This window comes from Leucopleurus acutus, assembly GCF_964270905.1.
Source record: "Leucopleurus acutus genome assembly, chromosome: 7".
Lineage (NCBI taxonomy): Eukaryota > Metazoa > Chordata > Mammalia > Artiodactyla > Delphinidae > Leucopleurus > Leucopleurus acutus.
Window position 1 is genome coordinate 49907402 of NC_139150.1, and position 121896 is coordinate 50029297.

Consider the following 121896-nt stretch of genomic DNA (forward strand, 5'->3'; position numbering starts at 1 on the left):
GCCCACCTCAGCTCCAGACCCCAGACATCTAAGCCCTGACCTTCAGATGCAGGCACGGAGCTTCCCAGTACTGAGGCAAGCCTGGGTTTCTACCCATACACATGCTAGTCCTAGCATACACAAAACATGGTCAGGTCTAAATCTTCTTATTATAGACAACACATGGTCAGCTCTAAAAATAATCAGTAGACAGGACATTCAGAGATCTAAATCTAAAATGTAAACAGAACTTGATCATGTTTAAACTAGCTTAGGGCTGATCTCATAGGAGGTACATTTCACACACATGGGTCTCTCATGTGGATATATCAGCAAGTGGTTCCACTGACACACACTTGTGCACACAGGCAGACACAGCACACACACAAACATATGCAGCTGCACTGCACAAATACATTCACACGCTAGCATATGAACACACATGCACGCATATGCCCATGCACACACCAACGTGAGCAAGTGAACACTAACTAAAGTGTGCAAGTGCACATACCTATGCACATGCACATTCATATACACAGCACACACACAGGGAATAAAGTGAGTCCATAAAGTGAACCTGTAAAGCATTCATTCCTGACCACAAGTGAAGCTGACACGTATGGGTTAGGATGAGGGTATGGCTTAGGGTAAGGGTTAGGGTTAGGGTCACATGTTAGGGTAACACTAACCCATAACCTAACACGTACCTTAACCCTAAACCATTGTCGTACCCTAACCTGTACCCTAAACCGTGCCCGTTCCCTAACCCTAACCCTAACACGTAACCTAATCCTAACCCGTACACTGAAACTGACCTGTACACTAACACACACCCTAACCACAACCCGTTGTCGTACCCTAAATGGGACCTAAATCCTAACCCTAAACCTAACACTAATCCTTACCCTAACCCGTAACCTTATCTTAACCCGTACTCTAACACAAAACCATACCCTAACACATACCCTAACCCTAAACCACTGTCGTACACTAACCTGTACCCTAAACCGTATCCGTTCCCTAACCCTAACCCTAACCCTAAACCTAACCCTAGCCCACACTAAACCTTACCCTAAGCCATACCCTATTCCGAACCCGTACACTAACACTAACCCGTACCCTGACATGTACCCTAAACCTAACCCGTTGTGGTATCCTAACCAGCACCCTATACTGTACCCGTTGCCTAACCCTATACCTAACCCTAGCCCTAAACCTCACCCTAACCCATACCCAAATCCTAACCTGTACACTAACACTAACTCGTACCTTAACACATACCCTAAACCTAACCCAATCTCGTACCCTAAGCTGTACCCTAAACCATACCCTAACCCTAACCCCAAACCTAACCATAACCCGTACCCTAATCCTAACCGGTACACTAACACTAACCCGTACCCTAACACGCATCCTAATGCGAACCTGTTGTAGTACCCCAACCTGTAACCTAAATCGTACCCTAACCCTAAATGTAAGTGTAATGCTAAACCTAACCATAACCCTTACCCTAACATGTACCCTAATCCTAACGCGTACACTAACACCAACCCGTACCCAAACACATACGATAACCCTAACCCATTGTCGTACCCTAACCTGTACCCTAAACCGTACCCATTCCCTAACCCTAACCCTAACCCTAACCCTAATCCGTACCCATTCCCTAACCCTAACTGTAAACCTTACCCTAACCCGTACCCTAATCCTAACCCGTACACTAACACTAACCCGTATGCTAACACCTACCCTAAACCTAATCCGTTGTCTTAATATGTACCCTAAACCGTACCCATTCCCTAACCCTAACCCTTACCCAAACCCGTACCCTAATCCTAAACCATACACTAACACTAAACCATACCCTAACTCGTACCCTAAACCTAATCCGTTGTCTTACCCTAACCTGTACCCTAAACCCTAGCAGATCCCTAACCGTAACCCAAACTCTAATGCTGACCCTAACCCTAACCCTTACTCTAATCCTAACCCGAACTTTAACCCGTATTCTAACACGTACCCTAACCCTAATCCGTTGTCATACCCTAACCTGTACCCTATACCGTACCCATTCCCTAAGCCTAACCCTAAACCTAACCCTAACCCTAACCCTTACCCTAATCCGTACTCTAATCCTAACCGTACACTAACACTAAACTGTACCCTAACATGTATCGTAACCCCACTCTGTTGTGGTACACTAATCTGTACCTCAAACCATACCCATTCCCTAAACCTAATCCTAACCCTAAACCTAAACCTTACCCTAACCCATACCCTAATTCTAACCCTTACACTAACACTAACCCATACCCTAACACCTACCCTAACATTAACTCGTTGTCGTACCCTAACTTGTACCCTAAACCATACCTGTTCCCAACCCTAACCCTAAACCTTACACTAACTCGTACACTTCTCCTAACCCCTACAGTAACACTAAACCGTACCATAACATGTACCCTAACCCTAACCTGCTGTTGTACCCTAACCTGTACCCTATACCATACCCGTTCCCTAACCCTAACACGTTACCTAACCCTAAACCTAACCCTAAGCCTAAACCTTATCCTAACCCGTACACTAATCCTAACCCATACACTAACAATAACCCATATCCTAACTCATAGTATAACCCTAACCCATTGTCATAACCTAACCTGTACCCTACACCGTACCAGTTCCCTAACTCTAACCTTAAACCTTACACTTACCCGTACCCTAATCCTAACCCGTACACTAACAATAACCCATACCCTAACACATACCCTAACCCTAAACCGTTGTCATACCCTAACCAGTAGCCTAAACCGTACACGTTCTCTAACCCTAACACTAGACCTTACCCGAACCCTAACCCGTACACTAACAATAACCTGTACCCTAACGCGTACCCTAACCCTAACCCGTTGTCTTACCCTAACTTATACCTTAAACCGTACCCATTCCCTAACCATAACCCTAACTCTTACCCTAACCTGTACCCTAATCCTAAACCGTACACTAACACTAACCTGTACCCTAACACGTACCCTAACCCTAAACCATTGTCGTACCCTAACCAGTAGCCTAAATCGTACACGTCCTCTAACCCTAACACTAGACCTTACCCAAACCCGTACCCTAATCCGTACACTAACAATAACCTGTACCCTAACGCGTACCCTAACCCTAACCCGTTGTTGTATCCTAACTTATACCCTAAACCGTACCCGTTCCCTAACCGTAACCCTAACTCTTACCCTAACCTGTACCCTAGTCCTAAACCGTACACTAACACTAACCTGTAACCTAACACGTACCCTAACCCTAAACCGTTGTCGTACCCTAAACATTACCCTAAACCATACCCGTTCCCTAACCCTAAACCTAACCGTTACCCTAACCCATATCCTAATCCTAACCCGTACACTAACACTACCTCTACGCTAACATTTACCCTAACCCTAACACTTTGTCGTACGCTAACTTGTACCCAAAACCATACCCTTTCCCAAAACATAAATCTTAACCTAACCCGTAACCTAATGCTAACCCATACATTAACACTAACCCATACCCTAACCCGTACCCTAACCCTATCCCGTTGTCATACCCAAACCTGTACCCTAAACGGTACCCGCTCCCTAACGCTAACACTAACCAAAACCCTTACCCTAACCCGTACCCTAATACTAACCCGTACACTAACACTAACACATACTCTAACATGAACCATAACCTTAACCCGTTGTCATACCATGTACCATAACCCTAACCCGTTGTCATACCCTAAACTGTACCCTAAACAGTACCCATTCCCTAACTCTAACCCTAACCCTAAACTTAAACCTAATCCTAACACTTATCCTAACCCGTATCCTAATCCTATACTATACACTAACACTAACCCGTACCCTATCACGTACCGTAACCCGATCCCGTTGTCGTACCCTAACCTGTTCCCGAACTCGTAACCGTTCCCTAAATATAACCCTAACCCTAACCCTTACCCTAACCAGTACCCTAATCCAAACCCTTACCCTAACACATACCCTAAACCTAGCCCATTGTCGTACCCTAACCTGTACCCTAAACTGTACCCGTTCCCTAACCCTAACCCAAACCCTAACCCTAAGCCTTATCCTAACTCGTACCCTAAACCTAACCCGTACACTAACACTAACCTGTAACCTAACACGTAACCTAACCCTAACACATTGACATACCATAACCTGTACCCTAAATGTACCTGTTCGCTAACACTAACCCGAAACCTAACCCTTACCGTAAACCGAACCGCAATCCTAACCCGTACACTAACACTAACCCATGCCCTAACACGTACCCTAACCCTAACACGTGTGGTACCCTAACCTGTACCCTAAACCGTACCCGTACACTAACCCTAACCCTAAACCATTTCCTAACCCTAACCCATATACTAACACTAACCCGTACCCTAACACTTACCCTAACCATAGCCCATTGTCGTACCCTAACTTGTACCCTAAATCATACCCATTTTCTACCCCTAACCCTAACCCTTATCCTAACCCGTACCCTAATCCTAACCCGTACACTACACTAACCTGTACCCTAAAACGTACAATAAACTTAATCCGTTGTCCTACCCGAACCTGTACCCGAAGCCGTACCCGTTACCTAACCCTAATCCTAATCCTAACCCGAACCCTCGTACCCGAACCTGTACCCGAAGCCGTACCCTTTACCTAACCCTAATCCTAATCCTAACCCGAACCCTAACCCTTATCCTAACCCATACCCTAATTCTAACGTGTGCACTAACACTAACCCTAACCCTAACACGTACCCTAACCCTAAACCGTTGTCGTACCCTAACCTGTACCCTAAAGCGTACCCGTTCCCTAATCCTAACCCTAGCCCTAACCCTAACCCTTACCCTAACCTGTACCCTAATCCTAACCCGTACACTAAGACTAACCTGTACCCTAACACGTATCCTAAACCTAACCCATTGTTGTACCCTAACTTGTACCCTAAACCGTACCCATTCACTAACCCTAACCCTAACGTTAACCGTTACTCTAACCCATTCCCTAATCCTAACCCGTACAGTAACACTAACCCGTACCCTAACACGTACCCTAACCCTAATCTGTTGTTGTACCCAACCTGTACCCTAAACCATACCCTAACCGTCTCCCTAAACCTTACCCTAACCCGTACCCTTATTCTAACCCGTACACTAAAACTAACCCATAACCTAACACGTACCCTAACCCTAACACGTTGTCGTACCCTAACCTGCACCCTAAATCGTACCCGTTCCCTAACCCTAACCCAAACTCTAACCCTAACCCTAACCCTTACCCTAAGCCTTCCCCTACACGACCGTAATCCTAACCCGTACACTAACACTAACCCGTACCCTAACCCTTACCCTAACCCTAAACTGTAGCCATAACCTAAACTGTACCCTAACCCTAACCTGTACCACAACCCTAACCCTAACCCACACCCTAAACCTTACCCTAATCCTAACCCGTACCCTAACCCTTATCCTAACCCTAACCTGTAGCCATACCCTAATCTGTATCCTAATGCATACCCTAACCCTAACCCTCACCCTCACCCGTACCCTAACCCGATCTCTAACCTACCAGCCGTACCCTAACCCATACCTTAACCCGTACCCTAACCCTAACCCTAACTCTAACCCGTACCCTAAACTGTTCCCTAACCCTTACCCTAACCCTAACCTGTACCCTTATCCTAACCTGTAACCTAACCCTAACCCGTACCCTAATCCCTAATCCTTACCCCTAGCTTAATTTTGTTTTGTTTTTTTTAAAAAAATATTTTCTTGGGTTAAAACAAATTAGCAGAATAACAAAATAAAAGAGTAAGTAACCTGAGTGTCCCTCAAAAAGCTAAGTCTGAAGTTGTTGGTATTTCTGTTCTATGGACTGTTATGTAGCCTATGAAAAGTGTGAGAGCTAAATCAATTTTTCTACAGTGAGAAACATGATATTCCAGATGTATAGAACACCTGGATAAAATGAGAAATCTACACATTATGCTGGTCGTTTCAGTAAATGGGAAAGGAGGGCAAGTGGTAAAATATTATCTTTTCCTTTAATCTTTTTAAATTTCACTTGTTACAAAGAACTTGAATTATAATTGTACTTTAAAAAAGTAACAATGGAAATTTAAAAATATATATATATAATCTGTTCAATTACATTTCATAGAATTATGAAATGCTGCCGCCCTGTGGCCATTACCTGCAAAAGCAGCTTTAAAACCTATGTTAATGGTCACTTCATATGAACAAGTACTGCAGGGCTGTAAAGGAAACCTGCCCTCATCATGTCTTGAGGGAGGTAAAGGCCAAAATATTTCAAAATGTGGCACATATTTCAAGAAAACCATTTGAAGAACTAAGCTGTAATAACAGCTTGAAAAATAAAAGGACATGCCTGAAAGCTCAATTTGAAGGGATTATGAGACACATGCAAATCCAACCACACAGAGGTATCAGCTCACACCATTCAGAATAACCATCAGAAAAGAAACTATAAACGATCAATGCTGAAGAGGTTGTGGAGAAATGCATACCCTTAATTTGAAGTGGGACATAACCTGGTAAGAGCCACTAATGGGAACAGAATGGAGGTGCCTTTAAAAGGTAAACATTGAGCTACTATATGACCAGCAGGCCCAATCCTGGGCCTATAACCTAAGAAGACAGAATTGGAAAGACACAGGCAGGCAAATCTGCATTGCAGCAGTATTACAACAGCCAAGACATGGAAGCAACCAAAAGTCCATCAACAGATGGGTAGACAAAGAAGAACTGGTACATGTACAGATGGAATATTAGCCAAGGAAAAAAGTGACATAACGCCATTTGCAGCACCATAGATGAGTCTAGAAGTAATCACGCAGCTTGTAGTAAGTCAGAAAGCGAAAGACACATATCCGATGATATCACTTATGGGTGTTACCTAAAAATTGATACCAGTGAAGATATTTCCACAGAGAATGGCAATCAGAGATTCATTAAACAAACTTATGGTTCACCAATCGAAACCTGTGAGGATTGGATACATTAGGAGGTCAGGGTTAACAGAGATATACAAACACAGGTGAAGTATATAATCACCAAAGACCTACGGAATACCAAGAGAAGACTACTCAACATTATGTCATAACCTACATGGGAAAAGGATCCGAAGAAGAATAGATATATGTATATGTGTGAAAGAACCACATCTTGCACACCTAGAACAAAAAAAAAACCATTGTAATCAAATTTGCTGCGATAAAAAATAAAAATTAAATTAAAAATATGAACAAGAAATAATGAGACATAAACTTAAAGGAATTTTTCCTGGCACATTCCATTCTAATTTTCAACCTAGAACAGGACTGCCATTAAGTCTCTGTTGCCCTGGTAACCAGATTTGGTAAAGGAGAAATGCTGCCGCCTTGTGGCTGTTTCACACAACAGCAGCTTTAAACCAAGAGCTAACGGTCACTTAATATTCAAAATATGTGCAGGACTATAAAGGACACCGGGCCTCCAAAAATTCCTGGGGTCGTAAATCGACCAGAAAATTCAAAAGACGTCAACATTTCAAAAAGACAATGTCAAGAGGCATATTTTGCACACATTTTGTCTTTTCTTTCTTTTTCTTTTGGTTTAAAAAAATGCATGGAATAATCTCAGTATCAGGAACTAATAAAGCCATGCAAATGCAATCTACAAAAACGTTCACCTTACCACCGTCAGAATGATCATCAGCAAAATAGGCTACAAAACATGAATGATGAAAGGGTTTTAGAGAACTGTGTACCCTCTAGCTGCTGCTGGGACGTAAACTTAATCCATGGATTAAGAAAAAAAATTATGTTTAACCAAATGGAAAGGTGTAAGGAATGTGTGAATTCCTTACACAATGCTGAAGAGGTTGTGGAGAAATGCATACCCTTAATTTGAAGTGGGACATAACCTGGATATGGGGGTTAACAGACATGTACTAAGACATATGAAATATATAATCACAAAATACCTATGGAATACCAAGAGACGTCTACTCAACACTCTGTAATAACCTACACGGGAAAGGATCCAAAGATGAATAGACAGATACATTGATATGATGAACCAGATTCTGTACACCTAGGAGAAACATTTTTATCAAATTTGCTCTGATACCTAATAAAAATTAAATTAAAAAAACAAACAACAAGTAAGGAGATATAAGTTCTTGCGGGTTTGCGCTGGCACATTCCACTCTAATTTGCAGCCTACTAACACGATTTCCAGGAAGGCTCTATTGCCCCAAAACCCAGAGTTGGAAATATAGAAATGCTGCCGCCTTGTGGCCGTTTCCCGCAAGAGCGGCTTTAAACCCACCGCTAATGGTCACTTAACATTCACAAGGACTCAAGCCGGTAAAGGACACCTGCCCTCAAAAACTGTCCTAAGGTAGGGAATGGCCAACAAAATTCAAAACAGGCAAATTTTTCAAGAAGATAGTATGAAGACGTAAGTTTTACTCACTGTCTTTTAAAAAAGAGGAAAATGGATAAAAGCTCAACCTCAGGAATTATTACACTCATGCAAATGTAACCTGCAAAAAGGTTTCAACTCACACAGGTCGACTGACCATCAACAAAAAGTCTACAAATAATAAATGCTGAAGTATTTTTTGAGAACTGTGTACCCTCTGGCTGCTGGTGAGATGTAAAGTGGTAACAGCCAATAATGAGAACAGAAAGGAGCTGCGTTTAAATGTAAAAATTGAGCTACCATTCGATGCAGCAGGCCCACCACTGGGCCTCTCACCTGAGAAGACCAGAATCCAGAAGACAGAGGCTGCAAAAGCTGCACTTCAGCCTTATTCACAATAGCCAAGACATGGAAGCAACCTAAATGTCCATCAACAGATGAATGGATAAAGAAGTGGTCCACGTACACAATGGAATATTAGCCATGGAAAACAATGAAACACTGCTCTTTGAGGTACCATAGATAAGCCTAGAGATAATCACAGAACATGAGGTAAGTTGGAAAGCAAAAGACCTATATCCTATGATATCACTTATAGGTGTTACCTAACAACTGACAAAAATGGACATATTTCCACAGAGAAAGACACACACAGACTTAGAAAACAAACTATGCTTATCTAAAAGGAAAGGTGGTGTCAATGGATAAATTAAGATTAGGTTTACCATACCTATACAAATACAGATTAAGTACATATGTCAAAAAGCCCGAGCACATAGCAAGGGAGGTGTACAGAACACTCTGTAATCCTTTACATGGGAAAAGGATCTGTACATGAATAGATATATATGATGTACGAATGAACCAGATTGTGTACACCTAGGACAAACTGTATTCTAATCATTACCCCAATTAAAACAATTAAAACAGCGAACAAAAAGTAATGAGACATAAACTTCAGGGGCTTTTTCCTGGCACATTCCGTTCTGATTTACAACCTGGGAACACGACTTCCAGAATGGCTGTGCTGCCCTAGTACCCAGATTTGGGAATGGAGAAATGCTGCCGCCTTGTGGCCGTTTCCCACACAGCAGCTTTAAACCCAGTGTTAATGGTCACTAAATATTCACACTCATTACTCACATTTTGTCTTTTCCTTTTTTTTGTAAATGACACCTACCCTCAAAAAAAATCCTGGGGTCGAAAATCGACCACAAAATTCAAAAGAGGGCAACCTTCCAAGAAGACAATTTCAAGAGGTATATTGTACTCACACTTCTTTTTCTAAATAAAAGAGAAAGGTGTGGGAAAATGCTGAATATTAGGAATTATTAAAGACATGCAAATATAAATTACAAAAACCTATCAGCTCACACCAGTCAGAATGGCCATGAGCAAACATTCTAAAAACAATAAATGCTGAAGGGGTTGTGGAAAAATGCACACCCTCGGTGTTAATTGGGACGTGGTAAGAGACACTAATGAAAACACAATGCAGGTGCTTTGAAAAGGTAAACACTGAGCTACCAGTCAATGAATCATACCCCTGTTGGGCCTATCACCTGAGAAAATGAGAATCAAAAGTCATAGGCTGGCAATACTGCACTCCAGCAATATTTACCATAGGCAACACTTGGAAGCAACGAAAATGTCCATCAACAGAGGAATACACAAAGAAGAAGTGGTCCATGTACAGAATGGACTATTACTCCACTAAAAAATATAAATTAAATTTAAAAAACAAACAAAATAAGGAGACATCAGCTTTGGTGGGTTTATCCAGGCACATTCCATTCTAATTTATAACTGAGGAACACCACTGGCAGGAAGGTCTGTTTCCCTCGGTACCAGAGTGGGGAACGTAGAAATGCTGCCGTCCTCTGGCCGATACCTGCAACAGCAGCTTTGAAATCTGTGTTAATGGGCACTTCATATGCACAAGTACTGCAGGGCTGCAAATGAAACCTGTCCTTAAAATGTCTTGATGCAGGTAAAGGCCAAAAAATTTCAAAATGTGGCACATACTTCAATAAAACAATTTGAAGAAGTCAGCTGTAATAACAGTTTGAAAAATAAAAGGACATGCCTGAAAGCTCAATTTCAAGGGAGTATGAGACACATGCAAATCCAACCACAAAGAGGTATCAGCTCACACCACTGAGAATAACCATCAGCAAAAAAACTACAAACGATCAATGCTGAAGAGGTTGTGGAGAAATGCATACCCTCCATTTGAAGTGGGACGTAACCTGGTAAGAGCCACTAATGGGAACAGAATGGAGGTGCCTTTAAAAGGTAAACCTTGAGCTACTATATGATCCAGCAGGCCCAATCCTGGGCATATAACTGAGGAAGACAGAATTGGAAAGACACAGGCAGGCAAATGTGCATTGCAGCAGTATTACAATAGCCAAGACATGGAAGCAACCAAAAGTCCATCAACAGATGGGTGGACAAAGAAGAACTGGTACATGTACAGATGGAATATTAGCCAAGGAAAAAAATGAAACAATGCCATTTGCAGCACCGTAGATGACTCTAGAAGTAATCACGCAACTTGCAGTAAGTCAGAAAGCGAAAGACACATCCGATGATATCACTTACGGGCGTTACCTAAAAATTGATACCAGTGAAGATATTTCCACAGAAAAAGGCAATCACAGATTCATTAAACCAACTTATGGTTCACCAAATGGAAAGGTGTGAGGATTGGATACATTACGATATTGGGGTTAACAGAGATATACAAACACATGTGAAATATATAATCACCAAAAACCTACGGCATACCAAGAGAAGACTACTCAACATTGTGTCATAACCTACATGGGAAAAGGATCTGAAGAAGAACAGATATATGTATATGTGTAAAAGAACCACATCTCGCACACCTAGAACAAACAAAGCATTGTAACCTAATTTTCTGTGATAAAGAATAAAAATTAAACTAAAGAAACGAGCAAGAATTAATGAGACGTATCTTAAGGGGCTTTTCCTGGCACATTCCGTTCTAATTTACAACCTACAACACAACTTCCATTATGGCTCTGTTGCCCTAGTAACCAGATTTGGTAAGAAGTGCTGCCGCCTTCTGGTCGTTTCACACAACAGCGGTAATGGTCACTTAATATTCAAAATAATTGCAGGCCTGTAAATGACACCTGCCATCAAAAAAAATCCTGGGGTCGTAAATCGACCAGAAAATTCAAAGGACGTCAACATTTCAAGAAAACAATTTCAAGAGGCATATTTTACGCACATTTTGTCTTCTCTTTTTTTCTTTGAAATAAAAGGGAATTGAAAAATGCGCAACATCGGCAATTAATAAAGCCATGCAAATCCATTTACAGAAATGTTCACCTCACAGCCGTCAGAATGTTCTTCATCAAAAAGTCTACAAAGAATAAATGCTGAAGGGGTTTCAGAGAACTGTGTACCCTCTAGCTGCTGGGGGGATGTAAACTGCTAACAGCCAGTAGTGAGAACATAATGGAGGTGCGTGTAAGGGTAAAAATTGAGCTACCATGTGATCCGGTAGGTCCTTTGATGCGCCTATCACCTGAACAGAGCAGAATGGAAAAGACACAGGTTGGCAATCCTGCACTGCAGGAACATTTAACATAGCCAAGACTTGGAAGAAACCAAAATGTCCATCAACAGAAAAATGCACAAAGAGGAAGCGGTCCATGTAAACAATGGAATATTAGCCATGGAAAACAATGAAACAGGGCCGTTTGCACCAACATATAAGGACCCTAGAGATAATCACCCAACTTGAAGTAAGAAAGAAAGTGAAAGACAGATATCCTATGACATCACTTATAGGTGTTACCTAAAAATTGATACTCATGAACTTATTTCCAAGAGAAGGAAAAGCATGGATTAAGAAAAAAAATTATGTTTAATCAAATGGAAAGGTGTAAGGAATGTGTGAATTAGGATATGGGGGTTAACAGACATGTACTAAGACATATGAAATATATAATCACAAAATACCTATGGAATACCAAGAGACGTCTACTCAACACTCTGTAAAAACCTACACGGGAAAGGACCCAAAGATGAATAGACAGATACACTGATATGATGAACCAGATTCTGTACACCTAGGAGAAACAAAGTATTTTTATCAAATTTGCTCTGATAATTAATAAAAATTAAATTTAAAAAACAAACAAGAAGTAAGGAGATACAAGCTCTTGGGGATGTGCCCTGGCACATTCCACTCTATTTGCAGCCTACTAACACAATTTCCAGGAAGGCTCTGCTGCCCCAAAACCCAGAGTTGGAAATGTAGAAATTCTGCCGCCTTGCGGCCGTTTTGCGCAAGAGTGGCTTTAAGCCCACAGCTAATGGTCTCTTAACATTCACAAGGACTCAGGGCTGTAAAGGACACCTGCCCTAAATAACTGTGCTGAGGTAGCTAATGGTCAATAAAATTCAAAACTGGCAAATTTTTCAAGACAATAGTATGAAGACGTAAGTTTGACTCACTCTCTTTTTTAAAAAAAGGAAAATGGGTAAAATCTCAACCTCAGGAATTATTAGACTCATGCAAATCTAATCTACAAAAAGGTTTCAACTCACACCAGTCGACTGACCATCAGCAAAAAGTCTACAAACAATAAATTCTGAAGGGGTTTTAGAGAACTGTGTACCCTCTAGCTGCTGGTGAGATGTAAAGTGGTAACAGCCAATAATGAGAACAGAAAGGAGCTGCGATTAAAAGTAAAAATTGAGGTACCATTCAATCCAGCAGTCACACCACTGGGCCTCTCACCTGAGAAGACCAGAATCGAGAAGGCCCGGGATGCAAAAGCTGCACTGCAGCCTTATTCACAATAGCCAAGACAGTGAAGCAACCAAAATGTCCATCAACAGATGAATGGATAAAGAAGTGGTCCACGTACACAATGGAATATTAGCCATGGAAAACAATGAAACACCGCTCTTTGAGGCACCATAGATGAGCTTGGAGATAATCACAGAATATGAGGTAAGTCAGAAAACAAAAGACCTATATCCTATGATATCACTTATAGGCGTTATCTAATAACTAACACAAATGAACATATTTCCACAGAGAAAGACACTCACAGACTTAGAAATTAAGTATGCTCATCTAAAAGGAAAGGTGGGCGGAATGGATAAATTAAGATTAGCGTTACCATATGTATACAAATACATATTATAAACATAGCAAAAAGACGGACCATATAGCAAGGGAGGTCTACGGAACACTCTGTAGTATTTTACATGGGAAGAGGATCTGAACGTGAATAGACATATATATTGTACAAATGAATCAGATTGTGTACACCTGGACAAAAAATATCTAATCATTACCCCGATTAAATAAATTTTAAAAACCAAGAAGTAATGAGACATAAACTTACGGGCGTTTCTCCTGGTACATTCCATTCTAACTTACAACCTAGGAACACGACTTCCAGAAAGGCTCTGCGGCCCTAGTACCCAGATTTGGGAATGGAGAAATGCTGCCTCCTTGTGTCCGTTTCCCACAATAGCAGCTTTAAACCCAGTGCTAAAGGTCACTAAATATTCACCAAACTTGCAGTCTGTAATGACACCTACCCTCCAAAAATATCCTGGGGTCGAATATCGACAAAAAATTCAAAAGAGGGCAACCTTCCAAGAAGACAATTTCAAGAGATATATTGTACTCACACTTTTTTTTTTTAACAGAAAAGAAAAGGGCGTGGAAAAATGGTGAATTTTAGGAATTTTTAAAGACATGGAAACCGAAATTACAAAAACCTATCAGGTCACAGCAGTCAGACCGGCCATTAGCAAAAGTGCTGCAAACAATAAATGCTGAAGGGATTGTGGAGAAATTCATACCCTCGGTTCTAAGGGGGACGGGGTAAGAGCCATTAATGAAAACACAATGGAGGTGCTTTGAAAAGGTAAACATTGAGCTACTAGTCAATCAGTCACACCCACTGCTGGGCCTATCACCTGAGAAAATGAGAATCAAAAAGTCACAGGTGGGGCTTCCCTGGTGGCGCAGTGGTTGAGAGTCCGCCTGCCGATGCAGGGGACACGGGTTCATGCCCCGGTCCGGGAAGATCCCACATGCCACGGAGCGGCCGGGCCCGTGAGCCATGGCCGCTGAGCCTGTGCATCCGGAGCCTATGCTCTGCAATGGGAAAGGCCACAACAGTGAGAGGCCCGCAAAAAAGTCACAGGCTGGCAATCTTGCACTCCAGCAATATTTAATATAGCCAACACTTGGAAGCAATGAAAATGTCCATCAACAGAGGAGTGCACCAAGAAGTGGTCCATGTACACAATGGAATATTACTCCAATAAAAATATAAATTAAATTTAAAAAACAAACAAAAGTAAGGAGACATCAGCTTTTTGGGGTTTATCCAGGCACATTCCACTCTAATTTATAACCGAGGAAGACCACTGGCCGGAAGGTCTGTTTCCCTAGTACCGGGATGGGGAATGAAGAAAGGCTGCCGCACTCTGGCCGTTACCTGCAAAAGCAGCTTTAAAGCCTGTGCTAATGGTCACTTCATGTGAACAAGTACTGCAGGGCTGTAAATGAAACCTGCCCTCAAAATGTCTTGAGGGAGGTAATGGCCAATAAATTTCAAAATGTGACACATACTTTAAGAAAACACTTTGAAGAACTAAGCTGTAATCACAGTTTGAAAAATAAAATGGACATGTCTTAAAGCTCAATTTCAACGGATTATGAGTCACATGCAAATTCAACCACAAAGAGGTATCAGCTCACACCAGTCAGAATATCCATCCGCAAGAAAACTACAAACAATAAATGCTGAAGGTGTTGTGGAGAAATGCATACCCTCAACTTTAAGTGGGATGTAACCTGGAAAGAGCCACTAATGAGAACAGAATCATGGTGCATTTAAAAGGTAAATCCTGAGATACCGTATAACACAGGAGGCCCACTCCTGGGCCTATAACATAAGAAGACAGAATTGGAAAGACACAGGCAGGCAAATGTGCATTGCAGCAGTATTACAATAGCCAAGACATGGAGGCAACCAAAAAGTCCATCAAGAGGTGAGTGGACAAAGAAGAACTGGTACATGTACAGACGGAATATTAGCCAAGGAAAAAAATGACATAACGCCATTTGCAGCACCGTAGATGATTCTAGAGGTAATCAGGCAAATTGTACTAAGTCAGACAGCAAAAGACACATATCCTATAATATCACTTATAGGTGTTAGCTAAAAATTGATACCAATGAAGATATTTCCACAGAGAAAGGCAATCACAGATTCATTAAACAAAGTTATGGTTCATCAAATGGAAAGGTGTGAGGATTGGATACATTAGGATATTGGGGTTAACATAGATATACAAACACATGTGAAATATATAATCACCAAAGACCTATGCAATACCAAGAGAAGACTACTCAACATTGTATCATAACCTACATGAGAAAACGATCTGAAGAAGTATAGTAAATGTGTAAAAGAACCACATCTTGCACACCTAGAACAAACAACATTTTAATCAAATTTTCTCTGATAAAAAATAAAAATTAAATTTAAAAAAGGACAAGAAGTAATGAGACATAAACTTAAGGGGCTTTTTGCTGGCACATTGCGTTCTAATTTACAACAAGAACACGACTTCCATTAAAGCTCTGTCATCACTAATAAAGCAGCTTTATAAGCAATGTTGACGGTAGCTTAAAAGAAGTTTCACTAATTATTGATAGTAACAAGAAAACAAACAAAAGTAAAAATTCACCGCAAAAAGTATACACAGAGTAAAGGTAGTAGATCAAACACTTATTAAACTTCTGTAAATAATAAAAGACAACAGTAGTATGTTTTTTTAAAAAAGAGAGGGCCCAAATAAATCAGAAATGAAACAGATGATGTTACAACAGCCACCACAGAAATACAAAGTATCCTAAGATACACACACGGTAACTCAGGGCTCAGACTGGACAGAGCCCACTCTCCATTCCCCTGTACATGACTTACAGGAGCCTCAGGAACTGAGGGGGTCCATGAGGAGAGGCACAAGATAGAAGATGTTAGGCATTAACATGACTGCATTCATCTTCAACGTGCCTGAACTACATTCACACAAGATGATTTTGTCCTGTATGTACATCGGCACCTCTAGTTGGAACTGCAGATCTGTGGCTTCACCACCTCTACTGACAGCATTAGCTTCACGTGCTGCGGACCGTCTCCTATAGGATTTCTAGAACCACAAAGCATCGAAGCTTCACAGGACCCAGAGTCTGTGCGACTCCACTTCGAGTCTCACAGTCTCAACTGCACTCAGAGACTCGGAGTCTCAATAGAGACTCCACTCTTGGAGGGCACACACAAAGTAGTGTGCACATCAGGACCCAGGGGAAGGAGCAGTCACCCCATAGGCAAATGACCATACCTACCTGCTAGTTTTAGAGGGTCTCCGGCAGAGGCAGGGAGTGGCTGTGGCTCACCATGGGGACAACGACACTGCCAGCAGAAGCTCTGGGAAATACTCCTTGGCGTCAGCCCTCCCAGAGTCCGCCATTAGCCCCACCATGAGCAAGGTTGGCTCCAGTGCTGGGTCGCCTCAGGCCAAACAACCAACAGGGAGGGAACCCAGCCCCATGCATCAGGGAGATTTAGCCTACACAACCCACTGAGCCAACCTTAGCCACTGGGCACAGACACCAAAAACAATGGAAACTACGAACCTACAGCCTGTGAAAAGGAGACTCCAAACACAGTAAGTTAAGCAAAATGAGAAGACAGAGAAACACACAGCAGATGAAGGAGCAAGGTAAAAACCCACCAGACCAAACAAATGAAGAGGAAATAGGCAGTCTACCTAAAAAACAATTCAGAGTAATGATAGAAAAGATGATCCAAAATCTTGGAAATAGAATGGAGAATATACAAGGAACGTTTAACAAGGACCCAGAAGAACTAAAGAGCAAACAGACAGAGATGAACAACACAATAAATGAAATTAAAAATTCTCTAGAGGGCTTCCTTAGTGGTGCAGTGGTTGAGAGTCTGCCGGCCGATGCAGGAGACATGGGTTCATGCCCCGGTCCGGGAAGATCCGACATGCCGCAGAGCGGCTGGGCCCGTGAACCATGGTCGCTGGGCCTGCGTGTCCAGAGCATGTGCTCTGCAACGGGAGAGGCCACAACAGTGAAAGGCCTGTGTACCACACACACAAACAAAAAAATGTTCTAGAAGGGATCAATAGCAGAATAACTGAGGCAGAAGAACGGATAAGTGACCTGGAAGATAAAATAGTGGAAATAACTACTGCAGAGCAGAATAAAGAAAAAAGAATGAAAAGAATTGAGGACTGTCTCAGAGACCTCTGGGACAACATTAAATGCACCAACATTCAAATTATAGGCATCCAAGAAGAAGAAGAGCAAAAGAAAGGGACTGAGAAAATATTTGAAGAGATTATATTGAAAACTTCCCTAATATGGGAAAGGAAATAGTTAATCAAGTCCAGGAAGCACAGAGAGTCCCATACAGGATATATCCAAGGAGAAACACGCCAAGACACATATTAATCAACTATCAAAAATTAAATACAAAGAACAAATATTAAAAGCAGTAAGGGAAAAACAACAAGTAACACATAAGGGAATCCCCATAAGGTTAACAGCTGATATTTCAGCAGAAACTCTGCAAGCCAGAAGGGAGTGGCAGGACATATTTAAAGTGATGAAAGAGGAAAAACCTACAACCAAGATTACTCTACCCAGCCAGGACCTCATTCAGATTTGACGGAGAAATTAAAAGCTTTACAGACAAGCAAAAGCTAAGAGAATTCAGCACCACCAAACCAGCTTTACAACAAATGCTAAAGGAACTTATCTAGGCAGGAAACACAAGAGAAGGAAAAGACCTACAATAATAAACCCAAAACAATTAAGAAAATGGTAATAGGAACATACATATCGATAATTACCTTAAAGGTAAATGGATTAAGTGCTCCAACCAAAAGACATAGACTAGCTGGATGGATACAAAAACAAGACCCATATATATGCTGTCTACAAGAGACCCACTTCAGACCTAGGGACACATGCAGACTGAAAGCGAGGAGATGGAAAAAGATAGTTCATGCAAATGGAAATCAAAAGAAAGCTGGAGTAGCAACTCTCATATCAGACAAAATAGACTTTAAAACAAAGACTATTACAAGAGACAAAGAAGGACACTACATAATGATCAAGGGATCAATCCAAGAAGAAGATATAACAACTGTAAATATTTATGCACCCAACATAGGAGCACCTCAATACATAAGGTAAATACTAACAGCCATAAAAGGGGAAATGGACAGTAACACAATCATAGTAGGGGACTTTAACACCCCACTTTCACCAATGGACAGATCATCCACAATGAAAATAAATAAGGAAACACAAACTTTAAATGACACATTAAACAAGATGGACTTAATTGATATTTATAGGACATTCCATCCAAAAACAACAGAATACACATTCTTCTCAAGTGCTCATGGAACATTCTGCAGAATAGATTATATCTTGGATCACAAATCAAGCCTTGGTAAATTTAAGAAAATTGAAATTGTATCAAGTATCTTTTCCGACCACAATGCTATGAGACTAGATATCAATTACAGGAAAAAATCTGTAAGAAGTACAAACACATGGAGGCTAAACAACACACTACTTAATAACCAAGAGATCACTGAAGAAATCAAAGAGGAAATCAAAAAATACCTAGAAACAAATGACAATGAAAACACGACGACCCAAAACCTATGGGATGCAACAAAAGCAGTTCTAAGAGGGAAGTATATAGCTATACAATCCTACCTCAAGAAACAAGAAACATCTCAAATAATCAACCTAACCTTACACCTAAAGCAATTAGAGAAAGAAGAATAAAAAAACCCCAGAGTTGGCAGAAGGAAAAAAATCATAAAGATCAGATCAGAAATAAATGAAAAAGAAATGAAGGAAGCGATAGAGAAGATCAATAAAACTAAAAGCTGGTTCTTTGAGAAGATAAACAAACCTGATAAACCATTAGCCAGACTCATCAAGAAAAAAAGGGAGAAGACTCAAATTAACAGAATTAGAAATGAAAAAGGAGAAGTAACAACTGACACTGCAGAAATACAAAGCATCATGAGAGATTACTACAAGCAACTCTACGCCAATAAAATGGACAACCTGGAAGAAATGGACAAATTCTTAGAAATGCACAACCTTCTGAGATTGAAGCAGGAAGAAATAGAAAATATGAACAGACCAATCCCAAGCACTGCAATTGAAACTGTGATTAAAAATCTTCCAACAAACAAAAGCCCAGGACCAGATGGCTTCACAGGTGAATTCTATCAAACATTTAGAGAGGAGCTAACACCTATCCTTCTCAAACTCTTCCAAAATATAGCAGAGGAAGGAATACTCCCAAACTCATTCTATGAGGCCACCATCACTCTGATAACAAAACCAGACAAGGATGTCACAAAGAAAGAAAACTACAGGCCAGTATCACTGATGAACATAGATGCAAAAATCCTCAACAAAATACCAGCAAACAGAATCCAACAGGACATTAAAAGGATCATACAGCATGATCAAGTGGGGATTATCCCAGGAATGCAAGGATTCTTCAATATATGCAAATCAATCAACATGATACACCATATTAACAAACTGAAGGAAAAAAACCATATGATCATTTCAATAGATGCAGAGAAAGCTTTTGACAAAATTCAACACCCATTGACGATAAAAACCCTCCAGAAAGTAGGCATAGAGGGAACTTTCCTCAACATAATAAAGGCCATAAATGACAAACCCACAGCCAACATCGTCCTCAATGGTGAAAAACTGAAACCATTTCCACTAAGATCAGAAATAAGACAAGGTTGCCCACTCTCACCACTATTATTCAGCATAGTTTTGGAAGTTTTAGCCACAGCAATCAGAGAAGAAAAGGAAATAAAAGGAATCCAAATTGGAAGAGAAGAAGTAATACTGTCACTGTTTGCAGATCACATCATACTATACATAGAGAATCCTAAAGGTGCTACCAGAAAACTACTAGAGCTAATCAATGAATCTGGTAAAGTAGCAGGATACAAAATTAACGCACAGAAATCTCTGGCATTCCTATACACTAATGATGAAAAATCTGAAAGTGAAATTAAGAAAACACTCCCATTTACCATTGCAACAAAAAGAATAAAATATCTAGGAATAAACCTACCTAAGGAGACAAAAGACCTGTATGCAGAAAATTATAAGACACTAATGAAAGAAATTAAAGATGATACAAATAGATGGAGAGATGTACCATGTTCTTGGATTGGAAGAATCAACATTGTGAAAATGATTCTACTACCCAAAGCAATCTACAGATTCAATGCAATCCCTATCAAACTACCACTGGCATTTTTCAAAGAACTAGAACAAAAAATTTCACAATCTGTATGGAAACACAAAAGACCCCGAATAGCCAAAGCAATCTTGAGAAAGAAAAATGGAGCTGGAGGAATCAGGCTCCCTAACTTCAGACTCTACTACAAAGCTACAGTAATCAAGACAGTATAGTGCTGGCACAAAAACAGAAATATAGATCAATGGAACAGGATAGAAAGCCCAGAGATAAACCCACACACATATGGTCACCTTATCTTTGATAAAGGAGGCAAGAATATAGAGTGGAGAAAAGACAGCCTCTTCGATAAGTGGTGCTGCGAAAACTGGACAGGTGCATGTAAAAGAATGAAATTAGAACATTCCCTAACACCATACACAAAAATAAACTCAAAATGGATTCAAGACCTAAATGTAAGGCCAGACACCTTCAAACTCTTAGAGGAAAACATAGGCAGAACACTCTATGACATAAATCACAGCAAGATCCTTTTTGACCCACCTCCTAGAGAAATGGAAATAAAAACAAAAATAAACAAATAGGACCTAATGAAACTTAAAAGCTTTTGCACAGCAAAGGAATCCATAAACAAGACCAAAAAACAACCCTCAGAACGGGAGAAAATATTTGCACATGAAGCAACTGACAAAGGATTAATCTCAAAAACATACAAGCAACACATGCAGCTCAATATCAAAAAAGCAAACAACCCAGTCCAAAAATGGGCAGGAGACCTAAACAGACATTTCTCCAAAGAAGATATACAGATTGCCAACAAACATGTGAAAGAATGCTCAACATCATTAATCATTAGAGAAATGCAAATCAAAACTACAATGAGATATCATCTCACTCCGGTCAGAATGGCCATCATCAAAAAATCTACAAACAGTAAATGCTGGAGAGGGTGTGGAGAAAAGGGAACACTCTTGCACTGCTGGTGGGAATGTAAATTGATACAGCCACTACGGAGAACAGTATGGATGTTCCTTAAAAAACTAAAAACAGAACTACCATACGACCCAGCAATCCCACTACTGGGCATATACCCTGAGAAAACCATAATTCAATAAGAGTCATGTACCAAAATGTTCATTGCAGCTCTATTTACAATAGCCAGGACATGGAAGCAACCTAAGTGTCCATCAACAGATGAGTTGATAAAGAAGATGTGGCACATATATACAATGGAATATTACTCAGCCATAAAGAGGAACGAAACTGAGTTATTTGTAGTGAGCTGGATGGGCCTAGAGACTGTCATACAGAGTGAAGTATGTCAGAAAGAGAAAAACAAATACCATATTGTAACACATATATATGGAATTTTAAAAAGAAAAGAAAAGAAAATGGTCAGAAAAACCCAGGGGCAAGACAGGAATAAAGACACAGACCTACTAGAGCATGGACTTGAAGATACAGGGAGGGGGAAGGGTAAGCTGGGACAAAGTGAGAGAGTGGCATGGACATATATACACTACCAAACGTGAAATAGATACCTAGTGGGAAGCAGCCACATAGCACAGGGAGATCAGCTCCGTGGTTTGTGACCACCTAGAGGGGTAGGATAGGGAGGGTCGGAGGAAGGGAGATGCAAGAGGGAAGAGATATGGGGACATATGTATATGTATAACTGATTCACTATGTTTTAAAGCAGAAACTGACACACCATTGTAAAGCAATTATAGTCTAATAAAGATGTTAAAAAAAAAGATGTGGCACATATATACAAGAGAATATTACTCAGCCCTAAAAAGAAACAAAATTGAGTTATTTGTAGTGAGGTGGATGGATCTGGAGTCTGTCATACAGAGTGAAGTACGTCAGAAAGAGAAAAACAAATATCATATATTAACATATATATGTGGAATTTAGGGAAAAAAATGGTCATGAAGAACCTAGGGGCAAGACGGGAATAAAGACGCAGACCTACTGGAGAACAGACTTGAGGACACGGGGAGGGGGAAGGGTAAGCTGGGATAAAGTGAGAGAGTTGCATGGACATATATACACTACCAAATGTAAAACTGATAGCTAGTGGGAAGCAGCCGCATAGCACGGGGAGATCAGCTCGGTGCTTTGTGACCAGCTAGAGGGGTGGGATAGGGAGGGTGGGAGGGAGATGCAAGAGGGAGGGGATATGGGGATACATGTATACATGCAGCTGATTCACTTTGTTATACAGCAGAAACTAACACACCATTGTAAAGCAATTATACTCCAATAAAGATGTTAAAAATTAAGAAATTAATCTAATTAAAATGGTAAATTTTATATTATGTATATTTTACCAAAAATTTTAAGATAAAAATACACAAGGATGGAATGAGTTTGGAGGTAGTATTTTATATGGAATGGCTAGAGAAGGCCTCACTGAGAGGAAGTAAGGTGGGGCCCTGTAGATGTCTAGGGGATGAGGGTTCCAAAGAAGGGACAGCACACACAAAGGCCCTGAGGCCCCCTCTTGCAGGGAGGGCTGTAGGGCAGTGTAGCTGGAGCAGAGAGAGGGAGGCAGCAAGTGGTTGGAGATGAACTCACTCCAGTGGGGTAAAGTGCCACAGTGGTGAATGTAGGTGAGGGTAAGATCTTCGGTGCCGCGCGAGCACACGTGCACAAACATACACACACACACACTCCCCTAATCATTTCCACACAAACCCCCTCACTCCATCACACTCAGCTCTCCTCATCACCTCTTCTGTGCTCCCATCAGTAGCAGGAGCTAGGAATTGGCACCCTCCGGTGACGTGACATTGGAAATGCCCAATCCAGATGACTAACTGGATCCCAGATGGTGACTGAGTTAATGAGGAATCTTAGCCACCCATTGCAGGCCCCTTGCTTCCAAATAAGGAAACAAAAGTCCCTGGGAATTCCCTGGCGGTCCAGCAGTTAGGCCTCTGTACTTTCACTGCCGAGAGCGCGCGTTCGGTCCCTGGTCAGGAAGCTAACATCCCGCATGCCACAACACGGAAACAGAAGTCCTAACTAGGAACAGGACTCATCCGAAGCCACGCAGTGAGTAGTCAGCTAGAACCCCACCCCTAGAACTCCCTGGCTCCCACGCTACTGCTCCTTTGTGTAATCCCAGCCGCTGACCAATGGGGTGGGGGCAGGCTCATCTTCCTATTGGCCAGGCTGAGAGCTGCCTAGGGCAGGCTGAGCACACTGCCGTGACCTCAGCCTTGGGCCACCTCCAGGGTCTTTGTGAGAGCTGGGCAGAAAAGCACAGAAAACTGCTGGTACCCCATCACTTCTGCTAGGCTGGGAGAAGCCACTCCAGGAGGGCTGAGGGTGACAGTGTGAGAGGCAGAAGGTGGGAATCACAGCCTCATCGCTAGTCTGCACCCCCTTCCCCAGAGCCCACTCCACACTCTGCTCCTATTGGCCACCTTACCAGCTGCTTAACTATATGACAGCTCTCTTTCCCCTCCACTAAATAGTTTCTTATGGGTAGGGACCAAATTTTTCTCAACTTTGTAAGTCATGGTGGGTTATAATTAGAAGAGTCATAGACAAGGATTTGAATTATAGCTCAGCTTTTATATTAATTATATTCTCACTGTGTTACCCTGGGCAAGTTAATTAACTACTCTGAGCAACTATGTCTTCATCTGTAAAATAGGCACAGCTTGGCTCAGTCCTTAAGATTAGAGATTCTGTCCTTGAACCATTAACATGTGCAATAGAGGCAGGCATTATGTACAAAGTACAGAACTGGTCCTGGAGGGAAAGTGTCAGGGAACTCTTTTCTGAGGAGGTGATATCTCTGCAGGGTTTTGAAGGTGCTGTAGGAACTTTCCAGGTGCCATGGCTGGGGAGAACAGTCCATGCAGAGGCATAGAGGCCTGGAAGAATATGGTAAGAGGATACAAAAGCACTTGGTACTATGAAAGTGTGGCATGGTGACTTTCCACCGTGTCAGCTTAGCTAAGCTGGAACTTGGTTTTCCAGACTTCTCTTCCCTATGTGATTCCAAATTAGGGTTGTCCACAAGAGAACGAGGGAGATTTGGATGGCAGATATGAAGCGTCAGCCACGATGCACTGAAAATGTAGCAGAGAGCTGGATGCTGCTGCAGCACACACACAGTGTCCCTGGGCTGCTGGTTCCCGCAGTTGGCTCAGGGCGAAGACCATCCAGCGGCTCCTGCAGGTCCTCTTCTAGCCTCTCTGAGTCCTGGGCTAGGTGTGTATTTACAATACATATGTACATATACGTGTGTATATATGTGTGCACACACACACACATATTCCCCTCCAGAGAGCCGGTTGTTAAACCCTTACCATCACACCTGCTCCAGTCCAGCTTCTCCAGTCCAGCTTCTCCAGCTTCTCTTGGACCATCTCCAAGCTTACTTGTGGGGATTTAGCCCGCAAATCTTTATTCATAAAATAAACAATAATCTTTTTATGGCCCATTTGAGAGCAAAGTATCAACAAAATCTTGGTGAGTCTTGGTCACAGCACTAGGTGGGCAGGCTCTGTGGGGTCCCCAGGGCCTGCCTTGGCAAGGTGAGAAAAGAGATGCATTCTGGGTGACCTCTGAGGGTCCCTTGGGTGCAGTGGCCTCAGAGCAAAACAAAATGCTTGCCACTCACCAGGGTTTAATAAATTCTAACCAGCCCCACTAACAGTCACAATGAGAACTTGCATTCTTTGACCACCTCTAAGATGCCAGGCAGATGAGTTGCATGTATGTTACAACATTTCATCGCACAGCAATGTCACAAAGCAGATACTGATGAAGAATCTGAACTCAGATGTAGTAGGTAAGTTGCCCAAAGTACCAGAGTGATGATTTCAACTCAGTCCTGGTTATGCAGTGCCACTCACTCTTCCTGCAGGAGCGTGTGGTCAGAGGCGTGGCCTGCAGGTACACAGGTACCTGGACTGCCAAGCAGGATGTTCATCACAAGATGTCACCTACAGGGGGCTTGGTGGCAGGGGGATTGGATGTGGGGTAAGGGCAGAGGGCCAGGGAGATAGATATGCAGCCACCTTAGAACAGGGGGTAAGAACAGGATATTTGGGGCCACAGAGGAGCACAGTCAAGTCACAGTGTGTCAGGAAAGGTTGGCTACACTTAGGTTTTGAGGCCCATGCAGTCCAGACAGGAGCAAGTCCATATGCAGCTTCATGGTATTTCATTTATTTCACTCTTCACTAAAGAGTAGCTCTGGGGGAGGGCACACGCAAATTCTACCTGTGCTGTTATCTGCCAGCTTCCATTCTCACACCTGAGACTTCCTTAGTCCATTTCTTCAACTTCTGAGCTTGGTGCCCACCACTGTGCTGGGAACTGAGGATGCAGAGCTGGACCAGAGGCACCATCTGTGCCCGGGGGCTCACAGCAAGGGCCCAGCATCAGCTGAGTGGCTGGAGGGTGGGTAAGTACGTGGTGAGTTCTGGTTCCCTTACTACCTGGGCCCTTACCAGCACGGAGGCATTTGGTAAACTACTTCATCTCATTGTGCTTCAGTATCCTCATCTGAGAAATGGGACATGCTAGCAGTGCTTAGCACTGAGGGTGTCTCTGAAGTGTAAATGAGATAAACAGATGAGGGACTTGGAATGGTGCCTGGCTGTAGTAAGCACTCCGTGGGTGTCAGCAGGGATTGTCCCAGGAGAGTCTCAGTGGCTGGCATCTTCATCTGGGGTCCCCATTAAGATACTCAGAATCACCCCGTCTGGAGGTGAGCCAGGCATCTCTGTGGTGTGCCTGGCTCTCCTGGCCTCCTGCGATTGCTGGGCTGATCTGTGATAGTCTACAGCCCCCTGGTGGGCCTTATGGGGGTATAGCAACTCATTCAATAAACTCCATGATTCTGATTCTAGAGGGAACTAAGTCTGAGGGCTGGCATGGTCTAGATTTCACTCCCCATGCATTGCTCAGGGCCTATGTTATCCTCATTTCTCTTTAGTAAAAGAGAAACTAGTCAGCTGCTATTCCCTTGGCTTATCCATAGTGGGTGAAGACAGGGCACGGAATAAACCCTTCCTGTTCTGCTGCTTTGCTCAAGTTACTGCCATGCAAAAATAGATTAGGTGGAGAGGAAACATCTGGCTGGAACCAGGAGGCAGGGGAGGGGTCTCCACCAACCCCACCTGAGTTCCAGAACCTTCCATCCAGCTCAGTGGCTCTCATTGGCCAGGGTTCCAGGGGTCCCAGCCAATCCAGTAGGGGGTGGGGGCACTCTACAGCTTTAGACACCAGAAGCAGGGGACATCTAGGGAGCCACAAGCACAGCTCATCCCGTGGTTGTGTTGACAACCGCCTGGAGTTGCCTTCTCAGTGGATGTTGGATATGGGATGCCCAGAAATCCCCCAAGCGGAAACCACCGACGCCACCCTTGGACTTGTGCTTCCCCAACCAGAACCAGTCCCGCAACTGCTACCAGAGCGTCCAGGGCACCGCGCTGGATCCAGCACATCAAGGATGGCACTTTCACACACTCTTGGAAGGATCAGCCCCGGCAAACCCCAGCCTCCCTTCTGCCAGGGTCCCCGCCTCAGTTACCCACTTCCACCCCCAATCTCTAAGCCACAAATAGAGTCATGTTATTCCTGCAAACACAGAAACCAACAAATCACGTGGGAATAGAATACTTTAAAGTGGATTCTAAATGCACCAAGAAGTCTAGCCATCTAATGGCATTTACTAAACAATGGTAAATCTGATGGTCTTTTGGTGGTGAATGAAACGTTTGGGTTCTTTATTCAGATTATGGTCATTCATTCAGCCAATTAGCATTTATTTAGGGTTAATTCTGTGCCAGGAACTGGGGACACCACAGTGAACAAATACAGACAAAATCCCTGCTCTCCTGCAATTTGTGTTCTAGTGGAAGAGACAAAAAGTAAGGGGCTTCCCTGGTGGCGCAGTGGTTGAGAGTCCGCCTGCCGATGCAGGGGACGCGGGTTCGTGCCCCGGTCCGGGAAGATCCCACATGCCGCGGAGCGGCTGGGCCCGTGAGCCATGGCCGCTGAGCCTGCGCGTCCGGAGCCTGTGCTCCGCAACGGGAGAGGCCACAACAGTGAGAGGCCCGCGTACCACAAAAAGATAAAATAAATAAAATAAAATAAAAAGTAAGTAAAATATATAGTTTTTTGAAGTCGTGACATGGGCTAGGGAGTAAAATTAAGCAGGGAACCCATAGGAGTGCCAGAGGGCTCTAGTTTTGGAGGCTGGGGGGTAGGGGGAGCTAGAAAAGGCTTCACTGATAAGGGGACATTTGAGTTAAGACTGATGGAGGTGAGGGAGCAAGTGATCAAAAAGCATTCCAGGCAGGGAGAGGGCAAGTACAAAGGCCCTGAGGTAGGAACACATGGACATGTTTAGAAATAGGGAGGAAGTCGGAGCAGGCTGAGCAGAGAGAGAGGGAAAGAGAAGACCAAGCCAGAGATAATCCCAGGGTAGGGTGGGAGCTTTACGTGGGGCCTTGTAAGTGACTCCAGGGTTCTGGCTTTTATTCTGAGCCAGGTGGGAGTCATTGGAGGGTTCTGACCAGAGGGATGTTTTAACAGGACTGCTCTGGTTCCTTCGTGGAGAAGGGATCGAAAGAGGTGATGCTTTAGTCCTTTTATACTCTTCCTCTCACACCCTATCTGCTAGCCAGTTTTCCCAATTCTGCTTCCAAAGTATGTAGTCCTCTAAATGAGGTTCCTAAGGCCAGGCTTTTCAATTATATTAAGTCCCTATTTTATTTTTTAATTTTTATTTATAACCAATTTTTCTGATTACAAAACATGCATATTCATCTAAAATTTTTCAAAAATTTAGAAAACTGAGAAGAAAATGGCAATCATATGCAGTGTCAGTACCCAGAGAGAATCATTAGGAACGTTTTGGTATGTTTCCTTTCAGACAGTGTATTGTGTGTTGTGCTGTGTTCCTAGATCTTACTTCTTTCCTTTAACATTCTATCATAAACTCTTCCCCAGGCCAGTAAGAATTCTTTGAAACCATATTTAATGGCAATATACTGTTCTATCACATATATAATTTTTTAAAATTTTAATGCAGAATATTTTAACTAGTCTTCTTGCTGGACAGAAGGCCTATTTCAATTGATTTTCTTGGTATTTCAAACTGCCGCAATCATTCTCTTTGTTCTGAAATCCTAAACCTTTCCTAACGGTATTAGCAATAACATTTCAACAGGGGTTCATATTTCCAGTTTCTTCCACTCTAACCGATACTCCCGGCTGCCTCTGGGCTCTGTTAGGGGCTCTCATATGCCTCCAGGATAAAGTCCAATCACCTTAGAAAGGCATTCCTGGGCCTTTACAAGCCTGGTTCTAACTCTTCATCCTGCCTCTTCTGCAACTCCTCACTGCTTCTGGATACTATCTTTTCTGCACATACAGCTTTTCCCATTGCCACTTCATTCTCTGCCTGTAACGCCCTTGCTGCCTGTGGAAACCCTCTTTAATCTTCTGTGGCCCCTTCCAGGACAACTTGCTTGCTGTTGTGTGATGACTTGAGTACTTTTTACAGCATTTATTACACTGTGCTGTAATGTATCTTTAATCCACCGCGCTTCCCTGCTCCTCTATGAGTGCCTTGTGGGTGGGGACTGTGTCTGTCTTGTTCACTTCTTTACCCATTACACCTAGCAGAGTGCCTGGCACATGGTATAGAGCACAGGTATTTGTTCAAAGAATGGTCACCAATTGGCTAGGAGTTTACCAAAGTGGCAGAAACTTCATTGTCTTATGTCAGTAGCACCACCTCCTGGACGTAAACGGCTGTGGCAGGAGCCACATCTGAATCCGACCATGTTACTCATGACCTCTACAGTGCCCTCCTTAGAACAAGCCACTGCCATTATTACCTGGATTAATGCAGGAGCCTCCTAACTGGTCTCCCATTTTCTCTCTTCTGTCCACCTCCCCCTCCAACAGTAGACAGAATGAACCCGTTAACATGGAGAAAGCATGTTAACCCCCTGCTCAAATCCTTCCAACTGGGTCTGATCACACGTAGGCTAAAACCAAGGGCCTTAGATCCCTCCTACACTGTTGGTGGGAATGTAAACTGGTGAAGCCACTGTGGAAAAGAGTATGGAGGCTTCTCAAAAAACTAAAAATAGAACTACCATATGACCCAGCAAGTCCACTTCTGAGTATATAGCTGAAGAAAACAAAAACACTAATTCAAAAAGATACATGTACCCCTAATGTTCATAGCAGCATTATTTACAATAGCCAAGATAAGAAGGCAACCTAAGTGTCCATTAACAGATGAATGAAGAAGATATTGTGTGTGTGTGTGTGTATATATATATATATATATATATACACACACATACACAAAGACACACACCATATATACCATATATATATGCCATATCTTCTTTATTCATTTATCTGTTAATGAATACGTATATATCTGTACACACACACACACACACAATGGAATGCTACTCAGCCATAAAAAAAGAACGAAATTTTGCATTTGCAGCAATATGGATGACTTGGAAGGCATTATACTAAGTGAAATAAGAAAGAGAAAGACAAATAATATATGGTATCACATGTGCAATCTAAAAAATAAAACAAACTAGTGAATATAACAAAAAAGCTCACTCATAGATATAGAGAACAAACTAGTGGTTACCAGAGGGGAGAGGGAAGGGGGGAGGGGCAAAATAGGGGTAGAGGATTAAGAGATACAAACTATTATGTGTAAACTACAAACATACATTGTACAACACAGGGAATATAACCAATATTTTATAATAATTATAAATGGAGTATAACCTTTAAAAATTGTGAATCACTATATTGTACACCAGTAATTTATATAATACTGTACATCAACTATACCCAATAGAAAATAAATAAAACAAACCCAAGAGCCTTACAACAGCCAATATGACCTGGTCCCTGGCTACCTCTCTCATCTCATTTCCTATCTATCTTTTTTGTTGTTGTTGTTAATTCCATTCCATTCACAGTACTCCTTGAACACACACCAAAAGCACTCCTACCTCAGGGCCTTTGCCCTTTCTCTAGCTGCTCCCATGTGGCTCATTCTCATTTCATCCAGATTCCTGTTGAAATGTCACCTCAACAAAGAGGATTTCCCTGAGCACTTCCTCTAGTGCAGCAGGGCCTAACCTGGTCACTCTGTCTGAAGCAGCAATGCTCATCACCTCCTAACCCTTTATCATGCTTTATTTTTCTTAATAGTCCTTACTATCATTGCTGTTATTTTAATTTTTTTTTAATCTGGCTCCTTTCACTCAAATATAATTTGTTTTAGGAAGCAAATATAACACTGATACCTAAACCAGATATAAAGAAATATACAGACAAGTACTGTTCATAAATATCATTGCTAACTTTCTGAATAAAATATTAGCAAACACAATGAATCTAAAACCACATTCAGAAAATAGTACACCATGAATAAGAAGGATTTATTCAATAATGCAAGGTGACTCACTATTAGAAATCCATTAACATCATAGTCCACATTAAAAAAAAATCTAAAGGGAAAAATCATGATTATCCCTAACAAGTCTGAGAAAAATTTAACACCCCTTCATGAAAATCACAAAAAAAAACAGACAAGAACTTAGGAACTGAGGTATAAGTATACCTCAACATGATAGAATGTATATACTTTCATCCTAAATCTCTTATTTAATGAGGAAGCATCAGAGGCATTTCCTCTAAGATCAGGAACAAAGCAAGGATGTCAATGATCTCTACTACTCTCCAACACTGTACTAGAGATATCAGCTAATGCAATTAGACAAGAGAAATCAAGTCAAGTTATAAGAACTGGTTGTTGGGCTGCACCAAGCTATAAGAACTGGTTGTAGGCCTACAAGGCCTGTACTCAGCCAGCTTCAAGACCAAAGAAAGAGTCAGTAACAAACATCAAGGTTTAATGGATAGGGGGAGCTTACATGCCTGAAGCAAGGTCCTGCAGTGACACTTCACCATGGGTGGTGGATGGCAGGCAGGGCATGGGGGCAGGCTTCACTACTGGGGAGAAGGGTAGATTGCCATTTGTAGAGGAAACTGACCTCAGGTTGACTTGTTGATTACCAGGGAAACTAACAGAGAGTCACATCCTTCACTGCCCCCTTGATAAGAACAGTCACTAGCTGTGTCCTGAAGCTAGTATGTAGGAAGGTCAGACCTGTGAGTAGGGTACAGGTAGAGCAAGCACTGGTTAAGTAGAGGATGTACAGAGAGCAAAAGAACAGCCACGTTCTTGAGTTCAGGAGCACCACAAAACTGGGGGAAAGAGAGACTCCACTCTTAGGGGGTGCACACAAGGTTTCACATACACTGGGACCCAGCATAAAGCAGTAACTCCATAGGAGTCGGGGCTGGAACTACCTATGAGTCTTGGAGGGTCTCCTGGGGAGGGGGGGGGTCAGCTAGGGCTCACTGTGGGGGGCAAGGACACTTGTGGCAGAGGTCACAGTATGAGCTCTCCCAGAGGTTGCCATTTGGCATCAAGACCTGGCCCTACCCAACAGCCTACAGGCTCCAGCGCTGTAATGCCTCAGGACAAACAACCAGCAGGATAGAAACACAGACCCACCCATCAGCAGACAGGGTGCCTAAAGCCATACTGAGCTCACAGTCACCTATAAACACACCTCTTGACATAACTCTGCCCACCAGAGGGACAAGACCCAGCTCCACCCACCAGTAGGCAAGCCCCAGTCCCTCCCACCAAGAAGCCTGCACAAGCCTCAGGACCAATTTCACCCACCAGAGGGCAGACACCAGAAGAAAGAGGAGCTACGATCCTCCAGCCAGTGGAAAGGAGACCACAAACACAGAAAGTTAGACAAAATGAAGTGGCAGAGAAATACGTTTTAGATGAAGGAACAAGATAAAAACCCATAAGAACAACTAAATGAGAAGGAGATAGACAACCTACCTGAAAAAGAATTTAGAGTAACGATAGTAAAGATGATCCAAGATCTCGGAAAAAGAGGCACAGACAGAGAAGTTACAAGAGATGTTTATCAAAGAGCTAGAATATTTAAAGAACAAACAAATGGAGATGAACAATACAATAACTGGAATGAAATATACTAGAAAGAATCAATAGCAGAATAACTGAGGCAGAAGAACGAATAAGTGAGCTAGAAGACGGAATGGTGAAAATCATTGCCTCGGAATAGAATAAAGAAAAACAAACAAGAAAAGAAATGAGGACAGTCTCAGAGATCTCTGGGAAACATTAAATGCAGCAACAGTCACAATATACGGGTACCAAAAGAAGAGAGAGAAAAAGGGCCTCAGAAAAATTTGAAGAGATTACAGTTGAAAACTTCCCTAACATGAGAAAGGAAATACTCACTCAACTCCAGGAAGTGCAGAGAGTCCCATACAAGATAAAAACAAGGAGGAACACGCCGAGATACATATTAATCAAACTGACAAAAATTAAAGACAAAGAAAAAATATTAAAAGCAACAAGGGAAAAGCAACAAATAATATACAAGGGAATCCCCATAAGGTTATCAGCTGATTTTTCAGCAGAAACTCTACAGGCCAGAAGGGAGTGGCATGATATATTTAAAGTGATGAAAGGGAAAAACCTACAACCAAGAATACACTACCCAGCAAGGCTCTCATTCAAATTCAACATAGAAATCAAAAGTTTTCCAGACAAGCAAAAGCTAAGAGAATTCAGCACCACCAAACCAGCATTACAACAAATCCTAAAGGAATTTCTCTAGGTGGAATAGAAAAGGCCACAACTAGAATCAAGAAAATTTTGAACGAGGAGGCTCACCAGTAAAGGCAAGCATAAAGTAAAGGTAGGAAATCATCCACTCACAAATATGATATCAAAACCAGAAATCAGGGCTTCCCTGGTGGCGCAGTGGTTGAGAGTCCACCTGCCAATGCAGGGGACACGGGTTCGTGCCCCGGTCCGGGAGGATCCCACATGCTGCGGAGCAGCTGGGCTTGTGAGCCATGGCCACTGAGCCTGCACGTCCGGAGCCTGTGCTCTGCAATGGGAGAGGCCACAACAGTGAGAGGCCCATGTACAGCAAAAAAAAAAATAGCAATCAAGAGAAGACGAGAGTACAAATGCAGAATATTGGAAATTTATTTGAAATTAAGAGATCATCAACTTAAAACAAACTTGTACACATATAGACTGCTATATCAAAACCTCATAGGAACCACAAACCAAAAATCTACAATAGATACACACACACACACACACACACACACACACACACACAAGCAATCTAAACACATCACTAAAAATTGATATCAAATCACAAGAGAAGAAAACAAAAGAGGAAGGGAAGAAAAAATAACTTCAAAAACAAATCCAAAACAATTAACAGAATGGCAATAAGAACATTCATATCTATAATTAACTTAAACGTAAATGGATTAAATGTTCCAACCAAAAGACACAGACTGGCTGAATGAATAAAAAAACAAGACCTCTATATATGCTGTCTATAAGAAACCTACTTCAGATCTAGGGACACATACAGACTGCAAGTGAGGGGATGGAAAAAGTTATTCCATGCAAATCGAAATCAAAAGAAAGCTGGAGTAATAATACTCATATCAGACAAAATAAACTTTAAAATAAAGACTGTAGCAAGAGACAAAAATGAACACTATAGGGGCTTCCCTGGTGGCACAGTGGTTGAGAGTCCGCCTGCCGATGCAGGGGACATGGGTTTGTGCCCCGGTCCAGGAAGATCCCATATGCCGCAGAGCGGCTGGGCCCGTGAGCCATGGCTGCTGAGCCTGCACATCCGGAGCCTGTGATCCACAACAGGAGAGGCCACAATAGTGAGAGGCCCGCGTACCGCAAAAAAAAAAAAAAGAACACCACATAATGATCAAGGATCAATCCAAGAAGATATAACAATTGTAAATATATATGTACCCAACATAGAAGCACCTCAATATATAAGACAAATGCTAACAGCCATAAAAGGATAAATTGATAGTAACACAATAATAGTAATACCACATTCTCATCAATGGACAGATCATCTAAACAGAAAATCAATAAGGAAACACAGGCCTTAAATGACACATTAGGCCAGATGGCCTTAATTGATATTTGTAGTACATTCCGTCCAAAAGCAGCAGAATACACTTCTTATCAAGTGCACATGGAAGATTCTTCAGGATAGATCACATCTTGGGCCACAAATCAAGCGTCAGTAAATTTAAGAAAACTGAAGTCATATCAAGCATCTTTTCTGACCACAATGCTATGAGATTAGAAATCAATTACAGGGGAAAAAAAACTGTAAAAAACACAAACACATGGAGGCTAAACAATATGTTACTAAACAACCAATGGATCACTGAAGAAATCAAAGAGGAAATCAAAATATACCTAGAGATAAATGACAATGAAAACACGACAGTCCAAAACCTTTGAGTTGCAGCAAAAGCAGTTCTAAGAGGGAAGTTTATAGCAATACAATCTTACCTCACGAAAAAAGAAAAATCTCAAATAAACAACATAACATTACACCTAAAGCAACTAGAGAAAGAAGAACAAACAAAACCCAAAGTTAGTAGAAGGAAAGATATCATAAAGATCAGAGCAGGAATAAATGAAATAGAGAGGAAGAAAACAATAGCAAAGATCAATGAAACTAAAAGCTCGTTCTTTGAGAAGATAAACAAAATTGATAAACCTTTAGCCAGACTCACCAAGAAACGAAAGAGAGAGGATTCAAATCAATAAAATTAGAAATTAAAAAGTAGTTACAACTGACACCACAGAAATACAAAGGATCATAAGAGACTACTATAAAACAACTATATGACAATAAACTGGACAACCTAGAAGAAATAGACCAGTTCTTAGGAAGGTACAACCATCTAAGACTGAACCAGGAAAAAACAGAAAATATGAACAGGTGAATCACAAGTACTGAAATTGAAACAGTGATTAAAAATTTTCCAACAAACAAAAGTCCAGGACCACATGGCCTCACAGGAGAATTCTATCAAACATTTAGAGAAGAGTTAACACCTATCCTTCTGAGACTCTTCCAAAAAATTGCTGAGGAAGGAACACTCCCAAGTTCATTCTTTGAGGCCACCATCACCCTGAAACAAAATCAGACAAAGATACCACAAAAAAAGAAAATTACAGGCCAATATCACTGATGAACATAGATGCAAAAATCCTCAAATCCTCAACAAAATACTAGCAAACCAAATCCAACAATACATTAAAAGGATCATACACTATGATCAAGTGGGATTTATCCCAGTGATGCAAGGATTCTTCAATAGCCGCAGATCAATCAATGTGGTACACCACATTAACAACCTGAAGAATAAAAACTGTATGATCATCTCAATAGATGCAGAAAAAGCTTTTGACAAAATTCAAGACCCATTTATGATGGGTCTCTAGAAAGTGGGAATAGAGGGAACTTACCTCAACATAATAAAGGCCATAGATGACAAACCCACAGTTGACATCATTCTAAACAGTGAAAAGCTGAAAGCATTCCCTCTAAGATCAGGAACAAGGCAAGGATGTCCACTCTCGCCACTTTTATTCAACATAGTTTTGGAAGCCCTAGCCATGGCAATCAGAGAAGAAGAAGAAATAAAAGGAATCTAAATTCGAAAAGAAGAAGTAAAGCTGTCACTGTTTGCAGATGACATGATACTATACATAGAAAATCCTAAAGATGCTACCAGAAAACTACTAGAGCTCATCAATCAATTTGGTAAAGTTGCAGGATACAAAATTAATACACAGAAATCTGCTGCATTTCTATACACTAACAACAAAAGATCAGAAAGAGAAATTAAGGAAACAATCCCATTTACCATCTCATCAAGAAGAATGAAATACCAAGGAATAAACCTAGCTAAGGAGGCAAAAGACCTGTACTCTGAAAACTATAATATGCAGATAGAAGAAATTGAATATGACAGAAACAGATGGAGAGATATACCATGTTCTTGGATTGGAAGAAGCAATATTCTGAAAATGACTATACTACCGAAGGCAATCTACAGATCCAATACAATTCCTATCAAATTACCAATGGCAGGCTTCCCTGGTGGCACAGTGATTGAGAGTCCGCCTGCCAATGCAGGGGACGCGAGTTTGTGCCCTGGTCCGGGAAGATCCCACATGCCGCAGAGCAGCTGGGCCCGCATGGGCCTGTGCGTCCGGAGCCTGTGCTCCACAACGGAAGAGGCCACAACAGTGAGAGGGCCGTGTACCGCCAAAAAAAAATTACCAACGGCATTCTTCACAGAACTAGAACAAAAAAATTTTAAATTTGTGTGGAAACACAAAAGACCCCGAATAGCCAAAGCAACCCTGAAAAAGATAAACGGAGCTGGAGGAATCACGCTCCCTGACTTCAGACTCTACCACAAAGCTACAGTAACCAAGACAGTATGGTACTGGCACAAAAACAGAAATATAGATCAATGGAACAGGACAGAAAGCCCAGAGATAAATCCACAGACATATGGTCACCTTATCTTTGATAAAGGAGGCAAGAATATAGAGTGGTGAAAAGACAGCCTCTTCAATAAGTGGTGCTGGGAAAACTGGACAGCTACATGTAAAAGAATGAAATTATAACATTCTCTAACATCACACAAAAAAATAAACTCAAAATGGATCAAAGACCTAAATGTAAGGCCAGACACCTTCAAACTCTTAGAGGAAAACATAGGCAGAACACTCTGATATAAATTGCAGCAATATCTTTTTGGATCCACCTCCTAGAGTAATGAAAATAAAAACAAAAATAAACAAATGGGACCTAATTAAACTTAAAAGCCTCTGCACAGCAACGGGAACCATCAACAAAATGAAAAGACAACCCACAGAATGGGAGAAAATATTTGCAAATGATGCGACCAACAAGGGATTAATCTCCAAAATTTACAAAAAGCTCATGTAGCTCTATGTCAAAAAAAGAAAAAAAAGCAACCCAATCAAAAATGGGCAGATCTAAATAGACATTTCTCCAAAGAAGACATACAGATGGTTAAAAAGCACATAAAAAAGATACTCAACATCACTAATTATCAGAGAAATACAAATCAAAACTACAATGAGGTATCACCTCACACCAGTCAGAATGTCCATCAAAAACTCTACAAATAATAAATGCTGGAGAGGGTGTGAAGAAAAGGGAACCCTCCTACACTGTTGGTGGGAATGTCAACTGGTGCAGCCACTATGGAGAACAGTATGGAGGTTCCTTAAAAAACTAAAAATGGAACTACCATATGACCCAGCAATCCCATTCCTGGGCATATCCAGAGAAAACCATAAGCCGAAAGGATACATGCACCCCAATGTTCATTGCAGCACTATTTACAATAGCCAATATATGGAAGCAACCTAAATGTTCATTGACAGAGAAATGGATAAAGAAGATGTGGTACATATATACAATGGAATATTACTCAGCCATAAAAAAATGAAATAATGCCATTGGCAGCAACATGGATGGACCTAGAGATCATCACAGTAAGTAAGTCAGGCAGAAAAAGACAAATATCATATGATATCACTCATATGTGAAATCCAAAACAAAATGATACAGGGCTTCCCCGTGGCGCAGTGATTAAGAATCCGCTTGCCAATGCCGGGGACATGGGTTCGAGCCCTAGTCAGGGAACGAAGATCCCACATGCCGCGGGGCAACACAGCTACTGAAGCCCAAGCACCTAGAGCCCGGGCTCCGCAAAAAGAGAAGCCACCGCAAGGAGAAGCCTGAGCACCACAAAGAAGAGTAGCCCCCAGTCGCCACAACTAGAGAAAGCCTGCGTGCAGCAACGAAAACCCAACAAAGCAATAAATAAATAAAATTAAACATTTTTTTAAAAATGATAACAAATGAACTTATTTATAAAACAGAAACAGACTCACAGATATTGGGAACAAACTTATGGTTACCAAAGCCGAAATGTGGAGGGGAGGGATAATTCAGGAGCTTGGGATGAACACACAGGCACTACTATGTATAAGATGGATAACCAACAAGGACCTACTGTATAGCTCAGGGAACTCTACTCAAAATTCTGTGATAACCTATATAAGAATCTAAAAAAAATGTATATATGTATAACCGAATCACTTTGCTGTACAACTGAAACTAACACAACATTGTAAATCAACTATAAGTCAATTTTTAAAAAAAAACCAAAAACTTAGTTTCAAGTTTCCAAAATCTGAAGAGATTATTTTAGATAGACATTCCCCAAACATAATTATTCCTGTAGAGTTTACCTAAAAGCTCTTTTTTTCCCTTTCAGTCTTAGAGATCACACGTGATTAAAGTTCCTGAGAGCCCAGGTAAGTCATTTACATCTCAAAGGCACAAGAAGAGAAATACCAGTTTCTTCTAGAGCAGAACAAATTACTTAAACCAATTACAAAAGGCTCACTTGGATGCAATAGCAGAGCCATTAGGGGCCATTGTTCTCCAGATCTCTTGGCAGCCCCCATTCCGCAAGGATAGCCACCACAAGTCCCACATACTGGTGGACGGCCACCCTGGGACTTCCCCCGCAACTTTCAGGATCACCCCTGGAACTTCCGGGCCACAGGAGTTAGTGGACGGCCCTTGCAACATTCCATTCCCCGTCCGGTATTTCCCGACATCTCAGCACTCACAGGAGCTTCCTCGGGTCTCCTGGCTGCTCCTCCAATTAATGGGCTGCACCCCGCGGGCCTACAAGGCCTGTACTCGCCCAGCTTCAAGACCGAAGAAAGAGCCCGGGGTCAGCGACAGAGACATCAACGGTTTAACCGAAGGGGGAGCTTACTTGTCTGGAGCAAGGTCCTGGAGAGACACCCCACCGTGTGCGGCCAACACTGAGCAGGATGGAAGCAGGCTGCGCTTCCGGGTGGGGAGGGAGACGCTGGTTATAGGGGGACTGACAGCAGGTGCGCTCATTGGTTACCAGGGAAACCGGCAGAGGGCAAGCCCCTCACTGCCCCCTTGATAAGAACAATCCCCAGCTGGGGCCTGGGGCGAGTATGTAAATAGAGTACAGGTGAAGCAGGCATTGGGCAAGCAGGGGTTATACAGAGATCAAGAGAACAGTCATCTTGGGTGGCCTGACCATACACTGGAGAATTATGAAGGTTATTGTGAAGACTGCCTGCTAGTAAGATAGCTCATAATAAATGTTAGTCATGATTACTATTTTGCAATGATACACTGGTGTTAATGTTTCAATTCCCGTGGGTTCCAGTGGTGTTTCCTTTACCTTCCCATAGTTCTGCAGACAAAAAAAAAAATGTTGTCTGCCATTTCAGTAAACAAAGAATGTTGCCCGCCATCAAGTCATCAGTCACTGCAGCTGCCCCTAATTGTGAGCACTGAGGAGAATTCAGGGTGGAGGAAAACAGGATACTAGCTCTAGATAGTTAAGATGCCTATCTAAGGACTACTGTCAATGGAGCCCAGAACTTTGCATCTTCTCACACATAGAAAAACACTGAAATCATTACCTTGAGATGTCTGTTTTTTGTGATCAGTGAGTAGTAATCTTTTGATGTTGTACTACATGTTTTTTCCAACAAAAACTCGTATATACCCTGGCCCCTACCTTACCTCTTTGGAACAGTCCCTCAGAGCTATGAGAAGCAGGCAAGAGAAATGTAACTTTGCATTTATTATTATTATTGTTGGTCTGTCCCCCTCTCACCACTCAGCATTCTCTCCTCAGCACCTGGCTCACTGCTTGCTACTCCGTAGCTCAATAAATACCAGCTGAATGAATGAGAGGATGAAAGCTCCTGCAGAGAGAGAGAAATGGAAGAAATGTGGTACATTCTGGCCCCAGACTTGGCTTCCCTTGCAGAACCCCAGAGATGAAAACCATGTAAACAAAGATGCCCTTGTCCAGGCCCCTAGCCTCGTCCACCCTTTGTTGTTCTCTTCTGCATCCAGCCGTGCCTGGGGGGAGGTGGAGATGCATTCCTTTATTCTGCTTCCCCAATTCCTCTCCTGCTGGGTGGAGGCAACAGCTACCCCTTTCCTCTGCCAGTTCTTCCTAATCCTGAGGGATTCACCAAAGCTTGAGGCCTTCTCGGTGTGGGCTTCTCTGCGAGGGGAGCCTTAGCTGTCAGCCACCCTTGGAGACACGTGGGTGCAGAGGGAAGGGTGTCTTCCTGCCCTCCCCTTCCCAGTCCATTAATCCCTCCCCATCCATCAATGTCCACACAGAAGCACACAGAACTGGGAAACTCAGGCTAGAATGAGAACCCCAACCAGAACCACCTAAACTGTGGGCTGCACATGAGCCAGGAACTCTTTGTTCCTGGTCCCTAACAAGAGCAAGTTCAGATTGAGGGTGTTTTGAAATGTTAACTGGGTAGAGTTCTATTATGACTATTGAATCTAATAATTTAATAAGCGGGTTGAATGAGCCACTGAGCCACAGAAAGATATGGAGGAAACAAATGCATATAGACGAAGTGCAAGAAGCCAATCGGAAGAAGCTCTCTGCTGTGTGCTCCAACTATATGACATTTTGGAAAAGGCAAAACTATGGAGGCAGTAAAAGGACGAGTGGTTGCCAGGGGTTCCAGGGAGGGAGGGATGAATTGGGGGAGCACTGAGGATGTTTAGGGCAGAGAAACTATTCTGTATAATATTTTAATGGTAGATACATGTCATTATTCATTTATTAAAACCCACAGAATATACAACACGGAGAGTGAACCCTTGTGTAAACTATGGATTTGGGGTGATGATGATGCATCACTGTAGGCTGGATTATGACGCATGTACCCTCTGGTGAGGGATGTGGACTATGGAGGAGACTGTGCTTGTGGGGGGGCAGGAGGTCTATGAGAACACTCAGTTTGGCTGTGAACCTAAAACTGCTCTTAAAAGTAAAGTTTATTTAATACAAGGTTGGGGTGGGTTGTATTTCGTATGTCTTTTTTTATATTACGGTTATTTCTTTCTCCTGGCAAATCAGTGCTATGGACTGAATGTTTATGTCCCCTCAAAATCCGTATGTTGAAGCCCTAATCCCCAGTGTGATGGTTTTTGAATGTGGAACCTTTGGCAAATGACTGGGTTTAGATGAGGTCATGACGGTGAAGCTCCCATGATGGGATTAGTGCCCTTTAAGAAGATGAAGAGACCAGAGCCCTCTCTCTCTACCACATGAGGACACAGCAAGAAGGTGGCTGTCTGCAAGCCAGGAAGGTGGCTGTTCTCACCAGATGCTGAATCTTCCAGCACTTTGATCTTGGACTTCCCAGCTTCCAGTACTGTGAGAAATAAATAATTCTGTTGTTAAAGGCACCCAGTCTACAGTATGCTGTTATAGCAGCTTGAGCTAAGATAGCTTTTAGTCAGTTTGTTATAGTTTACAAAAGTTTTTGGTCTGTGACAGATTGGAGGGAAAAAAACTGATTCTTCATCGCAAATAGTGAGAAGCTCTGACCTGCACCAACAGCCCTAGTCCAGGAGCCAGAAGCACTGGTCTCCTGCTGCTGCTCTATATTTAGCTCTCTGCCTCAGTTTCCCCATCTGCAAACTGAAGGGGTAGAGTGACCAGACCTAGCAAATGTGGCTGTTCAGCAAATGCTGGTTCTTTCGGTAAATATGGGCTACCTCAGGCAGTTAGGGGCCATGGACCCCTTCCCTACCCCTCACCGTTTGTTGGGACATTCCAGAGAAAGCAAGTTTTGGGGAAATTCTGCCAGCCAGACACAAAAGCTCACTGGCAAGTGTGCACGAAATAGGTTGTAAGCTTGGGCAAGACTTGCTCTGTCTGAGGACACTGGGACACACAACTTGCAGAAAGGTTGCGGCAGAGGCAACAGTGTTCTGGAGGAGCAGCCTGTGTCCTGCTCCATGCCATGACAGTCTCCTGAAGTGGGGACCAGCCTCTCACTCCGCACTGGTGCAGAGGTAACACTGACTGTCCAGTGCTTCTAGCTAGCAAGATCTTGAACATCACTTACTTCCCCAGTGAAAACGTATTCCAAACACCTCTCATGCCAATTAGTCAATCTTCTGGTGTAATTTTTTTTTTTTTTTTTTTGCGGTACGCAGGCCTCTCACTGCTGTGGCCTTTCCCATTGTGGAGCACAGGCTCCAGACGTGCAGGCTCAGCAGCCATGGCTCACGGGCCCAGCCGCTCCGTGGCATGTGGGATCCTCCCGGACCGGGGCACGAACCCCTGTCCCCTGCATTGGCAGGCAGACTCTCAACCACTGCGCCACCAGGGAAGCCCTTCTGGTGTAATTTTATTTATTTATTTATTTTTGCAGTACGTGGGCCTCTCACTGCTGTGGCCTCTCCCATTGTGGAGCACAGGCTCCAGATGCGCAGGCTCAGCGGCCATGGCCCACGGGCCCAGCCACTCCACAGAATGCGGGATCTTCCTGGACCGGGGCACGAACCCGTGTCCCCTGCATCGGCAGTCGGACTCTCAACCACTGCGCCACCAGGGAAGCCCTCTGGTGTAATTTTGATAAGTACCTTTGAGATGTTTTGTTACCACGTCTGGACTGGATTCTTAAGATGCTCTAAGTGCAAAAGAGCTGCCCTCCGTGGTACATTCAGTTATACATACACATAAATAGCACATTATTAATGCCTACGTATTTTACAGTATATTACAGGGAACTATACTCACTATTTTATAATAACCTAAAAGGGAAAAGAATCTAAAAAAGAATAAATAAATAAATAAAGGGGACTTCCCTGGCGGTCCAGTGGTTAAGACTTCACCTTCCAACGCAGGAGGTGTGGGTTCAATTCCTGGTCGGGGAGCTAAGATCCCACATGCCTCACGGCCAAAAAACCGAAACATAAAACAGAAGCAATATTGTAACAGATTCAACAAAGACTTTAAAAATGGTCCACAACAGAAAAAAATCTTAAAAAAAAATCTATAACAATTGTTTTTCTATACACTTGAAATTAACACAACATTGTAAATCAACTATACTTCAATAAAAAAGTAAAATTAAAATTTTTTTTAAATTAAAAATAAGAATAAAAATAAAATAAATAATTTTTTAAAGTATATTACACCCAGCAAATAGACAAATTGCATGGCCTCTAAGTTCCCTCCCAGGGCAAATATATATTGTAATATATAATATATATTTTTTACTTTAATATTCCTTGAAGACAAAAGTCACTTTTCTGAGTTCACCAATACCTTCAGACCATGGAAATACATGGGACTATCCCCAGGCTGAGGGACAATTCTTCAAAGCTGAGATAGGTCTTCACTTCCTGCTGATAGGCATCAGGTGATGCCCTCAGTTTCTGTGTTCCCCCAGAACACAGAGGCACCCCAGCTCTGTGCCTCCGGTCTTTCCCCTCTTCTTTACTCAGTGCCCTGACCTCACCCCAATTCCCACTCTGGCCTTGTTTGTTGTCTTGGAGCTGGAGAAGTCTGTGCTTCCACAAACCAAGCCAGAAGTCTCAGCAACCACTTTCTCACAGAAACATGAAATGGCAAACTGCTACTATTTGGGAGGTCAAGGAATGGAGTGCTTTCTGGAGACGGGCGGCTTGGGTGAGAATGGTATCTCTAGCGCTTAACTTGTGAGTGATCTTGGGCAAGGTACTGAACCTCATTTTCCTCATCTTTAAAATGGGGACAATCACAGCTTCCACCTCTTAGGCTGTTGCGAGGGTGGCATGAGACTGTCAAGCCCGCAGCACAGTACCCGGAGCCCAGGCGGTACCCGACAAGGACAGCCAGCTTCACAGTGTACAGCCTCTGTGTTTAGCTACTCACTGCCACTTTATCCCATATCCTGACCTAAACTAGTCCCCACGTGGCATGGTGATCATCTGAAATATAATTAAATCTGCACTCTTCTGTTGCAAACTCTTCCATCATATCTCACTGTTAGAAAAATCCAGCCTGAGGCTCCTCTCGCCTCTCCCCTCGCTCGGGGCTGCAGTTACCGTGGTCCTTGCACTGGCCGTTCCCTCTGCCTGGAACACTCTTCCCTGACCCTCAAAGTCAAGTCCAGTTCAAATGTCATTTCCTCAAAGAAGCCCTCTCTAATGGCCCCATCCCCCTTAGCACTAATCCTCAATCTGTAATCACTTTACTGACTTACTGCTCATGACCCCACGAGAAGGCAGCTCAGGGAAGCCAAGCACTGACTGAATGGATGAAGGATGCATTGTTATCCGTGGGGCTTGGGTGCTTTTGAGATTAAGCTGCTTTGGTGGCCTGCCCGGACCTGACCCCCTGGCCACCACTGTTGCAAGTTCCAAACCCATTGTAAGGTAAGGCCTGGCCACCTAAGCATAAACAAATGTTGCAGTGATCCCGGAAGTCCAAGGTAAACACTTTTATTCTCAGTTCTGCCTTAGCTGTCTCTAGTTTTGCAAGCATGAATAAATGGAATCAACAAGAATCCTCTCCCTAAATGTCTTTCAATAAAATTTGTCACCAGACAAGTTTCCTGTCTTTCCTAAAGAGAGTGTGATTTGAAAGTGACCTCACACGAGGCTTGATCATCGCAGTATATCAGGGTTAATCATCCTGCTTCCGTGCCAGTTCCACTCTCACTTGGCAGCAAATAAACAGCCGCCCCGCAGATCTGCCCTTCCAGCCAGGTAAAGAACTCAGTGAGGAAGGGAACCGCGAGGGGCGCGGCGGGCACGGAATCCTGAGCCGCTTCCGCCCACAGCAGGGCAGACCCGGGCAGAGGAGATGCGGCTTCATTCACGGCCTCCAACTCAGCGCGTCCAAAAGCCAAACGGGTCCGGAATAACTTGTCATTCCCCCTCGAGTGCCCTTGGCCGGCAGAAAGGGGAGCCAAAGAACGGGAATAAATGTTCTCCAGAGCGCCCCCCTTTCTGAGGAGTACCCAGAGGGGGAACCCTACTCCCAGCCAAGAAACTACAGGGTTAGGAAGGGGATCCATCCCCTCAGAGGCCCTGGGTGCCTTCCAGGGCCCATCTTTCTTCCTGCTTCTCAGAAGCCCGGGCCCCGCAGCTTCACAGGACAGTCTCTCGGATGACGCCAATGAGGCTGTGTGGCCTCTCAGCCTCCGCTCGCCGGGGCCTCCTCTCGGCTCTCGGCCTCCCCGCGGGGACAAAGGTGCTCAGGTCTCCGCAACTCCGCAGGTGCAGCAGGCCAGGCTGTCTCCTCGAGGGCAGCACGAGGGCCCTGGAAGTGCTGGGCTGCATCGGGCCCATGATCTTTGGGAGAATAAACAGGGTGACAAAGAGATTAAGCTTCACCAGATGTGGTCCTCAGACCTGCCTCCTACATTTATCCATGTAATATTTAGTTCAGTCGCCTCAGGAAAGAAAAAAGGGTGTTTTCCCAAGGTGGAACCCACTTGGAATTCCAGAGAGTCTCTTAGCGTGTTGCCTCTTTCCTGAAGTTCCTAAGAAATACCCCAAATTTTCTATTGTTTCAGCTGTAGACCTACCATGCTTAACTATTTGTCTATTGCAATCTCCTGCTTTATATTTAACGTTCTTCTCATCACTTTTTCCCCAACTTCCCTGCGGTCTAAGCCACTGATTCTCACTGGGTCTGCACATCACGAGAGGGGAGGGGAGCCTGTCAGAAAAGTAGATTCCCTGCTCCCCCCTAGCAATTCTGACATGGGAATCTGGAACGGGGCTTGGGCATCTGTAGTTTTAACAAGAACTCAGGTGATCCCGATATACTTGAAAATTGTAAAACCACCGGTCTGCTTAAGCTTATAAAATGTCAGGGAAAACTAATGATGCTTCTAATTGATCTGCTAACTCTTCAATTAAGAAAAAACATGATAAACAACATAAAAACTAGGCCAATTTATTTGTAAAAGCTGTTAAGAATGTTTCTACTGCTAGATCTATTTTGCAATGCAGCACATTTTAAATATTAAAATTGTAAAACATTTTAAAACTTTAAATATATCATATAACAGCAAAAATGGGCAATCCCCGATCCAACTGAGATTGATAAGAGGAGAACTGCTGTGTACATACAGTTTTTAAAATTACACAGTCATGTCTGTATGACCTATATTGCTGTTAGCATGTTGGGAAAAACGCAAGTGATTTACTACCATCTAACATCACAGAACGATCATTGGGATGTCTTTTTGTTTAGTTTCAACCATTCTGAGATTTTAAGGTCATTAAAAGGTTAATCCCCCCAAAAGATGGAACATCAAATTTTTCTAACACTCTGTTATTATATTTGTCTTTAAGGCTGTTTTTGTTTCCTGAGTAAGAAGAAAATTCCAACATTCATAGATGTCTACTGTTATTACATGGTAAGTTAGGACAAGTGGTTTGGATATTGGTAAAAAATTAAAATGGATATAAAAACACATCCCAATAATACTAGAGAAGGTGAAAATGTGCAAAGCTGGGTAGAGTCAGAAATAAAAGCTCCCTTGCCCTTGTCCCTGCCTCCTTCTGTCTGGGGGATGGTATGGCATTATGATACCTCACCACTGGGATCCCGTTCTGGAAGCCCCGGCAGATGGCCCAGAGTCTACTGCAACAATCTCTGTACCTGAATTTTGATCCAGTCTGTGCACAAAAACCTCGCAAACATTTATAGTGATAGCATCTGTTGAACTATAAGTGCTTGTTCTCTTTCCCCAAAGCTACTTTCCATCAAGCAAGACTTTGCAGAAGGTCCAGACCCACAGCTCTGCAGGTGCTCCAGCTCTTACCTCACCAGAACTTGGCAGCTCCAAATACTTGCTTCTGTTTTTCAGGCAATTGGGGTGAACAGAGGGAAGGAGGCAGGGAATGACATCTGGAGGAGACCAGGGACATGTGCGTGTAAATCTCTCTCCTACACAGGCTACCAACTGGAGCCTGACCTAGGACTACTGGTTGACCACTTTTTTAGAAAGCAAACAACAAAAGGGGCCATGGTTCATGGACCTCTTCACACGAGTAATCAGACTGTTCTGCTCCCCACGGTCCCCTGAGGGATGGGACAGAATCTGGCTTCTGTAAGAGGCCAGCAGGTGGGAAGGGGAACAGAAAGGAAAGTGAGGTGGGGATTTGTTCAATCTGCCTGAAAAACGTACCTAGGATCCGGTATCTGGCAATGACCCTGAGAATCAGGCCAACTCCACTCAAGAAGTATTTGATGGGCACGTAATACCCACAGGCACAGCCGAGTAACACCCGTGAGCCACTGTGCACTGAGGTCTCCAACGGCCACCCCACAGACACGGAGCTACAGAGCAAACACCCAAAAGGTAAACGCTGCTTTTGAAAGAGGTGGGTGAGGAAAGCTGCGACCCATTCCCACTTCTCGTCAGAGGGAAATTCCATTCACTCAGAGATACGGGCGTAGAGACCACCTAGTCCAACACTTCACTTTAAAGACGAGAAACCTGACTCGCAAGTGGAATATTTACGTGCCCGGTTTTATCTTTTCACAGGCTACTTGTTTGGGGATTGCCGTGTGTTTGTTAAGAAATGGAAGGGAAAAGGTGTTCGTTCCTTTAAGTCTATCAGCTTAGGTAATCTTGCCAAACATTTCATGGGAACGTGAACGGCTCCCAGAATCTTGCCAGTATTAAAATTCACATATGTCCATCATTGTTGAAGGGCTGAAAAAACATGCCAGATCAAGGGAAACGTTCAACTTAGGAAATGGAATGTTAAATGTACTCCACACTGCCCATAGCCCTTGCTTTCATCCCTGAGCTGCTCCCTTTTCTTTTTCCAAGCATGCTTCCATATCTCGGAAAAATTGGCTTCTCTTCTCTTGGGCCAAGAAGGCTGTGGCAAAGTCACATGTGAAAAGAAAGCACGCAACTTCCTCCTTTCCTTCCCCACACCTCCTAACCCCATCCCCCTTGATACAGTGACCATGGACTTTCTGTGCCTTCGACAGGAAACCAGAGAAGCCGCTTCAGCTGCTATGGAAACAAGTCATCGGATTCATGCCTGATATTAATAATAAAACTACCTGTTCTAGAAAACTGGCACTTGTGATGGCTTCCTCCATGTACTCCTCATCGGACTTCAAAACAGATTTAATGTTTTCTACAAGTTCATGGATGTCCGGGGTCATGCTGCAGGAGGACTGCTCCAGGAACCTCGCCACCAGCAACTTGGTGTCCATGTAAGATTTGTAATCTATTAAAGACCTTGGTCTGCATCTCGAAGCCCGGGATCTCAACCCTCTTCTCAAGGTCACCGCAGCCAGGTCTGGTCTTCCCTCAGTCTGAGTCGCGGCTTCACAGCTGAGCACGGGGACAGCTGTGGGCAGAGACAAACAACACGCACCTTTTGGCCAAGCCCCGTGAACACACATCTGTACTTGAAACAGCACAAACCACGAAATTCCATGTGGAAAACATGTGACAAATGCTGACGGCCATGCACATCTTGCTTTTCCTCTTGCAGGAGGAAAAAAAAGAAAAAAAAACCCTAACACCTATGACACGAGCTTACTCCTTGAAGTGTAATTTCAATAGGACACGTCCCCCAAATATTTCATTGTGCCACATAAAACGCAACCATCAAGGTAAAGAGAGATGACAGAGAAGAGCATCCAGAATGCAAATCATGATGGAGCAATGGTTTCATGGGGGTGATCACCAATACATAGGGATGGTTTGGGCAGGCAGAAAAAACACAGTTGACTGATGGAAGAATGTTCTGGGGAGAGGATGAAGAAGCCACAGGAAGAGAGGAACTGAGGAGAGACGAGACTTGTGGCATGAATGGAATGCTCTGCTCACGTTGACTGTACCTTTGTCCTAAACATCCTCAGGGGCACTGTACTGACTTATAGTATCGACGTCACACCATGGCTGGGAGGCGGCGCTAGGGCTGACTATTACAGAAAGAGAAATCTAGTGCAGAAAAAGTACACGTCATTCTGGAAGTCAACAGAGGGCCTGGGAAATCCACCACAGGCTAATTTCCACAACTACTACTTCAGCAAGGGTATAAGGACTGGCAGAACATTACTGCACTGGCAGATGGGTAAAGTGAAATCAGGCCTGGTCTCCACATGTTCATAAGCCAGCCAGCAGCCTTCAGTGTACACGACACTGGAGATTTCAGTCTGTGAAGGTCTGACAAGCAGGAATTTAGATATTCAAGGAAGAAGGGAGGCAGGGGGTGGGAAAACAGGTGGAGGAAGGGGAGCATTCCTTTTCCTCTGGAGAAAGGCAGGCATGAGGAGTTCTAAACAGGGGTTGGCAGCCGTCTTCCTCGGCTGCCACGTGCACATCACAGAGAACCTGACTCTTCGCGGAACACTCACTACAGACACTCATGTGTGAGGACAGAGTCAGGGACTCCACTGTCGCTTGAAGGTGACCTGGTCCCTTCCACAGCAGAGGACTCCAACAGGTAACACGTGTCATCCTTGCCCCTGCAGCGCTGCAGAAGGGGAGCGGGTTCTGGAAAGATCTCGTTAAGCTGTGTAGACAGCCAAGTTCCTGTGGAAGCTGCAGGTGGCCATCCCGAGTCCTCAGCTTGCCAGGTGGGGCAGAGAACCCCACGGTGAAGACAGGTCCGGGGAGCTGAGGGGCCAGAGGGCGCTCAGTCCCGGGCAGGACTCCTCCCCGCTCAGAAGCCGCTGGAGAGACAAGAGGAGTGTTCCCTCTGGCTCCCACACGGTCAGTCCAGAGCTGTAGCAAACAACACAGGCTGTCAGGGGGACAGAATACAACTAGGAGGTGACGTGGGGCCCGGGACAGAGCAGGACCAGAGGGTCTGCAAAGCTGTATTTGCACAGAGCTTGAAGACAGCATAGGCAACTTGTTAGGACAAGTCACCGAAAGAAGCCTGTGCTGGTGGGATTACAGGCTTTCATTTTCTTCCTTTACTTCCTCTATTTTTTTACAATTCTCTACAAGGAAGAGGTATTTGAAGATGTTCAGGCAGTCATATATTCAGAAAAGAAGATTCAATGTTATTTTCAGTTAAAAATTTTTTTTAATTAAAAAAATTTAAAATTATTCAAATAACATCTATACACAAACAAACTCAAAACAGAAAGGGAGAAAGATGGAGTGTGAGAGCTTTGCTCTATCCAAAGTTCTTAAAGCAAGGTCAGATTTAAATAATTCAATCTACTCATACACAGTAAAAAGATAACTAGTGTTGAATTTCAGAAGAGGGCGGTAAAAAATACACCCCTTTGACTTTTTCCTGGAGAGAGAATGTTCTTTCCCACAGGACTGGGAGCATCTAGGAATCAGAACTAGGTTTGCACTGTCTTCTTCGTGTGGTACCCAGCACAGTATCACGTGCAACCAAACGCTTCTGATGACAGTGACTTGACAAGAAAAATTCTTAGCAGCCTTAAAAGACATGGTAGATGTCTACCCTTAACGTGCATGCAGAATACCTGATTTTCCCAAGACCTGTCAGCCCCCCTCCAAGCTCTCTCTTGAACCCCAGGGCCTTGGGTGGCCAGAGCCACTCGGCACCTATAGGCGAACAAGCACAGTGCCCTGCGAAGAACTTGGGAAATGACATCACCTCTCTCTGCAGAATGATGAAGCACAGGGTCACTCTTGGATCTCGTCCTCGGGGGCTGGAGAGCTCTCCGGTTCCTCGCCGGACACAGCTGGCTGGAGCTGGGAGTTGAAATGGCTGCGCCTTCTTCTCTAGGTGTGTTAGGACTGTCCCCACCTGATTTTTTTTTTTTTTTTTTTTAAAGAGGAGAAACAGAAATCATTTCTGTTCAGCTGGCACCTTCAACATGCTGGGCAGGAAACACCTGTGAGCCCAAACTTTCTGGGACAAGGGTAATACAGTTCATAATATTTGCTTAGGCTGTGGGCCCAGTAAGTTTTTATCTTGCAGCACCGTGGGAAATGCTGCCTCCTCACACTACCCCTCCACACCTAAAACAAACAAAAAGCTCTAAATCCAGGAGCAGAAAAAGAAGCCATGCTAAAATGCCTAAAGGTGCTTGGCGTCTTCTCCAGTGGAGCAGCCTCGTGCAGCATCGGAAAGGTCCTAGCCGTTTTATCCTTTCCGACAACTCAGGCTGACCTTGATTAGGTGGAAGGTGATGGGGGTACAGGCGGGGTGGCTGCCCTGGGGCTGCAGGCCAAATGCAAGCAGAGGGTGTGTCTACGGGCTAGGTTGGGAAACTCCCGGAAAGCCAAGTTAAAGAGCCAGTGGCCACTAAATGAATCAAAGCACTCTGGAACTGGATGACTGCTGTTCAGGAAAATAAAGTCCCATCACTTGTGAGCCTGACTCGTGGTTTGGGAAACTTTTTTAAGAAATGTAAGAATTAAAAACATACTTAGGAAACAGAACCCTGCTGCATAATTCTACTTAAGACGGAAGGTGAACAGAGCAGAAATCCATTCTAAATGGCGCTGCTGAAAAATTACCTCCACCTAAAATAGCTGAAAGTTGATCCATTATTTATCACCATTTGCAATTTTGTCCTGTGGACAGTTCTCTGGGCCATTTAAAACCTCTCCAAAGAGAGAAAGCAGTAACAATGTTCCCTTAGGTTACAAGGATAACTGTAAACGGACTCTAGTATTTAATGCAGGATTGCAAATCAGCATTCAGTACATGTGAAGGTAGTATGACCTGCGTCCTTAGTTATAAATGAGCAAATCACTCTGCAATAGGTAAAACTCTTTTTGTCTCTTTACAAGAGCTTATCTTATTTTAACAGGAGAAAAAAAATCTTAGATCAGAAAACACAGGAAAACCAAATTAAACTCTGTAATCCATTTCTGAAAAGTCTGGTTATTCGTAAAAGATTCTAAAGAGATCTTTATTTCTGTTCACATATTATTTCCTACTTGTAAGCCCTAAGAGCTGATAATATTTTTATACCCAGAAAAAAGGATATAGCTTGAACCATTTGCTCCAAGAATATTTGACCTCCAACAAAATATCGTACAGATGATTATTTTACCATTTTTAGCCTGCTGAATCATGAGTTTGGGCAGCAATAATGTATTTATTACCTTGAATCACTGGCATGCAGATCGGTTCCAAAGGGCTGGTGGCAGCTCCTGATCCTTCTGGCATTTGGAATGAAGATCCCTGCAACACAGGAAAAAAGAGCGTTGTCTGTTGATATTCAGCTCAGCCATCATCTGGACTGGAGTGAACTTGAAAAGATCTACAGGGCATGGTCCCTTCCCCACCCCGCTCTCTGTGGGGCTGCTTTTCCTACTTGCCGTCAATGTACCAAAGAGAAACTCTATGGACAGTACCTGCTGCTGGTCCGTCTGGCTCACCACAGCTTCATAGGGAGGCGGGGGGTCCAGAGGACAGAACACTTCCACGCCTTTGATTCGTGCTCCGTAGATATGTGGCAGTGGTATAACATCAGGACCAACCATCCTAGGAAGAGCATCCTGGCATCAGGAAGCATGTTCTGGCCATCTGATGGTAGTGTCTCCAGCATACTGGCCTTCACCTCTAGAGGGTTATCCACTGACAATGGGGAAACTCACTCGCCGCTCCACGCTACAACCTCCTGGTCCAGGAGCAGGGGAATAACCTAAGCTGCTCTCGGATGGAGTGCCCAGAATTCTTAGGCAAGTGACAACATAGAAAATGCAATACCATCATTCCTTTTAAATTTACTAGTCAAAGAGCAAACAACAATCCGTAAGAGACAGAAAGCGAATTAGTGGTTGCACAGGGGCTTGGGGAAAGGGGGGGACGGGGAGTGACTGCTTAATGGGTACGGGGTCTCCTTGGAGGTGAGGAAAATGCTTTCGAACTAGACGGAAGTGATGGTTGCACCATACTGTGAATGTACTAAATGCCACTGAATTATACACTTTCAAAAGATTAATTTCATGTTATGTGAATTTTACCTCAATAAAAAACAAACAAACAAACAAAGGATTCAGGGAAACTCAATTATTTGTTACATTAGTACATGACAAAAGTTTCTTGCCCGGGTTTCCCTCACGTCTGATTCATGGTAGAAACTCACTATTTGTTAAATAAATGTTTGAAATAATGAATACATTTTTCAAAAAAAAAGTGAACAACATCACAGCTCAGAGACAAAGCAGCAATGCTCCAGGAGGAATCACAGAGTGCCTCTTCCTAAAGGTGGTCATTCAACAAACACTGATGGAGCGCTTGCTGTAGCTGTGGCTGTTGGCCTGTGGGTGAGAGACCTTTGATAGCAAAAAATAAAAACAAAAAAACCCACAAGATTTTCCGCCAGCATTCACAGAAGGTTACACACACACACAAATTATCTAGATAACAAAGAACCTAAATTTGAAAACGACAGTTAAAAATACATGAAAGTTTGTACCTTAGGACAAAACTTCCAGTTATAAAATACATGCAGATAAGTCCTGGGGATGTAATACACGGCATGGTGACTATGGTTAATAATACTGCATGGTGTATTTGAAAGTTGTTAAGAGAGTAGGTCATAAAAGTTCTCATCACAAGAAAAAAAAAACTTGTAACTATATGTAGTGATGGGTTAACTAGATTTATTGTGGTGATCATTTTACAATATATACAAGTGTTAAATCATTACTTGTTTACCTGTAACTAATACAATGTTATATGTCAATTATATCACAACTTTAAAAATACACAGAAGACAAAAAAAACTGTACTCAGGCCATGAAGTGTTGGGGAATGAAAAACAGATAATAGCAAAAGTTTAACATTTGTTCTTGAAATGCAAAAATGGACATAAACTAAAGGAGACTGATGAAAAGACAAATTCTGGGACCAGTTGCCTACAAGGGACTGCTTTTGTTTTGTTTTGTTTTGTTTTCAACTGCATTTACGGTTGTTTCATGTGTGCCCATTTACAAAAATGCAATTGGTGGAAGAAAAAAATTGAAAAAGATGTGATATTCTGTCTTCCTAACAATAAAACTTCTGGAGTTCTGGGATTTAGAAGGATGAGACTCCTACAGCCTGAATGAAAAAGTGAGAAAGTGCTCCCCTTTTTTCCTGCATCTTTATTCAAAAACAAGACTCTCAGCTCGTGCTTGACCTGAGAGGAAAGGAGAAGGTCACGTGCTGACACCCCAGGCAGGGATGTGTGCAGGCTCAGCACATCTGAGGAGAGGCACCTGCAGGAATGGTCCCTCCCTAGCCTGGCTGGGAGGGGTCCTGGTAAAGTCATCAAGAAAGGGATATTCTTCTCCCTTAGAGGAGGACTTGCCCACGGCTTTCACGCCAACTCTCCATTCCAGCTGAAGCTGTTTAAGAACTATAAACACCAAGTGACTCCAGGAATACAGACCCTTCGTGGACCTGACTTTGAAGACTTTCCTGACCAATGAACAAGGCAACTTGTTTTACTCACTGAGACCTATGCACTCCTTCCTTCGGCTCCAGAGGGCCAATCTTTAATCCTTAATTAGCATAATCCTGTGAGCATCTTTCCTGCACTTACAATCCCCCCTCGGCCAACTCCCCACACGTTTCTTCACTGTGGTGTCCTTGCCTGGAAAGTTCATCCCCCAGCTTTGCTTGTTAGCTCTGGTGCTGTATATTTCATATTCCCAACCCAGTGGCTACCTATATGTTCCTATGGAAGAGAGAGGGCTTGCTTAGGACCAAGAAGTGGGAGGAACGGGCTTCACTTTAGATCCTAAACTACTACAGAATCTCTTCAAGAAGGAAAACTGGGGGGAGAAAGGGGGTACACTTTATCTAAATTGGCTGAAAAATGAATGGCTTCTATGGTGGTTATTACAATGACCAGCAAAGCCTCATTTAGATGGAAGATGCGCTAGAGTTGATGTAGCAGGAAAGTTCCTTTCCTACTAAGCAACTTTTCCTTATTTGTACCACTTTTGGGTAAATAAGGATCCATGGAGGGAAATAGGTCTGTTTGCTACAGGTTTTGTTCGTGATCCCTTATGGTACTCAACCCAGCTATGGAGCAGAATCACCCAGGAGGGTTCCTAAACTGGGCATGGCCCAGGCCTTACCTCTAGAAACTCTGCCCTAGTTGCCTGTGGTGGGGCCCATGTATCTGTATGCTGTCAGTGCTCCCAGGTGGTTCCAAGGCACAGCCAGGACTGAGACCACTGCTAAGCAAAATGGATTATGGTGGTTGAAATCAAAACCCTGTTATATCTGGGAAAGGTGATCAAACTTTTACTGAAAATGAGTGTCTTTAGAAAACTGTTGCCTGATAAGGTAGGGGTAAGATTAAGGGCTAAATGTTTCTTAAGAGTAAGAAACATGCCAAAAACATCTGAAACCATGCAACTAACAATGGTAGAGCACGGTCTAAAGCTTTTGCCTGTAGAAAGATTTTTTTAGCCCATTATCTCATAACAATCCTCTCAGGAGTCACATGACAAGGCAGGTGAATGAGGAAACTGAGGCTCAGAAATGGTAAGAGATCCACCCAAGGTGACCCTTTAAGAGACTCCAGAGCCTGGGCTTATTCAAATTCATCCCAAAGTCTCCAGGAAACCTTCGCTGGTTCATGCTCATGAGACCTCAAGATGAACAGGAAACCCAAACAGATCATGCAAAATACGTTCTGCTTTGATGCTACAAATAGGCCCTGAGAACTTATCCGAGGCTGATGGAGCAACTAATATGACCTTGACCAAAGAACGATCCTCCTCTGTGTGCTGAGAGAGCTTGGCCCTTCCACGGGGCACATGTTGGTAGGGGTGTGGGAGTGGGGAGTGAGGCAGTGTCGCCCAGCCCAAAGCTGAGCACAGAGTCAAGCCTAGGCACAGCCCAGCTCCACTTGAGTTTGGGTTTTGAAGTTCATTTGGAAAGAAAATGGGTGGGCCTTGTTGCTTTCACCTTTAAGGAATGCCCAGGTCAACCTGGCTCCCATGCGCTCATCTTCAGTTTTCTCTAGCAGGTAACATCCCCACAGTATAACCAGGTCCACATTCACGAATTAGGTTGGAGACTTTCCTTTTTGACTCCTGGCTCAAGCCAATTTCTGAGACTGGGGGACTCCCTGGAGTAGAGGAGATGGGGTACACAGCCCCCTCCAGTACTTACAAATTGATTCACAAAGTAGATAACCATCTTTGGATAGAAGCCTTGACTGCAATCAGGCTTCTACTTATGAGAGTAACTTGAGAAGCCCTTTTTCAAGGAGATACCAATGCATGAAATGGTTGTATTTATAGAAGTTAAATAAATAAAGCTCTTCTGAGAGGTCCTAATACCTTACAGGAAAACGGGAGCCTGTATTACATGAAAACTCTTAACGTAACTGATTGTGGAAATATTAATGATAAACATCTGTTAATATTCTTGCCTGCCTGCTTATAAGAAAGAAAATTATCAATTGGGGTTAAACAGCTAGTGTCTATGATGTTGATTTATACTGAGAATCTAGCAAAGTCAGTCAAATTTAAAAATATCTCTGATAGAATATGTATCGAAAGGTGAATAAATTTAGCCATTTAAAAAAGGAGAAGTGGGCAAGGGGCAGTGGGGGAGACAGGGGCATGGGATTAAGAGACACAAACCACTATGTATAAAATAGATAAGCAACACAAAATATTGTACAGCACAGGGAAATACAGCCATTGTTTTGTAATAACTTTAAATGGAATATGACTATAAAAATATTGAATCACTATGTTGTACACCTGAAACTAATACAATATTGTAAATCAACTACAATTTTTAAAATATACATAAAATGTTAAAAAAAAAAGTGGCTGCATTCAGATATTGTAGAATTTTAGAAAATGAGGCTATTTGCCCATTGGAGATATGAGCTAGTGCTCCAGATATATACTTTAGGCCAAGCATTCTTGTTCTCTCAAGGGTGCTCTGCATAACCCCCTCCCCCACGTTCCTCTGGGAAGTTCTGGTTGGTAGAGCCCTTGATGACAAGCTTGTCTGTCTTCTTCCAGCTCAGACTTGGCCAGGGGCTGGCTCAGAGCTCAGAGGGGCAAATCCAGGGATGCACCCAGATCCTCAGAGACCCACAGTGATAAGCATGACTATGGAGGTGCAGAGAAGAGAAAGGAAAGAGGGAAGAAGGCCGGGGGATCCCACAGGTCAGCACTACTTCTAAACCCACATGACTTACTTTCCCTTTCTGCCACAGCATGAAATTAAATGTCTGCTGCCTCCTCTTAGGTCAACCAAGTGCTCACCCGCAACCTCAGAGAGCCAAGGAACTCTTCTTGAAGAGGGCATTTCTCTCCCCAACCATGAAGTAACAGGCACTTTTACTGTCCTTCAATGTGCACTCTGCAGACAGCCTGAGATTGGGCTACGTTTTTAGCAAACGTGTCCTATGGTACACAAAGAATATATGTTTTGTTGCTATGTCCCTCTGGCCTCTGTAATTCTTGGCTCATTTCCTAAACGACCAGCGAAGCCATCCTGGCCCCTGAAGCTTCGAAATTCCAGCCCACCAGTCCCTGTACAAGAGGGAGGCTGAGCTGTCCCCCAGGCCATCTGTCCAGCCAGCTGATGTCCTTTCCAGCTTTGCGGTCATCTCTTATTTCCGCCGAGGTGGGTGGGCAGGGGAGGGGCTCGAGTGGGGTTTAGATACGAGTCTGAGGGACAAGTCAGGAAGATAACCCATTGAAAAGAACATTAACAGTGTCTGGGTGGGAGCTCCCACTGGTGAGCTCTTCCAAAATGACATGTGGCTGCCCTGAGCACTAGAAAATGGATTTCCAAAAACCCCAAGCCTGACATCAAATTTGTCTGACAACTCTCCACGTGTGCCTCAGGGTTAAAAAGTAGAAATTCCAAGCCCTCTCAACAGCAAGGGAAAGACACTAGTCTTTCTTGTAGAAATCAGAGATTTGTTGTTTAGAAGTTTAAATGTAGGGTTTAAGTTTAAATGTAGGGTTGCTTTAGCCTTTAAATTCGGAGTAAGATCATCACTTCATCCTGGAAGCCAACCCTGACCAGCTGACTCTTCCTTCAAGCTCTCTGCAGCCCACTCACCAGTCTAGGTTAGGAAGTCCTCCTCTTGCACTCAAAATCTCCCTTTTGAGTACTACTGTGATCCTTTCAACACTCATTTTTAATGACCTAGACTGTGAGCTCCTTGATAGGGGGAGGAAGTTGGTATAACTCATTTTGAATTCCAGTAACCCAGCACAGTAACTAGTAAGCAGCAGAGGATGGAGTCAATGTTTGTTGAATGAATAAATGAAGTCATTCTTTAGAATGGTACAATTCTAGAAGTGGCTAACAACCAAATGAACGCATGCAGCACTTCATTCTACAAATAATGATTTCTGAGATTTAAGAAACAGACGATCAAATTTCGAGCTAGAATTTGAAAAGGAGAATAAACACGGTATCTATTTTTTTTCTAGACCAAGGAGACGTAATTAATAATTAACCTTTTTTTAATGGCTGGGAAGAAGTTCATGATTTGAGGACCTGCTGATGGTTTACAATGAATATCGATTTGGCCCGACTGAGAGCGTTTCCAGGGCAACAGCAGTTTTCAATCATGTCAAATTACAGCAGTTATCTCACTGGGTGTCAGTTTTCCTAAGAAGCTAATTGAAATTGAAAAACTATATCCTTAGGTCAAGGTTTGACTTTTCTTTGGTTTCATGCAATTTGTCAGACCAAAAAAGAGAGAGAAAAACCGGACGATCCTGGAAAATAATACAATGTCTAGATTTTGGAGAGAAGTCAGAGCCCATGCTGTGAGTTCTGGAGACCCCTCGGCCTCAAAACTGAGAGCAGCCCAGAGACCTGGGCGGGGGTATGTAGGGAGGATACCTGCGGTTCGTCCGGGGTGTGCACGAGTAAAACGTGGCGAAATAGGAAGGGGGAGGCACTGGCGGCACAAAGTCGTCAGGGTCTGGGATGCGTCTGTGTTCCTCCACTTCTTCCGCAGAAATCTGTGATTCATCCTAATTAAACAGCACCTCGGTTAGTCAACAGCTCGGGGAGAAAAGCAACGGATGACACAAAAAGGTCCGAGGGTGGGATCAGTGGAGTCACAGACACCCTGCCGCCTTGCATGGACTTACGACGCAGGATCTTCTGGCTGCGAAGATCTGAAGGTAGCGAAGGGCGGCTGCCACCAAGCAGACGGTGGTGGTCAGGGCATTCAAGGCACACAGGGCGAAAAGGACTTTCTGGAACCAGGAAACAAGGACGCACCTGAGTACCTCAAAACTGAGGACCAGAACGCAACATAAAAACTTTAAAAAATAATAATAATACTGCCCCAAGGAAGACAATTCCCATGAGAAAATGCATGTAAAGGACTTAGATGGTGTTTGGCTCATGCTGGGTGCCAAACAAACACTGGTTATTATTAACACTGTCATGCAATAGTGTGTACTTCTTAATTTTAAAAACTTATCTTAGAAGATTCCTGTCCCGGGCAGACCTGGTATTACCATATTTCTTTTTGCATCAGAATCCTGTCTGGAAATATCCCTTCCAGGAAAGTACTGAATTTCTCTTCTGAAGTCAGTGTACCCAGTGATAGCAAATCCCAACCTCCCCCCTCCCACAGACTCCCACCAGGACAGCACGCTGCTTAATTCGTGGCCACTGATTCTATTTCAGGAGCCACTGGCAGAGCTGCCCTGGGCACCCAGTGAAGACAACACAGGGGGCAGGCTGGCCCGAGTGTCAACAGGGCTTGTCTCCTCTAAACACATGTCTCAAAATAGCAGCAAAGCCAATTCCAAAAGTTTCTGTTGCCACAGTCCTGGCTGCTTAGCGGGGCTTTCCCCAAGCAAAGTCCTGGCTCAGAAAGTTTGGGAGTGACTCAGCTACCGAAAATCCAGAAGCCAAAGAAAGAAGGCCATTTTCACATCCTCCAAAACTCAGAGAGCTGACAGCTTCTCTCTCTTTGCTTAGAGACTCCTCTTCCCCACAAGAAAATAAACCCAAAACCAAGATCTAAAGAAAGCCATCAGTGACGGACCATCCAAAAGCTAGTATCTCAGGGTTCACCAACTGAGCTTGTCACTCACTGGGCTAACAGACCTTAAGTCAGGACGTGATTTTTATCCAATTCCCTAATAAAGGTTAATTTTGTATTTCTCTTCAGCTGGTATCATTTGCTTTTCATCTCTTTCGCTTAGTATAGTTGCGGCCTATTAAACAAGAGGTAGTGTCTTGAATTTCTCTTGTACTTTCTGGCCAATACATCTCCTTAGTCTATGTGTTTTAGAACGCCAGCACTCAACAGCCTACAGGATTCATTTAAGCCAACAAAGGAGCATTAGAACAATAATAAATGGGCATGGACTTTAGAGGTTCTGCTAAAACTATATCTTATATGTGTAGCGACATCATGGGTGTGTATGTGTGCATATGTGTGCGTGTATATGTAAATTCACATACGTACACATATACATGTGTATGCATTTAGGCTCCTTTACATTTTTTACTAGCTTATAATTCTTGAGCACAAAGAAGCTATCCATTCATAACTTAAGAGAAACACAATAATCTGTGGGTTCTCAATTCTGTCTCTAGGTCACTGATAAGGAGTCTCTCATATCTGCTTTCAACAGGATTATTTGAAGGAGGTAAAAAAGGAGGAATATTTCAGGGAGCTTTGCCTTCCTTGGGGTCTCTGTGGTGTAGTTACTGGTGGGGGATGGAATCTATTCCAGATACCTTGAGTAGAAGGTGAACAGCACTACAAGGCTGAACTGGGAAGAGTTTCAAGGCATTTTCTTTGTCTGTGCATTTGGCTGGTTGAAATTCTTCACAACAGAAGCAAATCTTGCCTTCACCTAAGTCCACCTTAAGGGGAAAAGGCAGAACAACAATTTAATTATTAAGTAAGAATACACAGGCCACACCATGGAACACCAATCCTACAGAATGAGATATGGCAGGGTTCAGTGTCAGGCAACGTCTACATCAGTCAGGACAGCCTAGGGTATGCTGGGTAACAACCAGCCCCCAAATTTCAGTGGCTTAATCAACCAAGGTTATTTCTTGACTATGCTACATGTCCACTGCAGGTCAGCAGAGGGCTCTGCTCATCATATTCCCTTAGGGACCGAAGTTGATGGAGCATCTACTATCTGAGGATTGAGGGTCACTATGCTAGAGACATGGAGAGCACATGATGAATTGCACATTGGCACTTAAAGCAGGTTTACAAGGTAAAAGGTAGGACACTCAGTTAAATTTGAATTCAGATAAACAGGTCATTCCTTAGGGTCAGTATGTCCCAAATATTGCATGAGATATGTTTATAGTAAAAAACTATTACTCTTTATTTGAAATTCAAATTTAATTTGGCGTCCTGTGTTTTCACTTGCTAAATCTGGTCACCCTAGCTTAAATCTTCCTCTTGGAAATGACACTCCTCACACAATGACACTCCAAAGTAAATCATATGGCTCCACTTAATCCAAGAGGGCAAGGAAGTTCACTCTACCACATGCCTGGAAGAAGCACAAGGTCTATTTGGTGAACAGTAGCCCTAAACCATGTAGGCTTAAAGAGATCTCTTAGTTCACATCTTCAGTGTGTTCACAGAGTCTAGTAGAAGTTTTCTTTATTTGAAGTGATACAATTACTGATGAATAATCTCATATATTTTTAGTGAGATGCTTTGCAAACTTTGGGTCACTTTTCCGAGTTTCCATTGAGTCAGGTTGGGAACATATGAACTAGCTGATTTGGGCTAATAAGACCCATAATTTGGGAGCAGAGGTTCATTCTTACTTGCTCTGCAGCTTGAGCTGTTAAAGTTGGCTATTCTATTTTGGCTAAAAAGAAAGGCCACACCTCTTTCATACTTGTTCAATTAAATAGGTGGCTTTGACTTCACTAGCTGCAAAATTCTTCAGGAATCTTTAAGAATGACTGAACATTTACAATGCTTTTGTTGCTTAACAGAAAAAAAAAAGCCTTTTTTCTCATTGAATTAAGATTCTTATCCTCTAGTCATAGTGGAAAATTTCATGATAGTTTCCATATTAGGAGGAAACTTAGTTCCTTCTAATATAAGTTGACTAGGAAGCCAAAGGGAAAAATTTGTACCACTGGATTACACAATTTTTGGTTTGGTTTTCTTTTTCTTTTGAACTGCAATTTACATACACAAATTATAAGCATACCATTCAAGGAATTTAGATCCCTGCCCACACCCTCCAAAGAGACAACCACTGTTTGGATATTTTTTCCATATAGATTAGTTTTGCCTCTTACAGAATTCCATGAATCCTAGAACATTTTTTACTCCTTGTCCTTAAATCATATTGAAAGGGACGCATTACTAAAATAAACACGGATGCCCAGATTTTTTATAAATTTTGCCTCTGATACAAAGAATTACAACTAGAGTTACCTCGATGGCCTCCATAATCTATCAATTCACAACTACTTTGGTTTCTGTCTTTTCCTGGTTTGTCCACAAGAGATTGTTATCTCAGCGACGTCCCCACACCTAGATCCACGACTCCACACACAAAGGCACAAGGCTGTTTCTATTTGAATTTTTCTTTCATTGTCTCACATTTTTGAAGGTACACCCTGCTGCTAATATCTAGATTCTTGGCTTCTAAAGGAAAACTTCTGTGGACATTCAGACAGGACTTCCCTAGGCAGGTGGGAACTATTCTTTCCCCTCAGGGATCGCTGACTTTCTCTTCGCTGCTCTTCCATAGTTAATCATATCCTTACATCAGGCTAAATTCATAAGGTAAATATTACTCCCAATGGGCTTCCTCCTTGAAAATCTCCTGCTGAGAACTTCCTGTTTTAATACTAACAGCATTATTTAGTATAACAAAGAAGCACCTAACAGAGATGATTCATTCTTCTCATGTCTCCATTCTGTTCAAGTACACAAGGCCCTCTCTCACCAAGCAGGAACCAAGCTCACGTTTTTCAACGCAACACAGTGCAATTTCCATTTCTTACATTGTATAAGCCTCAAGATCTTACCTGAGGACTTCACCTCCCCTAGGTAAGACTAGGTGTCATCTTACAAAGTACTCCCTTCCCACATGAGTCCATTCTTAATCCAAGGCATTATTTTAAGACAGAAACCAATCCTGTGTGGGCTGCACATACAGAAACCTCAGCTCTCTGGAAACTTTGGATGGCAAGATTTTCCAGGTAAGTGATAATTAATCCCTTTAAACAAAGGATCTTATCTGAAAGTTAATCACTATGCAAACAATAATGAATATCTATCACTGTGCCCAGCTGATATAGGAAAGCCCTGAGGCTTAGTGCAAAATGATTCTAGGCAACCGTGCCTTTTGTGTTCCTCATTCTTCCTGTTTCTGACCCTTCACCTGCCTTAACCCCATCTGCCCAATATTTCTGAAAACTTATTCTAACTTCTCTTCAATATCTTTAACCATCTGCAAACAACCCTGTCGAATCTCCCCATTCTTAAATGAAAAACATCCCTCTTTCATACTTGATACTATTACCTGAAGCTGTCAGATCCTCTCCTTCCTCCCGTCATCAATCACTATCATGGCTCTCTATCCTAGCTGCACATTAGAATCTTCTGGGAAGATTTCCCCAAAATGACGATGCCATCTTTAGCAACTAGGGGACTGCAAATTAAAGTAACGATGAGATCTTGACTTAGCCCCATCAGACTGGCAAAAAATTAGAGGGTAACACTTGTTGTAGGTAGAGGGTTACCAGTAAAAATGTAAGTTAAAGCTCTTTAATAAAGGAACTGTCCATATATTTTAAATTAAATATACTTATTTCCAACCACTTCGGAAAACCGTTGAGCAGTTTCTTTTAAAGTTAGACATACGTTTACCACATGACCCAGCAATTCCATACTTATGTATTTACTCAAGAGAAATGCAAACAGGCCCCCAAAAAACATTATACAAAAATGTTCACAACAGCTTTGTTCATAACACCCCTAAACTGGAAACAACCCAAATGCCCATCAACAGGAGAACTGATAAAACAAACTGTGCTATTTTTATACAATGAAATATTGCCCTGATTAAGAAAAGAGAGTGAGAAGGGAAGAGCAAACAACTGATATGACCCAAAAACATGGATGAATCTCAAAAACATCATGCTGAGCTAAATAAGTCAGACACAAAAAGGTACATGACTCCACCTGCATGAAGTTCAAGAACAGACGAAACTAATCTATGGTGAAAGAAACTGGAACAGTGGTTGCCTATGAGAGAGTTGAGACTGCCTGAAAGAAGACAGCAAATAACTTTCTAAAGTGATAAAAATGCTCTAGATTTTGTCTGGGGTGTATACATGAGTGCATTTGTCATGATGAATGTATACTTTGGTCAAAACTTAATGAACTGCACACTTGAGATCTGGTCATTTCGCTATAGATTTTATCTCAGTTTTTTAAAAAATGGATAGAATCATCAAATGGTTGAATGTGCTATAAAAAAAAAAAATGAGATAAACAGAAGAACAATCCTTGTCCTGGGAGCCTACTCCGCTTAGGTCACAGCCCCGATGGAGATCTGCAGAGTAGTATTCATAGCAGCACTGCTTCTATCTGTCAAAACCCAAACCACAACGGACAACAAGAAAATAGAGAACTGACTTGTTCAAAGGAAAAAAGGGTGTTAGAGCTGTACCTAATATATCTTTAAGTGAGAAAAACAATATGCAGGGAAGTGGATACAAAAGCTCCCATTTCTGAAGAATAAGTAGTGAACAACCCCACCCCATACACATCTACATAAGGTTACATGAGCATGAAACATGAAAGGAAATCCCCCAGCTTGTTACCGTGGATTCAGGGTGACTGGGGTAGATGGTGAGGCAAAGAGGGAAGGAGAGAATCCCTTCCTCAGAAAGACTCCACTTGCCAAATACGTTCCCTAATGAAAAACAATTACAATATGGTCCTGTTGATGAAAAATTAGGTGTGTTTTTATCCATAAAGATAGTGCAAAAAACCTGTCAAATGGTTAACTATGATGTCCCCAAACAGTGAGATTTCAAATGATTTTTAAGTTCCATCCTACACTTTTATGGCTTGTCCAATTATATAATTAGAAACAATCCCAGAGTTGGTTTTGTGGTGGGAAAATTTTTTAATTAAAAATACACTTTAAAACTTAAAAAAATACTGATGCTAAGACCCCCACTCCAGGGCAGTTGAGAATCTCTGAGTATGGGGCCCAAGTCTGGGTATTCTTTAAAAAGTTCCCCTAGGTGATTCTAACAGGGAGTCAGGGTAGAGAAGCACAGAATTTCTCAGAAAAGTCAACCATATAGACCCTTATGCCTTGTAGTTTGGCTTCTGTTTGTTCCAGAGCCAACAGTGATCTAACCACTCAGGCTAACTAACTACTAACTAACCACTGCCCTTGGAATCCTCTCCTCTCCTGGCTTCGACCCACTCCCTTTATTTATTTATTGTTCAAGGCCCATCTCAAATACCTACGTTCCAGGTATCCTTTTCCCGTCTTCCCAAGAGTAGAAGTCCTTCTTCTTTTGCACCCCCAGAGCACCGTGTCTCACTCTGATGGCTGATCACAGACTCCTTTGCTTTGCAGTTGGGCATTTATTCATTCCCTCCACAAACACTGATCAAGCACCTGCCATGGTTATCCCACTCCTCTTGCTACGTGATAAACGTCTAGGTCAGAAACGATGTCTGACTTTTCTTTCTACTCTCTGCAGTGTCTAGCATGGGGTCTTGCATATAATAGATGCTACTCTTTTATCGAACTGTCTTTTAAAATATTATGACTTTTCACTTCTAGCCTGTCTGTTCTCTTTGCCCCTTCCAATTTTCTGTGTAATTAGTAACAGGAAGAACAAGCCTTGTTTAAAATTTATTTTCTGGGAACTCTATGTATGTAGAGAAGTCTGTGGGAGGTGCTGTTGAAAACTCCCAAGAAAATACAGAGCCAGACACTGTTCTTAGGAAGATTCCAGACCAGGAGAAGAGAGAAGAAAGGTATATGAATACCTTTAGTCCAAAAAAGGAAAGAGAAATGCTTCAGAGATGTACAGATAGGAATTCTGGAAGATTACCTTCCCTGGGGATCAGGGACTATTTCCTTAAGAAGATCATTGTTGAATGAGGCTTTAAAAGGCTGCCACCATTTGGATGAACAGGGATGTAAGGGACAGGGAATGGTCGGGGGAGAGACAGCATTGTCAGAAACAGGAAAGTAGGGCAGGAGCTTGGGTAATGACATGCGGGCTCGGGCTCCATTACAGGGAGTGTGAGTTGCTGCAGCAGGAGAGCAGGATGAGGGCAAATGATACAGGGCCTTAAAAACCAGAAAACACTGTGAGCCTGTGCTTCCAAAACTTACACTTATTAAGTGAGGGAATGGCAAAAATCAAACAAATTTGTGAAGGGCTGTTAAGGAAGAGCAATAGGTTTTTAGTGAGTCCAGGAGGAGCTTTCCTATCTGGGAAGGCCATGAGTTTCACTGCAAGGACCTGGTCACAGTGTTTTGAGAAATGTGGCAGCCTTCTTCACTTGCATCCTGCTGGTTTTGAAAGGGCGAGATTGCCATGGAACCAAGTTCCAAATAGATGAGGTTTACTACAACCTGTAAAGAGTCCACTTCTTTTGCTTTGTGCCACAGGGAGATATTTGTTACAGAAAAGTCCTCTTAAAAAGTTCAGAGATGGCCAACAATTCCACCTTCCAGGTACATATTCCAGAGAACTGACCCATTTCCGTGGCAGCATTGTTCACAATAGCCAAAAGGTGGAAAGAACCCAAGTGCCCTCTGATGGATGAAGGGTAAACAAAATGTGTCCTCTATATACAGTGGAATAGTATCCAGCTTTAAAAAGGAAGGAAATTCTGATACCTACTACAACATGCGTACATATCGAGCATGTTATGCTAAGTGAAATAAGCAATTACTAAAAGACAAATACTGTATGATTCCACTTATATCTGGTAACAAGAGCAGTCAAATCCACAGCGTCAGAAAGAGTGGTTGTTGGGCTTCCCTGGTGGCGCAGTGGTTGAGGGTCTGCCTGCCGATACGGGGGACACGGGTTCGTGCCCCGGTCTGGGAAGATCCCACATGCCGCGGAGCGGCTGGGCCCGTGAGCCATGGCCGCTGGGCCTGCGCGTCCGGAGCCTGTGCTCCGCAACGGGAGAGGCCCGAGTACCGCAAAAAAAAAAAAACAAAATAAACAAGAAAGAATGGTTGCCGGAGGCCAGCAAGAGGAGGGGATGGAAGAGTTCTAGAGATCGGTTGCATAACAATGCGAATGTACTTAACACTACTGAATGGTTAAGATGCTAAATTTTTTGCTACGGCCATTTTACTATAACAATTAAAAAACAGGAAAATAGAAATTGACAAAGTACAGGTCCATAACCTCTTGTCCACAATTCTGAAATCCAAGCAGCTCTGGAAACCAAAAATTCTGGATTACATTCTGTTGTCCAGACTCCACTGGGATGCTACAGAATAAACAGTAGATGCGTCACATCTACCTTCTAAAAATTGGAAAAACTCTGAATGCTGAAACACACCTGGCCTCCAAAGGTTTCAGATAAAGGACTGCTGACCTAAATTCTGATAATATCCATTTTTCCTCTTTAGATGAGAGCGGATAGATATTGATTGTGGACAACTGATCCATCTAGTCACTAACTAATGATGCATGTGGTTCTCCTGGCTGGTCCCTGCTTTGGAAAAAAAAATTGACAACCTGAGTAAAATACTTAGCAGGAAGCTCTTTGTTTTGTTTTCCTGCTTCCTTTGACCAACTTCAGGTTTCATTTTAAGATGCTGCCTGGTCCTGGGTGTTGCCAGCCACACACTGGCACCCGGGAAAGCCGGGCAGGCCAGGGTCGGCCCAGGCGCACAGTGATGATTCAGAACTGCTTACCAGATCACATCTGGGCACGCTGGACACGAACTGGGCCCCTTGGCAGCCTAGGATAAATCCGGCTAAATTCAGAAGGACACACACCACAGAGAGCAGCACAAAAAGGTTCACCTGAAACAGCAAGAAAAGAGGCAGTTAGAAAAAAGACCGTGGCTAAATTCAGAGATAGTTTTGTCTGAGTAAAAAAAAAAAACTCATATTCTTTCCCTAGAGGAAACATTAAAAAAAAGTCAGAACAATGTTTTTAATGTACAAACTTTTTTTTCTCATTTTTTAGAATGTTTTAAATTGTGCTGAGGAATGTCCCTGACCCTCAAGTCTTCTCAGTTTCCAGTCCCTATTTTTCTTGCTCTTTGCAAATGAGGGAGTTCTGTTAGCTGTACACTACCTTAAGCCATGGCTATTTCTTCCTTGAGTCATTGTTATTTTTTTCTGACTTTTACAGGATCATGGTAACTAGATAAATGGAGAATTCTAGAATATAAGTGGAACCCAGGAAAATCAAGGAGCTCAGAGCCATTACCAGCCAGAAATCACAGTATGTGTGAAAATAAAGATGAGTCTTTTTTCAGTTCCAAACAGTGTTGGTACTAAAGAAAAGGTGTGCAGTGATCTTCCATGTACTTGTATCCAAAGTTAAATATTACAAATACTACCCTAAATGATTAAGAATTGACAGAAATCAACCAAGAAGCCAGTGTTTACTTAGCGCGAATTAGAGACTACAAAGGCTTTTCAACCTGAGATCTCTGATTATTGTCAAAATCAAACCTTAATGGAAATATAAAAGATTGGAGCTAATGATTATCAGTGTTAGAACCAAGCAACATTTCAGGTAGCTGATATGTCAGAATTGGCTGGCAAATGAGTTCACACGTGAACTCTACTACAGAAAGCTCATCCTTTATTGCTGGTATTCCAAGAAGCTTGAAAGTATCTCCCCAGACCCAGGTTATGAGTCAATATTTAGTATCACATGATGCCACTTTTCTTAAGAGGAATTCTTCCTTCCTCTCCAAGAGGAGCTTATGAATTATAAATACCGAGTGACTCCAGGAATCCAGACCCTTGCTGGACTTGACTCTTTCCTGACCAATGAACAAGGCGACTCGTTTTTCACTGAGGAATCCGGCTTCTGCTTCTCTCCTTTTTTGTTAATTTGTAAAAGGACTGTGTGCCCTGTCATCAAATCTTGAGGAAAAAGCTGGAAGCGGCTACTGTGTTACTGTTTCCCAGGCTAGATTCTTCCAGGTCTGTAGTACTTGACTTGCACTATGCCCCCTTGTAAGAGCCCCCTCTTGCACTGCCAAAGCTTTTCGGAAAATGAGAATGCATAATTGGCAAAAGACGGGACATGGTCTTCTAACATGGGCTTCTTTTATGCCCTGGCAGTTGCTATGCAAAGAGACCTAATACATCTGGAATCTTCACACCCAGCAACACAATAATTGTTACTATGGGTAAGTCTTGAACTTGCCTTTAGAAATTTTTTTTTAATGAAATATCAGATGCCTTAAAAAGAAAACATGGTTATAATCCTTATTCCTACCAGCCCACCACTAATCTTCATAACTGAAACTTAGCAGCATCAGATATGGAGTGGGTGGGAGTTCATAACCCAACACTGGACCCCAAATCTCTCCATTAAAATCTTAAATCCAGCTCATCAAAAGACACCATTAAGAAATCAATACAGGATTTCCCTGGTGGTGCAGTGGTTAAGAGTCCACCTGCCAATGCAGGGGACACAGGTTCGAGCCCTGGTCCAGGAAGATCCCACATGCCGCGGCGCAACTAAGCTGTGCGCCTCAACTACTGAGCCTGTGCTCTAGAGCCCACTTGCCACGACTACTGAAGCCCACGCGCTTAGAGCCTGTGCTCCGCAACAAGAGAAGCCACCACAATGAGAAGCCCGCGTGCTGCAACGAAGAGTAGCCCCTGCTTGCTGCAACTAGAGAAAGCCCACGCACAGCAGTGAAGACCCAACACAGCCAAAAATAAAATAAATATACAAATAAATAAATATATATATGAGCTTTTTTTAAAAAAAAAGCGTAGTTGCATGTTTTGGGGAGGAGGCGTGGAGTGAGGGGCTGACTGGGAAGAGATAAGGGAATTTTCTGGAGTGATAAAAATGTTCTATATCTTGTTTTGGATATTGGCTACATGGGTGTATCCAACTGCTAAAACTTAGCTAACTGAACACTTATGATCTGGGATTTATATAAATTATATTTAATATGTATTTTTTAAATAAGGAAGAAAATCCTGAGTACAGCTGCCAAGACAGGAGTGTGAGATCATATAGTGAATACGATCTACTTCTAAAATGTCAGAACAACAAAAACAAGACGAGAGAAGGCCCCAGGGATTCACTGCCTGGTGGGCTTGGCTTCCCTCCTACACTGGAGGGGCTGCTAATGAGAAGTTAAAGCCACATCACCAGAATGCCGCCCTGCGAACCCCAGAATGAGGACATGGGCCAAGGCACACGGCTGTGTACAAAATAGCCGTGCACTGTTCCCCAACTTTATCCCTAAATTTGGCTTTTTTATTACTATTATTAACACTCTGGCCAAACATTGGCCAAATGGTCATCTAATTACAGTAAGTCCCCTACATACAAATGAGCTCCGTTCAGAGAGCGTGTTGGTAAGTCCAATTTGTTCATAAGTCCAGCAGAGTTAGCCTAGGTACCCAACTAACACAATCGGCTATATAGTACTGTACTGTAATAGGTTTATAATACTTTTCACACAAACAATACATAAAAAACCAACCAACACAAAAAATAAAGAAAACATTTTTAATCTTACAGTACAGTACCTTGAAAAGTACAGTACAACAGCGGCATACAGGGGCTGGCATCAAGTGAACAGGCAAGAAGAGTTACTGACTGGAGGAGGGAGAGGAGGTGGGAGACGGTAGAGCTGAAGGATCGTCAGCAACAGGAGACGGAGGACAAGCTGCCATTTCACTCATGCCTGAATGCATGTTCGCATCTTTGAAAGTTCTCAACTTGAAGGTTCGTAGGTAGGGGACTTACCGTACTCTAGGGGACTTACCGTACTCTAGTGTAGACCACTGTGGTATATATCAGACATGGCAGATATTAGGATACCAAGCATATCTCTTTCAGACGTTGGATCAGGCTCAACCGTACAAAATATTGGAGTTATAAGGGATTCAGGATATACAGGGACCTTCAGAATGGACCCCTCTGGCTTTCACCTAGTTATAATGGTATAACATCCAGGACTCAAATATCCATCCGAACCATCACCAGATGGCATCCCCTTAAACAGAAGACAGTGAAAAATCAGCTACTAGTGAAGAACATCATAGTCACAAAGCCCACAGAGCTATACCTGGAAAAGGGAAGAATTTCTTATATTTTCTTCTATTGTCATCATTCTTGCCTTTAAAAAAATCATTGCAGGTGATTTGAGTTTCTCTTTGTGAAAGACACCAGAATTTGGGATCAGGCCTTCCCCTTGCTTGCTGTGATATCTTAGACAACCTCCACAAGACTCACTTTTCTCATCTGTTAAGAAGGTCTATTGTCCTACTGGGAGAAAATATTTGCAAATGATGCAACTGACAAGGGCTTAATTTCCAAAATAAACAAATAGCTCATACAACTCAACAACAACGACAAAATAACCCAGTTGAAAAATGGGCAGAAGACCTAAATTGACATTTCTTCAAAGAACACATACAGATGGCCAACATATGCATGAAAAGATGCTCAACATTGCTAATTATTAGAGAAATGCAAATCAAAACTACAATGAGGTACCACCTCACACCGGTCAGAATGGCCATCATCAAAAAGTCTACAAACAATAAATGCTAGAGAGGGTGTGGAGAAAAGGGAATCCTCCTACATTGTCAGTGGGAATGTAAATTGGTGCAGCCACTATGGAAAACAGCATGGAGGTTCTTCAAAAAACTAAAAACAGAGTTGCCATATGATCCAGCAATGCCACTCCTGGGCATATTCTGGACAAAACTATAAATCGAAAAGATACACGCATCCCTATGTTCATAGCATCACTATTTACAATAGCCAAGACATGGAAGCAATCTAAATGTCCATGGACAGATGAGTAGATAAAGAAGATGTGGTACATATATACAATGGAACATTACTCAGCCATAAAGAAGAATGAAATAGTGCCATTTGCAGCAACATGGATGGACCTAGAGATTACCATAAGTCAGAAAGAGAAAGACAAATACCATATGATATCACTTATCTGTAGAATCTAAAATATGACACAGGGCTTCCCTGGTGGCTCAGTGGTTAAGAATCCGCCTGCCAATGCAGGGGGCACAGGTTTGAGCCCTGGTCCAGGAAGATCCCACATGCCACGGAGCAACTAAACCGACGCACCACAAGTACTGAGCCTGCAGTCTAGAGCCCATGAGCCATGAGTACTGAGCCCACGTGGCACAATTACTGAAGCCTGCACGCCTATAGCCCGTGCTCCGCAACAAGAGAAGCCACCGCAATGAGAAGCCCGCGCACCGCAATGAAGAGTAGTCCCCACTCCCTGCAACTAGAGAAAGCCTGCAGCAGCAACGAAGACCCAACGCAGTCAAAGATAAATAAATAAATTTATTTAAAAAAATAAAATAAAGTGAAATAAAATATGACACAAATGAACTTACCTACGAAACAGAAACAGACTCACAGATATAGAGAACAGAACTGTGGTTTCCCGGGGGAGCGAGGGGGAGGGAGAGATAGATTGGGAATTTGGGATTAGCAGACATAAACTCAATATTATACATAGAATGGATAAACAACAAGGCCCTACTGTATAGCACAGGGAACTATATTCAATATCGTATCATAAACCATAATGGAAAAGAATATGAAAAAGAATGTGTATATATGTATAACTGAATCATTTTGCTGTACAGCAGAAATTAACACAACATTGTAAATCAATTATACTTCAACAAAATAGGTTAAAAAAAAAAAGGTCTATCATCCTAGGTACCTCCCAAGATTAATGAGAGACTCACACAAAATGATGTATATGAAAATCTTCTGTATCTCGCAAAATGCTAGGCAACCAGTTTTACTATTACTAATAATAGGCATTTCCTCTTTAGGGGAGCACCTTTTTATTATAAAATGAATTTCATTCCATCTAATACCAGCACCTTGTATCTTACACTTGTGATGCACCTGAATTTGTGGCAGCTGGGAAGGATATATACAAACTGTAAGAACGATCTGTAGGTATATTGTTTCCAAAACTTCTCCATAATTCTTTCTGCGACCTGCTTTAGGAACTCACTCCACCACGCTGACCATTGTCACGTGTACGGGGTGTCTCCTGTTGGCCCCTCTAGATCTTCTCTCTACTCTTCACTCCATCCCCTCCTCCCATGGAGACTGACCCGCAGACCGTATCACTGGGGCTCCTTTGCCCTCTGGTGTCTGGTTTGGTTCAGCCAATGGGGAGGCCTGGCAGAAGATCCAAGGGAGGGAGGAGAGTGAGGCTGGGGTGTTCTTCTCCTGGTTCCCTCTCTGCAGCCTCAGGATGGCTGTGTTCCTCATGAAAAGCCACAGGTCGGGCTTCCCTGGTGGCGCAGTGGTTGAGAGTCCGCCTGCCGATGCGGGGGACGCGGGTTCGTGCCCCGGTCCGGGAGGATCCCACATGCCAGGGAGCGGTTGGGCCCGTGAGCCATGGTCGCTGAGCCTGCGCATACCGGAGCCTGTGCTTCACAACGGGAGAGGCCACAACAGTGAGAGGCCCGTGTACCGCAAAAAAAAAAAAAAAAAAGAAAAGCCACAGGTCCTCTCAAGGTCTCAGGGGGTCCCTCTGTACATGATCCCGACTTCCGGTTTCTGACCACCGTTCTCCCGTCAGGACTAGGGATGGTAACAACTTCACTGTCCCCTACACCCTACACAGACCTTTGTGAACAGGCCCGTAATTAACTGCTTGTCAAGTTATAGTTTTATTGTCATCTGTGTTTTACCAAGACCTTGACTAACAACAACTTCTCTATAAAATTTTTCCTTACATTTAACCTAATTGTTTTCAGCTGTTTAAGCCTAGCTCCTATTGTTCTCACTTCAAATTCAAAATTACTTGTTCAATGAAGTGAACCCCGTGGGTTACAGTCCCTGAATTCTACTGAAGCCAATTCATCACTGGGTTTTACCATCAAGAAAAAGAAAAGCCCAGAGCTGATGGAGAAATGTCTTCCTAGAACTTGTACTTTAGACATGAAAGACAGTGGGACTCAGAAAGCAGAGAGCTTGCCTCACTGCATCCTGTGGCTTTTTAGGGTAAAATGCAAAATCCAGGATCCAAAGAGCTGGTCCTCTCACAAGGACAGGCAACATGAGTTAAGCCTTTTATGTTTTTGGTTTTATTGTTACTAACTTGAATCATGAGTATCTTCTGATACTTATATACCAGGTAGCTTGACACAAAAGGTATGTTTTTCAATTGAGTATTTGGAATTCACCTTGACACTGATCCCTTGCAACTGTGCCCCGAGTTCATTCCAGGTCTCAATTAAGTGACCCAATAAAAGAATGTCTGGGGAACCTGAAGCTATCCAAGAAGAAGCATCACCTTCAGTTTGCCCATTCCTACCTGCTAAGAAAGTTCCTCATAATCTCCATCACATAACATCATTAAATAATTATGCCTATCACAGCTTGGTATTGATGAGTGTCTTTTTTGATACAAGATTTCATTCTCTAAATAGACTGACCTTTCCCTGCTGCTTAAGGACTTCCACTTTGCTTTTTACTTCCCTACTGCTCCAAGCTCAAGATGCATCTGAAAAGTCAACTATGTATGTTTAAATAAATAAACAGTTCCAGTAACTGCGTGAAGGTAGAGTAGCTTAAAAATGAATGAGTTTAGTGAACTTAAGCATTTAGTTCTACTAATTCCTGAAAACCCATTAAAACAGCAATAAAGGAAATCTTTTAAATGCAGAAATCCATAAGGACAGAGAGAACAGAAAAACGGCTGTAAAATTTTAGAAGTTAGAAAACCAGTGGGCAAGCATAAATTGACTCAGTGGTCCTGAGAAAACTCAATCTCCTACAATAGCAATGAGGAAAGCCAAAACAGCAGCATTTATTCCTCAGAATCTCCAAATGTTCAGAAATGGGTGGCAGCAGATACCTCTGGATATGAAAGTGAGGCTAGAAAAGGACTGATTGTGAGTCTCAGAAACAATTAGAAAATGGCACAACCACTATGGGAAACTACTGGCAGTTTCTAATAAAGCTAAATATCTACCACCCTATGACTCAGCAATTCATTTTTAGGTATATACATTAGTGTATATGCCTAGAAAAACACATGTACAAGAATGTTCAGAGCAACTGGTTCATCATAGCCAAAAGCTAGAAACAATCCAAACGTCTAAGGATAGGAGAACAGATGAACAAATTGCAGTCCACTCATAAATGAAATAAAACCCACTGCTATGGTTTGAATGTTTGTGTCCCCCAAAATTCGTAAATTGAAATCCTAATCCCAGAGCGATGGTATTAGGAGCTGGGGCCTTGGGGAGGTAATTAGGTCACAAGGGCAGAGTCCATGGGCAAGCATAAATTGACTCAGTGGTCCTGAGAAAACTGAATCCTACAATAGCAATGAGGAAAGGCAAAACAACAGAATTTATTCCTCATGAATGGGATTAGTGAACTTGTGTGTGTGTATTTTTTTCTATTTAAATATCAAAAGCTCGCCAAATTCTTTCCTTTAGAAACTTCTCAAAAACTTTTAATTCAAAAAATACTGCTACTGCCCAGAATCCTTTGCTTTCACACTTTCTTTCTTCTTTTAATTTCCCAAGAAAATATCACTGCTACCTATTTAGTCACTATGCCTTTTTTCCCCCACAGGCACTCTTTTGATACTGCTCAAAAATAAATGAAAAACAGAACACGCTTTTCTCCAGTGGGGCACATAAACAAGGTGGTCTTAAATATTACTGAATGAATGAATCAATCAATCAATCAATCAACAAATGAAAGAAAATTGATTCTTATTATAAACACTATATGGAGGCATCATGCATCCTTACTAATATTCTGCAACATATACAGACAGGCCCTGAAAGGCAAACACCAGATTAACTATCACTGCTTGCATGAAAATAGCTACTGCTCTTGGTGGGAACTCACCCCTTCCTGGGGCTGGAAGATGGGACTTCTGTCCCAAACCTTTGTAGGAAGGAGTTGGGGTGGTGGGTGACTGGGTGGAAGAACAAAGCACCCAGTCCTTAGAATTCAGGTTACATTTTCCCATTGAAACAAGAACATTCTGTGATCTGGCTGGGAATGTGACCAACATTCTAACATTTATGTTCTCAGAGACAAGAAGTCCAAGCTCCAAACCACTGATCAGTCACCGGTTAGTAAGACGAATGTCATAGGACCCATGACAATGAACATAACCACTTATTTGACTCTTAACATTTACAATTTTAATTCAGTTTGGAGAAGCACGTTAATACAAAGGTGTAGAATCATGAGCAAAGTTATCTGAATACAACACCAATGACACCAGGAAAACAAATCCAAGACAAGACACCAAACTAAAACCTTTCTGCACTAGTTTAGCAAAATGAATCTTCTGATAGACCGCTCAGCACCACGGCAACCAACAAAACATAGTAAATCACAGCGACTCACAAAGCCCAGCCTCCTGCTGCTCTAAAGCTGTTTCAGGAGCTCACACATGCGCTGACTCGGTTTGCCAGGGCGCCTTTAATCCTCAGATCCCAAGAGAACCTGCTCCTGGGCTTCACTCCCTTGACATCTTTTAAACTTCTTCCAGAAGCTTGGCAGATATATTACCAATGTCCAGACTGGTTCTCCCTGCCAACAAGCCAAACACAGGCCCGTGGCTGTGAACAGAACCAGCTGTCTCTCTTTCCTCTCAGAGATGTTTAAGTGTCAGATTTACTCATGTTATGGCTAGCCCAGATTTTCTTTTTATAAAATATTTCAAGTGTAATAACACTTATTTTGAATTCCTTTTTCAACAGTAGTGAAGGGCTTCTTCCTCTCCCCACCAGAGTGAGACACAAATTTTCACCAGTTTGGGACAGAGCTTCGAGGTGAGCTAAAAGCACTTATAACTGAGAGGTGCAAATTCCTGAGGAAAATATACAAATCTCAGGGTATTTTCAAGGCTTCAGCTTGTGAGAGGAACTTCTGCTTTACCTGGGGTCCTCCCCTGCCCTGTTCTCTTGCAGATCCCTCACCCCCAGGGCTGCCTTTCAGCACATTGCACCCCTCATTTCTCAGGAAAGTGACTCTTCTCATGACCCAAGCAATCAGGAGTAGCAGAGAAGGGGGCGACCTCGTAATCTGTCTGGCTCCATAATTCCCTGGTACAACTTAGGCAGCTCTGCCACTCTAAATTAATATATTCTCATCAGGAATGTGGCAGAGGACCAGGAGGAAAATATCCTAATGAGAGCCTCAAGAGAAATAATCAGAGGATGACACGACACAGGGGATGTACTCTTCGAACAAGGTGAGAGGGTCAGGAACGTGGTCTGCTCTGCCCCTGGGGAATAAGGTGGCAGAAGTATATTTGGATTTGAAGATAAGAAAGGCAGCAGAAAGTTTTAAGGAAAATTGCAGATCTATGATTCTTAAGAGTTCACCTTCCTTCTAAGTTATTCTTCTCTTTCATCTGTGCATCTCTACTCTTCGTTCTTTCCCTGCTTCTAGCCCCTTCTCCAGTGCTCTTAGCTTCTCAAGGTTCAGCAAATTAGAGGGTCAGTTCTTAACGACTTCCCACAATGAAGATCGAGGCTCTTGAGAAACTTTCCAGAGCCAACAGTCCTCAAAGACAGCTGCCGTCAAGTCCTTCCCTCTGTACTTTATAGGCTGTTCCTCACGTCAAGAGGTGAAGACTAATACATACAATGGAATATTATCCAGCCTTAAAAAGGAAGTACTGACACATGCTACAGCACGAATGAACCTTGAAAACAGTATGCTAAGTGAAATAAGCCAGATACAAAAGGACACATATTGTATGACTGCAATTCTATGTACAGTCATCAAATTCATAGAGACAGAAAGTGAATGGTAATTACCAGGGGAGAATGGGGAGTTACGGTTGAATGGGTGCAGAGTTGCTGTTGGGGAGGATGAAAAAGTTCTGGAAATGGATAGTAGTGATGGTGGCACAGTGCTGTGAATGTACTTAATGTCACTGAACTGTATACTTTTAAATGTTAAAATTGTAAAATTAAAAACATGGGGCTTCCCTGGTGGCGCAGTGGTTGAGAGTCCACCTGCCGATGCGGGGGACGTGGGTTCGTGCCCTGGTCCGGGAGGATCCCACATGCCACGGAGCGGCTGGGCCCATGAGCCATGGCCGCTGAGCCTGCGCGTCTGGAGCCTGTGCTCCGCAGCGGGAGAGGTCACAACAGTGAGAGGCCCGCGTACCGCAAAAAAAAAAAAAAAAATTTAAAATATGTACATTTTACTCACAAAAGAAAAAAAAAAAGAGGAAAAGAGGTAGAGTCCAATTTCCAATTCCCCTCCCCTTGATTCTAAGGTGGTCTTGGGAACTTGTCTGACCAAGAGAATGCAGCAGGAATGACATTCTGGTACATCCAGGCTAGATGGTAAGATGACGCCTGGGCCACCTGGGCCTCTTGGAACACTCATTACAGACAGTCCCTCTCAGAACCCAGTCTCCATGCTGGGTGGCTGTTACAGGAGGAGGTCACATGTCCATGCTCTAGTTAACAGCCCTTGCTGGGCTCCCAGCCATGTCTTTTATATATATGTACTGAAATATTGAAGGAGGAAATGTGAAGGCTGGGATTTATGTGAAAACAACACAGTGGTAAGGGAGAAGAGAAATGGATGGTTAGGGGTGTAGAGGAGACAATCTTGAACATGTGTAGCTGGGCAATGAGTACAAGGTGGGGGGTTGCTGTGTTTCTCTCATATTAAGAGTATATTTGAAATTTCCCATATCAAAGGAAGAAAAGGAGGAGGTGGGAAGGAGATGAGGGGGGAGAAGATAAAGAAACCAACTGGACTCATCTCTTCACAAAGTCAATTCCTGGAAAAAGAAAAAAAAGGGGGGCAGGAAGAGTATTCTAGAATACAGAAGACTAAAGAGACAGAATAGTCAAATAAAATGACTGAACCTTGACTGGGTCCTGGATTTTGAAGAACAGAACAGGGTCACATAGGAGTATTCACTTTTGAATGATCCGTCAAGCTGTACACATATACATACACAAATATGCACAAATCATACTTCAGTTGAAAAGCTTTTTGATGAATAAAAAATTATATAACATTTTGGAATAATTGGGAAAGTTTAAATATGGGCTGAATATTAGATGACATTAGGAAATTACAAATAATTTTCTTACTTATGATAATGTTATTACGGTGAGGTAGAAGAATGTCTTATTTTTAGGAGATGCCTCCTAGAGCATACAGGGGTGAAGTACCATGAAGTCTGAAACTTTGAAACACTTCAATGTAAAGTATTTATATATAAACATAGCAAGTAAGGCAAAACATTAAAAGCTATTGAATCCAAGTGGAAGGTATATGAGAATTCATTATTTACTCAACTTTTCTGTAAGTTTGAGAATTTTCATAAGAAAACATTAAAAAAATATTAAAGAGGCTTTTGCAGGTGCAAAAGAAACAAGAAGCAGAAGCATGTGCCCACCAGCTATTACTAATGAACTTCTTTATAAAAGAGCTGAGTAATGTGCCTGGGGATACAGGGGTCCTGGTGGAATAGTCCCTCCAAGTCAAGTCTTCTTTTTGGTATAACAGAGTCATCTACTTCTCTCAAGCACACCTTAAAATAAAGCCTATCCATCACAAAGGCCCGCTCAGCTGCACAGAGCTCCCAGCAACCCTCCCACCCCTTCACAGACAAGCTTGCTGTGGAAACAGACCCACAAAAACAAGGGTAGTGACTAAGAATATGGACTCTACATAGAAACCACCTGAAATTGCAACCCAATTCTGTCACTTATAGCTGTGTGACCTTGGGCAGATTACTTAACCTCTCTGTGCCTTGGTTTCCTCAGAATGAGGATACTAATAACATCTTATAGGATTAGTGGGTTAATACACGCATCTTACTTATGTGTTTACTATTATTACTATTCTTCTTATTATTACAAATTATTACAAACATTAAAAATATTACCAACCTAGTTCTTCAGTCACAACTAGAATTTATGAATAATCAAGGAACAACAGACATTCAAAAATCTAACAGCACCAAACAAGAAGGACCAAGATGTCAACCAGAACTACTGACCCCCATGGAGAAAACACTGATTACTCAGAGAATAGAAAAGAAAAAGACAAAGAAATAAAAAGTATAAGACTTTGAAAAGTTAAGAAACAAAGATGATCAATTCAAGAGGTCCAACATCTGACTATTAGATGTTCTAGAAAAACAGAGCAGAGCAAATGGAGGGAAGGAAAGAATCGAAGAAACAGCAAAGAAAATTGCTTGGTGTTGAAGAAAGACAAATGTCTTCAAATTTTAAAAAACTCAAATATTCAATGGTAAAAATAGTCAAAAAGTATGAAGGAAAAAAGACCCACACCTAAATATACCTTCATGTAATTTCAGAAGACTGTCAGAAAAATTATCTGAAACTTGCAAATGGGCAAAAGAGATTACTGGGTATTCCATTTACTTATTTAGTTATTTGATCAGCTATTTTATAACTCTGTAGAGGCAGAGTTTAAGTTGCAGATTTTTTTTTCAGTAAAGATGGAAATAAATTCTGTCCAATGGAACAGAAAACCTCAAAAGTTACTGTTTATGGCTCTGCTGGACATCAACCAGTTTTGTATCTATCCCAGCAATCTTCTCCTAACATCACCTATCAATACTTAGCTCCTCAAATGTGCTTTGAACCAGTTTTCCCTCATTACTGACACGTTCGTTTTATATTTGCCTAAGAGTCATGATTTTATCTTTTTGAAAATTAAACTTTATCAATACGAAGATAAAGATCCTAAAAGCTTCCAGATAGAAAGAAAGGGGCTGCCCACTAAGGAACGAGAATCAGGTCAGCATCGGTGACAGAAGTCATCAAGCACTGCCTTCAAATTTTGGAAGGAAAATCATTTTGAACCCCAAATTCTATACGTAGCCAAACTATCATTCAAGTGGGAGGGCAAAACAAAGACACATGAAGACATTCAAACCCTTAGAGAGCTCGTTTCCCTTACATTCTTCATGAAAACTTTTACTTGAGAATATTCTCTGGCAAAATGAAAAAGGAATTCAAGAAAAAAGAATGCATGAGGCTTGAGAGCTAAGAAACAGTGGCTCTAATCCAAGAGTACCAAGAAAAGAAATATTTAGATGACATCTGTACAGGAGACCTAGAAAACAATTAAGTCCAAACTGGAATAGGAAGTTAATAGTCTTAGAAATGTCCAAAGGAGAAAGTGAAACAACTAGCAAAAAGTATGATTAAGAAGCTAGATAAGTAAAACTCACACTTAGAGCCAGCTGATTTTCAACAAGGGTTCCAAGATAATTCAATGAGGAAAAAACAGGCTCTTCAACAAGTGGTGCTGGGACAACTGGATATCCACCTGCAAAAGAATGAACTCGGACCACTGACACACCGTATGCAAAAATTGACTCAAAATAGACCCAAGTATAAGCTAAAACAATCAAACTCCTAGAAGAAAATATAGGAGTAAATCTCCATGACCTTAGATTAGACCAGCCTTCTTAGATATGACAGTACAGCAACAAAAGAACTTCATGAAAATGAAGAACTTTTGTGCTTCAAACGACGCCATAGAAGAAGTTGAAGGAGAACCCACAGAATGAGAGAAAATATCTGCACATCATATATCTGATAAGGGACTTGAAAAGGGAAATTGGGTAATTTTGTTAGTTGTGATAATGTTACTATGGTGAGGTATGGTGAGGCAAAGGATCTGAATAGACATTTCTCCAAAGAAGACATGCAAATGACCAGTAAACACATGAAAATTCTCAACATCCAATCAAAAACACAATGAGATACCACTTCACACCCATAAAGATGGCTATAATTAAAAATACAATAATAAGTATTGGCAAAGATTCAGAGAAATTGGAACCCGCATACACTGCTGATGGGAATGTAAAATGACACAGTTGCTTTGGGAAACTGTTCTTCAAAATGTTAAACGTGGAGTTACTATATGACTCAGCAATTCCACCCCAAGGCATATAGCCAAGAGAAATGAAAACATGTCCACAAAAAAAACTAATGTTCACAGCACCATTATTCATAGTAGACAGAAAGTGGGAATGTCTATCAACTGATAAATAGATAAACTGTGGTATATCCATCAATGGAATAGTATTCAACAATAAAAAGGGGGAAAAGTACTGATACATGCCACAATATGATGAACCTTAAAAATATTGTGCTAAAAAAAAATGCTAAGTGAAAGAAGCCAGTTACAAAGGATCACATATTATATGATTCTGTTTGTTTGAAATACCCAGAATACACAAATTTATAGAGACAGACAGTGCATTAGTGGTTTCCTAGGGTGGGAATGTTGAGAGGAAATGAGGAGTGACTTCTAACAGTTACAGGGTTTCTTTTTGGGGTGATGTGAAAATGTTCTACAATTGATGGTGGTGATGTTTGTGCATATCTGTGAACATGCCATTGAACTGTACAGTTTAAATGTGTGAATGTTGTGATATGCCAATTACATCTCCATAAAGCTGTTTAAAAATACAAGAAGGGCTTCCCTGGTGGCTCAGTGGTTGAGAGTCCTCCTGCTGATGCAGGGGACACGGGTTCGTGCCCCGGTCCGGGAAGATCCCACATGCCGCGGAGCGGCTGGGCCCGTGAGCCATGGCCGCTGAGCCTGCGCGTCTGGAGCCTGTGCTCCGCAACGGGAGAGGCCACAACAGTGAGAGGCCCGCGTACCGCAAAAAAAAAAAAAAAAAAAAGAAGAAGCTACATGATCTCTGAGATTAGGTACCTTTTTTGCCAACAAGAAAAAGAAGAGTCATTTAGAAACTCTAAGAAAAACGTCACTGTATATATCAGTCATGGTCCAAAGCTGAAGCAAACTAAAATATGACATGATGCTGAGCAAATGATAGAGAATAAAAAAGAATAATAGATTTGACTTGGCTGCTTGAAACTGTTCTCTCTCCAGATCCAATCATTCTTCCTGGTGCTACAGAAAATAATGCAGCTGATCCTCTGAACAAGCAGGACTCATGGGCATCAACAGAAAACCACTTTGCTTCCACCCTCACCCCAGCGATGCTGTTCACGCCCACTTTGTAGGGCTAGCTCTTCCTGAACCCTTAGATGAAATCTGAGGCTGGGCCCATGACTCCTCTGGTCAACATCAGATATAAAAAGTCCTCCAGTAACTTCAAGTCACAAAAAGTCCCATTTTGGTATTTAAAATGTCCAGACCTATGTCCCAGTCAAAACTTGAAACTGCATTTAAATTTCACCTTCTTTCCTTCTCATCAGGCTTCTTCTTGTAGGGAGCAAACACGTCTGCAGTGGGAAAGGCAGTGAAAAGACATAATCTCCTCTACTTCCTTGTTTTTTGTGTCCACTTCTCATGAGCCTGCTGGCCACAGCCCTGCCACTCTGGAGAGGAGGGAGCAAGGGGGAGGCCAGGCCAAGTGCGCAAACAAGGTAGGGGGCAGGAAGAGTTCCCTTGATTGTTCACAACCGGCCTTGGCAAGTGTTTACAGGAGACTCTCCTGAATGAGGCTTCCATTGGCTCCTCTGAGATACCCATTCTTGAACTTGCAGTTCCCTTAATGTGGGCATCTGTCAGGGCAGGCCCGGCCTCTCTCTGCTCTGGTCCCCTCACTCCTCTAAGGGGCTCCCTGGGGCAGGATATAAGCTCATCCCAGGCCTACTCTCTCTCACAGAGCCCACCCGTCTGGTCAGCTGGAAGTACACTTCTTGGGCTTGGTCTGTGAAAGTACAATTATTTCCCAACTGCAGCCGTTAACTCTCAGGTCACAAGGACTCCAGCCAGCCCTTTAAATTCCCCAGGCAGGAGTCTGACACCAGTCCAGTCAACCACTGTGAGACCTGTCTCAGGTTCTCCAGTGCTTATCTTTAAGCACCGCTCCCCTCCCCCATGCAGAGGTGGAACTTAAAATGCCACAGCAATTCAGTAACTTTCTCCAAACATTTGTCTCTTTAACCCCTAATCCTTTTATAGGCTGGGGGATGGAGATCAGCTAAGGGCTGCAAAGCTGGTTTCACCCAGAAGCTTTACAAGTCCTGCTTAGATAGTCTAACACACACTGGAACGTGGGAGTTGTTGGCATGGGGTGTATTTTGGCTTCAGGTGAATCTGGAAAGCAAGAATCCAATTCTAACCTCCTATTTCAATCACATTCATATAATGAAAATACTATAAATGCTATTATCGGTTTTCACTCTTTTAGAAACAATTTACAGACAAAAATCTGAATGGTATGACATAGTTTAAGAGTAAAATGTTAATGTTAAATCACTGACCATATAAAGGAAATGTTACCATCAACAGGAGGTAAAAGGGGGAAAGAAGCAGAGCTAACTGCTAATGTCTTCATCTTATAAAAGAGAGAATCAAAAGATACTGTCCAAAGTTAATAAATTAAGAAACAGAACTTTATAATATTATTTAAAATTATAAAGCCATCAATAGGAGAAATAAAGATTATTTTCAAATAAAAATAACTTCAATAGGAGAGAATGTGTCACCCATGCCTCCCTTTTAGTGAGATGGAGACAACTGCCAGGGGCACTAAAAGCAGAGAGAAATTAAAATGGTTAATTTGGGGGAGTGTGGTCAGGTTTGGATGCTGGGAAAAATGCACAGAGGTCTGATTATTACTTTCAATAAGAATAAGAAGGCTAATGAGCTCCCCCCCCCTTTTTTTTTTTTTTTTGGATTCGTGGCCTCTCACTGTTGTGGCCTCTCCCATTGCGGAGCACAGGCTCCGGACGCGCAGGCTCAGCGGCCATGGCTCACGGGCCCAGCCGCTCCGCAGCATGTGGGATCTTCCCAGACCGGGGCACGAACCTGCGTCCCCTGCATCTGCAGGCAGACTCTCAACCACTGCGCCACCAGGGAAGTCCAAGCTCCCCCTTTTTTAAATAAAAAAGATTCTTTTCCTCTCAAAAGGCACTTAGTAAATTATAAAATGTCACAGTGTCACAGTGGTATGTTTGAAATATATATCTATGGTATCTATGTATGTGTGTGTATATATCATATATACACATATGTTTGATACATATACTGTGTCATGTATGTATATCATATATAAATAAATATATCTTATAGATATAGAAATAAATAGGGAAAAGTCTCAGAGAGGTGATTTATTTATTATGCCCTAAACTATACATCTAATTATGGGACCCCAATCAGATCCAGGTCTGACTCAAATCTACACTCCATCAACATGCAGAATACCTGCTAATACACAATGTCCGTTTATAAATTATTCTTTTCTGTTCACTAAAGAGCTCTACAAGGCAACCCTTTGTATCCTCGTTGAGAAGTGACAGCTAGTCAGACCCAATTCCACCACCACCACCCCCGACAACTGCCCCCACCAGCTCATCTACCTAACACTTTCCACCCAAGTCAAGCACAAACCATCAATCAATCTAACTTGAGCACCCACTGCATTTCTTGTTCTTCAACTGAGTTACCATAAATGAGCAAATGTTTAAAATGAATCTATTTTTGAACTGGTTTTTTAAAAATTCTTGTAAAAGTAACATTGGCAGAAGAAAAAAAAAAATCATGGTCCCACAGCAGTCGGAGTTCCCGATTATGTTATGAACAACAGAAATCAACTCAGACTAAATAAGCAGGCTATCGGGTAGTTCACAGAATCCACAGGAACCAGGCTCACAAGTCTGGGAAGGAGCCCAGGGAAGCTGGGTGCTGGGACCTCTACCAAGGTCATGCCACAGGAAAGCCAGGTCACTGGATGCCTGCCTTGGACACAGGTTGCCTCTTTTGCCGAATGAATTCTAAACTGCCCCGGCTATTCTGCATCAAGGGCTCCAGCTTCCAAGTCCTGGGCGGGAGCTTCAGTGGGGAGGAGGTCAGGGCTCACACCCTGGCTGCCGGCATGCAGGAGTGTAAGCATCTAGCCTCAGAAGCTTCCAGCCAGAGACAGGATCCTGCCTCTCATCAGGACACACAAGGGCAGATAAACAAACCCCAGAGGAAGAGAGTTCAGATATGTAGGTACCGACAGCCAGAACCCAAACAAAACAGGGAAACTAAAACATCCTCCACTTCACACAACACATGTCCTCTCCAGACATAAAGTGGAAAGTCAGTCTCCTTCCTTCCCATTCCCACTGCACTCAACAGAGGTGCCTACTGTGAACAGTTTCTTGTATGTCTTTTCAAGAATTTTTCATGTAACTACAAACACACGTATGATCCCCCCGATGTTTTTAAAAAACACAAGGGGTACCATACACATTATTCTGCAACTTTTCACACGACATCTATTTTAAGATGCTCCCTGATTCAAAATGGTCTCCTCTCTTGCCCCAAATCATTCACAGTCCATGTAGTTGTCTCAGAGGCATATTCAGAAATTGATCACTATGGCCTGTTGGGCTCAGAATGCAGGATGGTTAGAAGGCCCTTCGGCAACCCAGATGCACACATACTACAGTATGTCTGAAATACACCTCCAAAAACTTCAGCACAGACAGTGTGATATCATGTACATATTGACTGGTCCAAGCTACACCCTCAGGACGATTAAGAATTCAAATTCCAGGATACTCAGCATTTATGAAAAAAGCCATACTCCAGAAGCTGCTGCTTTTATCTTTATCTCCCAACAACATCCAAGCAGCTTTGCTAAATTAGCAGAGTGACAATGGAAATAAGTTGTCCGACTGATGAAATTATTTGTTTGCTTAATTAGCATAATGGATGTTAAGAATGGGTCCTCCGGGGCTTCCCTGGTGGCGCAGTGGTTGAGAATCTGCCTTCTAATGCAGGGGACACGGGTTCGAGCCCTGGTCTGGGAAGATCCCACATGCCGCGGAGCAACTAGGCCCGTGAGCCACAACTACTGAGCCTGTGCGTCTGGAGCCTGTGCTCTGCAACAAGAGAGGCCACGACAGTGAGAGGCCCGCGCCATGATGAAGAGTGGCCCTTGCTTGCCACAACTAGAGAAAGCCCTTGCACAGAAATGAAGACCCAACACAGCCAAAAATTTTAAAAAATAAATTAATTTTAAAAAGGCTCAACATTAAAAAAAAAAAAAAAGAATGGGTCCTCCAATCCAAAAAAAACATGGTTCTGACGAACCTAGGGGCAGGACAAGAATAAAGAAGCAGACGTAGAGAATAGACCTGAGGACACAAGGAGGGGGAAGGGTAAGCTGGGACGAAGTGAGAGAGTGGCATGGACATATATACACTACCAAATGTAAAATAGTTAGCTAGTGGGAAGCAGCCGCACAGCACAGGGAGATCAGGTCGGTGCTTTGTGACCACCTAGAGGGGTGGGATAGGGAGGGTGGGAGGGAGACGCAAGAGGGAGGGGATATGGGGATATATGTATACATACAGCTGATTCACTTTGTTATACAGTAGAAACTAACGCAACATTGTAAAGCAATTATACTCCAATAACGATGTTAAAAAAAAAAAAAAGAATGGGTCCTCCATGAAATTGACGATGAGAACTAACACCAACATAATTTCAGTCCCTGTGCTAATTCTGGGACTGGCCATACTCTTCTGACCCTGTAATAAACAATACTGAGAACAAGCAAAGATAACCCACCTGTAAGTATTTTCTGACTATCTGGTGAGACTAGTTCCTCAATCTCTTTTGACAAAGTGTCTGGACATTTCATGACCCTCCCTTTGAGGCACAATAAGATGGAAAGAACCTGTATCCCCAAATGGAGTGGGACCATCTTACCAGCCTAGCCTACTTGAACTGTTAGCTGAGGGTAAGATTGTGAACCAACTAAAATAGTTATCAAAACTAACAACTTACTCCTCAAATTTGCTTCAAGGCCCTCCCCTCCATTTGCCCACCAATCCAAAGCTACTATCTCATAGGTTCTGCCCAAGTCCAGTCAATTGCCTATCTTGCAAGACTCACCTTAAAATCACTCAGCCGGGGTCCTAAAACTCTATAAATATCCTCTCTTAGACTCACTCCTTCTGAGAACTACGGGTAAGGTGTTCTCCCTTACTTCAGCAGGTCCAATAAACTTAGCTTTGCTTGAGCAACGAGATTTCAGGGAATCAACAGTGGCATTCACGACAAGGGGATGCAACAAATACTACAGGTAAAAAAACCCCTCATTTTATACCTGCAGAAATCAAGAGATTTCCCTGAGATCATCCAATAATTAGTGGTAACGTGTCAGCATTAAAATGCAGGTTTCTTGAACTCTCAAACCAGGGAGCTCATTCCAAATGACTGACAACCATGAAATATTCCTGAAAGAACCAGGCTGCACAAGCCAGAGCTTCAGAGTTCCTTTTATAAATGTACAGATTCCTAAACTGTGTCTAGGTATTCTGCTCCCTCCTGTTCTTTCACCATCAGGAATGAAAGGGCCACCATCTGTCCCACGGCATAACCCACCTGTAAGTATTTTCTGACTATCTGGTGAGACTAGTTCCTCAATCTCTTTTGACAAAGTGTCTGGACATTTCATGACCCTCCCTTTGAGGCACAATAAGATGGAAAGAACCTGTATCCCCAAATGGTGTGGGACCATCTTACCAGCCTAGCCTACTTGAACTGTTAGCTGAGGGGTAATAAGATATTCGTGTATCATACTGAGGCCATTTTTTAGTCTCTTTGGGGAATGAGGGAGGCTTTACCCTAAATACTATAATCTTGAAGTTAGAAGAGAAACTGATGGATCATTTTCTAAAAACAGCCAATTCATCTACCTCTTCTGTTCTTAGTCTAGGGTTCAAATCAACAGGACCCGCAGTTGAGAATAAACCACATATGTGACACAAGAACGTCACCAGGGAAGAACCTTCATTCTTTGTGCTAAAGGATAAAGCTGTCTTTTATCAGCTTGAAGGTCATATTCATCCCCTCTGTTCCAAACTGACAAGAAAAATAAAAATAACTATAGCTCAAATTACCACTTCATAAGCAACCAAAACTGTAGGCAGAATGCCTGGCTGGGCTTTCACAGTGGCAATTCTTACCAAATGTACCACCAAAGGAACACATCTTGTTACTGAGGCTGTTGCCCCAGAATCAGACCCCTGCCCCTCCCTCAAATAGAAACCAGTTAGTCTTAATCTAAGCTTCAGGAGGAAGCTGCAAAGAAAAAAAAAAAAGAACTGGTTAGAACCAAATAGGCCCAAGATGACGGAATATTTGACTTCTAGTAGATCTTCTCACTGCTGTGGCCTCTCCGGTTGCGGGCTCTGGACGCGCAGGCTCAGCGGCCATGGCTCACGGACCCAGCCGCTCCGCGGCACGTGGGACCCTCCCAGACCGGGGCACGAACCCGCATCCCCTGCATCGGCAGATGGACTCTCAACCAACTGCGCCACCTGGGAAGCCCGACTTCTGGTAGATCTTGAGCCTCATTATACGTTCTTTGTAATACATTAGCAGGTTATGACACACCCACCAGCACCATGACAGTTGACGATTGCCATGACAACTGGAAAAGCCCACATAAGGACTGAAAAGGAGAGCTGCATCAGTTCCAGGTCCAAACCACACTCTGATTCTCGAATAACTCATGAGTGTTCTTCCCACTCTTTCTAATTCCCTCCCTCCTTTTACCTTGACCCTCCTATATATTTGGTGTCTCTCCCCCAAATTGGGTTGAGAAGTGGATTTGAGAACTAGGTTCCCTCTTCTCCATCCTTTGGCCATAGAATAAAGCTTGTGCTGTTCCAGGGTGGGAGGGAGGCTCAAGACGGAGGGAATATGGGGATATATGTATACATATAGCTGATTCACTTTGTGATACAGCAGAAACTAACACAACATTGTAAAGCAATTATACTCTAATAAGGATGTGAAAAAAAATAAAACAAAAACATCTTTATAGTTAAAAAAAAAAAAAAAGAAAAGCTTGTGCTGTTCCAGTCTCAGCATCAGTTTTGTTCCTGGCTGTGCAAATCCAATAGGAGAAAGAACGTTCCTGGCAGAGACAGGGGGTCTCCACCCTGGTTAGGACACCAGCCCGGGTCCAGTCCACCAATTCAGTAACTATCTTATCAAGACAATTCTGTTTTCCAACTGAGGTGCCTAAGTAAGGCAATCTTTGAGGTCATTCCCAGCACTGAGGCTGTGATTTCTAAACAAGTCTAAAACATTTCATTAGAATGAAAACTAAATGATATCTAGAAAATATAAGGAACATTCTTTTAAAATGGAGAATGTTTGGGCTCCCCTGGTGGCGCAGTGGTTGAGAGTCCGCCTGCCGATGCAGGGGACGCGGGTTCGTGCCCCGGTCCGGGAAGACCCCACATGCCGTGGAGAGGCTGGGCCCGTGAGCCATGGCCGCTGAGCCTGCGCGTCCAGAGCCTGTGCTCTGCAATGGGAGAGGCCACAACAGTGAGAGGCCTGCGTACCGCAAAAAAAAAGGAAAATGTTTGCTCTTGATGGAAAATACACAAGTATTCTTGATAGAATACCATACACACACATGCACATACCCCCAACCTTAATCCCAGTCACAGCCCAAAATAGCTACAAACAGTCACAAAGTGTCTCCCAAAATTATTATTTTGTTCTGGACACCTGAGTATTCTATCAGTAGAAAGAAGAGGACCCAGTGAATGAAATCTTCCAACTCTGAGTTTCCATGAAAACTTGAGTTTGAAGGAACTAGGTCAAACTGACCTTCTTTGTTCAAACCAGTATAAACCTGATGTAATCACTGAAACAAACACAAAGAGGGAGCACAAATGTAAACGGTCTCAAAAGGAAGTGTTCAAATGTTCTAGACACCCAACAACTCAAAATGAGAACAGCTTGCCTCTTGAAAGCCCCTAAAGAGACCAACCAGCCCCCTCCCAAACTCCACTACCAAAATACTCTCTAACCACCCTGAAGTTAAAAGGTGGTAAATACAGAGTTCAAGTGAACAAAAACAAGTGAGAAAAATTTAAGACAAATGTAAAAGAGAAACTTTGAGAACTAATCCAGGATCTGAATTTCTTATTGGTTGCCAAATTACTGCCACCGTTCAAACCTAAGTGTGTCCTGAGCACAGTGGTCCTGGGGAGAGACCCCTGTCCTCACAGAACTGACTGACCATCTACTGGGGGAGACAGGTGAGGCACACTCAGGCTACTTACAGACCAAGAAGAAGCCAGTATTCAGTGCTGGGACCCGGTGAGGGGCACAGAGGAGGGGTCACTGCAATCAGGTGGTCAAGGAAGGTCTCTCTCTTGAGATGACTGCTGAGCTGAGACCCAGAAGAGAAAAAGGCAGCCAAGCAAACAGCTAGGGAAAGAAAGTCCTAGGTTTGTGAAGGACAGCCTGTCTGTGTCAGAGTCAGAAGGCGCCCCTGTAGATAGAGTGTGGGACGTGAATGGCGGTAGGGCTGTGACTCTGACCAGCCCAGCCCGGGTCTGCAAAAACACACGGGCACTTCTGGCTTCTCTAATGAACACAGCCTCCCACTCAAATCATCTGATGGCAGATTCCCTAAAACTCAGAAAGGGGGATGCGTGGGGAACCAAAAAAAAAAGGTAAAGTATCCATTGAGGGTCACTAGATTATCCTCTGTGCAGAAAAGAAAACTAGACTCAGAGAAGCTAAGTGACTTGCACAGAGTGACATAGCTCTTCCATAAATGAACTAGGACTCAAACTAGGAGTGTCTGACTGGTGCGTCAGTGTCTTTCATCTGGCTTTTTAACATAACAAAAGCATTTGGCAGAGGTTATAATGATATACTACTAAGATTCCCATGGACTGTTTTTTCCTCTATGATACTGACTAAGGCTCAAATGACCTACTGATATACTCAGAAAGTTTTCCCTTGCACAATTCCTGCCAATTAATTTATCTTCTTTATAAACTGATGTTAATTAACATTTCAAAATGATCACTAAATGACCTTCTAAATACATAATTCATAACAGTCAAAACTTCGAAGCTCAGATGTCCAACAGGCTTAGGACTGATGGTAATATAGAAATATGACAAAATGCTGCGTAGCAATTCTAAGTGATAGGCATGTGGACTCCTCGTACAGGGAAACATAATAGATACTAATGTGAACTTAATTTCATATTAAACAGAAAAAGCAGAGCACAACATGGTATGTACAAACTGGTTACAACTTTGTGACAAAGCACATATACTTAACAAGGATGAGAAATACATTTTTATTAAGGTCATTTTCATTTAAAGTTGCTTGAGCTCACATAATAAATTTACAAGGGCACCTTTCCAAAAGAAAACAATGTTAAAGAAAGAAATATTTTAAAAGGTGGACTTTCTTAATATCTATCTAGAACAAGCACTCATATTCTCTTCACCATTTGGAATTTTAAAAGTACAAATAGCATTAGATTAGATAGTTTTCTGATTTTAAATACCTGAGGTTCGTATTACTGAGCATTTCAATATTGACCCAATGGAAAAGGACAGTGCAAAGATGATGCCTATAACCAAATATTAGTATAAACATTGAACACCATCAAAAATTTTTCTGCAGTGACTGTAAACCTAGAGAGTTGTAAAACAAACCCCGAGCACTCATAACACATGCCATAAGACTCATCCAAAGCCTCATTTTCTCCTATCCTGATGTCTAATATATTAAAATGCTGTATCAATCATTTACTCCTTCTGGAAATATTAACAAAGTTTCACCAAATGCAATAATTGATGGACCTGTAAAATGTTGCCTGCATTGTCTTGTGGGTCTGAAAACTCTTCAGTTCAGTTTTTCAAGATCGTCAACACAGTATTGGGCTCCATTATTCTCACTGTATCCTGAAATGTGCTTCATCTCCTTGTATTTAAGAATTTAACTAGTTTTGTATTTGTTACCCATCACTGAGCAAACAGTGGTCTGAAGGACAGCCTGGCTGCGTTATGTATATAAACGGAATGAATTCAGAAAATTATTTAACCCTATTTCAAAATGGATGGGAGAAACATAAGAGATGCTATACAGAAAAATAAATTTTTTTAAGCATACTTCAAATTGAATTTCCTAGATCCTCTACCTCATCCTTGTAAGTTGGCCTCTCCATTGGCATTTGTCTATTTTTTTATAGTATTCCCTGAATCAAAAGGACATAAATAAAAATAAAGGATGGGAATTTACTAAATGCCATCGAATTGTACACTTTAAAATGGTTAATTTTATACGTGAATTTTACCTGAATAACTAAAAAAAGGATAAAGTCAACAATATATGTCTCTAGTACGATGAACATATAATATAGGTGTGATAAAGAGAGAATATAGGAAGTCTAAGCAAGGAAATTCTGAGATTGCCCAACCAAAGTACTGTAACAATAAAAACAATGTATTTATGATTTAAGCTGAGATTTGCTTTAAAAGAACGTGGAAGGGGTGGGGAATGGGTAAGGGTCTAACTGAACAAGATTGGCTAAGGATTGATAATTGTTGAAACTGGATGATTGGTACAGGGAGTTCATTATATCATTCCCTTCACTTTTGTGTATGTTCAAAATGCCCAGAGTAAGCCGTTTAGTGGGGTTTTTTTTAAGACTATTTTTTAAATTAATTAATTTGGCTGCTTTGGGTTATTACTTGCAGCACGCGGGCTCTTCGTTGAGCCGCACAGGCTTCTCTCTAGTTGTGGCACGCAGGCTCCAGAGTGTACAGGCTCAGTAGTTACAGCACATGGGCTGTTTCTCCACAGCATGTGGGATATTAGTTCCCTGACCAGGGATCGAACCCACGTCCCCTACATTGGAAGATGGATTCTTTTTTTTTTTTTCTTTTAATTTATTTATTTTTGGCTGCATTGGGTCTTCATTGGTGCGTGTGGGCTTTCTCTAGTTGCAGTGAGCAGGGGCTGCTCTTCGTTGCAGTGCGCAGGCTTCTCATTGTGGTGGCTTCTCTTGTTGCAGAGCACGGGCTCTAGGCATGTGGGCTTCAGTAGTTGCAGCACATGGGCTCAGTAGTTGTGGCTTGCGGGCTCTAGAGAGTAGACTCAGTAGTGGCATATGGGCTTCGTTGCTCCGCAGCATGTGGGATATTCCCGGACCAGGGTTCAAACCTGTGTCCACTGCACTGGCAGGTGGATTCTTAACCACTGCGCCACCAGGGAAGTCCCGGAAGGTAGATTCTTAACCACTGGACCACCAGGGAAGTCCCAGCCATTTAGTTTTGTTTTGCTTTGCTTTTGTTATATCTTTACAATAGATCTAATCCTGGAACTTGAAACACATGTATAGAATTGGGTATATAAGAAGCTTAAAGTGAATCAGAAAAGCAGCAAAATTATCATCTTACTTTACTGTCATGAGACCATCTGGCTTCTAATATTGTCCACTGTTAACTTCTTTTTTTAATGAACAAGGAAGGTTTAGCACTTCCTTAACAACTTATTTCAACTGACTTCATAAACAGCACATTTTACAAAGGGTAAAAATTTGTAAGATCAGTACATACCAGGAGTATCATAGGCCGTTTCCAAGTTGTTAATCCTATGATTCCAGAGAGTATCACCTACAAGGATAAACAGGATCATAAATCTAGAAAAGGGACCAATTCCAATAAACTAATCCCCAGTCTCTGAAGTATATATTTTTTTAAAATACTGAAATTTCAAAGGCTTCTAACTCAAACATTTAATATTCCTGTTGATTACATGAGCCCTGGTATATGGTTTTAGACTATTTTTCTTGTCCAAGTTCCGGAAACTTTTTCACTGACTGTGTATGTTTTTTCTTAAGGTCAGTTAAGAACATACAAACAGAAACTAGCCTATCCTCTGAGTTAAGGAATCAGTATTTCCTATCCAGGTTTCCTGCCCCCAGTAGCACCTAATCTGTCACCAGAGTCAGCCGCATAAAAAGAATGTCTGGCTGCAACCCTCCCTTCATTTGGTAGGTACCCATCCTTCACGGGACAAGTCAATTCCTCAAAATGGTAAACAAGGCCTTCCAGGATCTTCCCCTGCCTACTTCTCAAGCCTGGTTTCCATGTACTTCTGACCCACCCTCCTTCCAGGCATACTTGTCCTTCCTCAGACTGGCCAGGCTCTAGACATTCCAGGACTTTGTGCTTCTCTTTGTCACAAGTCCTCTCTTCTCAACTCCCCTCCTAGCTGCCTGAGAACTCCTATGCATTCTGCAAAGCCCCAACACACAGTCATCACCTCTGATAAGCCATATTAATCTTAACACCCCACACTCCTGTAAGCCCTCTACATATAACTTTTTCCCCAAAAAAAACTCATTGCATTTTTGTCTTGCCCACTGACTGTGAATGCCTGTCCTGTCTCTCTGAATCCCCAGCTCCTAGCAAAGTGCTTGTCACATGATTGGCAATTAGTAAATGTTCCTGAACCTTTATTCCTCAAAGGCGGAGGGACTACAGTGAGAAATATCTCATGTTGCAAAATGACACGTCAATAAACAATAACCTAAAATCCTCAGTAAAGAAGAACCAGCATTTTGCCAAAACATAATCTGGAAGACAACATCAGCCTTTTGAATAACACAGTTCACTAAGCAGTTAGGAAAGGATAAGCAAAGTAATTAATTATTCAGCCCAGGGTCACTCTGATGACCTTTGTGTACGTAATAAAGTGCATCTACTGAAAGCAGTTATGAGGATTTTCTTTCAAGTGCACTTTTCACCAAAATCACTCAAATGCACCATTTCACAATAACTATTTATTTAACTACAAATCAGTAAGGATTACAGTGCTACTTGAAACCCAAAGCTTACAGGCCTACCTGCGATACTCTCTCTTCTCCATTTATTGACTGAGGGTAATCATTTCACAACAAACCAGTAGAGGACAAGTCTACCCATTTATATCAAGGACCAAAAAACATATATGGGGCTTCCCTGGTGGCGCAGTGGTTGAGAGTCCTCCTGCCAATGCAGGGGACATGGGTTCGTGCCCCGGTCCGGGAGGATCCCACATGCCGCAGAGTGGCTGGGCCCGTGAGCCATGGCTGTTGAGCCTGCGCGTCCGGAGACTGTGCTCCGCAACGGGAGAGGCCACAGCAGTGAGAGGCCCGCGTACCGCAAAAAAAAAAAAAAAAAAAACACACACACACAAAAAAAGCATATATGGGCAGACAGGAGACAATTTCTTTGTATCACGTCTATGTTTAAACATACTATCAGCTGCCTGCTCACTGGGCACTATATCCTTTCATCTTCTTAAATTCAGTAGGATATTTCCTTCCTCTAAACGATTTCTTCCTGGAAACACACTTGGTGGGGCTTGTCTAGAGGGTATGGGTGACATCTACTTACAAATTGGAACTTGGAATCCATGACATCTTGGGGTCCAGGTTCCTTACTTGGCTTTGAATTATACACACACATGCACAGGGGTATGATATTTACAAAAAAAAAAAAAGAATCATAAAAGATACTCTTCCTCCTCTTCTTTTTCTCTCTCAACAAATACTTCACTGGAAATCACTTCATGTTTACTGAACTAGCTCTCATTCATTTCCATTTAATGGTTACATAATATTCCTTTGTACAACCACTACCTAATGTATTCAATCATTTCCATATTCATGGGTATTCACTCTTTTTCCAGTTTTTTGCCCCCAAACAATGTTGCAGTAAACATCATGGCCATATATCCTTACAAACAAGTGCTTTTTATTTCTGCTGAATAAAGTCCCAGGAGTAGCGTTGCTAAGTTGAAAGGGGCATGTGTATAATAAGTACATAAATAAATAAAATGTTTTTAATAGATCATGACATATACAATTATCATTTCAAATGAAGGGTCTCTAGGACAAAAGAACTAAGCTTTCTTTCTTTCTTTTTAAACTCAAGAATTCTATTTATTTATTATTTTTATTTATTTATTTATCTTTGGCTGCGCCGGGTCTCAGTTGCGGCATGCAGGATCTTCGTTGCCACATGCGGGATCTTTAGTTGCAGCATGCGGAACCTTTAGTTCTGGAATGCATTATCTTTAGTTGTGGCATGCGGAATCTTTAGTTGCGGCATGCGGGATCTTTAGTTGTGGCATGCGGGATCTTTAGTTGTGGCATGCGGGATCTAGTTCCCTGAGCAAGGATCAAAGCAGGGCCCTCTGCATTGGGAGCACAGAGTCTTTTTCTTTAAAGATTTTTTTGATGTGGAACATTTTTAAAGTCTTTATTGAATTTGTTACCATATTGCTTCTGCTTTATGTTTTGGTTTTTGGGCCCCGAGGCATGTGGGATCTTAGCTCCCGACCAGGGATCGAACCCGCACCCCCTGCATTGGAAGGAGAAGTCTTAATCACTGGACCGCCAGAGAAGTCCCCTAAGCTAGATAGTTTTCTTCCTCCCTCCCTCCCTCCCTTTCTCTTTAGAGAGGACTTTGCATATATGAGCAAACTAAATTTAAAACATAATTGTTGGAACTTCCCTGATGGTGCAGTGGTTAAGAATCCGCCTGCCAAAGCAGGAGACAAGGGTTCGAGCCCTGGTCTGGGAAGATCCCACATGCTGCGGAGCAGCTAAGCCCATGTGCCACAGCTACTGAGCCTGCACTCTAGAGCCCGTGAGCCACAACTACTGAGCCCGCGTGCCACAACTACTGAAGCCCATGCACCTAGAGCCCGTGCTCCGCAACAAGAGAAGCCACCTCAATGCGAAGCCCACGCACCGCAAAGAAGAGTAGCCTCCGCTCGCTGCAACTAGAGAAAGCCTGCGCACAGCAACGAAGACCCAACACAGCCAAAAATAAATAAATAAAAAATGAGATAAATTTAAAAAAAAAGAAATATCAACAATCTCAAAATATATGTGACAAAGAAACTTAAGACCTCAGTAGGAAGAAATATAAAGCTTATTGATCAATATTAAAGACCCAAATAAATCAAGACATATACCACATTCATGGGTTGGAAGACAAAATACTTAAAGATATCATTTCCATTTGAATTGTTTTGTAGACTCAGCACACACAAATGTTAAATTTCTACAGGATTTTTGTAAACCACCCTTCTTTATAGGATGCTTCAAGAAACTACATTCTAGTTGTAGGTGGGAGTTGTAGTTACATCCACCTCAGTCCTGAGCCCTGCCCTCCCATTCTTCAAGATTAAGTAAGCCCAACACACTTGGGGAACCCCGTGAGTGGTGAGATAGAGAAGGGGGAAGCAGAGGAAGTAGGAAGCCTCTGGAATGTGGAATGAAAGTGCTGCAGCTGGGGATGAATCGTTTAAGAGCTCAAGACTGAAGGGAATGGAGGCTCACATTTCGGGGAGGGGTGTGCAATTCATGACTGGGGAGAGAGGATGGGGAAGTGAAAGAGGAAGAGGCAGAGTATTCAATGTCTCCACTTCCATCAATGGCAGCAGCAGCTGGAGCTCCATCAGAAGGGACTCAAGATCCCTTAACACTGGCCTTCCATTACCCCATAATGCTATTCCTTGTTCAATTGTGTTCTACACTCACCTGCAATCTCATGAGGGCTTGGATCTCTGAATATTCACTCAAGTACCACTAAAGGCTGCTAGAGACACTCAATTAGTTACGGCAAGAGTCAACGAACAACTGAATGGATGATGAATAAATAAATGAAGGTCAAAAACAGGAGATGAACTTGCTCAAAGATGACTATGTAAGCCTAAACATATTTTTCACTCCCGTGCTTCTTGAAAGAGTACATCAACAGCAAAAAGCAACTCCATCAGCATTCTTTCCACCCAGTGCAAGATGCAACTTGCTCGGAATAAACAGGCGAGAACCTATTTTCTAACACCAAATTATCTCTATATCACTATAATGAGATTTATTACAATTTTGGTTTCACTCACTTGTGACCCATTCTTTGTAGCTTATGGGGAAAGGCAGAGGCCTTTCTTTTTTTCTGATATTGCAAAGAAGGATTCTACGATACTGCAGGCAAGAATCACTGTTACCCACCATATGTGGTGAATGTGCCTTAACTTTCCAGCTTAAAAATCACATCATTAAAGTCAAAAGCATGTAATTCTACTACCTTATTCTTCTGTGTTAATCCATTAACATACCTTAGGGCAAAAATGTTCTGAATTGTTTGTCAAAAGTTGCCATATCTAAACATAGAGTTAAAAAGAGCCATGTTATAGGTGTCCCACTTCTTAATAACCTATCTTGCCCTATAGCTTTTACACTGGATATATTTTTTAAATGTATGTGTGCATGTATCATTCTTTATCTGCCCAGGGTAACTCAGTAAAAGATCTGACAAGTGGACAACTGGGTATTTCTCATGTATGCTTGTTGGTTACCACAATGTCCCACCAAAAAACAAACAAACAAACAAAAAAAACTAGCCTGTTCACCTTATCTTAATTAAATATTGCCTTGATGTTTAAAAAACGTTGATAGAAGTTCTAGTATGTGCCAGGCCTGGGGCTAGGACTCAGCAACGAAGCATTTTCCTAAATGTTCTCTAATTACACTCTCACAAAATCAATTCTGAGGCAAGAATCATCCCACCCATTTTACAGATGAGTAACTGAGGTTGAGAGGCTCAATGACCTGCTCAAGAACTTATCATCATGGATGGACCTCGAGACTGTCATACAGAGTGAAGTAAGTCAGACAGAGAAAGACAAATATCATATATTAACGCATATATGTGGAATCTGAAGAAATGGGTACAGACGATCTTATTTACAAAGCAGAAATAGAGACACAGACGTAGAGAAGAACAAACATATGGATACCAAGGGGGAAAGGGGGTGGGGTGGGAGGAATTGGGAGATTGGGATTGACATATATACACTACTATGTATAAAATAGATAACTAATGAGAACCTACTGTATAGCACAGGGAACTCTACTCAGTGCTCTGTGGGGGCCTAAATGGGAAGGAAGTCCAAAAAGGAGGGGATATATGTATACGTATAGCTGATTCACTTTGCTGTACAGTATAAACTAACACAATATTGTAAAGCAATTATACTCCAATTAGAAAAAGAACTTATCATGTGACTCTGCTGTTGTGTAAAATAAAGGACCAAAGAAAATTAAATTCATCTCAAAAGTTATACTTAAAAATACTCCTTCAGTATTAAAGTAGTATTTGATGATTATGATAGAAAAAAAATGTACTTACTGTTGTTTAACTGGTAGAGACTAGAATTTTTGTGTTAGTTTCCACTCTGGACCATTCATTCTTTTTTACATTCTGTCATTGTAAATTTTTTTTAATAGGTTTACCTTAAGGTTCACCAATGTCTGTCCCTTTATAAGGAACTGGAATCTCGCCAAAGAATCACAGACTCAAGGGAGGGGGGACCATGAGTTCAGGTCAGTGACTTCAACAGAGAGACATGAATGTATGTAGATGATAAAGGCTATTAGGGCCCCCAGAGAAAAACAAAAAACAATAACTAATTCTCTACCACTTGCCTGAAATATCTCCCAAGGATCATATACGTCATCAGAGTCAGGAATTTTGTTTTTTGAGGGAGACACGAACCAATGCAACTCTCTCTACTCTTCCATTAATCTAAAACAGTGTGGTAGGCTGGTCTCCCGTATTCCCAGTGGAATCTAACTACTATTAGCTAACTATGCCTCCAAATCGGGAGCCAGGATAGCGTGGCCTGAACACGGACATGGAGATCCTCCCTCTGCCCTCACCTGGGTCAAACTTCAGCATGTTTTTAAAGTGTCTACTCGCTTAGTTTCATGAACTTTGGGAATAATAATAGATTGAGTCATTAACCAAGGACACCAGCAAGAAAATAAATGATCACAGAGTGCTCAAAAACAATGAGCACATTAAAAACACTCCCTTCAAGTTGTTGAAAGTAAGTATGTAAAGTATGGGAAAAGAGTCTTTATAGGACTTGTTAATTCTCAAACACATATTACAATAGATAAAATACACCTTCAAGGTTCAGACAAGTGAAGGAAGACTCCAAATCTCGGGCTCAAGGTGAGAATAACACTTACAGCGGTATATATGGAAAAATATTCTTGAACTATAGTGTGTTTAACAAAATAGTCCTTTCAAATGAATATATTTGTCCCTTATGAGCAAAATTTTTACTGCAGCCAAAAGATTTGCTGACTTAGTTGATACAGCAGACTCAGGCATATAATGGTCATTCAAAGCTTGAAATATGAGGATATCCTTCTACTGTGTTCCTACGTGGGTTTGAAGTAACCTTAGACTTAAGCTGGCACTGCCACTCAACTACCTACTTTCATATGCCAGTCAAACTTCTGAGCGATAAATAAAACATGGTATAGCAACACAATGGGATCTCATTTGTCCATAAACAGGAATGAAATAGTGATACATGTCACAACATGGATGTGCCTTGAAAATGTTATGCCAAGTGAAAGAAGCCAGTCACAAAGGACCATCTGTTGTATGATCCCATTTATATGAAATGGCCAGAATAACAAATCCATAGAGACGTAAAGTAAATTGATCAGCGGTTGCTTAGGGATAATGGAGTAAGGAAGAAATGGGGTATGACTGTTAATGGGTACAGGGTTTCTCTTGGGGGGTGATGAAAATTTTCCAAAATTGATTGTGGAGATGGTTGCAAAACTGAATTTAATAAAAATCATTGAACTGCACACTTTAAATGGGTGATATAAGTAAATTTAAATGGAATGTGAATTATACCTCAATAAAGCTGTCATTTTAAAAAAAATTCTGCAGTCCTCAAGTCATAATTCTTAAGCTTTTCTCATAAAAACTTTAGTTTAGCTGTCTTTAAATTAGTTACAACGTGCTATCAAGCCCCTTCCTGTTAACTATTAAGCCCCTTTCTCTTAGAAATACATTCTGAAATATTTAATGCTGAAACTACAGTACTGGAGATTTGCCTTAAAATAATCCAGTGGGTGTTACCAAGGGGGAGTGGGTGTGAGTATACAGTGACCACGTAAATGTTGATAACTACTGAAGCTGGGTGACGGGTCAATGGGGGTTCTTTCTATATGTGTTGAGATTTAAAATTTTCAAAATAAAATTTTAAAGGTAGAGTGGGGTTCTTAAGACTTCCTGGTCACTTCACTGCTGTCTCTCTAGTCCACTTATATTTTCTTTTTAAAAACATACATGTATTGAAATATTTACAGGTGTAATGATGTGATGTCTGAGATTTGTTTCAAAATAACGTGGGAAGTGGATCTGACAAATGGACTAGAGGGCACGCTGAAGCTAATTTCTACCCTGCTTAGAACACCCCTCCTTCTGGAGTTATCAGAACACATAGAGGGAATTCCCTGGTGGTGCAGTGGTTAGGACTCTGCGCTTTCACTGCCGAGAGCCCGGGGAACTAAGATCCCACAAGCTGCCCGGTGCAGCCCAAAAAAAAGAACACATAGAGCCGGCAGCAGAGCCAGAAAGAGGTACAGGAGATAAAATAACTGTTTGAGCTGCGTGAGGGGTATATGAAGATTCATTGTACAGTGTTTGAATAAATTTAAAATTTTCCATAAAGCAGAGTTTAAAAAAAACCATCTCTCTCACATACATAAACTCAAAAGGTATGCTACTGCTGAGACTTTTTTCCTGCAACACCAGGAGAGTCATGGGGCTTGACGCCACTCTCAAATCCTATTCAGTTGTTCTGGACATGTGCTATCTGTTGGTTCTGTTGTCACTTTGCAAATTCTGAGGACAACCTCAGAAACAGGCCACAACAAATAAGAATAACAAACAGTTGCAAGTTTGCGTATAGAGTTGGGGGCGCAGTGTGGGAAAAGGACCCTGTGGAAGAGACTTAGTTCCAAATCACTCGTTCTTTCCCTGCTCTGGAGCTCCAAATCACTCATTCTTTCCCTGCTCTGGTTTACTGGGTCCCACAGACAAGGATGTGCCCAGCCAGCAGGCCCAAGCTAGCAGCCTTTATCTTCTGGTTGATTCCTCTTTTTTTTTTTCTTTTTTAATAGTTCATCAAATCTAACTATGGCTTGACTGACATCTAAAGTGTATTTACCTCTGAAATAATTCACAATAGTACACTGATTTAGGGGTTTAATTTTAGGAGAGAAAAAAATAGTTTTCAATAATCCTAAACTAGCTATCTTTGAGAAGACAAGAGATTATGATTTTACAAAGAGCAAATCCCTAAAAATGTATGCAAGAGTCACTTCTGCCCCATGGTATTTAGAGAAATAAAATGCAGCATAACGGATCTAATCCCTACCCTGTTGGGAATACTCCTCTTTCTGAAGTTTTAAAGGACTCCCAGAGGCCAGTGGGAGAGCCCAAGGGTAGGGCCAGGAGGGTGGGATTCCTTTTACACGATGCACAGATTGTGAATTCCACCCACCACAGTAAGATCATCCAGCATTAAAGTATTTCAAAAAGAACAAACTGGCATCAGTTTAAGTATAAAATGCCAGGCCAGGCTCTAGGTACCTAATGTTCTTACAGTTCTTTCAAACAATTACTTTGGGTTCAATTAGTTCTCCCTATATTCTTAAAATTTGGTCTTGAATCTGGGTTTGTGTGGACCTGCGAGGACAATTTTCAGCCATTCAAAATATACATTCATTACAGATCTTAGTAAAAACTATAGGCATTGCCAGGCTTTTAGATTTAGTTTAGAGAAAGGCCGTTTACTTTAAATATTCATCTTCCACAATCATTCCACGAAAACCTATTTCCAGGTCTCTCAATCCTCAGCAAACCTCAAGACGCAGGATGCCTTGGAAGCTGTGAAATCGTTAGGAGGCAGGGACGAGCAGCCACCAGTTTCCATAAACGCTCGAGGGCAGCAGCCTTTTGCCCCAGAACAGCCTTCCTGTCCGAGGAGGCAGGGCCGGTAGGGCCTGTACCGGAGCGGGGCAGACATCTCCCGCTACTTGGGACTTCGGCAAGCTCATCCACGATGGGTTCGGGTTCTGGAGAATTAAATTCTGCCCATCAGTCTGCGTGGCTCCAGGAACCTAGTGCGGGCTTAGGGCCCTCCTCTAATGACCAAGTACGTGGGTGCGTTCACACACCCTGTTATTACCTCCTGAACTCGTCCCCAGATACAGTGGAGCTAGCCTACACCGGACACTTAACATTTACTTGTGCCTTAGTCCGGAATAAAAACAAGTGACGTGCGCCAACCTGTCACTTCATCCATCCCACAAATACTCCTACTATGTGCCAGGCACTGTTGATACATCAGTGAACAAAACAGATCAAGATCCTTGCCCTCCCCGTGCGGACGTTGTCAGCGAAGTAAATACTCAATAGCTGAAAGAAGTTTATTCATTTTCTTCCCGCTTTTTTGTCACCCACCCCCATCCTTCCAATCTCCCAAAGAGCCGGAAATCGGGTTTATTCTATTAGTTTGACAGGAACAGCAAAACCCTTTAGCCTACAAGGAATAGACACTGTCCAGGTGCAACCCAATTCACCCCAGAATTCCTCTCTCTCTTACCCCTTTATTTTTCCCCAGCCTCAACGCCTCCAAAAACTTCAACTGGCCTGAGGGGCTGTGCTCCCGAAGGGCAGCCCTGGGGCGATCAATCACGGGGCAGTGGAGGCGAACGGCCTGAGCCCCCCTGCTCCCCGGGTGGGCCCTGCCAAAGTGAACGGGGCACGCGCGGCACTCACCGAAGAGCCAGCCCAGAACGGGCACGAGTTCTTCACCTGCGGGGAGCTGCTCAGCGACAGCGCCCCGAAGCTGAGTGCCACCATACAGCAGCCCAGGATCAGCTGCAGCAGACCGAGCGACAACAGCGGGCGAGCGGGCAGCAGGGCCGAGCCCGGGGCCGCGGCGGCGGCGGCGGCGGCGGCCCGGCGGGAGGAGAGCGCGGGCGGCGGGGCCAGCACCCCGGCGGCGGCGGCGGTGGCCGCGCAGCGAGGCCGCGCCGGGGGCTGCAGCGCGGCCCGGGGCCAGCGCGGCCGTAGCGGGGGCAGCGGCGGCTCCTGGGCGGCGGCCGCCGCGGCGCCCGGGCCCCCGGCCTGCGGCCCGCCCGAGAGCCCAGCCACAGGGCAGCAGGAGCCCGGGAGCACCACGGGCAGGGACATGGACGGGCGGGGAAGGAGCGGCCGGTGGCGGCGGTAAGAGGACGCGGAGCGGAGCCGCGGGCGCCGCGCACTGGGCAAGAGGGCGGGCTCCGAGGCCCAGGGGGAGGGAAGGAAATGCGCACGGCCCAACCACTTGCTGCTGCTGCTGCCGCCGCCGCCGCTGCCACCGCCCCGACTCCCGCCGGCCGCACCCACCTGCCAGCCGGCGGGTCCGCCTCCGGCCGCCCGGGCGCGCCCCACTCCCACCCGGGCACACCCACGCGCGCCCTTCGCTCACGCCGCGCAGCGCCGCCACCCTTTGGGGTCCGGCCGAACCCACGCTCGCTCCCCGGTCTCCAGGAAAGGTGCCCTGCCCCAATATTTAAAATTGGTCCCTCGGGCTAGGAGGGAACGGCAGTCTGGGCGCGGAGGTACAGGCAGCCGACGGTCTGAGACTGTCCCCACCCGCCAAGCTGGGGCGGGACAGGAGCGCCGCCGAAGCGCTGTGGACCCTCGGCCCCTTCAGGTCCAGCCCAGAGAGCGACTCTGGCAACCTTTAATACGAAGGGAGCCTGGCTTTAAACTTTTTCCCCCGGGGAGGGAGGGTGGCAGGAAGAGGAGCTGTGGGTGACTTGATGGGAAAAGTCTAAGGCTCAGGGCTTCGGGGAAGGACAACGCAGAGCCAAGTCACTGTTCGCGTGGGGCTTCCGGGCGCTGACATTGTGCTGCGGCCCCTCCGCCTGGAAGTTGAGGCGTGGCGGTGGCGGGGGGAGTGCTTTCCCTGCACCAGAGTAGGAGCGAGCAGGAGCCCAAGGTTACCTTGGAAGTATCCCGCCTCCAGAAAGAAAGAAGCGGGGGCGGCCCGGAGCGCGTGGCAAGGGTTACACTCTGTGGCCGACTCATCTTGACTCATGAGCTGTATTAGGCATCACCTGGTAGAATGTAGAATCCCAAACTTCCAAAGAAACAGCCTAATAAAAACATAATCTGTTTTTGGTAATTTATAAGATATATTTAGAGCTTAAAAAACTGACTCGCCTTTGTAAAATGATTTTACCTAATAGTCTACCCTTCCCTCGGAAGAATTCTTATGTGTTGAAAGTGTTCGTATACATAAAATGATCATAATAGTTTTTTTTTTTTCCCCCAGGTTAAGAACCAGAGCAGTGTCGCTTTGCAGTAAGACAGCCTTTGTATTAGGCTTCTCATTTTATCAGTAAGGTGAGGGTATTTTATATCCTCCTGTCCAGTAAACCAAAGGAAATGTGTATCCGTTTTTATGCTCTGCTTGCAAAGGCTATATTTATTTTGGTCATTACTTACTTCAGCCCACAGTGTGATGCACTGCCAATGTGCATGTGTGTTTACATGTACACTTTTTGAATAATTAAAGCACCTGTGACAGGGAGATCATTTAGGTGCTTTGTGACCACCTAGAGGGGTGAGATAGGGAGGGTGGGAGGGAGATGCAAGAGGGAAGGGATATGGGGATATATGTATACATATAGCTGATTCACTTTGTTATACAGCAGAAACCAACACAACATTGTAAAGCAATTGTACTGCAATAAAAATGTTAAAAAATAAATAAAGCACCTGTGATTAATAGTACCAAGGACTTCTTTTACAAACTCCTCTTGAAAATAAACTTCAAATCCTGGAGAAAAAAATGGACCTGTCTTTTAAAAGACACATTTAAAGTATGTTGTTTCATGCACTTTAAAACATTTTACAGTACATATTCTTAAATGGCAGGTGATGTTAAACTGAAAGCTTCTTGTGTGCTAGTTTGTACATTTTATTTTATGCACAAGCTTAAAGGTATTTAATTTTTAAGATTCTACTATATTGTGAAATATAAAAAAGTCTGATTGAGTCTTGGGAAATTCTGTCAGCTTAACAAATCTATTCCTGTGGTCAGTCCCTGACACCTGAAATATACTGTCAAAAATGTATTATTGGGCTTCCCTGGTGGCGCAGTGGTTGAGAGTCCTCCTGCCGATGCAGGGGACACGGGTTCGTGCCCCGGTCCGGGAATATCCCACATGCTGTGGAGCGGCTAGGCCCGTGAGCTATGGCCGTTGCTCCGCAACGGGAGAGGCCACAACAGTGAGAGGCCCGCGTACCGCAAAAAAAAAAAAAATGTATTCTTTGGGTCTGGGTAAGTTGGTGCTAGAAGTCAGATATCCTCTTCCATTGGATGGTTAATGGCTGGAAAGGGAGGGCTCCAGGGGAGCTGATAACCATCTGCTTCTTGCTGTGGGCGACAGTTACATGAGTGAGACTCATTTTGAGAAAATTTATGGAGTTATATTTTGTGCAGTTCTCTGCATTTTATATTTAAACACTTTAAAGTATTTCTAAGTCCTTTATTCTTAAATTTTTTGTCTATTTCCCTATACAGAAACGATGATAGCCGAGGGTAACTTAAATGCATAGATAGTTTTATCCAATAGCTTTACTTATTTTTTCAGGCCACTAAACGTTTTTCAAAGCTTCTAATTAAGAGTTGTTGTGCAGTAATTTTATTTTATGTTGTTGTTATTGGCCACATTTATAGCTGTGAAGATTCTTTTTCATAAACACAAATCCATAAAAAATTGCTCCAACCTTTAAGATTATACCAAATAGCACTCTTGAGTATTTGAGCTTTGACTTCTATAACCCAAGCTTGACTCTTTGCATCTGCCAAGCAGTTGCTTACAATAAGTCCTTATTTATACGTGATCGAGCTGAGTTGTATGTAACTAAATTCTTATATGATGATTCAGAGCCATTGATTTCAGGTTGGCTTTAAAAAATTAAGTGAGGATTTTGGAAAACAGTCTGGCAGTTCCTCAAAAAGTTAAACATAGAATTATCATTTGACCCAGTAATTCCACTCCTAGGTGTATACCCAAGAGAAGTGAAAATATATCCACATAAAAGCTTGGACACAATTAGCTTTATTTGCAATAGCCCAAAAGGTGGAAGCAACCCAAATGTGGATGAATGAATAAACAAAATGTGGTATTATGGATGAATTTGTTTATCCTGCATAAACAAAATGCAGGATAGCCATGCAATCGAGTATTTTCAGCAATAAAAAAGGGTGAAGTAGTGGACCATGCTACGACGTGAATGAACCTTGAAAACATCACGCTAAGTGAAAGAAGATCGTCACAAAAGACCATATATTGTATGATTCCGTTTATATGAAATCTCCAGAGCAGAAAAATCCATAGAGAAAGAAAGTAGATTAATGGTTGCTTAGGGATGGGGGCAGAGGGGGTGTGTTAGAGGATTGAATTGGGGGAGGGTTATAGCTAAAGGCTCAGTTTACTTTTTCAGGTGAAAAAAATCGAAAATCTATTATGGTGATGATTGCATAACTTTGTGCAGATACTAAAAACCATTGAATCGAACACTTTAAATGGGTGAATTGTATCTCAATAAAGATTACATGTGAATCTATATGACTCGATAAAGCCCTTACCAAAAAATATTAAAAATAATTAAAGAAGAACACATGGAAAATGTGACCAGGCATTTCATTATGTAGGTGAAAGTTCAAGGAAACAACGATTGTAGTGTATTGTTGGGTGGAACCCAGCTGCCAGCTTTCCTCGATATCAAAGCCAAATCCGAGGAGGAGAAATTTCCATCAACTCTTCCCTTCCCTCTACCTCATTTTCCACTCCCCGAACTCAAAGACTTTACCTCCCAGGAATTCAGGTTCTCTCACTCAGGTTACGCTGGGCACTTTAACACAAACTCTTCAGTTCTTCCCACCATTTCTCAGAAGCCCCAACGTGTCAGCTAATTACAGGAGGTTATTCCCCGTTAGAGTGAGAGCCGTTGCAGAAACTCCTCAAAACTTGTTCCCTGGCAACCTGCCTCCAGTGCTTGCATTTTACGAGGAGAAGAGCTTCTCTGAGTAAGGCAGAATGGAATCTAGAAGTCCTCATTTAAGATGACTACTCTGGAGCAGCTTCGCAGAGTTTGGTGCAAGGACTAAATAACCACTCCGGAAGCAGGTCAAAATGCAGGTTCATGGGCTTCCTCCTCCTGCACGGAATCTGACACTCTGGAGAGGATGGGGAGCCTACATTTTAACAAATTTTTAAAAAATGTTAATGGATGGTAGTAGCCAGACTCGAGAATCTTTACATGGGGATTTTTATATGGGAAGGGACTAAGAAGTAGCAAATTAGCTGGAAGGGAAAGACAGAGGATTTGGCTTGAAGACAAACTGAGATGTAAACATGTTGGAGGGAGGAGTTTGGCTGGTCCCCAGGCAGACACTGCTGCTCAGGTGATTCTAATGCACAGGAAGGGCTTAGACCACTGGGTTCTAATGGAAAGGGGACTGTATTAGGAGCCAGACATCCAGGGCCCTAGCCCCTCCTCCACTCTGTGATCTTTAGCAGCATCAAGCTTCTCTAGCCTCAACTGCTTCATCTGTCAAGTGCAAATCTGTGATGCTTCATCCGCCTGAGGCTGGACCATGTCATCACATGGAATCCCCAAGGCCTGCATTTTGAAATCAAGCCATTCTCATCACCATGATTTGTCAGGTCACCAGTAAGAGAGCGGAGACCAAGAAAAGCAGGTGAATTGGGGTGCAGAATGGTGAACTTTCAGACCCAAAATACCCAGGCAAAATGAAAAGTCCTTCATTCTAAACTTTAAGGCCTCCAGTTCCATGGTCTCCTGTTTTTCCACGAGGTACAATTTTGTACAAGGATTGTGTCCAGGAAATGGAATGGCAACTTCCATAATAACAATTCACTTCGCAAGGAAAGAGCTATGGAATTTTTTTTTTTTAATTGAGAGAGACAGAAAGGAAGAAAAGAAAGTAACCCTGAGCAGAGCTGGGCAAACCAGGCACCCCATTTTTCTGAAATAATGGTGCAGACTGGTTGTAAGGATTTCTAACGCCACCGGCCCCAAGACAGACTTATTTGTTAAACGGGAAGGGCTGCAGCCATACTTTTCACATTGCTGAAATTAAATACTCAAGAGCTTCTTATAACACAAATCTCACAAAATACAATTCAAGTCAACTGCCGTAAAAATTATTTATGGCTTATAACTTTCTAAGGGAGATAAGCTACACAAATATATGTAATAAAATGTGTTTTATAAGTGTGTGTGTGAGAGAGAACTTGTGTATTTGTGTGGGGGTGTGTGTGTGAAACCTTGTAATACCAGAGCTTCCTGCAGGTTCAAGTTTCTGTATAAGTCAAAGCTGTAATTAATTCATCTTTGAGTGGAGACCATCCCTTTGTTTTAAAGAAATCTCTTGAACAAGACTTTTAGTTATGCAAATGTGAAGCCTAGAACTTTTAGGAACAAAGATGTTTAGGAAAATGCTGTAGGATAACAAGGTAGGCTGTGTTTGCCAGATGTGAGCAGACTTCGTATCCTCCACTAAGGGGCTCTTGGTCTGGGGTGATTGTCAGACTCACCAGGGGAGCTTAAAAAATATATCCAACTTCTCCCTCACCTATTCCACTCATCCCACGTCCCCCCTTCCCCCCTGGAACCACCTCTGTATAGATGAGGAGATAAAGAGGTACATAATTCCTGGGATTTCCCTGGCGATCCAGTGGTTAAGACTCCATGTTCCCAATGCCAGGGGGATGGGTTCGATCCCTAGTCGAGGAAATAAGATCCCACGTGCCACACAGCGTGGCCAAAAAAAGAAAGAGGTACACACTTCCAGTTATAAAATAAATAAATCACAGGGACTCTAATGTACAGCACAGGCAATAGAGTCAATAATATTGTGATAACTTTGTATGGTGACAGATGATAACTAGACTTATCATGGTGATCATTTTGTAATGTATAAAAATATTGAATCACTGGGCTTCCCTGGTGGCGCAGTGGTTGAGAGTCCGCCTGCCGATGCAGGGGACACGGGTTCGTGCCCCAGTCCGGGAAGATCCCACATGCCGCAGAGTGGCTAGGCCCGTGAGCCATGGCCACTGAGCCTGTGCATCTGGAGCCTGTGCTCCGCGACGGGAGAGGCCACAACAGTGAGAGGTCCACGTACCGCCAAAAAAAAAAAAAAAAAAAAAAAAATTTTGAATCACTATGTTGTACACTTGAAACTAATATAATATTATGAGTCAATTGTACTTCAATAAAAACAAAAAAGAAATAATTAATTATATATATATAATTTCTAAGCCCCCAGTTGCTGAGATACTGATTTATGAGGTGTGTGTTGGGGTGAGGCCCAAGCATATTTATTTAGTAAAAGTTCCCCAAGGGTTGGAGATGCCCTCAAAAGCTATGTCTCAGAGACCAATATACCCTTCCATCTGTGTGCGTGTGTATGTGCGTGTTTTCTTCTTTCTAGCAACTATTCACAGAAGACAAAACCTCGGGCCCCCAAAGAGAGTCAGAGGATGGGCATTCCTGCCCATCAAACCAGAGGAGAGAGGACGAGAGGGATTTGGCCTGGGCTTGGTATGGCCCATGTAGACGGAGCTGTGGATGTCCCCACATATTGGGTTTTTCAAGACTGACTACCTATGGGAAATGTACAGATTCACTGGATTTAAAATGCGTTAGCCATTGACCTACTGAAGACCACTTGGTCATCCAGGGAGAAAGAGGTGGGGTCTCCCCCGCATGGAGAGGGCACAACTGCTGTCAGTCATCCTGTGAGAGGATGTACCTGGGACAGGAACTGAGAATGAGGAACGTGGAGCTTAAGATGCAGGAAAAGGAGCAACCTTGTGCTTTCTCTGAACCTCCTCATAACACTAGCTACTGGTCTTGGCAGTCTGCCATGACCAGGCTTTGTGTGCGTTATTTGGAATACTCACATCTCTATGAGGTAGATCCTTAGCTGAACTGAGCCAAAAAAGAAGAGGAAGAAACGAAAGGAAAACTATTCATCTTTGGGCCTCTTGTGCTCGTAGTCACTGTTTGTCTCAACAGTCCATAGCACGAGAATAAAGTTGCTCTCCATGAAATGGTATGATACTAAATCACTCTCGCACCTCTTCTGATTTGAGAACCAGGCTGCCCTTGATAGCAGATGTGAGTTCTGTGCATTTGAAAGCCTCTCACATGCTCGCGTGCACACCTTGCTCTGATTTTATAAATTGGTATCTTGACATACATCAGTCTCTTATCCCAGGCTCATTTTTACTTTGGAGCTTTTAAATGTGCTGTTCCCTCTGCCAAAAATACTGTTGCATGCTTACCTCCTTGGTGCTCAACCTACCTAACATTTTCCCAGGACACTCCTACTCACCCCCAGTTACAGACTGGAGCTCCTGTGCTCTGGAAAGTTGTCCTCGACACCCCCACGAGGCCCCCCAGAGGCCAGGTAAGGTGAGCCTGCTTGGTGCTTTCTTTCACTCTCTACTTCCCAGCATGGTCTTCGCCACAGCATATTGTGATTGCCTGACATCTTGTCTAGATTCCTGTCTAGACTCTGCACGTGGGAGACACTCCAGAAAGGTAGCTCGTATATTTGTGGCATCGTCAAGACAGGATCATTTTTGAAACACGGGAGGACTTCGGTTTCTGCTCAGCACTGGCAGTGATTACCAAAGGAAGAGCCAGCCATGTGTGCCCTTCTTGCCAGCTCTCAAGACTAAGTCCACCCAGACCATCTACTAAGTAGTAGGTTTGGCTATGAAGGAGTTGGCTGTGTATTTGTTCAGATTCTTTCCACCAAAGCTCAACAGGCTAATCCATACCAGTTTGACCAGAAAGGGGATGTAAGGACTTCCCTGGTGGAACAGTGGTTAAGAATCCGCCTGCCAATGCAGGGGACATGGGTTCGAGCCCTGGTGCGGGAAGATCCCACATGCCGCAGAGCAACTAAGCCCGTGTGCCACAACTACTGAGCCTGCACTCTAGAGCCCATGAGCCACAACTACTGAGCCCGTGTGCTACAACTACTGAAGCCCGCGTGCCTGGAGCCCGTGCTCCACAACAAGAGAAGCCACCACAATGAGTAGCCCGCGCACAACGAAGAGTAGCCCCCGCTCGCCCCAACTAGAAAAAAAAAAGCCTGCGTGCAGCAAAAAAGACCTAACACAGCCAATTAATTAATTAATTAATTAATTAATTAAATTTATTTAAAAAAAAGAAAGGGGGTGTATTGTGGCCATCAGAGACAAGAAACAGGGATGCAACCTGCCAGGACCATCTCTCTACCTCTTGTCATTCTACCAGGCTTGTGTCCATGACAGCAGACATGGCTACAGGAACTCTGGCATCTCATCTTTCCAGTTTACATCCAAGAAAAGAAGACTCCTCCCATCTCTCTAGCGAGGAAAGTCCTTAGAAGGATCATGATTGGTGCAGCCCAGCTTCTCTGCCCATTCTTTGAGCAATCCCTGAGGCCAGGAAAATAGAGCACCATAATGGGCCATCTTGGGTCACATTCCTACTTTAGTTTAGGAAGTAGGGTCTGTGCTAGGAATGGAGAGAGGAGGGACTGCGCTAGACAGACAGAACAAGTAGCTCCCATACTGCCATACCAAACCTCGCCACAACCCATCTAGTTGTCATTTTGGTTTGCCGTCCGTCCTTCCTGCAGCAAAACCTTCACATCACCCCTTGACGAGCCGTCACCCTGGTCAGAGGATGTCTTAGGGACCCCTACTCCCTGCTGATCCCCAAGAATAAACTAGCATACTGTATTTGCTGGACCCTTCCATGGCACTCTAGACTCTAATTTGGGGGATGGTGGGTCCCTGATGAAAGGAAAAGAAAATACTTGATACTGCATATATTCATCACTCAATGCTAGAATAATGTTGTGAGTCTAACAGCCACACAATTTCAGCATGGAGCCCCATTTCTTTTCTTTTTCTTTTAGGCTGTGTTGGGTCTTCATTGCTGCACACGGGATTTCTCTAGCTGAGGTAAGCAGGCACTACTCTTCTTTGCAGTGCGTGGGCTTCTCATTGCGGTGGCTTCTCTTGTTGCTGAGCACGGGCTCTAGGCGCGCGGGCTTCAGTATTTGTGGCTCCCAGGCTCTATAGCACAGGCTCAGTCGTTGTGGCGCAAGGGCTTATTTGCTCCGCGGTAGGTGGGATCTTCCCGGACCAGGGCTCGAACCCATGTCCCCTGCATTGGCAGGCGGATTCTTAACCACTGCACCACCAGGGAAGTCCTGGAGCCCCATTTCTAAGCACCAGCATACAGCTCAAGAGGAGAAAGCTCTACTGAGAATTAAAATATATGTGTACCTTTAGGAACACTGCCTTTTAGAATTATAGAGGATTATGTCTGAAGGACACTTTAGTCATTCTCTAAGGCCATGATTCCCCACCTGTAGCTCAAGAACCACTTGGACACCATGCCTTATCTGAAGACGGAATAAATAATGTTTCATATGGATATTTTTCCAAATGTACACAGGTATGTTCATAATTAATAGAGTCATTAAAAGCATAATGACTCCAGGATCTAGGGTTAACAGATACTAAAAATAGCTACTGTCACATGATTTTCTGAGAAATACCTGAACTTTAAAAAAAAGCTCAGACAATTTAACTTCTAAGTATAAACACTAAGTAAAAGAGAAATGAGTTCTTATTGTCCAAACAGAAGATGTGCACAAGCATGTTCATGGCAGTTTTTTCAATAAGAACCCCAAACTGGAAACAATCCAAATGGCCATTAACAGGACACTGCAGAAACAAAATGCTATATTCACCTAATGGAACACTACACTGCAATGAAAAAAATAGCTACTGCTACTCTCACTAACATGGACGAATCTCAAAGACACGATGCTGAGGGAAAGAAGACAGGCACAAAAAAAGTGCATCCTGGGAATTCCCTGGAGGTCCAGTGTGTGGGACTCCACACTTTCACTGCAGGGAGCTCAAGTTCGATCCCTGGTTGGGGAACTAGGATCCTGCAAGCCACACGCCGAGGCCCATTAAAAAAAAAAAAAAAAAAGGTGCATCCTGTATGAGTCCTTCCACATGAAGTTTAAGAGCAGACAAGCTTAATATACGCTGACAGAGGTCAGATGGTGATCTTTGCCAGAGGGGAGGGTGGTGTATTGGGGGTGGAGGGGAATGGGGGAAGATACATAATAAAGGAAGCTTCAGAGACACTGGAATGCTCTACACCTTGATATGGGTGATAGTCACAGATATATACATACATAAAAATTCATAAAGCTGTGCATTTAAGATTCGTGTATGCAGGGGACATGGGTTCGAGCCCTGGTCCGGGAAGATCCCACATGCCACGGAACAGCTGGGCCTGTGTACCACAACTACTGAGCCTGCACTCTAGAGCCCGCGAGCCACAACTACTGAGCCCACATGCCGCAACTACTGAAGCCCACGCACCTAGAGCCCGTGCTCCGCAACGAGAGAAGCCACTGCAATGAGAGGCCCGCACACTGCAGCAAAGAGCAGCCCCCGCTCGCCGCAACTAGAGAAAGCCCGCATGCAGCAACGAAGACCCAACACAGCCAAAAATAAATTTAAAAAGAAATGTTTTTAAGCAACAATCTGATCTTCCAAGAGGGCTTGACCTAGATGACTCACTCAATAGAACAGGTCTCCTGATCCCCAGCTCAGAGCTGTTTCTATTATGTTACACTGAGGTACTGGGTCAATGTTGTACACATGGGGGACACAAGTTCTGTTCCAACCCAGGCAGCATGGTGACTCTGGGTTTATATAGTCATCCTCAAACCTGGACACATTATGTGGCATGAAGTCCCTTGGGACACCCCTGATGACTCAGTGGCAGTGTGGTTTGATGAAGGAGCTCAGGATGGCAAATCTAGACATCTTGGTCTTATTGGCCTCCTTACTGCACCAGGGCCTTTGCACTTGCTGTTCTATCTGGAATGCTCTTCTCCCGGAAGTGTCTTGTTCCCTTATTGTAGTCACTTTTTAGGGAAACCATCCCTGACCTTCTTATCAAATGTGGCACTTCCCCTCCTCCTTCACTCCCTATCTTCATATTCTGGATTTATTCCTGGTACTTAACACCATCTGGCATTACATTGTTTATTATCTCCATGGAGATATGACAAATGTAAGCTCCACGAGGGACTTTGTGTGGAATAAGCCTATATTCTCATCTCCTAGAGCAGTGCCTGGTAAATAGGAATCAATAAACTTTTATTGAATGAATGAATGAGTAATCTTTGCTTTTTCTCTCACTTGCTGTGTGATCTTAGACAAGTCACATCACCTCAATGAGCTTCAGTCTTTTCCATTAACGAGGGATGGGAGAGAGATGGGGCGGGATTTAGACTGGATCATGTACAAGGTTCTTTCCAGCTCTGACATATAATTCTAAATTCAAGCATATAGAATTTCTCTCTTCTCCAGGTGCCTTGGTCTCCTTTGAAGAAGAATATCCTGATTATGAATCATCTCAATGGGAAACTACAAAGAAAGGTGCATGTGTGTGTGTGTGTGTGTGTGTGTGTGTGTGTAAATGAAGCTGAAAGACAGGCCAGGGCCCCACAGCCCTGGTGTCAGGCTACCTGCCACCCACATATCAGGTGTCCCACTTGTGGTGGCTATGTTATGTGTCAGCCTCAGAACGTAGCTCAGAGAGCAGGAGCTGTGCCCCTCTTCAACTCATAGCCTTTGCAGCTTAGAATATGACTAAGGATGAGCTTGTCTATGACAGACCTCTGAGGGGACTGACGTAACCAACGACCAAACCATCTTTGCTGGGATGGAGGGGGTGAGTGGAGACCTAAAGTGGGAGTGGGGTGGGAGGCAGTGGTGCCTGGTTTTCAGTGTTCTTGGAAGTGTGGATGGATGCAGCCTGGGGAAAACCTCTGAGGACCCCAGAGGTCACTGATAATGGGCCTTATAAACAGAGACCCCCAATGGCAACATGCACTGGGCGGGGGGGTGGGGGTAGACGCTGCACTTAACCAGAGTTAAACCTGAAATAGCTCCAGGAAGCAGTGGGCTATGGAGCAACCTTGCAGGATACCAAGAATCAGAAAGAGTGAGAAGACAGACACTGGACACTCATACGTCTCACGTTTGTGCAGATCTTTCAGTCACATCATCTCATAATACACCAACAACCATGCTGGGTAGTAAATTTTCACTCTTTAAATAGATGAAGAACTTGAGGTTCAGAGATATAGAGGGATTTCCTTCAAGTCAAACTGCAAAGTCAAAGGAGAAACCTAGGCCTCTGACTTTTAATTCAGTCTCTTTCCCGGTATACCACAGCAATATTTTGTGCACCACATTACAGATGATTCAGAAAACATGGGAGAGGGCCCACAAAGAGCTGAATTAAGGAAGCATCTTCAATTCTCTCTGTCCTCATTTCCAGGGACTGTTCTTTGCTTTACCACAACCATGCGTTCCCAGTCAGGGCTGCCTTGTTCTTGCCTGACTCCACCCCCATCTGCAGATTGGGTCTGGGGCAGGCACCTGATCTGAGGGGACCCTCCCAGCACCGCCCTTCAGGACCACAATTGGTTGGTCCATTTCAATAGAACAACCTCATCATTGTGACTGCAAGTCAGACAAATCCATATGAAATGTCCAAATAAAAAAGTAAGCTATCCCTCTAATATTTCTTAAAAAGATGTTTGATCAAGTTCAGCATCTATTTCTCTAAGTGAAAGAAGCCAGTCACAGAAAATCATATATTAGGGCTTCCCTGGTGGCACAGTGGTTGAGAATCTGTCTGCCAATACAGGGGACACGGGTTCGAGCCCTGGTTCAGGAAGATCCCACATGCCGCGGAGCAACTAAGTCTCTGCACCACAACTACTAGAGCCTGCGCTCTAGAGCCCGTGCACCACAACTACTGAAGCCCACGTGACACTACTACTGAAGCCCGCGTGCCTAGAGCCCGTGCTCCGCAACAAGAGAAGCCACCACAATGAGTAGCCCTTGCACCACATCGAAGAGTAGCTCCCACTCGCCGCAACTAGAGAAAGCCCGTGCACAGCAATAAAGACCCAATGCAGCCAAAAATAAATAAATAAATTTAGTTTAAAAAATTTCTTTTAAGGGGATCAAAACCATGGTATTAATACTTTGGTGTTTAGAAAGACTCTGAATAGATTTGATATCCTATATGTTTGTAGTATTGAAGAGAATTTGTTCCATTAGAGTGACAGCCTTGTAACTCCAGTATAAAACATTCAATTGAATAAGTTAGACTTTAGATATTATGTTGAAATCCTACCAAGTTCAGGCACAGAACTGGAACACTTATGAGAATTTTAGGTTTCCCTTATTTATAAGGCTAATTTACTGCATTTCTAAGAGTTATTTAACTCTTCAGGAAGATTGGCTTGTTTGGTCAAGCAATTAAAATACTTTAAAAGAAAATCAAATACATTAAATTGATAAAGGATGTTTGAAACGTTGAAACAGTTTCATTAACTGAGTTTTCAAACAGACCAAATGATATTTAAAGCACTTAAAAAGTGATTAACAACTGCAAGATGATAAGTAGAATTAAAAGTTCTGCAAGAACTAGAGCTATAATACATTGAGAACAACTTGTTTAAACCCAAAGTAAACTTCTGAAGAGTCTTTTTTACAAATAAAACCCACCCTCAGTGTTACCAGAAAGCTTGTGCTGACTGTCCAGAGGGGCACATGACCCCAGGTGGCCAATCAGAGATCTTACCTAGAAGTTTTTCAAACTGAAACTGGGGAAAAAGGAGAGTCTCTGGTGTGAGCTTGGAGTCCAGGGTCTTGTGAGCTGCCCATAGTCTTTTTTTGCTGTACGCGGGCCTCTCACTGCTGTGTCCTCTCCTGTTGCGGAGCACAGGCTCCGGACGCGCAGGCTCAGCGGCCATGGCTCATGGGCTCAGCCGCTCCGCGGCATGTGGGATCTTCCCGGACCGGGGCACGAACCCGTGTCCCCTGCATCGGCAGGCGGACTCTCAACCACTGCGCCACCAGGGAAGCCCTGCCCATAGTCTTGTTGTGGGCTTCGTGGAGGAACCCAGCCTGCATGGAGAGTGGAGATGACGGGCAGAGAGAAATGGAAGTAAGACCCAGAGAAAGAGCAAGAGTGAGAGCGAGAAGAGGGGGGAAGGGTAGAGAGGAAGGGAGAGAGCAAGAGAGAGAATTGTCCTAGTGGCATTCAAGTCCTAGTTCCAGCCATTCCTCCGGACCAGCCGCACCTCAGACGTCCTGCATTCAGGGTCTTCAACTCTTCCTTCCCTTACATGAGGTACCTTGATATCTTTCCAACAAAATCGCCTTTTCTGGCTACTTTGATTTAGATTTCTCCCTCTGGCAACACAAACATTTCAATATTCCCAGGGACCTTGACAATTTCAGGTAAGAGCTGTATAGCAGGAGAACCCCAGCTCACAGAGGGAGAGTTGTGTCATAGTCAATATCACCAAGTTGTTAACAATGAAGAGCCTTGGGAAATGCTGCAATAAGGAAACGTGTATTTAAGCTGCTTGTCCTGTACAGAATATTAAACTTGCACAATACACAAAAATTACCTCATAAACCTAAGTGTAAGAGATACAACCATAAAATCCCTAAAAGAAAACATAGGAGTAAATTTTCCTGACCTGGAGTTAGGCAGTGATTTCTTAGATATGACACCGAAAGGACAAGCAACAAAAGAAAAAATAGATGAATTGTACTTCATCAAAATTTTAAAAATTTGTGCTTCAAAGGACACCATGAAGAAAATGAAAAAACAATCTGCAGATTGGGAGAAAATTTTCACAAATTATACATCTGACTGGTACGCTAAATAACTCAATAATAACTCTTACAACTCAATAATAAAAAGACAAGGAACTCAATTTTAAAATAGGCAATGATCAGAATAAACATTACTCCAAAGAGGATATACAAACGGCCAATAAGCACATGAAAACATGCTCAACATTGGGGAAAAATCATAATGAGATACTACTTCACACCTACCAGAATGGCTAGAATAGAAAAGATAGGCAATAACAAGTGTTGGAGATAATGTGAAGAAATTACATTAAGACAAGCTGTGAAAGAATCATATGGCATGAATGTATGTTACAGGTGCAACCCAGTTTGTTGTATAATGAAGACAGAAAATAAGCCATTACCACTTAGATAGTCCTATCCTCCCCTCTTTTATGTCAATAGCTCCTGCTGGAAGAATCCCAGAGCTAATCAGTTAGCCAGGTGGCTCTTTCTCTTTTTTTTTAAACAAAAAATTTTAAGTGAGTTATATCACCCTTCCTATTGTTTGCTCCCTCCATATAAGTGCCAAAATGTTTGGTTATGTTCTGCTCCAAATTTCACTACAACCACTAACAAAGTGCACACACAGAATTAACTGTTTCAAAATAGTTTTTTCCTTACAGCCTCACTCTTCTTGAATTTTAAATCTCTATTGAAAAGAGCCCTCCAGAGTGTCTATTTTCTGAAAACAAGCTGAAGAGCAATCACCTTGCTTTTCCGAAGAAGCCATACCGCGTTTGGTTTTTTCATTCCAAAAAATAACGGAAAAATTTGGAGCAGGTTACATAGCAGGGAAGCAAGTACTGGAATGCAAAACCTTCCTGTCTCTTGTGGAAGGCTCTTGAGTCCTTAAGAAGTTACATTCCAACATCACAAGGAAGCTGAAGAGGACAAATGCAGTGAGGAGAGGGTTAGAGGCAGCCCTGGCATTCCTCTCCAGGGAGATACCAAGTTTGGTCATGCCGTAGAGACATTAGGGTGCTCTGCAAGAGGTGTTGCCACCACTATAGTCCTGGAGGCTACCTGGAGGGAAACAGCGTCTTCTCCAGGTTCTAATCAGCTGCATACAATCTCCTGAAACACCCACCTGGATGCTATCCTGTTTTACTCCTCACCCTCCTTCTCCATAGAATTACAAGACAGCTCAACTTTGCTACTTCACCTAGGGACAAAGATGCAGATGGACTTTTTCCATTCTCTTTCCCACCAATCTTCCTCCCCCCTTAAAAATGGAAAACACATAGATCAAATGTCTCCCTATCTTCCTTAGTTTTTGACAGTGCGTAACTACGCTAATTACTCCCTGGGCAATCCTTCCCTCTTACCTAATTATTATCTTTATGCAGTGTTCCTATACCTGCCACAGCCTAGATCCAATTATGTCATTAAAATCTGTTTCTCCGTCTGTTGGTCTCCTCTCCTGTTTGTGAATGAGA

General features: G+C 42.8%; 1 protein-coding gene across 1 annotated transcript; it reads right to left on the minus strand.

The window, feature by feature from the left end:
• Window positions 1-45869: 45869 nt before the first annotated feature.
• On the minus strand, window positions 45870-105794 carry ENTREP1 (endosomal transmembrane epsin interactor 1; the record flags this gene model as incomplete). Its single annotated transcript, XM_082843120.1, has 11 exons — window positions 45870-46073; window positions 48817-49109; window positions 51351-51503; window positions 52814-52892; window positions 53066-53195; window positions 59547-59680; window positions 59801-59908; window positions 61413-61541; window positions 68598-68708; window positions 95280-95336; window positions 105378-105794. 11 exons carry the CDS (start codon window positions 105792-105794, stop codon window positions 45870-45872), a joined length of 1815 nt encoding a protein of 604 aa, XP_082699246.1.
• Between the last annotated feature and the right edge of the window lie 16102 nt (window positions 105795-121896).